The sequence below is a fragment of the Manduca sexta genome, chromosome 10, assembly GCF_014839805.1.
Source record: "Manduca sexta isolate Smith_Timp_Sample1 chromosome 10, JHU_Msex_v1.0, whole genome shotgun sequence".
Lineage (NCBI taxonomy): Eukaryota > Metazoa > Arthropoda > Insecta > Lepidoptera > Sphingidae > Manduca > Manduca sexta.
Window position 1 is genome coordinate 2880191 of NC_051124.1, and position 144179 is coordinate 3024369.

General features: G+C 35.5%; 6 protein-coding genes across 7 annotated transcripts; 4 read left to right on the forward strand and 2 right to left on the reverse strand.

Moving 5' to 3' along the window:
• The first annotated feature begins 17565 nt into the window (after window positions 1-17565).
• LOC115443861 (protein atonal homolog 8) lies at window positions 17566-46272 on the forward strand. The gene is made up of 2 exons (XM_030169444.2): window positions 17566-17776; window positions 42936-46272. The coding sequence occupies exons 1-2, from the start codon at window positions 17737-17739 to the stop codon at window positions 43661-43663; spliced, it is 768 nt and encodes a 255-aa protein (XP_030025304.1). The 5' UTR covers window positions 17566-17736; the 3' UTR covers window positions 43664-46272.
• Window positions 46273-49073: 2801 nt separating this feature from the next.
• LOC115443867 (zinc finger HIT domain-containing protein 1) lies at window positions 49074-50717 on the reverse strand. The gene is made up of 4 exons (XM_030169450.2): window positions 50529-50717; window positions 50074-50258; window positions 49770-49939; window positions 49074-49269 (listed from the first exon to the last, which is right to left on the reverse strand). Exons 2-4 carry the CDS (start codon window positions 50227-50229, stop codon window positions 49134-49136), a joined length of 462 nt encoding a protein of 153 aa, XP_030025310.1. The 5' UTR covers window positions 50230-50258; window positions 50529-50717; the 3' UTR covers window positions 49074-49133.
• LOC115443868 (general transcription factor IIH subunit 5) lies at window positions 49891-52821 on the reverse strand. Its single transcript, XM_030169451.2, has 4 exons — window positions 52597-52821; window positions 50529-50717; window positions 50074-50258; window positions 49891-49939 (listed from the first exon to the last, which is right to left on the reverse strand). Exons 1-2 carry the CDS (start codon window positions 52629-52631, stop codon window positions 50531-50533), a joined length of 222 nt encoding a protein of 73 aa, XP_030025311.1. The 5' UTR covers window positions 52632-52821; the 3' UTR covers window positions 49891-49939; window positions 50074-50258; window positions 50529-50530.
• LOC115443866 (meiotic nuclear division protein 1 homolog) lies at window positions 50714-52032 on the forward strand. The gene is made up of 5 exons (XM_030169449.2): window positions 50714-50825; window positions 50912-51048; window positions 51177-51282; window positions 51356-51502; window positions 51717-52032. The coding sequence occupies exons 1-5, from the start codon at window positions 50736-50738 to the stop codon at window positions 51855-51857; spliced, it is 621 nt and encodes a 206-aa protein (XP_030025309.2). The 5' UTR covers window positions 50714-50735; the 3' UTR covers window positions 51858-52032.
• Window positions 52822-62488: 9667 nt separating the features above from the next.
• Window positions 62489-63938, forward strand: LOC115443865 (2-(R)-hydroxypropyl-CoM dehydrogenase-like). Its single transcript, XM_030169448.2, has one exon. It carries the CDS (start codon window positions 62545-62547, stop codon window positions 63319-63321), a length of 777 nt encoding a protein of 258 aa, XP_030025308.2. The 5' UTR covers window positions 62489-62544; the 3' UTR covers window positions 63322-63938.
• A 228-nt stretch (window positions 63939-64166) lies between these two features.
• On the forward strand, window positions 64167-67107 carry LOC115443864 (uncharacterized oxidoreductase TM_0325). Of its 2 annotated transcripts, XM_030169447.2 has the most exons (2): window positions 64167-65048; window positions 66034-67107. In XM_030169447.2, coding segments are annotated over exons 1-2 (750 nt in total). In that variant the 5' UTR covers window positions 64167-65047; the 3' UTR covers window positions 66783-67107. The 2 variants fall into 2 exon arrangements, with proteins under 2 accessions (XP_030025307.2, XP_030025306.2); XM_030169446.2 differs by lacking the exon at window positions 64167-65048 and having other exon boundaries at window positions 65362-67107.
• Window positions 67108-144179: the final 77072 nt, after the last annotated feature.

Consider the following 144179-nt stretch of genomic DNA (forward strand, 5'->3'; position numbering starts at 1 on the left):
ACTGTATCCAGTATTTTGCTATTGACGTAGGTCGCTGGGCGCGTGACTGGACGATTTTTTATATCGACTTGGGAAAGTGACTTCTTTGCACCTGATAACTGCAGTGTGTGGCGTTCCCTTGCCAGTCATTACAATTATGTCGGGCTTGTCGAAACCGAATAAACACATACTGATCCCAGAACGCGACACTTACGTGGGCCACTGTGGTAAGTTTTACACTTTGGATATGGTGTTTGCTATCTGAGCGGATATAAATATTATTCCACCGCGGATATAGCTATGTTTTTATAATTATAATTATTTGTTAGTAAACAGAATTGAAACGGCTATAGCCTAGTTGGGAGTGGAACGGACTGTTGAGCCGCAGGTTCAAAACCCAAAGGCACGCACCACTGACTTTTTAGTTATGTATATTCGTTGTGAATTTATGCTTTCTTTAAAGAAAACATCGTGATAAAATCTGCATACATAAAGAGTTCCCTGTAAGAATTTTCAAGGTATGTGAAGTCTGTGAATCGGTACACTGCCGCGTGGTGGACTAAGGCCTAATCCCTCTTAGTAGTGGTAGAGGCACTAAGACCTAATCCCTCGTAATAGTAGTGGAGGCCCGTGCTCAGTAGTGACTCAGGATACTTACATTTTTGTTAAAGGGACTTGGGTCGAAGGTTTTCCATTTCCTCTGAGTTAATATAGAAAATAGAGATCTATTAATGAATAGATCTATATGTTCCGGAAAAGTATGTGCGGAGACGATGGCGGACACAGCTGTTGGCGATGCCACCAGCTCTCTTCGCACTCTTAACCTCTTTCCAATCAAAACGGATATATTTACCTGGTTTCTGAATGAAATTAAAAAAAGGGGCCATGATAAGAGTTCGAAGATAGAGTCAACTTAGATTCATATATGTATTGGATATACCTTTCAATAAATGGAATTTTTGATCCATTCAATCAACAACATGAAAATGAATCAAAACAAATCGCTACGAATACAGAGACAAACAACGAGTTGTGATTGATGTCACCTGACATCCGTCGTGCAATTGTTTATGCACCATGCACCTGTGAAATAAACAAGTTCTATTTCTCCAACAAGACAGATAGTGATATAAAGAATGACTGTATATTCGATAATCGACAAGTAACTATATCTAAAACATATTAAAGTCTTAGAAATTCTTTATCAATTATTTATTATTCAATTACATTGCGATTTTTGAAATATTTCACGTGTATATTTGTGATGATTTGTTAAGGCTTTTCAGACATTAAGGACAAAATACACAATCACGCTTTTTATCCCTGAAGTGGCAAGCAGAGACACTACTAGTGCACAAATTTTTCACTTTTATGTGATAGAGGTGAGGCTATCGCCATATCGGGCCTGAATTTTAGATTCCGGGTTGATAATTAATGCGGCAGTTCCAACTTACAATGCAATACAATTACGTCACCACCGGGCTAGTTTTTGGATAAGTTTTATGATCATAAACTATTTACTACGGTTGAGCTTCGCACCACACTAGGGCGTGCTCTTGGTGTTGTCTCTAAAGGCTCCTCTATGAACAAACAATCTTGGGTAGTACGTTTCATATTTGGCGACGTTCGAATAACGGGCGGGAATATGCAGATTTACGAATATATTTAAAATAATAATTTTAGGACTCTGAAAATTTTTAACTACCGAAATGTTCCTTATTAAATCTAGTGCCTAATAGTGTTGGTTGCAAATTACAATGATGTGTAGAGTACACACATAGCACCGTAGTACAGTTCTAAAAGAAGAGATGCACGGAATCAAAAATTTGGTATCTTCATTATTAAATGAACGAATCAATATCCACGATATATTTTTTTTTATCAATGACAGTAATGATAATTTGCAGAAATATAATGTTTCATTTCTTTTCTCTATGTATAATACATTTCTAATAAATAAATTCTAAAAATAACGTTAGCGTGCCGTTTTGCTGCGGCCTTAATACAGATGAGATATGTAATACACAAAAACTTTTTCACAAAAATATATACCTCTTTAAAAAACTAAAAAATAATTTACATTACCTACTTATATACTGGCTACCTATTTTGGAGTCGGTGCCTTAAAAAAATATAGTCGAATTGAGAACCTATTTCTTTTTTTGAAGTCGTTTAAAAATAGCGTAATTCAATAAATATTGCCTAGTAATTGATTAGTGTCATGTTGGTGGAAGTGATAGAATATCAAAGTACATAGTCGACTAGGTACCTATATGCATGGCACGAGTCAAAATTTGCGTTTCACTATTGATAAATTATTAATAATGTGATAAGATTGAAATCAGCCACCTAATGGTAATATAATGGTATTAGTAATCGCATCCACCGCTATGGTATTAGTAATCGCAGTGCCTGTTGGCAGCACTGCGATTACTAATACCATACTGGTGGTAGGTCTCTGATATGTGAGAGTTTGCTTGGGTAGGTACCACCGCAATGTCTATTTCTGCCGCCAAGCAGCAGTGTGTAGTCACTGTTGTGTTCCAGTTAGAAGGACATTGTAGCCGGTGTAACTACTGGACATAATGAGACTTAACATCTCATGTCTCAGGATGGCGAGCGCAGTAGAATACCAAACAATACTTTGTAATTCAAGGTGTTGGATGGTGTTTCTACTGTTTATGCGCGGTCGTATAGCTTACCTTCAGGCGGTTGGCAAGCTCGTCTCGTCATTCAAACAGCAATAAAAAAAAAGCAGCCGTCTTATGAGTCCAAAAGTCGTGGCTTAAATGACATAGATATACCGTATGCCTAAGGAAATATTATAAGTAATAAATATTTTCAAGTTGTGACGCAGTCATCCATGACGAAATAGTAAATATTATGAGGTACGGAAGATCATGGTTTGAGATTGCCAAATTATGCTTTAAAGAACAAATAATCTCTATGGAGCAGCTATGTTTAGACTAACAAGTTGTTATGCGATTACACTTTATTTTATCATAAAAAAATAAAAAAAAAGGGTAAAATTCTCTTATATCCCCGTCGTGCATATGCAAGATTTTTACCGACTAAAAACCTCATAATCGTCTCTATCTGTACTTTTAAATGACTCCGGACCCTCGAACCGAGCACGCTGAAGAGATGCGTTAACACTAGTGGAAATATTTTAATAATTCTTTACACATGCGACTCACCGTAAGTCCAGCAAATTATTTTTTTTAGAAATCAGGTTGTATTGACTGTTTACACCATACAAATCTGTTACAAAACTCAACTTCTGCAAGTTTTCGTGCTAATCTAAACCTCGTAGACATCGAAATAAAACTAGTTTTTGGAATATATCACGGTTTTTTAATTTTATATTAACGTTTCGAAGACTTGGCAGCCTTCATGGTCACGGGGCGGACTGAGGTGTAGGTCGTCCGAACAAGTCAACCTTACCACATCTACTTATATTTTACACCAAATTAAAAAAAAAAATGATTTCGCTCCAATCTACGCAAGATGAGCTTTGAATTCTTTATTTTGATTTCTAACATTCGCGTAAACATAAGAACTTGTAGACTTCGTACACGAATATATCCGACTAGTGGAACTACTGTATCTAAGTCTGCCGGAAATCAGGTGTGGAGGCATTGTTGTGCTCCAGTTTGAAGTGCCATGTTAAAGGTTCTGAATAGCATTGCAATTCTTTTTGGACAGTCGCTCACCACAGTGCTAGAAACTTGTACGTCTCGTAAGTGCTTTTATACGCTCATTCAATTTAAAAATATCATTGCTTAAATAAAGCCCCAGCATCCAGGGTGATCAATGCGTCAACGTTCCCGATATTTCGGAGAATATTGTCATTATTTATCTTGGACATAGTATCTCGCCGTCGAATATTGCATAGCATTCTCGAAGCTTCTACACAAACGCGGCGGTACAGATTTGTCACACGTGAGTTTAGCGACAACGTTATGAGTTATTGCATGGACTAAATTTTCAGCGTGTCTTTAATAACATTTTGCTAGTTATAATTGCTTCCTAGAATTTCATTGCAAGGAAATATCGTAAATAAATTTATGATACGTCATGTAGGAAAACCAATCAAAATGTTAATTTATTGTTAGCGAATTTAAGTTACAATACAATCCTTTTGTCACACGAATACAAAAATGATAATTATGTAAGATTTATGATCATAAAACGTATTCAGTTCCGCATAAACAAAGCACTGAAGCGAATGAAATGTTTATTGCGCTCTTCCCTTTTTAAAATACCCTAACGCGTGCAGAACACAATGCGTGTTGCCTCGCCGGAGGTCAGCACGCGACTGACGCGTGGCGCGCACGTGGCTCCCTCTATTGTCGCGAGAACTCATTATTTTTGCAAGATGGCAAGTTATTCGGGCCCATTAGAGAGCACTTTTACTGAAGGCAGATGGGGATGAGGGTTAGGGGGTGGCGGGCTACCCGCTCTGGCGCTCCCTCCACTATTCCAATTAAGGGACTGCGTGGACGTCAATGCGGGTGGTCGGTATCCCCTTGTTGTAGACACCGAAAGCATCTTTTAGAGTTCGAAGGCATCTGAACCTCGTGCACAAAGGGGGCACAATGCGGAGACGGTCTCACACAGCTATTTAATGCAACAAGATACCCTGGGCCGGTTTTCAGGCATAATTTTTAAGCCGTATACAGACTTTCATAATGGTTTATGTCTCATCCTCTCCCAGTGACCTTCCTGAGCCGAGGTTCGTCACCCGGTAGTGGGTAGTCTCCAGCATGGTCGCTTAATTTACAAGCGTTACGAGCTCCTAAAGCGCTCACCCAAAAGTCCGGTATGTTTGTATAAGCCTTTCATACCAGGCTAATAAACGTTGGGTCATGTAAAAAAAGGGAAGAAATATAGATTGAAACACGTTCGATTTGAACATTATTGTTGTTTAGATGATATGTATACGGTTTCACAGATTATGAGCAAAGATATCGTTTATTTAGAGACCAGTAACTGACAAATTTAGTGCATCATTCAGTTAAAAATTGATGTCCAAAACAAATAGCAAAGAATCATACTGATTTTATATACCTTGATTTATGCAATACAATTTAAAAGTATTTAATATACCAATATTACGTGTAAAATGCAGCAACAGTTCTATTGATGATATAATCCTATGACAATAGAATAATAGTAAGTTCATTGGAAATGAATAGGGATTGTAAATTCCAATAAAGTCACTTGTTTAATTTAAATACGGTTCAAATTGAGTCATCTGGTGTGTTTACCTTGTTATTTATATCGTTTGTAAACAGTCTACTGGACTGAGATTCTGTTGATGAGGGGCTGTACGTTTATAATCTGTATTAATCTCCATTCACTCGTTCATTTAAAGATAATTTTTAGGTATTCATAAACAGCTATTGTATGTGTCAGTAATCAGTGTTTGATATCATAAGGTTTTTGTTCAGATCAGAGTGTTTCCATCGCACTAAACAACAATTTATCAGCCATTCTTTAATTCAATCAACTTGAAAGTCTTAGCGATCAGTGTGTGGGTGTAAAAATCATGAATTTGGTTATATTTACAGTTCATAGCATCAAAAATGATAGTTATGTTTGAAGTAATAAGTATGTGGGCTAAGATTAGAATTAATGCCCAAAAGTAATTAAGTAATAAGTAAGTACACTTCAAACTTGGAAAAAAATCGTGTACCAGCCGCGATCATGGGTCGAGCTTATCCCGTACCATTTATCAATATCGGTTCAGTGGGTACTATGTAAGCCCTTGAAAAGTTAACTGATAGAATTACCTTCGTATTTATATTATAGTATAGTATCATCTATATCAGAGGTTCCAAAAACTGTTTTCCCATTCTCCACTTTCAAAATTTTGCTGGTTCCGGTAGATACCCTGTCAAAATCCCCAGTATATGCACGTTATTACCTGTAACAGTTGCTGAGTTTCTTAAAATATTATCTACATTGATAAGTGAAGTCAAGCCATTTTCATTCTTTACTATCAAAACCAGATACATTTTTTGGCCCTCTGCTTACGATTTGTGAATCCCCATTATTTGGTCACGCGAAGGTAGACCTCCGTCGAGCCTCCCGTGGACCCCTGGAGTCCACCTGGACCACTTTGAGAATCAATGATCTATATTAATACGTGAGGAAACGTCATACCCTTTTATAAGCACACGCGCATGGAGGAGTGTGAGATTTGGCATAATTAAAGTTTATATAGAAAAGAACAGAAAAAATAAAATGTGTTACAAGTATAATAATAATAGAACTCTTTATTGCACAACCAATAAAACAAACTGAAAAAATAGTATAAAACAAATACAAGAAATGATACAAGTATATTAAAGACGAATTTATACCACTTGTTATACATTTATATGCGTTTAGCGTACCAAATTTCATCCTTACATTGGACAAAGAACCAATGCTCGAATAAGTTCGCGGGAATCCAGAAGCCGGTAAGGCAAGACAATAAGCATACTATAAATAAGCAGCCGTAACTCCCAAATAGAGTGCGGCCATATGGCCGAGGATATCCTGTGGGAGCAGATTGCCCGCGTTAATTATACGTAAGTGCTGAGCACGCGCCACTTGACGAGTGCCTGCTACATTGTTATTAGTGGTACAGACCGAATAAAGAATACTTGAATTTGTCTACGGCCTGAAATATCAGTCCTACAGAATTTAAAACTAAAGCAATAATTCCTACTATTGCGGGATTGTAAGATTGCCGTAGGTTTAAATTTCAGTCTCTTACATATTTTTTTTGCCTAACAGTAATCGTTATTCCTAAAGACGTTCTCTTGCTCATCCCATTTTTTTTCGCTGATAGCCTTCAGGATTCTTATCTATCTTAAGTGATTTAGGTACTTGATCGTTTTCTTACATGTGCTGATTATAGGGCTGGTGAGATATTACTCACTAGTTTACATGTCGAAGGATTAAAAACCTCTCTTAGTTCCTAATACCAATGAGATAAGGTTAGGATTACGCGAATATTTTAAGTTCGACGTAATTATAAGGCTTGCGGATCTTAGGACTGTTAAATTGCTTTTTGACTTGGCGAAACGCTTACGAGTTTGGAAAAAAGGATTACGTCAGTAATTTGTTTTTCTTTCGTTTAACCTTTAAGGTTTCTATTTTGTTTTATTTTTATCCTTCTTTTGTATTTCTTTAACACATTTAATATTATTTTATCTATCTTTTATATAAGACTTTAAATCCTACGTCAATGTCTGTTAGATTTATCAACTTTTTAGTTGAAGTTTGTGCTCTACTATTAGATGTATTACACCTATCAAACACAATCAGTCACAACCTGAACTTACGCTTTTAAAGTATTGAATCGTAACTTCTTCACTCATCTTTATACTTTGAGTATTTATTTGATTATTGAATGGGGAATTAATTTTGAACTATTATTTTTGGCGCCGAGTTACTTGTCTCAATCAGCTGGACATTCTAACTTTGTATAAACTGTGATATGACGTCTAAATTTGAAGCTAAACTCGCTTCCGCTATTGGTCAATACAAGCAGGTGTGATCAACCTTTTCCAATTCTTATTAAGTTGTTTTAGTTTCATCTGGCTGTAAATATCATTATTTTATTGCCTCCATTTAGTACTATCGCGTAGATGGCATTTCATATCGGAGCGCATTTCGTTTAAAATATTGTTTCTCAAAGATCAACCTACAAATTTTAGTAAGTTAAAAATATTAAATGTTTTTGTTTGGAGTTATTATTTGTACATTAATAATTTTGAAATAAAATATAAAAAAGGAATAATCATATCGACAATTATAAATGACTTTAAATCCTTAAGCAGTGGATATCGAAAAAAAATTGTAGTTGTAGAAACATTTGGTTCGGTGCGATTACCGTCTCATTTGGCGGCTCATCGCATAGTACGATAGACTACCAAAATAATAATAGTAATAATCTATAATTTTCAAATATATTAAAGTCCTGTTTATAGGTAAGTAAAAATGTTGCGTACCACTGCTTGCCCCAGGATGTGTAACTTCCGAAACAACTGTTGAAGTTTACACGACAATGAGTGATGTTCCGCCGGCGCTCTACTTCCCCACCCTCCCCGTCTTACCATCCTCCCCTACCGTATTTATTTATTTTTAAATAGCTGGTGTAACTCGCGCCGATAAAATCACACTTGTGGTGTGTTCTTAAAGGCCTGTGTTACAAACCATGCAAATCTATGAAACAGTAGGATACAAATAATAAAACAAAACAGTGTTAGCAAAAACGAGCCAATCAATCTTTTTATGAGTACATTGTAACCAAATAAGCCGTTATAGCCTAGTTAGGAGTGGAATAGACTGCCGACAAGAAGGTTCGCAGGTTCAAATCCCAAGATCACATTCTTTTCTCAAGACATGTGTGGATTCTTTATGAATTATCGCATGCTTTATCGATGAAGGAAAATGTCGTGAGGAATCCTGCACATCTGAGAAACCTCAACGTAGATCATCCAGGTAGGTACACAATAGATTTTATTATGCACAAGTGTGCGCAATTCACAGGTGCACTCTCTTTCTTTAACTCTCATAATCCGAAACAGCAATCCGACATGACCAGAGAGAGATCAGGAGCAGAACAGCAGCTATCATCTTTTAAACCCACAGCTTGAGCTACACGCGTGCCGGCGATTAATAACTTAAACATAAATTAGTTTTACTTTGCCCTAGAGATATGTTGACTCCCTTTCAAATGGCATAGATACGGTTAGTTCCGACAACGCGCCTTGGGAGTTGTCAAGTCGGACAAAAAAATTTAACGCGGTTGAAAAGAGAGTTTGTGTTGCGTTTCGTATAAAATGTAGGGAGAAAGTTTTTAGCAATTTTTGACCTTAAAAGTATTCAAACTTCGATGGCCCCAAAGAGTCGTCTAATCCTTATAATAAGCAAATGGTTTGGTTGGCTTAAAAAAAAATGCGTAGATTTTTGTTGTGAGTGTATATTTTCTGAAAATCTGGAAACGCAGTTCTTAAATTCTCCAAAAATGATACAGTCTTCTGAAAAAGCTTTTGATAGTTACAGCGGTTATTTTAAATAAACTGTCTTAAATATGTTAAAATGGAAAATAGCAGGTTCACTTACCGTCTCAAAAGACCCATAGCCAGACCCGCATTCCGGAAATATTTCAGTTAAGAAAAAAAATTCAACTAATAAAAAATTAAAACTAACATTTGCATTTAAAAGTGAGACCAATATCGTTCTAATTAACCATGGCATCCGGTTCGTTGGCTGTCAAATCGTCGGAACGTCATTTTTTACACCACATGCATGCGCAGATATGTTACATTTTATAGTAGCAGCGTTCAATATTGTATTAAAACTTGAAAGACTTTTGTGGACATGGTCAGATTTATTTATTTTTTATTTTTAACAAACACTTAGTATGTTTTAGATGCGAAAGATTATGACAAAAAAAAAGAATTAAAATTTATAATAAAAAATGTGTATACCTTTGCTTTTAGAACTAAGGATATCTCAAGTAGAATACGAAGTCATCATACAACATAATTACTGTTCATCACGGCATCCAAAAACAATTCATTCTAACCATAAAATACCTACATTTTGGACCTATAGAACTTCATTATAAAACACTATAATATACCAGTAATTATGTCAATGGTATAACTTGAATCCTTTGGATTTTTTACACTCACGCATTCAAATCCTTTAATCCTCAAGAGGATAAGCAGAGGCTGGTGCACCCATTTCCTGCTGTCTATTTCGTTCCGTGACCTGATAGGATGCGAGTCTATATTATCGGGCACATATTCCAGTCTTCGGGCTGATAACAAAACACAAACTCAATATCATTTTTCCCGACTCAGGGATTGAACCCAAGACCTCAGTACGGCTGTTGTACCGTAATAAAAATACGCCATCGAGGTGTTGTTAGTTATTAATATACTACACATTTAACTAGGACGTCATTAATATTATAAATTCAATAGTTTGTTAAGGAGTTTGGATGTTGGTGAGAAGTGAGAAGTAAACAGCTGAATATATTTGGATTAAAGATATAGACCCAAGGGCGTCGCCAAGGGATCTAGAGATTCTAAAAAAGTAGTCAAATGTAAAGCAACCAAAGTCCTAAGTCTTTGACTTGACTTGCTTGATCGATCATTCCCGTACGCCGAAACTCGAATGAATTACTAATTCCATTCCTAATATTCCGTACGCTTAATTACGATCTGCTCTATGTTATTGTTAAAGCAGGAGAGACGGAGTGGGAGAGGAACATGTGCTCTCGACTTTACCTACAATTCATACTTTTCTCATACTCCATATCAACTTGCCCCCCCTGGCACATCGGCTGGCGCTGCCCTAGCACAGACCATTACTGTATATTCTATTTCCGATTCCGAATAAAGACACCATGTGACTTTAATTCAGCAAACGATATTCACGGGGATGATGTCATGAGCAAAATGAACCTTAAATTGGGTCTGATAATATTTATTTTTGCTTATTAATTTTTTTTCCACACAAATCCTGCCCTGTGTAATACATGAATTATGATAATCAGATAGATATCAGCGTATTTTCCCAGTGCAACGTCATCCATTTGTATGGAGATTAAACATAATTATTTATCGATAAAACTGATATATTTTAATATCTGATACCTTTAAGTGTGTGCGGTCACACATGTAATGTTTTGTATATATAATAATATCAGCCCTGTATTATATACTATCCTACTGTTGGGCATGGGCCCCCTCTACTACTGATTCTCTTAAACTCCGCTGGCCTAGTGCGGATTGGTAGACTTCACACACCCTCAAAATTCCTATAGAAAATTACTCAGGTATAGGTTTTCCCACGATGTTTTCCTTCACCGTTAAAGTAAGCCATAATTCACAAAGAATACACACATGATTTTATAAAAGTCAGAGGAGCGTGCCCTTGGGTTTTGAATCTGTGGATATTCGTCTTGGCAGTCCGTTCCACACTCATCTAGGCTATCGCCACTTCGTATGACGGGCATTAATGGCAGTCGCGTCACTTACCGTTGAGCAAGAACTTCTTCGTTTCATCGTTAAAAATCCAGGGCATGTCCCTTATTCTTCGTCGCTTTAGGCCGGAAACCCCGCTCGTTTCACTCACCAATGACATGTGTTCGCTGCCGAATGATGACGTCATTTGTCATGTCAAGTGTCTTGCGAATTTTGGACCCCACGCGACAATGTTGGTGTTTATTGGCCATAATTCTCAAGTGGTTCCATTCGTGATTTTTATTGATTTTGACGTGTTGGCGAATGTTTGGCAATGTTGGTAGAGTTTGTTTTTATTGTAATTTGTCATGTTCTCCATGTGTTTGAAAGTTTGATTGCAAATATTGGTTACAGTACTTTTCAAGATGTATAGTCTACGTGGCACAGCAAATAAACGACAAGGTTACTTGATAGTGGTGACCGCCATCCCTGAACATCACAGTGTAGCCAGTGTAACTACTGGATATAATATGACTTAACATCTCATGTCTCAGGATGGCGAACGCAGTAGAATACCAAACAATACTTTGTAATTAAAGGTGTTGGATAGTGTTTCTACTGTTTACGGGCGTATCGCTTACATCAGGCTAACGCAAGCTCGTCTCGTTATTCAAAGTGATAAAAAAATAACATGAATAATACCAATAATTAACAATATAAATTTTACTTAAAGCCGTATCATCAACGTCTTTACAAGTTAATGGTAATTGTTCAAAGTTCCCGCTATCCATAATGTGTTTCATAATTTTTTAAAGCATTAAAAACAAAACTGCTGACACATGTTCATAGGCAAAATTACCCAGCATTTACGGCTAAAATAACGTCGTATATCTTTGAACAGATAATTTATGATAACATGGCATAAATGTTCAGATATTTTAATAATTGGTAACATACATTACCCGTTGGTGCATGCTGCGCGTGAGCAATTTTGATAAAAAATAGTTAATCGCCTTCGGAATCACACCTTTTATGTAAAAAATTAAACTATCGACCTTCACACACTGACAGGATAGGAGCCATAGAGATCAGAATACATAGACAAGACTTTATGTAAGAGTAGAGTTTTAAATGCTGAAATGTTATTTTTATTCTGTGCCATGTAAAAAAACGTTTTTTTTAATATTAAAATAAATGTAGTTCTTTGGAGATACTTCGTTCGTCGTCTGTAATGTTAAACTGTTATGATTGTTTTACTTTTTGATACTTTAAAATTCACATGCATATAGTTCAAAATTATAATTTTCGTGAAATACAATAACCATATCTAGACTAATTAATGTTTTAGTAATTGTCGATAAAAATGAAACTATTAATTGGTTTGTAAAGGAGAGACAGATATAATTAAAAACAGTGCTGAACAATCTTACAAATTAACTTAAAATATTATGGCCAGTAGCACTCAGAAACAAAATAGATCCTTAATTTAAATTATTAGTTTAAAAAATAGAGACCTAGCTAAAGCACCAACGCTTTAAGAAATAAAATTGAATGTATTTTAGGATCCTTAATCTAAATTATTATAATAAAAATTAAGACTCGACTAAAGCACCAATGGTTCATGTGATTTCTTCCATCACATTAGGGGTAACAGCGTACGTTTAACACTTAATACCTACTTACCGCACGAGTATACCTACTTATATACATATTTTGAAACATCATAAAAATATTCGAATTTAAGTGCTTCAAATTCTCGGTCTCAAAAATACTTACCCAATTAACAAATTTAATCTAAAACATGCAATTCTCGTGTTTATTAACTCTACATTGCACAATAGCTTGGTCGGCGGTCCTGGGCGCAGGTGGGTAGCAAAAAAACGAAAGGATTCACCGACATGCGCAGCTGCGACACTCAGGTGCATGGATTTAGGTTACCGGGATATGATTAGGATATTATAGCCTAGATAACGTAGAAAAGAGACGGTTGTTAATTTAAAGGCGAGTGTAGACTAGATTTTAATACAGATAGTGATTCCACTGCACCTAATGGTAAGTAGAGTGGGGTCCAATAGAATGTCGATTGACGAGAGATGATTGCCCCGCGACGTAATATGATATGTAAAACCACATTGTTTTCATTGATTCGAATTTTAAATATCGCGCGGAATCGGTCGCTCACGTGTCAGTGTAACTATGACGTCGTAAATAAACCAAAATGGAGTTACGGTAATCAAACTAAAATTTGTAATATCACGCGTGACTTAGATTCTTGTTATCAGTATAAAAAATAGCAATTTTATTTGGCGAAAATAATATATTTGCAATTTATAATTGTAGACAAAAAACTATAAGAATTACTATTGTTAGCGTAAAAGCTACCGTATCCAATACATTTTACATTTAATAGTTACAAATCTGAAATAGCCAATGTTATAATTGTACTAGGTATGTACTAGATTACATTATAAAAAGCTATATCTATTTAAAAAGAAAGGTATAAACCAAGAATTAACATAATATTCATATTTAGTACTCACCAAGAATAGTTTAACACGCAGATAAAACAACAAAAATTAAATGTAAAACGCGTGCCTATATGTCATTAAAATACATCAAAAGCAATCGATACAAGTTTTCTCAGCGTGAGACGGAAAAAAAATCACAAAAGCGGCGCCAGCATCACGTCTCGAGACGACAGGTAGCCTTTTGTTCCCAACACACGGCTTTTTGTGGCGCGAGACACAGCTGGACCAAAGGGTTCCTAATGTATAAATATGGCTGACAAGTGCTGGTTTTCCTAGTTTGAAAAACCCCGTGTGTTTAGGGAAATTTCGACTTTTTATAAGCAACCTGTATTACACGGTGGGTTCAATAGAGTTTACAAACGAGAGAAGTTTCACGCGAGACATAGTGGTAGTCCAGTTGCCAGAATTATACTGCTTATTAGAAGTACACTGGTTGACTCGGGAAAGCTACTCGCCCTCCAGTCACTGGTACGTTCCTTCTTTTTATATTATTGTATAGCAGACGCGGAGGGTCCTTATAACCAGATTCCTGCCGGCTTCCTTTTCGTAACTCATCTAATTATCATTAGAAAGATTTGTAGAGCGCATTCTGGCAATCGCTGACAGTTATTTCAAACAATTGACAGTTATATAAAATTAATACTTTCGTTAAATTTTCTTAACTTGTCTAATTTGCCGCGAAATTTTTTGAATTTTTTCTTTCATAAGAACCTTCTCCTGACAATAACAAACACAATAAACAAAATAGTAGTGAAATCGTGATCGCGTGACCAAGGGAAATAGGGATTCATTTTTATATGTATAGATATTAGTAGTACCTATATGTTGTTGAGTTCCCTTTTTGAAAATGTCATCATGAGCCACTGTTGTAGTCGCTGTTCAGTAGACAAAATTCGTTTACTCAACAATTAACTACGACTTTCACAAGTCTAGTAATAGACATAATGAAAATCATGACGCAACGCATGCAAAATACTAAGAAAAAGTTTTTAAAGCCCCGTTAATTGCCAACAACGCGTCCTCATTACGCAGCCTGCGCCACCGATACGCCTTGCGTATACAGAATGCACATCTGGGAGCAATGAAGGACTTTAATCTCGGAAAGAACTCAAATATCATCGGTAAACACACGATTTTAAACATTAAACTCATACACAAAAGATTCCTTTCTCGCTGCATTTGATGCACCGCCCATGTCTGCGAACACCTGTTTCGACCGCAGCGCTTATTCACACTGCTTGTGAAAGGATTTTTTACCTTATTTCAAAGGAGCAAAGATTGTTTTTAATGTGGGTAGGTGGGCCACCGCATTCCTGCTTCACAGGGATGTTCGCATAAATTATCGATGTTTCTCTTCGCGACAATGCCCGTGCGGTATATGCGTCTCTGTCTAAACACTTGTTTTTGTTTCTTTGCGGCTGTTAAATGTGCGCGGACGACACAAGTGCCGCGCTTCCCAATCCGCCAATAAGTCTCATGCACATTTATGTTTGTTTATGTTTTATTATAATTTTGATGCGTTACCTTGTCGCATTAAGCTGACTAGGTCGATTTTCCTACGCGTGTTGCCAAATTTATGAGTTTATATGATTGTAAAATGTTTATCAGCAAGGATTTCCTGTAACCTTTAGGTGAAGCGAGAATGACCGACGCTTCCGCGTAATTCCAATTTGCTTAGAAATAAGTTATCGGTGGCAGTTGATTTGTCGAGGCAAATACCAGTTGATCGACGCCAGGTCACGAGGCTAGTTCATAATACACGAGGTGTCGGCGGCCAGCCGGCGCCACGGCGGCAAACGCGGCGCCTACTATCCTGTCACTCATGCTTGCTACCAACCAAACGATTTTCAACCTTAACGAGCCTGAATAAAGTCACATCTAACTAAGTTACGGGGGGATCGGTTGCAATTTCTCCTGTGCTCAAATTTCAATTCTAACTTGAAAAGCAATAAGGTCCACAGTGATGTTAATAAAATTATTTTATATTGAATTCGTTCCTTGATTTTGAATTCCGAGCACTGAGTAAAAGAAAGCGATTTTTTAAGGAAGCGTTTGTCTTCTGTACATTAAATTGAGACATTATATAAGTCATAAATGGTTTAGTCTTATCACGTAGTGTGTAAGAGCTATAAATCATTTACTTCGGTGCGTGTGCGCGTGTGTGTGGGTAATGAGCGGTGAGTAATTGTCACTTACACGCTTAATTTAAATATATCAGTGCGCGAGAGGTCAGCTATATTTGGCGCCACTTGCGCCAGCGCCAGGTGGTGTGCGGCGCTCGCGTCACATAGCCCGTAAACCTTATACAATCTGAGTGCTCGCAGCTCAAGTGAGGGCAAGTCAATTAAACCCGATCACGTTGATGGACAGATCACTGAGTGGGCATACCCATTTTTTGTCGCGCTCGCTGTGCGCGTTAATATTTCTATTTTCATCTAACAGGATCTTGTTGTATGAACGTTGTGTTACTTAAAATCCGTTTCGTTTAAAATCGAACTTGCCAGGTCAGTGTTTCTCGTGGACCTCTATAAACAGCCAAAAAAGTTGTTAAATAAAACGCGACAAGATTCACGCCGTTTCTTTACGATTTGTGGCTAGGTGTCAAAAGCTTTACCTGACCGCTGACGCCCACGTGAGGTGCGAGGCGCGCGGCCCGAGGCGGGGTGATGCTGCACCGATATTTACTATCTCAGGGACATTATGTTTGTTCGGGAATTATTCCTTCACACCTCAATACTGGGGCCGCTACTCAAATTATTGTACAAATACAAAAATCGTATTTTGGGAATGACGCGTCATGTAAATTAGCCCGTGATTTTGGGAACCCGATCACGTACCGGCATGAGTTAAGCAAAAACATTTTTTAAGCCAAACGTTCCACTTTTTAAAATTATTTTTATGGTAAGAATAATGGGCAGTAAATGAGCGCGATCCGACATTGATGGTCGCTTGCGCATCAGAAATGCTGAGACAATCATTTTCATCTCCCTTATGAATCGAATTAACGCGGTAACCCCTGTTTGAGCCCATAAAAATTCACGACAAAACCTGTATAAACGGCTGGAGGCGAAACATAGTTGTTTTGCGACTCGTTCCCAGAAATCGAGGAAATGTTCGAGCAAAAAGCCGTCCGAACAGGATTTTGTATCGACATTGCCAAATCTGGACGCGTTAAGAAATGATAAAGAGGACGCCGCCACCGCCGCAAGAGTGCAAACTGCACGAGAAACAAAAAAATAACAACAAGATCAAATAAAAACTCACTTCCTTAAAGGAGGGCATGTTGGTGCACCGCCGACGTCTCGAGACTCAAGACTCGAGCGAGTACAAGCCGACCAAAACGAGATTAATTTATAACTCCGAGTGCGCGGAAGATAGTAAAAAGCGGCATCACAATGATCAAGTGTAATTGTGCGTAGTTTTGTTACCGCATCATTACGGCATGATGTTCTGATGACTTGCATAACGTCTTCATGTGAAGCTCCCCTGATAAACAACGCACTTCATTCTATTCCGTCTGCTTAACATTCGACGACTGGTGGAGGATAAAACACCATCAAACGAGCCACGATTGTAATATCGATGTCCAATACGAATTTTGATATGTGCCTTCTAAATGCAGCGGTCGCACGGTGCGAATAAAGTGTACTTAAATTATTGTATAATGTGTGTGCGTGAGTCATGGACGTGCACATGTGCATGTGGAAATAGCCTGTAAGTTGAACAAATGTTCGGATACACGGCGCGTAGTGTGGCGCGGCGATCCTCACGACTCGCCGCCGCGCGCCGCCGGCCAGAGAATGCGACCGGCTGGCGCACCAGTGCTGTCACCCATCCGACACTGGCTTATCGATACTTCCAACTATCAACTACTACTACCAACTACCATATTCAACGCTAATAAATAAATTCCATCTACAATTGCGACCATTACGTAACATTAATTAAAACACCTAAGTTAACAAATAACGTTCACACATCAGACTCGGTTGCACAGCCTCGCGTATATCGACAACGTGCCGATAAAATTCCGTGCATGACACGCAGCGCATCTCTAAGGGCGAGACTGCTGGCGCCGGTCTTTTTTACCCCGACAGCGAGTCGGTCCAAGTTTACACTTGGTCGTGTCAGTCGAGAGAAGCATGCCGTGCGCGCGCGCGTTCGCCCCGCGCCACCTCCGTTGACGAGTGTACGCTGTGTCTTATACGTGCCATTAGTGTTTTTGGATTTTTATTTTGGATGTTTTACGCAAGATGTCGAATTTCAGTGCCGATGGACAGTCTGCTGTTAAAGGTTTGTTAAGTTAATGTTTTACTTCCGGTTTTGTTTAGTTTTCCGGTTTTTACTTCATTAAAATGAACAAATATGCGCGCTTTAAATTGGAATATTTTTTATTTGATTGTGCGAAACTATTTTTAATAATGATCAGTTTAATAACGATCTTATTTGTTATACTTAAAAAAGTAAACAATAACAATAGAAACAAAACACTAAACATTAATGTTTTTGAACCTTTTCAATGGTAGAGTTGGCGTACACCGCTATATAAACTTAAATTTCATAAATATTAAAATGAAATTGAAAACTTTGATTATGCAACTTGTTCTTATCTGATAAGCGAGTACCCATAAACAGTAGCAACATTATCCGGAACTTTAAATTTCAACACTGCATTATAGTGCGGCGCACTCGTCACTTTGAAACATTAGTTATTATTTTATATTGTTCAGTAATTATACTAGATATAGGCTGTAGGACTTCTATATTTATTCATAAAGTACATGTTTTTCAAATGCATTATCTGTGATGAAATATAGAATTCTTATTATCCTTAATACATATCATAAATGATATCAGCCCTGTGTTAAATACCATCCCACTGCTGAACACGGGGCTCCTTTACTACTGATAGAAATTAGGCCCTAGTCCATTACGCTGGCTGGCTGGCCTGGTGCAGATTGGTAGACTTCTCTACACCCTCAAAATTACTATAGAGAACTTCCCAGGTGTTTAGGTTTCCTCACGATGTTTTCCTTCACCGTTAAAGGAAGCGATAATTCACAAAAGTCAGAGGTGTGTGCCCTTGGGATTTGAACCTGCGGACATTTGTCTCGGCAGTCCGTACCACACCCAACTAGGCTATTGCCGCTCTTGAAATCTTACTTATATTATTATGAAGATCCTTGCATTTGATCCTTTGAAGGGCAATGTAATTACTCAGTGATAGGACCAATGTCTTAAGTCACTGGCAATAGAGTCCCACTACACTGCTTTGTTACCCTCAAGCGAGGTTTAAATAAGAAAACCTGCAAGCGTTGATTTCCGCAAGCGATTTTCGCCTGTAAACTACGGCAAGGTTACTTGCTGGAAGCTGGACTCGCTGCGAGTGGGCTACTTGCTAGTCCAAACTTAACTATGATGGTGTTACTCTTCTTTTCGACCAGTCCTGATGCTTACGTTCATTTATCATTTGTTCAAAAACCTGAAATAAGTTTTTGATGGTAGTAAAATTAAAATATTTTCATATTTTTCATTTTTCAGACTGATTTGAATATCTAAATATACTAATTAAGTTAGAAAAATGTAAGGTAATTCTTAAATTATGAATTCGTGTATAATTTTGATTAAACCTAATACAGTAGACATGATTGAAAATTAAGTACATTGTTTAGTTGTTCTATATAGAACTATATAATTTTCGACTTTACACCATTTTTAGAATACCACATTGAATTTTTCACAGTATTGTCACCATAATATTTCGCTCCAAGAATCTTAGTACTAGTTTTAAGATTCAGTTAAAGTTGTTATAATTAAAGATATTTGAACATACTTGGTCCACTATTTCTTATTATAAAATTATAAATAACATAAAGACTACATACAGAAATGGCACTAATTATCAAATATGTTGGGCCAGAGTAAACTGGCATTGATTATAGCATTGATTGAGACCTAGGTACCATAACTTAAAGTGATTTTATGATATTCATGGCAATAAGTGTTAAAATAGTTTGGCCATTGGATTTCGATTTAACTTATTTTACGCCGTTTTTATTGGATTCTGTGCACGACATAAAGCTCACTTTGCCCTAGCTATGATAATCTCTCGTCATTAAAAACACCGTTACCATCGTCAATAGAGACCAAAATAATAATTTAATTACGAACTTTATAGGCCTATGACAACCAAATTAAACATCTAAATGTTTGTACGGAATAATAAATCGTAAATCTAAGTCCGGAAGTTTTAGGCTTAAATGATATCTGAACAGAATTCTGATGAGGTACGCTGTATATGGCTTTCGACGATACACAAGCTGCTTTATATACAGTAATTATTATCATTTATATCTATTACTGGTGGTAAGTCTCTCATATTTTAGAATCCACCTGGGTAGGTAATACCGCAATGCCTATTTTTGCCGCCAAGCAGCAGTGTATGGTCACTGTTGTGTTCCGGTTTGAAGGAAATTGTAGCCAACTACTTGACATAAAAAGACTTAAAATCTCATACCTCAGTTGCGAGCGTAGTGGAATACAAAACAATAGTTTGTAAGTCAAGGGGTTGGATGGTGTTTCTGTTGTTTATGGGCGGTTGTATCGCTTACCATCAGGCGAACGGCAAGCTCGTCTCTACATTTAAAGCAATAAAAAAAATCTTCTGAAGTTATATTGAACTCGCTTTTGCTAGCGGCTTCCTCCGTGTGATGGAATTTTCTGGGATAGAAAGTAACCTATAACCTTCCCAGGGTCATAAACTATCATAACCAAATATCATAAAAATCCGTTCAGTAGATTTTGAGAAAATCGATAACATACAGAGCGAAGAAAAGGGGACTTTGTTAAATATGTATAGACAGATAGCCTATTTTTAAAAAGGCAGTGAAAGATTTATTCTTCTCGAAAATTTCCTGTTATGGACGTGTTGAGTGAGATTCCTTTAATCTAACCCTGGCACTGTCATGGTTTGCATATTGTTTGTAGGCTGTGATCGCCTAAAATCAACTCGCGCGTTTACTATCATTAGAAAACAACATAACTCCAGGTTATTTTGTATGATACTGTAAACGCGTAACGCGACTGTTTGTGCTATCTTCGTGAAATTCGCGTGGAATGGTATTCTGTATGCTAATTTACATCGTCTCCAACGCGGTGTTCTTGTTTGTTACGCACTGTAAAAATAATGCGATACAGAATAAGGCCCTTGGGTATATAAGTTTAGTACCAAGAAACTTGTAAGTATCACGCCTAGGTAAGACATTTTCAGAATTTCGCGACGTCGCGTGATAATGACATTCAGTGAGGCAACATAATCATGACATCGAGTTTTTGGTTTGCGCAGTAATTAGTCGTAATTTTAACAATTACTATTTTTAGATTTATAAGTACAAAACAGACATATTGTAACTAATATGTTGTATGTTAATTGTCATAGAAACCTACAAAAATATAATTGCCAAATGTGCCGAAACCAATCGAAATCAACGCGGGACTACATAAAAACAAACGGATGAAAAAACACGCACATGCTAGGGTGAAAGCCCCCACGTAACAAGTGTAACATGGTTAATCCTAAGTGATTTAAGCTATTTTGGACTCTATTACTGTATACATAAGGGGATAACGACTGGCTACCTAATTTGTACGCTTGTTCACATGTGCGGGAAGGTCGGAAGATATTTTTTGTTGTAAGGTGGAATTAATCTCAACCCTTTGGTGTTTTTTGTTGTGTGTAGGATAGTAAGTGAGAAAAAAGATGTGTTAACGCAATTTAGTATTAATATCCTAATAAATAAAGTGCATCGATTATGATACTAGAAGTTAATTGAGCTACGAAATGGATTTAGATAAAAATTGACATACAGGTCTACCAAAACCTGGGTACATATGCTCTAATATTAATCATAAGATTATAAATACCCACCGAATTATAAACCGACTTAATATTAATTATATTATTAATACACATATCATTATCAACTTGTCCACGTATTTCGTACAAACAATTTTTATTTAATCGAAAATACAGCCCTCAGCAAATCGGTCGCATTCTGCCCTCATTTGACATGCTGCAGACAAAGAATACAACAATTGCAGGGCAATAAAGCGTTCCGTTTGTCGCCACATGTGATGACGTCACCGCCCTGTTGGGCACCAGATGTGACCCACCAGATGCGGTACATAATGCCTGTAATAATGTTTGGACTGCGTCGACTGTTTGACATCTGTATCGTTATTGATCGCTGAAGGGTTGACTTCCATTTGATGGTTGCATTGTCTTAAGGCATCTGTAATTAGGCGTATTATAACCTGCCAATTCCTATAAGCCAGCGTAGTGGGCTTACCCAAACCTTCTTAGTAGTAAAGTCGTGTTCAGCAGTTAAACACCGCTCTTAGTATTTGAGCCCGTGTCCAGCAATAGGACACTATAATATATGGCTGGTAATATGATTATTGTCTCAGTGGTGTACTTGTAATGCGTACGCGATACGATTATGAAGGCGTGGATACGGATGCAGAGACGGGCTTAAAATAATAATGACTGTTTTCACATCTTAAAATTACTCAGGCGCAGCTCGGAGTCCGGAAGTTGGTTGTGATACCTCCGTGTCTCGGAAAGCGCCAAGCCGTTGGTTCTGCCTCTGATTTCTCTCCGGTCATGGATTGCCGTCTCATCGCACTATGAGAGTGAAAGAATAGAGATTGCACATGTGTATTGCGCACACACGTGCACTATAATAATATCTTCTGCGTACTTAGCTAATCTCTGTTGAGATTGGCCAACGTAATCGAAATTCGGCTAAGAAGGATCCATTTACTCAATATTCTTAAATTAATGAGATCTAAGTGGATAAGATATCAGGAAAAATAATATAGTTATTAGTCAAACTAAGCTAATTTTACTACTTATCAATTAGCAACTAAAAAATCGATTATATATCGCTATCATGTTATTTCATAACAAACTGCAACAACGGCCTTTGGAATCAAATTATTGTATTTTAATTATTGATAATGTTGATAATCTCTACCATCATTTTCAAATTATTTTGCACCTTATTACGAAATAACATGAGATTTGCAATTAGTGTCGCGCCGTGAAACAGTGATGGCCGAAATGTTGGAATTCCCGTCTTTATAATGTAGGCTCGTGACAAAAACTATAGTTCCGTGTTTATACTCATTGATTAAATATTGACATAAACATCTTGTAATTGAGGTCTAAATACGGTGTACTTTAACTACACTCTTAAAGGTAAACAGCCAAAAAATGTTTGCATAATTGTAAAACGTAGATATTGTTACTTTGTCTTTTTGAACACCTCAGTCCCCTTGGCTTTGAAAGCTGTAGTAGAAAAGTCGGGAAAAAATTATAATATCAAAAATCGTGATATGATCCGAAAAATAGTTTGATTTTAATGTCTTAAAGGTTTTTATATATAAATGTGGAAATATGATGCTGTGATAAATAGTAAAATGTACTCAAAACTCCGTATTACAAAAACACCACCGCTTTTGCCATTCTGAGAATTGGCTTAATACGTCAGAACTACCCTTCTTCTTTTATCCTTCTTTAAAACACTTATATATCTATTTCCATTTCGAGTTTTGTTCATCATGTTTTATAATTAAATACATGTTTTTGCATATTTCTAATACATACAAATCTCTACATGCCAAAGGTTCAAACTCCAACGTTTCAGTTGGTCTATTAAAGCAATTGATTATTATATTCAAATGTAACAGTGAACATTTATTGGGAACACGTTAGTGACAAATCTAGTGAAACTAATACTTTTCAGCCGAGAAATGCTGTCAGTAATTTTGAGGATTTCAAATTTAGATTTTTGGTAGAATTATAAATCAAAATTATTGATTAAGTTTGGTCAATATTGAACTTCATAGTTAAAACAAAGTTAGTCATCAAAATATATTTTTATTTCTTCTTTATACATACGAACACCTCACGCTCTTATATGGGTAGGCAGAGAGTATTGAGCACCAAACGCTACGATTTTGACAGTCCTTTTTTAGTCCATTGAAATGTTACATTTTTTAGGCCTTACCTTGCGTTTTTTAGAGGACGCAATTTTATTTTTTAGAAGTGTAGGGGGGGTCAGTGTAAAGCTAAAACCAAGTTTGTGGGGTCGCCACCCTTGTCCCACGGCCGCCATCTTGGGTTGAAATGGTTTTTACGATGTATCTCTTAAACTATTTATCTGACAAAAAAAAAATTATATACATTTTTTGTTGCAAATTAAATTCTCTGCAACTTTGGTCTAGTAACTTTTGTCGTAGAACTATAAATAAAAAAGTTATAAGCGAAAATGTTAAGCAATTGCTTCATCTGTCCCAAAGCGATTCAGGATCCAAGTAAGTCAGATAAATAGTTTAAGAGATACATCGTAAAAACCATTTCAACCCAAGATGGCGGCCGTGGGACAAGGGTGGCCACCCCACAAACTTGGTTTTAGCTTTACACTGACCCCCCCTACACTTCTAAAAAATAAAATTGCGTCCTCTAAAAAACGCAACCCCAAATGTAACTTTTCAATGGACTATTTCGCCTCTTCTACATTCATATTTCTCATCTTACATTTGCGCTGATTAAAAATACTCTAGTCCAGCTCTTTTTATTATTTTTTCACACCTATCTTACTTACTTAATACCTCAAATTCATTGCAGTGTTATAAGAAGCAAAAACGCATAAAGCACAATCTATACAGCCCCATTTTCTTTTTGCGGTCACGTGACGGCGGTTTCGATACCGTTAAGCTGTTATCGATATTTTTACGACTGGCAATATTTTGAAACAGCGCATTTCACGTGCGTGCAAACACGTGGACCTTGCCGGATGCTGGGTTGTTTGTGGTACTTGCTAAGATAAACTCTCAACGTAGGAAGGACTTGTGAAATTCCAGGATTTTGGATTTAGCTTTTTTTGGATGATAATTTATCGTCCACCGATGAAATTACGGCAATTAAAGTATTCACACGATATGTGAGGATGACACTAGAAAAATTAAAGCAAAATGCTTTGGACTTCATACAGAATAATAAATACCAGGAGGGTATTCCGATTTCTGGTTCATAAACAGGAATTATGGAAACACCTCTTCGTTGGACCAACACGTGCTGATGTTAAGGTTAGAGATTAATGTTATGACAGTCTGAACATGAATGAAATTTTACGACGTCCCTTGAAAAGCCGCTTAAGGCAAAACTAGGCAATAATAAGACCATGTGTCCTGAAAGTGTTTTTTCATTAGTACTAGTGTAAGTCTGGGGAACAGATGTCATAAACAATTGGAAAAAAGACCATAAAACAATTGGCGGTGCTACCACGGCATAAGGCCGACAGATGTCCGTCGCTCGAACTCCGATAATAGTCATACTTTTTGACAGATGTCAGTGGGAAAATAATATGCAACAATATAATCGACTATTTTGTATTAATGTATTAATTTTGCTGCCAAGGTAATTTTCTGGCAACACTGTCCAGTGATCCTTAGGGTGGATAAAACATTTTTGCGTACCCATTAATATTAAAGTGACGGCGCGGGGAAGCCTAAGATTCGTCGAAAAACACAAAGGGAGGAAGCGATCGGGTGGCCACACACAAAAACAAATGATCGTCCACGCTTCCCTCGCGGATACAGAAAAAATGTTGCCATATAAAAAATAACGACTTTTTAAAGGGAAGACTTAGAAATACCTTATCTGTATTATGAAATCTATGAGGAGCTGTATAGCATGTTTGCATATGATTAACATTTAAATCAAACTTTAATGTATGTGGCGCTAGCAATTTGATTTTCAAATGAAGAAACTTGATTTAATTATAAACTATGTTACTATTCAATATAAGGGAAGGTCTAAGAACCTACTTTTTTTCAAGGAAAATTCGTAGTGTATCCTTTTACTATTCTTCTTTACTGATGGTAGGTCTTATGTGAGAGTCTGCCTGGGTAGGACCACCGCAATGTCTATTTCTGCCGCCAAGCAGCAGTGTGTAGCCACGGTTGTGTTCCGGTTTGAAGGACATTGTAACCACTGGACATAATCAGACTTAACATCTCATGTCTTAAGATGGCGCGCAGTGGAATACCAAACAATACTTTGTAATTCAAGTTGTTCGATGGTGTTTCTACTGTTTATGGGCGGTCGTATCGCTTACCATCAGGCGAACGGCAAGCTCGTCTCGTCATTCAAAACAATAAAAAATAAATAATATTTTTTATTTATTTATTAATAGTGTAGTAATCATTATTTAATTTTGTTTGTTTAGAAATAAATCTTTCTTTCTAATTTTGCTTTATGTCGAGTAATTTTCATGTTTCAACGCACAGGTGTGACTAAGCGGCCGAAGATAACATTGGGATTTTCCCAATCGTTGCTGTTTTCTTATCTTATCAGACATCGGTGACGTATCCTAATCCGCTTTTGGTTGGAAATTCGTCCATCTGTTCGTTTCGAAGTCCACATAGGCCTGTTGCGTGGTAACTGATTAAAATGCAATTAATTATATTCATTTATTTAATACATTTAATTGTACACCGGAGACAAAGATCATGGAATAAGAAAAGAGAAAAAGGAACAAATGGCGGTATTATCGTACGAGGCAATTTCTTACAGACAACCATGGGATGGATGTTATATCGAAAGATATTATTATATACTTATCGTTTAATGTAATAAGTACAATATTTGGCGAATAAATTTATTGTTTTTCCATTCCTGATCCTTGCTTAAGGTCCGCTAAACATCCAAGTTTCTTCTGATGACGGAGGTCACTTAACATTAAGTGACAGGCTTGCTAGTTGGTCAGTAGGCCATAAGAAAGGATGTCATATTTAATATACAAGACGGGCAATTCGTCCCATATAGATATATAAAAGTTTATTCTGGAACCCAACTGTAAAAAGACCTAGCAAAATTCAATCATTAAACTTTAATATTCGAACCTAGCCCTGTCTAATGGACCTTTAACTGCACGTCCAATTGGCCAGCGGAGAAGCAGCTCCGATTGGCGGTCCGTCCGTTACAACTAATTACTCCCGCCAGGCGGCGCCGGCGTCGCACGCGCACCTTCACGCCTGTTCCCTATACTTACCCACAAATTAAACGCAATAAAAACGAATTGTTTCTTAGTATTTTAAATCCAATAAACATTGAAAGCCTTCTTTATGAAACGTTAATTATCGAGTGTATTACCAATAAAAAAATAAACGCTATTATTTTTTTATTTTCTATATGTCAATTTAGGCAGCAGATTAGCTGAAAGGATGATGGATATTCCATAAATTTCGACACGTAAGCGATGTAATTACACTTATTATCAGTAAAATGTTTTCCCTTTATATTTTATTGTTATTGATTGATAGTGGGATGGAATTTCCAACAATAAAATGCCAATACCGTTACGTCAACGTCTTCATAATGATATCAATATAATAAGTGTAAAAAAAAAACTAAAATTATTAAAATTCTGATGTTTATCAGGTAAAATCGGTTGAATAATATTTAACTCGTAGATAAACCATGTAGGCTAACAATACGACCTCTTTTACTTTCCTTAATATGCTATGGTGAAATATCTAATCTAGGAAATATTCTCACGGGCAGAACCCCAACCAAAGCCACCTTATACAACAATCAACTCTACAATAATCCCATAATTGTAATCTAGGGAAATATAACAAAATTAAAGTTTACTAATTGACAACCCTAGCCAATCTGTCACGTCACGTGTCGATCAGTGAATGGCGTCAACCCGTGAACACAACCTTGTAAAGATGTCCGAACTCATTTATATCATGCGTCGCTGGTTCTTACTGTTAACGACATGTTATCGTCATAGGAGTCATGGCACAATGTTTACAAATCTCGACAGTTCATCATTTATAAAATCTGTTGTAAATGTTAGAGCTTCTTTTTTTTGCCACCAGAGCGGCGCTACTGAATCCCTCCTAGACGAATTTCTTCTCCTTTCACTTTCAGTTCGGTGAGATGATTAACCGACATAACAGGAGAGAGATCATTGTAGTGGATGATTGATTTTAAACCATTTTTGGTCTAAAACTGTCATTTTGAAATAGTATTGAAAATGACACGAATGAAATCACAGATAAGATGATACAACCGTTTATTCCACCTCTATACTCCAGTATTCGGTGAATATAGAACAATTCAGCCTCATTATTATAGTATAATATACGCCACCGAAACATTCAAGCACCAACCATGACTATTTCTGCACCACCCTAAGGTTGATTGGTAGAGAAAACCTACGGGGCATTAAATCTGCCTTTATACATTTGTATATGAAGCGCGAAATAAAATAAATTATTTTTTTTTAATTTCCAAAACTAAAACTGAATGAGGATAAGACGGTCATTTTGATAAATTATCTAACTGGTAATGCATTGCGGTCAGTTTTGCCTGTAGTTTTTATTTGTCTTGATAAAAATATCGTCAGTCAAAAAGATAAATAAATTCTTTCTCTATTTATTCTTTACGAAACGGTCCCACGAAAATCAATTTCACTTCGATGATGTTCGAAAGCAGTGGAAATCAAATATTTTATAATAACTCTTTGGTAATTAACACGTAATTTAAACTGATATTATGCAGAGAAATATAAGTTCTTATATTCTATTAAATAAACCCCTATGAACAACCAGAAATGAATATCCCACGGATTATGACGCATTTGCCCTGTTTTAAAAGACTATTAAAAAACCTAATAAATGTGTTTTCTTAATTCCCGCGTTGAAATTATAATAGCGTATTGATAATTTTAGAACTTTCAAGATACGAAAATAAAAATGAATTAAAATGATCGTAAATTGAGTTTTACATTTCTTTGATCGAGTTCTGTAATGTTTTTGAGGACTTAGAACACGGTGTTTCATAATTTTAATTTGTTAGTGTAATACATATTTTTATTATACATCAAATGTTTCTAACTATTATGAATTTTATACATATAAGTAAGAAGAGCAAATTTCTCACCTCTTGACAAGCGTTACAAGATTAGATCATTACACAGCATTTCAAGTTCTAAGAAATTTGTGTCTGTTAGTGTTGCCTTATAAGGTATTTATATTTCGAACCGTTGAAGGCAGGGGGGGGGGGGGTCAAGTTATCTCAGATTATATACACACATGGCTTTTATTCCCAAAGGGGCACAATGCCCAACTAGTGCCCGACCCTTTATTCGAACCCTGCACCTCGCAGCATACTGCGCTCATATACAACTAAACCACCGAGGTAGTCACTTTATGTCATAACGAATATATTATTCTGGTGCGCGTTCGACTCCCATTTAGCTATTTTTTTATATTACTTTGGCTTGAATTACAAACCCATACATCATATCGGACGCCGCTGTTAAGAAATATATACATAAAATATAATACTCGGATTGGCTGCATTCCGAATGTCCAGTCAGCTATAAAAAAACTACTAAAAAATTTACAAGTTTAAATTACAATCTATGCACAATATATAAAATATTAAAAAAAATAAAGCAAGCCCTTCTTTTTTTACTGAAGTAAAAATATGAGGACACAAATATACAGCCGAGTTAAAGTTTTTAATTTGCTCAGATATTTTTACTGACTTTATACAAGTTAATGTATAATGAAAGTTTCTATTTACTCTAATTTTATGATAAACTTTATTTCGATCTACTCCGTAAAAGGCGACTATTCCGAATAATTTATACATTAATCACATACTTATTGTAGAAACTTGTTTAAGTTTTGTCTCCGTTTGCAGTGAAGTATTAAAGTATCGCAATATTTACTATATTATAATAATTGATCTAAATAAAAACTTCGTGGCCAAAATAAGTTACAAACGCTTAAGTAACATATTCATTCCCTGATATTTTATAAAAATGCAACTGATTTTAGCATAACGTAAAACGTGTTAGTTAAATGAAGCTACTGTTTTATTGCGATCCCACTTTGAAATACGAGTAAAAATATAAAGAATGTTTCTTTTACACGGACAAGGCATTATGACTTCACTTTACTCCACAGCACCTGATGGAAAGTAGAGTTGAGTCTAGATAGAATAAGTATCGATTAACGAGAGATCTCTTGTCAGCCGACTTAATTATACACAGATTAATCCCAGAAGGAAACACTTACAGGCATCTACGGCGGAATTTATGCCTTTTGTGCGGTGATTGATATTCGAATCTTATGCTTGTACTAGAGTTCCACCGGTATTATTCAATTGCTGAATAGAAAACGCCGCGTCCGCGCACTGTTTTTGTTTATACGTGTTGTTTACTCAAGCGGCGCGACACTCGTCATCGCATTCCTCACGCATCGAACACATTTGCATTAATTTGTTAACAGCCGTCTGAATCCGAGATTACTTTTAAGATAAATTGCCGCACAATTTGATGGCGCTTAGCTAACTCGTTTCCACGCGACAAATCCGGGATTGGCGCCTGTCTGCTCTCCGATGATGCAACGGTTTTTTAATCTACGTTTACTTAAATGATTCCGAATTTGAATTTCGAAGCGAAGGGCTCGACGTCAAAAAAGGTTTATTGAATAAGTTTTCTTTAAATTGTATTCTGAAAATATTGAATAAAGCAATTGTCGATGTACCAGATGGATGGAGTGCGCCATATGGCAATTCAATTTGAAGTTGGTCGCATGCAAAATCAACTTTTTATCGGTGATTTATTTTATCGACTGGAAGGCGCCGGCGCGAGGTCACGGCGTGCGGTAGTCGTAAGTCGTAACACAGCGGATGAGAGCCACGATTATTGCCAATTAACAAAAACATACGAAATTACAGATTTGTCCAAAACTGCTGATCGTGATTCAGATATTTGGAATTTATTATGAATAAAGATTTTTATTTGTATAATATTGACCATACTTGAATAAACATTAGCATTTTAAACAACCTATTGACAAACAATAATTATGTATCAAAATAATAAAGCTGAGATATCCTTGGTATCAGACAGTTGTTGGGATCGCATATTTAAACACAAAACCGTTATTGTCTATATCCGGGACTCTTGGCCGATTGTACGCGGACATGCAAATGGGAACTGCAGAAAAAACTTAATAAGATGCGGTTGAAAGCAAAACAAGTAGTAGATTAATGGTTTGTATTGAAAATCACTACATAGCAGTATTTACCATACTATTAACCTGAAGATTTGCATTACATAGGCGAGTACAGTCGTCAGCAAAAACATTACTAGCAAGACAGAAAATATTTCGTCAGTAAAGTTAAAATATTTTAAATTTACTTTGAATCCGTAATATATGTAGATTTCATTGTCCTTAGCAGTTTAGTGAGGTCTAGTTGTTTTAATCATATTTTTTATCTTTTTGGTAACTTTTTTCAATAAAAAATAAATCCTCTTTGTTAAAGTTCCAACTAAAATCTAAAGGTTATTTACATATGTAAAATGAAATAGGAACATATTTCCAGTAAAGTCCATAAATATAAGCCGGAATTTGCAGTAAAACCAACATATGTTGCCACACAATTGTCTATTTTAATTTCTAATTTACTAATACAAAAACTTGTTTGTGGATTTGACAAATCGTCCGCGTGTATATTTTTGACGGCAACTGTACTAAGTTGACTCCGCAACACGCATAATATTGACATTTTAGTCAAAAATCTTATGCGTATGTCTAGGTTTTATTTAAATCCAGGCCAACCGAGTTGTGAAATAAATGACTCCTGACAAAATGTCACGGCGATGCAATTTTTCTAACATCACCAGGTGGTTTTATCCATTAAACATGGCATCAAATATGTGTGCGACAAAAAATAATGTAGCTAGAGACAAGTCAATTCTTATTTTTAAATTTAAATATATTTATGGTATTATTTTTTCTATGCGGGCAGTTAAAACATATTTTAATTTTGGAACGCATATTTTTATTAGCTTTTATTTTATTTTTATTCAAATAGTTGAATTACTTATATAAACGTATTAAGTTTTCCGTGTGTATAAGACTGACGTTTCGGAATTTTTCGTCATTATGAAATTATGAATTTATTTTTCTGAAGGTATCGTAAGGCGTTCTTGAACATTACATTCATTGAATTAAATTACGTTCAACATATTTTTTTTGTATCCATATTTAAAAAATATTGCATAAGTAGGTATCACGCATTTGTAGCAAGTAATCGAACTATAACACAAACACTTAAAGGTAAAAGGATATAAGTACCATAAAAAGGCAATTTTGACCTTAACTCTATATATTTAAGAACCATCGAATGCAGAAGCACGTGGTCGCCAGGTGTGGTAGACAATGTTGTGTCTATACCACGAAACAATGGATTATTTTGACTCCCCCATATTGGAAGTGTTTGCACAGTTGGCGACAATCGCCCCTAGCGTTAGGGTATCATGATTGCTGTTTGACAAATTAACCGTGAACGAAATGATTTGAAAATGGAACAAGCCGGCCACTTTTTTTTACAAAGAAAATGTGGCCAGTCTGTTCTATTTTCAAAAACAATGTGTTAAGGAGTTTTTCTATAGAGATTGTATTTATATTAAAATTGCGTTTTATTTTACCATTAACACTTTTATAAACGAATAAAATTTCGCTCTATGTAGAAAATTAATAAATAATTTTGTATCTGCACCAGAGATGGCGGTTAAATACAAAAAACAGTTAACCTGGTGGGTGGTAAATTATTAAATTCAACAATAAACTAATATAATAAAGTATACTAATACAAATGCCTTATACTGCGATATAGGAATAGGCTCGCCCACATCATAGGACGGATATGGCTCAGTGTAATGTGGGCGCCTAAGATTTACTTCTGCCCAACCCTTCAGTAATAAGCCGTGAATTTAAACAACAAAAGTGCCACATTAAAAACAATAATATTCATGTAAACTGTTCGTGGAACAACTACATGCGGTATACAAGACGGATATAAATGTACGGGAAGTTCTAAGAAACAAACCCCTTTGAATACTAATAATTTCATTTCATTACATTATTACTACGCTGTGGGGTTTTCAGGGGTTTCGTTTTCATAATAACTTAGCCAGCATTGTATTTTGTTCAGAAACCCTATTTATTGTTATGATTTGAAATATATTTCGGGCATTTTCAATCTTGATCTTCTTTCTACCAAGAACAAACCCGTCAAAATACGTTATTCGTATGTTAAAAATCTCTTCTCTGATTTGTCAATTTTTGCGATGGATAGAAAGAGCGATTGAGATCGTTTATTAAAAAATATTTTTCTGAACATATTTATTATCTACTAGCTTTTGCCCGCGGCTTCGCCCGCGTTATAAAGTTTTTCAGGCTAAAGTTTCCCGTTATAAAAGTAGTAGTTTCCCGGGAGCCTATGTTCTTCCCAGGGTCTCAAACTGTCTCCATACCAAATTTCATCTTAATACGTTGGGTAGTTTTTGAGTTTAACACGTTTAGGCAGACAGATGCAGCGGGGGACTTTGTTTTATAATATATTTTTTAGAACTTTTTAAGAGGAACAATCCCGTCATACATCATTGTTGCATAACTTTAACCGTTTACGCAGCGCACGCTCCTATTGGTCATAGCGTGATGATATATAGCCTATAGCGCTCCACAAATAAAGGGCTATCCAACACAAAACAATTTTTTCACTTCAAACCGGTAGTTCCTGAGATTAGCCATTACTGCTCCGCTCCTATTGGCCATAGCGTGATGATATATAGCCTATAGCACTCCACGAACAAAGGGCTATCCAACGCAAAAATAATTTTTCAGTTTCTACCGGTAGTTCCTGAGATTAGCCATTACTGCTCCGCTCCTATTGAATATAGCGTGATGATATATAGCCTATAGCACTTCACAAATAAAGGGCTATCCAGCGCAAAAATATTTTTTCAGTTTGGACCGCTAGTTCCTGAGATTACCCATTACTGCTCCGCTCCTATTGGGTATAGCGTGATGATATATAGCCTGTAGCACTCCACAAACAAAGGGCTATCCAACGCAAAAAGAATTTTTCAGTTTGTACCGGTAGTTCCTGAGATTAGCCATTACTGCTCCGCTCCTATTGGCCATAGCGTGATGATATATAGCCTATAGCACTCCACGAACAAAGGGCTATCCAACGCAAAAAGAATTTTTCAGTTTATACCGGTAGTTCCTGAGATTAGCCATTACTGCTCCGCTCCTATTGAATATAGCGTGATGATATATAGCCTATAGCACTTCACAAATAAAGGGCTATCCAGCGCAAAAATATTTTTTCAGTTTGGACCGCTAGTTCCTGAGATTACCCATTACTGCTCCGCTCCTATTGGGTATAGCGTGATGATATATAGCCTATAGCACTCCACAAACAAAGGGCTATCCAACGCAAAAAGAATTTTTCAGTTTGGACCGGTAGTTCCTGAGATTAGCGCGTTCAAACAAACAAACAAACTAACTCTTCAGCTTTATATAATAGTATAGAAGTATAATAATTTTGGGTATCTATATAGTATAGATAGATACCCAAAATTAAAAAAATGTAAAGAACAATCGGCGATTTGGTAAGAAATTTGCGAATTACTGAACAATTTAGCACTTGTACGTCCGTACGGCCGATACTACCAACAAAATCAAATAATCCAAGTCCAAATTCATATCTCATGTGAAACGATTGAAGACCTCTGCCCTTTGATTTTTTACTGTAACACAAATGTCCACGGCAGCGGACGTGCAGCCATCAGTTATGCAACGGAGTAACGTATTCTAATTACCTATTTATACGTAAAGAAGCGGCAGTTAGTATAGGTTGATAGGCGACGCCAAGGCGCCCACACGTCGCCGGCCAGGCGCGCGCCGTGCCGACGTGACTAATGCCGACGCTTACATCTCTTAAATCGATTACAACGTCTCGATATTATTCGGCTGTATGTTAATCGATTTTAATCCGACAATTTATATTAGCGTCAGTCAGTTATTTCCCTTCATTCTCAAAATCTACATTTTATTAAAACATTTGATTGAGTATGAGTATTTGTAGTGTATAATTAAATGCATTTTTGTAGTGCGTCTATTTTATAGAAAGTTAATCGATGTAAATCGATTCCGTATGGATTCTAGCTTATCTGAGTGTTTCTAGAAAGCTGAGTTGTTGGAAGTGTTTATCGTTCAATTCAATCACATGTTTCCCGTGAATTTAGGTTTATCGTCGGTGGACCGCAGAAGTAATAAATCAAAAAAATGCATACTGACCTTAAACATAACGTTGAAGGTCGCGATGAACGATAGGATCCTCGACGCTTTGTATTTTTTTTATAAGTAGAGATACGAGGCAGTTTAATTTGCAGCACTAACGATCTGATGGCAGAGAACCAATATGAAGTCCATCTTACTAAGATTTCGAGACGCTTGCACCTAAAATTCCCTTCAAGATTCCTCATCGATATAAAATTTGCCGGTCTGCAACAAAATCAATCTACGACCAAGCGCCCAAGTTCACAGAACCTTCGGAATGTATTAATTTTCCCATTTCCATAAAGTTTTAATAGAAAACGCAAAGGTTAGCGATATAGTGCCGTCCGTGGCGCCGGCTAATGTTTGCTGGGTGAAAGTCCGCGTCACGACTTCCCATACATTAGCCGTGCGACTGCACAACTGACATTTGCCACCAACTGACCACAGTTATGTCGCACAAACCGTAATGTCAAATCTTTACATTTTTTTAAAGGTTTTAACCAGATATTACAAAAATTATAAAATAAAATGCTGTATTCATCACGTAGGCGAACATAGTGGCAATTATGATAAGTCAAGGTGCATGAGAATATTAAATTATTACTTAATTAAAGTAGCTTATATAAACAAAGACAATTTATATTGAAAATTATTAAACGGGATAGTAAGGTATAGACCGGGTATCAGGACCAAATTGTGTTTCAAAAGGTATTACCAATTGGTAATAAGTCGTCTTATTTGAAATATGTGTGACAAGATGTCACAGCGTGCTTATTTATTAATACAAAAATAACATGCTAGTGTATGCATTAGAAACGTTTAAATTGCGTTGAGCGAAAAATATGATGTATTTCACATTGATCTTTTGCTATCTTACAGTTGATTGAGTAACTATCGCATTAGCGCAAAATTTTTGCATGACAATCTTCCCAAGATCCGTTCTATGTAATGTTAGAATTCTTTGGTTTTAACTATAAATGTATTACTACTCATAAATGACAGAACAGTGGTTAGTTGATATATTTTTTGCGGTACTCACGAGTGGGTTGCAAAATATTGACTACGATGTTAAGGTGTAATTAAAGATTTAAGTATATTTGAATCCAGTAATTAATGCTTACTTTATATATACTTACTAATTTAGAGTTTCTTAATATTATTTAACTCTTATTTCCTAAGATACAGGCCTCATTTTGTAGTGTGAACTGCTGGTAATTTTTGTATTTAATAACAATTCTTGTGACAATGGGACTTAATTTTCATCCAAACCGATGAGCTGTGGGATTGGATGAAAAAAGACTGCTGTTATATGTAATTTAATTCACACGAGTCGCTATTGATTTTGGCAGCATAGAACAATAAAACGAGCATGATATCTTAAGATTGAGTTTGCCGTAATTACATTACTAGTAGATAAATTTTTCTTAGTAATTAACGACAGTAGTAATGCAGGGCTTAAGTAGGAGGACTTAGAACACCACAATCCTCACTATAACATACTAGTCCTTGCATGTCAAACTACAAAATGTTGCATTTAATATACAATTGGACAGCACTCAATTTTCAAATCGATTCTGTTAATCGATTTTAAACTTGACCGGCCGTTTCGGGTCCCGATCGATATCTGGGACCTGATTTATCTCCCGTTGAGATCACCCATTCAGCCCAGAGGTCTGACGGCGGCGCCTTTGAGTTAACTCTTTGTTTTAACACCAAAATAACGAGCAACTTGTGTCCAGTGATAAATGATTGTCATACAAATTCATTAATCTTTATAATTGCATACGAGTTATTAAATGTATGCAGACTTCACACGAGGATGCATTGTGACCGTAAGGTCATGTTTCTGAATGAGGATTTTATTGGAATTCGATATATTCTAACATGCATATGTGTTTATCACATATATTATATTTGTTAACCGGCGATAGCCTAGTTGGGTGTGGAACGGACTGCAGAGACGAATGTCCGCAGGTTCAAATCCCAACGGACACACCGTCTGACTTTTCTAAAAAAAAATAATAAACATGTGTGTATTCTTTGTGAATTTATCGTTCGCTTTAACGGTGCAGGAAATACATCGTGAGGAAACCTGCATATCTGAGAAGTTCTCTATAGAAAATTCGAAGGTGTGTGAAGTCTACCAATCCGCACTAGGCCAGCGTGGTGGACTAAGGCCTAAACCCTCTCAGTAGTAGAGGAGGCCTGTGCTCAGCAGTGGGACGGTATATAATACAGGGCTGGTATTATTATATTTGTGATTAAAGTAAAGTTATACTGCTGAAATTAGTTAACTACTTATTACGGACGTTCTATTCAAAGGTTTGACATTCGTATAGGTAAGAGTCAAAACAACAAGACTGCCTTGGTGGCGTAGTTGTACTGCATGCGCGGCACGGCAGCGTACTGAAGTCCTGGGTTCGAATTCCGGGTCGGGCAAAGTGATATTTGGTATTTTTTACTCAGTATCAGCCCGAAGTTTGAAAGTTGTGCCGATATGGCGATAGGCTCGCCCCCTATCACGTCATGGGACGGAACACACTTGGCGTAAATTGGGCGCCCGGGTTGCGCCTCATACCCCTTCGTGGATAAATACGTGATGTGTATGTGTGTCAAAAAAACATCACCTGTATAGGTGATACCTATGCGGGTGAATAGATGTTGATGATGTATCTATACCATCCTATATTGATAACCGTATGGCTATCAAAGCTGTCCTTCAATTAGAACGCCCGTAATTGAAAAGACCGATATGCCCTCGTAGACGGAATAGGGCCCTCTGACCTTAAATTATGATTTTGAGGTTATTTTATCGGATTAAAACGGCCATTTTTATTTTAAAACCCGTAACAATACGTCGGTATATCCACATTGCACGACTAACAAAACGATCTGCAGGGATGGCAAAGAACAAAAATAAGAAAACCGTTTGACGCTTTGATTTTTATATATGAAAATCACACTTTTTTCTCTGTACAAGAGTAGGCAGAGGTGTAACACGCCCACATTTCGCCAGCTATGTTAAGTCCTATGTAATAGGGGAGAATCTATTGTCATTTACCGGACACAACTTCAGGATACAAGATGGTACTGGTTAGAAAAACGTAATAACTATTTGCTCTACCCGGGATTCGGACCCGAACTCTCAGCGCGATAGTCGTAGCGCAATACAAGTAGGTACTCAGTCAAGGCTTTAAAAAACGCCTTTACCTTTTATAAGACACGTTGAACAGAATACTTAGAGTGTATTAAAATTAAACTAACGTTTACGATTAATACAATCTAGTTCCCAAATAAATACATATTACCTTAAACATATTACGTCATATTCAAATTTAATATATTATGTCAAAAATATTTGTGTGACAACCCTGGTCGCGATCAAAGCCTCACGTAGGCGGAGCGGTGGAATGGTATAAAAACACCTGTAGACACGCTTAAATCTAACATCCCCCACCAGTCTACATGAAACTATCACGTAATCCTTATTACGTTCACATAAAGTTCAATATCAGCTTCCGCGGTGGTGTTTTGGAAAGTGATGGTGAGGTTCGAGAAACGCCTTCGCGGCGCCGCGGCCCATAAACTAATTCCGGTAGCTCGCCCATTAATACCACGATTATCTATGTTCGTAGCTTTTCAATGTGGTATTAGTATGTGAGGTCTTTGGAAGTTTTAATTTTCAGTAACAGGCAAAGATCCTGTTAGTTTTGTCAAAATCACGTTTGTTATGACCATTATGGTCTTAACTTTAGAGACGTCTCTTGTGGCAATATTTGTGTCCATTTGCGAAGTTTCTGTAGTGGCAACTCTTATGTTCATTACGTTAGCGAAGATTGTTTCGTGGCAAATTTTATATTAGGTGTTATTTTGAATTCCATAATTCATAAGGAAACTAGTTGTTAGATCAAAAACGTTATACAATGAAATCCGTGTATCTTTTGAGTATCTCCTCTAAAGATATGACAGAATTTGCTGATGATATGTATTTAATATCCGCCCGGATAGCGACCACCGTACGAGGTGTTACCCATAGTGGCTCACTTAAGTGTGTCGCGTTCCGGGATCAGCCTGTGTCTCCGGTTCCAACAGGCCGGCATAATTGTGACGACTGTCGAAGGGTAATCATCTCTCATCAGTCGACATTCTATTGGACACCACTCCACTTACCATCAGGTACAGCGAGGTCACTGTGCCGTGCTTGTATTAAAAAAATAATACGAATATTAGTTGCAGAGATGCAATTGCATATTGATATGATGATTGATAATTATCAAACCAATAAAAGATTTATAGTTAAAACGTTAACTAAAGTTTTCTTCCGGAATCGAACCCCTGGTATCCTTATTAACGTCAGTTCAGTTTGCTGCGCTAGAAGGCTATCGATCTAAAATTCAATAAAGCTTACTAAATGACTATATGTAAATTGTTTACCTTGTGCAAGTGCAAAGTCCAAGTAAACTAAAACACAAATATTGCAATATTTAAAAAATTATTAGTTTGTGCAAACACTTCAAATGAAAAATAACACGGCAAAACGCATGGAAATTTCCGGTATGCTATGTTTTTTATGTTATTTTTATGCATAACTTAGACCACTTTTGGTGTTCGTTTTGAAATACATATTAAAATACATATTAACATAATAAATGTAAAAGAATTTCCGTCTCTTTGTCTGTTATGCTTACTGATAAACCGATTTTGATGAAATTTGATTGAGCTTCGATCCTAAGAAGATACATAAGCTATCTTCAATATTTGTCAAAACTAGAATGACACAGACAAATTCGTATTAATCTAGTCTATGTTTTTTTATGAGTAGCTTGCTCTTTGCCTGATGGTATGCGATATGATCGCCCATAAACAGTAGAAACACCATCCAACACCTTGAATTACAAAGTATTGTTTGGTATTCCACTGCGCTCGCCATCCTGAGACATGAGATGTTCAGTCTTATTATGTCCAGTAGTTAAACTGGCTACTGTTATGTTGTGCTGTTTTAAATATGCAAGCCAATACATTTTAACATTACACCATTTGAACATTAGCCTAACTCAATCAGGAATAGCAAAATAAATATTTAAATTCCAAGAAGATAATTAAATAATATATAAGAAGATAAAGAAGATCGTTTGGGATCTAGAACAGTGTTTCCCAAAGTTGACTGAATCGCAATCCTTTTAAAAAAGCTTCCAAATTCTGTACTCACTTCTAGGAGTATTACGAAGTTACTTTAAATACTTAATTACATACAAGGAGTCATCGATATTTATGTACTACGTACTAGATTTGGCGTCCCGAATATTCACGGTGTTCAATTGAATTGAACTGCAATCCATTCAAACTGCTTTTAGTATGGTCAATATCGACAGCTTGTGGTTGTGTACGGAGTAGCGCTCATGACATAAAAACTCTAGTCTAAGTGTAAACCTGTATTAGAATAAAAAATATTAGTCAAATTACTAAAATTATTTGTTGTTCAAGTGAATAAATAGGTTATAACAGTGGTCTTGGTTGCCATTTTAGTTCAGATTTTGAACAAATAGTTTATATGGACGTTCGTGTCTATAAAATACATGTCAATGCAAGGAGTGCTTGTATCAATTTTAGTTACTTTTCTCGTTAATCAGTTATCATTCATTCTATTTATCAGGGCCCATCAAATATGCCTCCGTGATTTACCAGGGGGTCGAGACCCATAGTTTGGGAAAGGCTGAACTAGGTTTATTTCCGGTTTTTAAAGTAAATTTATTTTTGTGTACATTGTTTAACACCAGAGACACGCGGGAGGCTGTATAATTAGTTACTCGTGTTCGTTAGCGGCTTAACCTCAGTTTCTTATGGAATAAAGAACTCACACATAAAAAGTGTTTTCTGAGTTAAATAGTATTTATGCGATAATTATTAATGACATTTAAAGGTTTAAAATAGAAGGTAAAGCAGAAGTTTAATGATTAAGAAAGGGTAGTCTTGGCAACTGTTGGAGGCGACACTTCTTCTCTGTAGACATTATTTACATGACATTACATTGTACTTAACAGTGTATTTAGAAACCATTACTGTAAAGAATGTAGGTGTGTAGAAATTAAGTTTAGAAATTTTATTCTTTTTTTTTATATAAATCGACAGTTCATAAATACTTAGAGGTTATCTAGCAATTAAACTTGATTAGAATTATGTTTTTCCACCCACAAAACTATAATTTTTTAATTAAAATATTTCTATCTATAATATATACAAATATTTCTCATTTTAAATATAACTACCTATTTCTAAAAGCTTTTTCATATAATTTATAATAGTTATATCAAAAGACATTTAAAATTTAAGCAGTTATTTATAATAAATTGATATTTAACATTCTTAGCTATTGCACATTATTGTTATTCAGTCAAATGGAACACAATACCCAGGTTATAAATATTTGGGAAAACCCGCCACCGAAATAAAACGTTTTTGATAATATGAATATTTTAGTATTGGAATGCGGTGTGTGTGTGAGCGTGTGTGTGTGAAATAATATGATTAAATAACAATCAGAGCCGCGCCTGACCATATGGGGAACCAGTTCTGGTCTGTTTATACGAGCTAAGCACGCCAGCGGATTCACACGACAACACAATCTCGAGATGAATCCGCGAGATATATCTGTTGGAAACGGCTGTTGAGTTGTCGCCTGTCTTGTTTTAGAAATGCAAGCAATTTGTATAGTCATATCCATTGTTATTTAAGGAACTGCTAATTTTGTTTTTAAAAGATAATCCTAACTGTTTGGGATGCGTAATGGACATAGTTACAGTTTACATAAACAATAATTTAACCTACCTACTTCTTAAAATTTTAATGATATTTAATTTTAGGTTATTAATTTCTTTATAAACTACTACTAAGTGTAAAAATTAGTGCGTAACAACGACTTTTTTTCAATAACTTTAAATTATTATAAATCGAAGAAAGAATTAACAACTACGTTGAGTTTGTATATCTTAGAGTGTTGCATCTCGTGTGTATCGGCGGTTGGTGACGTCACGAGCGCGGGCGCCGGCGCCAACCTCTCGCCGCGGCCACATCATACCTTTACAATATTATTAGAAAAAAAAACACGATTGATACTAGTTTTTATCTTTATGCTTTTTTAATATTAATTAAGTGCAAATCTCCGATTAGGTATTTCCATTGTTGAAAAACGATGTTTTTCTTGTGAATTCCGAACATGCAAATAAGATAGATGATACAGTTGTTTCTATGACTAAAATATTTTTAGCACACATCCGCGTTGGTAATATTTGACATTCATACGAGGAAGTACTTATAGGGTGTCTTTGTTAACTATAACGTATATACGAGAAATGAATTGAAGTTAATATTCAACAGTTCCTAACGTTTAAAACAAGAAATAACATATTTACTTTCTGGATTTATCATACATTGATACTCTCTCCTCGTCTATTAGGACTTTTGCGTTCTCAGTGATCATTCTTAAAGCGATATTAAAACCCTGATATGTATTTAACTTAAATTATAATTTATTAACACTTAACCCACATTTTAATGTTGATTTCATTGATTTATATAATCTGACTGACTATAATGACTTAAGTACATATTTTATTCAGACATCCGTAATTAAAAAAAAAAACTTTTTAAGTTTCGAATAATCAGCCGTAAACGACATTACGAATACATTAATTAGACCACATAATTACCGATATGTTTCTGCATATCGCTCTAAGATATTATCTACTCATTTGAGACGACGTTTGTCTGTCTGTGTCGCAGCTTCCGCTCACAATCTCATAAGATATATCTTGCATTACAAGCAGGTGACTGGAATTGAGTAGTTGCATGTTGTAGCTAATATAGATCGTTTGCAGCGAATAATTTAAGGAATATCATTGAAATGATTTAACGACTATGTTATGTATTCCTCACTGATAGGGGTTGGTTTTGGTTCTCACTTATTAGTTTTTAAGACCGTATGCCCTGATTTGATCCTTGACAAGGTGTTGTCGTAGCAGGCGGTTAGTTCTGTTAACTAAGCTAAAGTAACAACGTAAAGTCACTCATGCTTTATTTTGTTTACCATTATATCTTAAATAGATTCAGAAATGTCTTAAAACAGCCGTATTTTTCCAATGTTAACAATAATAATAGGGATTTTAATGCGCAACATCACTTTAAAGTAGTTTTTCGACTTGTCTAATAGCGTTATTCTCTATTACAGATCGGTTGGTGGAGCGTGACGCGGGCTTCGTGTCCGGCGGCGATGACGATGACTCCTGCTCCGGCCCCGCGCACTCCGACGACTCCGGGGTCCGGCTCGTCGAGTCAGAGTCCCGGACGAAGCGGGACCGCTCTCCCACACGCCAGCCGCCCAAGAAGAGAATACGATTGAACTCAACAGATGACCTACCTAGCCCTGACAGCGATGCCGCTAGCCCCTTCCGGCCCTGGTCTTTCACGGAAGAACCGCAACGAGAACCCCTATCATTAGTAAAGAAGAGCACAGAGATCTCCTCATTAAGGCAGAGGCGGAGGCCACTGGACCCTCCCCCGCCTCCGATACCGCCGATACCCCCACCACCGGAGCCTCAAGGCCCTCCACGGGTCCCGTCTCATCCCGGCGTAGTGGAATATGCAGAGAAGTCCAAGCCAAGGGAACAGAGAAACTACAAGAATATGACCAGAGAGAGAAGAATAGAAGCGAACGCCAGGGAGCGGACGCGGGTGCACACCATAAGCGCCGCCTTCGACACTTTAAGGCGGGCAGTGCCAGCCTACAGTCATAATCAAAAACTGTCCAAGTTATCAGTGTTGCGGATAGCTTGCGCGTACATTACCGCTCTGTCGGCAGCAATCGATCCCGATGCTGACTTAACGACGGCAGTGGATAACGTCACTCACACAATACACACAGAAGGGAAGTTGAGGAAAAAGAAGGACGATCCGTGAGCAGCATCAGGTGCTGAATGAGTTTCACATTATGACCTACCTGTGAAGGTTTGGGGACTTGAATTGGTGCCGCACGCGGGTTTGTAGGATCTTTATAAGTGAACTTCGATACTTATGAATTTACCGTCCTGTGAGAGAAAGAGGTGGTACGAATTAGTATGTACTAAGAGTTCAGGACGCTTAAGGTCTTTCTAGGTTTGGTTTCCTAAGCCCGCTCATTTACGTGCCTTTTACTTTTCCGGTATTCGTGTACGAATATTGTATTTGAGGTCAATTGAAATGTAGTGTATTGTTATTAAACAGTCTGCCTGTACGAGCTTGGTCTCAAATTCCGTCCTTCATTTCAAAATTTGTACACAATATGCCACCGAAAGATGAAATCAAGCTCGCCCTAAAAATATTTCTGTGTCAGTACAAAAACGACAATAATAAAAACTTATAAAAAAAAATAATCGTTTGTAAAAATTATGTGAAAGTAACAATGAATCTCAATATTGGCTTGTTCATAAAGTCCATTTTTACTTACTATGGACACTTTTAAATACATTGCTAATTACAAATAGTGATGAATCATTATCATTCGTTTTGATCTATTCAATATGTGGCATTTCTATTATTATAAGCTTAAAATACATTATTACAAGGTCCATAGTGGCCCAGGTAAGTGTCGCGTTCCAGGAGCATATTGTGTATATCCGGTTTCATTAGGCCGGCATAATTGTGTCGACTCTCGAGGGGTAATCATCTCTCGTCAGTCGACATTCTATTGAGCCACATTCCACTTACCATCAGGTGTAGTGAAGTCACTATGCCTTGCACTTATAAAAAAGAGACCTAAGTACTTAATTTTATCGAGTAGCTTTTGATCAAAAAGACTTGTATCTTGACGAATGTTTCTAAATCCAAGGGATTCTATCACTATTTGTGAATAAGCTTAAGGCGTGACAAAACTCTCATATTGCGTGGATTGGAATGTCATGCAAAAAAATAAAGTTCCAACACCAAATAATTCAAGTCCATGAACACATGTAAACTTCTAATAGCCAAATTAAAGATTTCATTAATGGTTTATTAGATACTAAAAATCAGAGCGTTAAATAATTTCGAATACGCAAAACAAACATGATTTTTATAAAAACATTAACACATCAATCCACATGTTAATACATAGAATTTTATTTATTTGGTGTTAGAACTTAATTCTATAGCAATATGTTCCTGCTATTTTTGGATCTCAGGTTTAATATTCCTAGTGACTGGTTGATTTAAATATAAATATATCTATATACTTCTAACCGTTTGTACATTCACATCATTGGTGGTTAGAGATCAATTATTGATGCAACCCCATCTAATGCTGAAACAATCTTTGTCTCAAAAGACATTAGCAATGCATGGTTTTAAGTTCCAAAACCCTAAAATGTTAACCATTCCTTCAATCCAGTATTATAAGTGACAACAATTTGATGATGACAAATAATGTAAAAATGTATTTTTGGCTTTAAACATTGTTTTATATTTATAATAAAAATCGAGTCAGTAATTATAAGACGTGTAGTTTAGTAAAGAGTTATTGCATTTGTATAGTAAATTTAAGTGTATATAATTTAAGTGTATATAATTTGCAGGTTTATAAGTGAGACGGACATGTAATACTTTAAAAATATTAACTCATTGTTGGTAGGATATATTAAATATCCGCTCGGATAGCGACCACAGTACACAAGGTGTTAAAACCCGCCATAGTGGCCTACGTATGTGTCGCGTTCCGGGATCAGCCTGAGTATATGAAGTTCCAACAGGCCGGCATAATTGTGTCGACTGTCGAGGTTAACCATCTCTCGTCAGTCGACATTCTATTGGACTCCACTCCAATTACCATTAGGTGCAGCCACTTGGCCTTGTCCGTATAAAAGATACAAGGGAAAAGTGTTTCAGATTTATATAAATTAACTTTCACAAATTAAAATAAATTTTATACTTTGCGTAATCTATTTAATTTCACTCAACAATATTTTTAAAGTGCTGCTTGTTCGTCTTAGTTAAGGAGCGACCTTGTCCTTGGTGTCAATTTATAACAAAATGTTAAGTGAAAGAAAAAAGTATTTTTGCATTTAAGTCAGCTTGAGAAGAAATAAAATGGTCAAAACTGAGGCAATGAAAAATCCAAACGCTGTTTAAAGAATTATTTTACAGTCGAAATATACTTTTTTCCGCCATAAATAAGTTAATATATTGACATTGGTGCTTTTTCGTATTTTACGTGTAAAGTGTGTATATTTTTTTAAAACTGACCACGTGACACGGTCAAAATATAGAATGCCTTGAATACACATTGTGATATAAATGTATATACTAAAATAATTTTAAAATTAATACATCACTTCTCATTTGTTTGTATTTTTTAGATATGCAATGTTAATTTTTGCTTTTATTATTCAAATAGCAAAAATACTGACAAATTAAGACAGGAAAGAATTCAGATACATTCGACAATAAAGTAAAAAAATAATAATTATAAAAACATAAGAGTGATGTATTAAATCTATTTAAATATTTAATTAAGAATAAAAGAGAAGGAGAAATAAACTGAGAGAAAGTACACAGTATTTGTTGTTTAATTCCTTTGGACATTCAAAGAAATACTCACACACACACACAAACAAATACATCACGTCTTTATCCCCGCAGAGGTGCAACAATGGCAGGCACCTTCAGCATGTGTTCCGTCCTATGATGTGATAGGAGCCGAGCCTATCGCCAAATCAGACATTAATTGTAGACTCGGGCTGATACAGAGTAGAAAAACCTAATATCACTTTGCCCGATCTGGGATTCAAACCCAGGACACACACAGAGCGGTGTCGTACCACACAATACAACTAAGCCACCGCGGCACACAAGAAATATTTATCTATATATCAATTGCATCTTTGGATAGAACTTAATAGTTTTCAGTTTCTAAAAAATAATTTATACTTGTATTACAATGATTAATAAATAATATCACTCTTATATTTTTCACAACATTAATATAGAGAATTAAAAAGACACAAAACTTGATTTCTATAGTAATATAACTATATGTTATTAAAGGAACGAATACACACGTATCATTATTCAAATACTGCTATGATCCCAGATTAAATGACAGTAAGTATATACTAATAGAAACATACTTTAAGTAACGCATTTCTTAAATATAATATAAAATACACTTAAAAGACTAAAAAAAATGTCGTTGTAAATTTAAAATATCCTATGACGTGTACTATTAGGACACTTACATACTTTCCTAAGAATTTAGAAGATTATTAGAAGTGCATTTTTGAGCTCCGCAAGTTGCAACAAAAAATAGCTCGCCGATTTCAACAAAACGCAAACATCATGCGAAGTGCGTTGTGAACTAGGAGAACCACTCTGTAGAAGAGGCCGTGACGAACATTGAAATTGTTTTACAGGGATAGTAATGTGATATGAATATACGAAGTATAGAAGTAGTACGCGTCTGTACTGCCGTGCTAAGCTCAAAAGCAGTATTTAAAAAAAAAAACAAAATCTTGATTTTTGTGTTGTCAGATAGCTTAAAGAAATACCCATCCAATGAACTTACCCAAATAACGGTATCTTGTTTAGAACTTATTTTAAAAAACCTTAAAAGAGTTTCTCTATCTCAGTTTTATATACAAAACTATATTTATAAAACTTCGATTATCTCGAAATGAATAAGGTTACTTAATTATAGAAGAAGTAAGAAATAAGGTTTCCCTGACATACCGCTTTTGCACTTAGAACGGCAGTATACAACCCATAGAATATGCAACGATTGTAACAAATCGTACTGGCAAGTGGCAATGGGTTTGCAAAGTTGTATGCCTAATCTAGACATCAATTACAAAATAATACACGTCGAATTGAAAACCTCCTTTTTTGAAGTTGGTTAAAAGACAAGGACTAATATAACAAAGATCTGATATAATCTTGTCCGGAAATATTTGCCAAGATAAGAATGTGCGCGTGCCGCGTGTTATCTCACACCGGAGCAGCTGGATTGATACCGCCTTAATATCATGCTGGACGGCAGATGTTTAGCACGATTCTCTTCCTATTTACTTAAGTTATACATCCTTGAAGATATAGGCTATTGGCAGGGTTTATGTTAGAGTACCTAGATTTTGATATAACTGTTTATACATGTATTGGAATAATTTAGTTGAGGGCATTGACGTTGATAGACTTTTTATGTGTTTAAGTAGCCCAGCTTATTACTAAACTGTTTTCTTTCGATTGTTAATGTCCCATTACAATGTGTGGTCGGCGTAAAACGCAAGCAAGTTGCAAAAAGACTGCTTAATTTTTACTACCAGCGTCCTATTTGTCTTCATGTGCTTTAAGAGGCTCTAAACTGTTGCTCTACCGGAGATCGAATCCTCTCACTACATTGATCATTTACGCTGCTAGACCAAGACGGCATTGTGGTAGTGGCATGGCTAACAAGAATACCAAAGGAAAATTATATGAAAAAAAACATCATAATTTATTGAATTAACTCATTAAATTTATTTTAGTTTGTTGCTTAAAAAAACATATAATTTTCTTACCTTCATAAATTTAAAAAACATTACAATAATACTTTTAGCCAAGTTTAAGATGTTTTCAGTACAAAATAGTAAATATGATACAATATACGTATGTGTTTAGGTTCTTGTTTGTAATTTTCGTCTTTATTGATAAGAGATTATTCAGCTTAGAACTTATACCCATGACTATTTTGTATAGTTCTTGTAACTTACGATAAAAACACATTTTTAAATTATTTTTTATCGAGAATGTTATCCGAAAGGAATAGCCCAAGAATTAGGAATCGAAATAGGTAATATTGTACAATGGGAATGCGAATTACCTTCAATAGTTAATAGACTGCGGACCTATCATTTGCATAACAAAATTGAGTGATCATTATCATAAATCCACGCAGTGCGGGCATAGTTATATTTTTTAAAATAAACTGCTTTTTAGCAGTGATATCTTGTGCCCTAAATAAAGACTAGCTACATTGCATTTGGTTTATTTCTTGCAAAGTTTCTAGTATGTGGCGCTAGATGGCATTTAAAAATGTTTGCGTATAACGCCATCTAATGTCCGACTTTTGAACAATGAACTTTAGTTTCAGTAATTCATTTCATTAATCATTTGTATTAAAAATATTATTTCTGCATAGTATTTATCAGAGATTTTTGTTTATGCTCCTAGATTTAGGAAAACATAACAAATATACAAATATTGTTGTTCATAATGTAATATAGCTACCTTTGCCCAGTCTTTCTAATATTAAAAAAGTAGAACTCTTGGCGGGAAATACTCAGTGAAACGGATGATAGGTATGTACTTATTAAATAAATAAGATGTATGCGGGTTAAAAAAATATTCCTTTATTCGTAATTACAGATATAAGGCTTAAACTATTTAATTAAGCTGTCCATTTGAGACATCGCGTATCTAAGTGTGTACCAAGGCATCTGACGCAGCAGTATCGGGCTCCACAAGGTATGCAAGTGTAATTCGATGGGAATCCGCACACAGCGCAAAAATGTCGATCGGGAAACCTGAGTAAATGTAAAATAAAGTACTAATTATTGTCAATAGAAAACGAAATTAACATATTAGCATTTAGATGTAATATTTTCCTAAGTATTTGATTAATGGCAGGTGTAATTGTTTGTAAAAATCTATATCAGTTAAATTGTAATTTTTTTTAATTAATAACTCTACGTATTATTAGGCTAACAAAATTTATGATAACTTTTTTGCGCATTTATATACATAATTTATTAAATTATATATTATTATTCTCATTTTATAAACAAAGATAATGACTACAGAATACTAGGAAGTTAGCTAAATATTATTATTTGAATTTTTTATATGATGAATAACGTTGCTTTATTTTATAGCAGTTTTAATTTGGAAATATGCCATATAGTAAGGGAATTACAACCCATACAAATAATGAGATTGTGGAGAATTTTATGTGAATATCTATGCTATAATTTCTATATTACTTCATATTGCCTGCGGTTCTTAGTTTATTATAGGAAGAAATTACTTAGAAGGTGGCGCTTGAGCCGAGAGGTAGTTTGGTGGATCTGGTCTGAAGTTAACATCTTCCTCTACCAACTGCGCAAACGTCTTCCGAAATCGCAATTTGTAGTATTCTGCACTTTTTGATTTCTTTTTCCTTGTTGGTTTCTCATTAGAATCAGCGAATTTCGGCACCTAAAAAAAAATACTAATATAGATCATATTGATGTAATTTGGCAATGCTGGGGTACAATTTCAACAAAACCTGCAGTGATCATTACAATACTGTATAAGTACTAATTATAATTAGAATAAATAAGCATTCTCACCTTCTTCGACATAACTAGGTCGGCGTGCGGGTCCTCATGGAAATTGTCTTGTTCTAAAGCTTCCACCGCTTTCCTAGCGCGACGTTTTCTCGCCGCATCATCTAGGACTTTCCGCCTGTCCGCGTCTTTAACTCTTCCTGATTCTCTTGACGTCATTTTGATTATTGAATGCGGTTACAATGTTCCTAAAAAATTGAAATTTATAATTTCTTTCTTTTTGTTTTGAATGAGGAAACAAGCTTGCCGTTCGCCTGATGGTCAGCGATATGACCGCCCATAAACATTAGAACTACCATAAAACATCTTGAGACATAGAATGTTAAGTCATATTATGTCCAGTAATTACATTAGCTACAATGTTCTTTAAACTGGAACACAACAATGATTACACACTGCTGCTTGGTGATAGAAATGAGTTAAAAGAGTAACTAGCATTAATAAAATTCTATCTTCACCTTTACAATCCTTTGTCGTGCACTGGTATGCTAAGCTGATCCATCAAATCGTCGACACGTGCTTGCAATGTGTCTACAATATCTGCTGATATGAACAGGTGTGTCTCGTCAAGATCTTGCAGTATAAACTTCCTTCCAAGAGCTAACGTCTCATCTAAGTGAAGAAGGAACTGTTTCATTGCCGGATCACTGGAACAGGTTAAAACAATGTCAAAGAAACGAGGCTTAAGTGCAGAAGAAAAGAGAGTCAGAATGCTCGAAATCTTTCATCATAGTAAAGATTTTTATCAGTTGAAGGTTGGTGTATACTTAAATTAATGCTCGCTGAATATTATAGATAAAAATATAATCCATTACTATTAAATACACAATAATGTTAACAGGAGCTAGAAAAAATAGCACCAAAAGAGAAAGGAATTACTATGCAGTCCGTAAAGGAAGTTATTCAGAGCTTGTTAGATGATCATCTGATTGATTCAGAAAAAATTGGGACTTCCATATATTTTTGGTCATTTCCTAGGTAAATATTTTTTTGTATATTGATATATAATATTTAGGTTGTTTAAATATAATTAGAGACAAGAAAAATATTGAATATCTTTATAATATGAAATATCTATATAACATGAAATATCTTTTCCATTGTAGCAAAGCTAATAATGCTAAAAAACGAAAAGTGCACGACTTACAAAATGAAATAGATGATTGTTCAAAGAAAATTAAAACAACAGAGGAAGCTATTTCTGTGGAATCTGTAAGCTATTTTTTATTTAATACTGCACCCTATTATTATTCATGTTTATAATAATTTTAAATAATATTAACAGAAAGGGCGGGAGGTCGGAGATGAAAGAACTGAAATATTGTCACTTTTGGAAATGGTTCAAAAACAAGAAGATAATCTTAAGAGGGAACTTCAAAAGTACAGGGATTCTGATCCCGAGTACATTGCTCAATTGAAGACTGAAATAGGTGTAAGGAAATTTCGTTTATTAAAATAGGTAGTTACTGACCAAAATGGGATTTTTGTAATAAGCCTATTAAATAGTATTTATTCCGACTTGAGTAAGTATACCAGAATTACAAAATGCTATAAACATTAAAAAAAATATTTTTATTGCGTGATATAGAATTACAGGCTTGTAATGACTGTAATTTTAAATATTGTTCTATACTTTTCTTTTACAGGATCTCAAATCTGCTATTAATAGATGGACAGAAAACATTTATATCCTTAAGTCTTACATTAAAAATACATTTCAAATGGAGAGCAATGTTATCGATCAGAGCTTTAACATTCCACAAGATTTTGATTTTATTGACGCATAGTTTCCTTCAAATAACATTAAGCTAAAACTTGGTTTATTAGAACATTAAATAAATTGAAATACCTTTTCAATTAACATAACATTATTATAGTATATTCTGAAAGAATAAATAATAGAAGCGCTTTTTACAAGAAGACTGTTCAGATCGACAGTTGTAATGGATGCAATAAAGTTAATGGAATCTGAGTATATTTTGTTTCCTGTTATTGCTTATGTCCTAAAGTCAAATTTGGGGATATCACCCTTTTATATACATCTGTTTCCAAAAGCATTGACACATTATCATTTTGTTGTATTGTAAATTTTATTGTTTAATATACTGGATAAGTCTTTGCAGGATTACTTAAACATGAGGTCCATAAAGGTTGTAGTCTTTATTACTAAACTGCAGTACTAGCAGTGTTTCTATTTTTACAGTACTAAGTCGAATCTTCCCACAAGACTAGGTAATAGTACTGGACAGTCAAAGGAATAAGATTAAGTCTCTCATAGTTGCTACATCTATAGAACCCGACTTGTATCTTAGTTGGGTTCTAACATGTACATGCTGTGTATACTTACTTTGCGATGTTTGTATTTCTAGAATTTTGTTTTTGTTATTACGAATTGATATAATAAACATTAATAAAAGTAATACAAAGGAAATCCTGAAATATTCTTGGGCTTCTTGTAATTGGCCGTATCGTTTTGATTCGTTGAGCTTACACATAGGGCTAAACGGAATGGAAGTATTTACCTACCATTCGACAAGAACGCCTTTCATAACATTCACCATGTTTCATTTTATAAGTATTTCCTTCAATGTGCAATCCGTATTTTGAGATGGAGATTGTTACAAAGAATTTTTGCTTGTAAGTATTTGCTATTTTATACTCCAGCAAGCTAATGTTTTTAAATGAAGCTTGAGTCGAGCCCGTGAAGTAGTGTGCTGTATGCTCTGTCCCCTGTCAACAACTGTCAACTGTGTCTGTCGTAACTGACAGCTGTCAAAAGTTTTTTTTTTAATTATTTATTCGTAGCCATTGGTACATGTCTTTTAGCACGAAACTTAAACTGACATTTTAATGATGTGCCTACTTTGTGGATAAAAAAGAAGAAAGATATTTGAGATAGTAATATAATAATTTATAATAACCAACTATATAATGATATACAAAATAAACCAACAGTAATATTATGTTGTGTTTTTAATCGGTAACAACACTTGTAACATGTGAAAATAATATTTTTTCATGTAAGTAATATCTTCTTTTTGTACCCCGTACAATGTTTGGATGGATGATATAGTCAGCGTCATTATTGGATTTATTATTATTTTATTTTATTTTAGGGACAACAAATGGTTACGTGCTAAAAACTATAATATAAACTAATCTTAGACTAAACAAATATATAAACATATAACCCACACCATTGTCCGCGTATTATTATGAGAGTTAACTTCAGTCTAATATACTAGTAGACAAGTAATATACTAGTACTAGATCCCAGCTTCGTCCGTGTGAAAAACCGTTCCCGTCATTAAAACGCCCGTGCCATCTATTCCAAAAATCCGACGAAACGTCCATTATTTCCCATAGTAGAAAATTACGTGATAAAAAGTATGGGTTTAAGCCTATGTTAATGCAGAAGAAACACACACTACATGTCTCGGCGAAGTGGATTTAACCTCACGGTATACCACGTTGAAGTTAAATTGTGCTACGCGCCCCTTTCCTCGCGCTAACGCACTACATACCTAGCTATATTTATACCTGGATACCTATATTTTATAGCCGCCCGGATAGCCACCACCGTACAAAAGGTGTTAAAATGCACCACAGTAGCCCATGTAAGTAAGTCACATTCCGGGATCAGCCTGTGTATATCTGTTTCCAACAGGACGGCATAATTATGTCGATCGTCTAGGGGTAATCATCTCTCGTCAGTCGACATTCTATTGGATCCCACTCCATTTACCAGCAGGTACCTACAGTGGGGTCACTTTGTCGTGCCCGCATAAAACATAACTAATCGATGCCATTATCTCTGAAGAGGTAAGAAGAATAAAGGATCTTTGTCCTTTACCGGTTCTTACCAGTCTTTACTGGTTCAAGTGCAACTTCTGTTTTAAATATGAGACATGAGCTGGTCGGCTGCCGATTGAAATCAGGAATGTTTAAACCCACAAAATATTTAACGATTTCAAAATATCGGAAATGCTCTGTGTTCTTACTTGAATAGAACTTACGTAAGTTCGAATAGAAATTTGATAGTTTTGAATCAATAAGTTTCTTTATCTGGTTTGTGGGTAGACTTTTCTGCACCACACGGCCCAATTTGACTTTCGTGTGTTTTTTAAATTATGACGAAGTAAGGTTAACAATACTAATATTCTCTTTTATTTTTAAGTTATTAATATTATGCATGTTTAGCTTAAATTAGCTTTATATACGTCCCAGACGGTAATTTGGGCGTCCAAATTATATTTAGGGTAAAGGCTATAAAGTTACAGCACTCCGTGACCCACAGCACTAAACTTGTTTCAGTTGTGGGTAATTTTATTCAATTATACAACTTCTTATCTTCATCTACGGTGTAATAAAAACATTTTTATATTGTTTCGTGTATTTTTTTACGAAATTGCAAGAAGTTGGTAAAGCATGGCGGGGTAACTACACTGTAGAAAGTTATTATTTATAAAACAATATTTCAGTTTTTTTTATTCTTGACACAGTTGAGATGTTAACTTTAAAATATTTATACGGAATTCGAACTTTTGTTTATACTTGATTTTAATGAAACAAAGCTTATATGTGTTCTGCTCCTAACTGTCCACCTGTGAGAACTATATAAAAACTCGTTTGGTAATTTTGGAGAAGTGCGCTTACAAACATTGAAAAACCGATGTATTAATTATTAGTCTGTAAAATGTAGTTAGATATTGTAACTTTGACTTTTCGGATGACTAGATAGTCCGCTTCGTAACCACGAAGGCTAGAACGACTTCGAGACGTCGGGAGAAAATTATAACATAAAAAACCGCGATAAAACCCGTAAAATAGTTTTATTTTAACACCTAAAAACCATGTAAACATAAAAATCATTACGGTTATTAGGTGTTCAACATTAATAATTTCTACACATAGATAAACCTTCCACTTGAATCATATTGTCCATTGTTGAAAAGCATAGCAAAATAGGTTCAGTAGTTTTTGTATTCAGGCAGAGAGACACAAATGCGGTAAGGACTTCATTTTATTATATGTAAGGCTGGATGTGTCTTTGAAGGTACGATTCTATTCATCATCGTCATCAGCCTACAGCTGTCCACTGCTGAACATAGGCCTCCCCTAAAGCGCGCCACGTTGCTCGGTCCTCCGCTCTCTTCATCCAGCGTCCACCGGCGATCCTACGAATATCGTCGGACCGGCGGGTCGGAGGTCGTCCTACACTGCGCTTACCGAGACGCGGTCTCCATTCTGGGACTCGTCTGCTCCAGCGGCCATCAGTCCTACGACAGATATACGATCCTATTACAATCTTTGATTGTCTTTAAATCAAATTTAGATATTATGTTTGTTATATATAGCATTAGAACTTTATGCCTTAGAACTCTATGGTAACTTTTATATATTTTCTTAGACGTCTGTCAATAAAAATATAAAATAAAACCGTGCTACATAAAATAGATGTATTAATTAATTACATGCAAAATACAACATTTGGCGACGAGGGCGAAACGAACCGCAAAAAAAGAAAGAATAAAGTGAGTTATTATTATAATAATAATATAAAAAAGTGCAAAATAAAAATAGTCGCCATTACTATAGTGATCCATGCGCCATTACATGAATGGATTGTATTTACGATTTAATTAAAAAAGGAAAAAAATCATGGATACAAGAGAAAACTAAAGAAGAACTTATAATAATTGCTAACCATTTAACAAAGAAAACTTTATTTTCCGACAAGCATTCCATACAAGACATTAGAAAATACTTACGTGAATATATTGACAAAATTTATTCAGAAAGCTGTTCACCGAGTATAAACATGAATTCTATCACAAGTTTAGAGATATTTACTGGTGAAAATTGGAATGCATATCAACAACAATTTGAATGTTTCCTTCTATTAAACGACATAACGAAAGAAAAAAGAGTGCCATTACTTATCACAAAATTAAGCACGAAAGTGTATGATTTGTTAATAACGTTGTGCACGCCGACATCACCAGTAAATGAAACATATGAAAATATATGTGAAAAACTAAAACATTATATAATAAATCAATAGGTAGTCTTATTCTAAATCTTGACCACATTTAAGAAGTTGGTTGGCATGTCGTTTCCATTGCAACCCATCCACTTCTACTATGTAAGTTACACCTGGTACTAAAATCTCACAAATTTTACCTAACGACCAATTCTTTTTATTTTTCCTAAAATCTTTTACCATTACTTTCTCTCCTACTGTAAAAGCTTTAAAATTATCTTTACTATTTATTGTTGATATTATTTGTTCGCAGTTGTTTATTTATTTCAAGTTTTTGGTTTTTTTTTTTTTAAAAGGCAGGAGAGAGTTAAATAATTTGTTAATTTTATTAATTAGTTAGAAGATGTTTCTTTTATGTATTTGTTTTCATTTAAAGTGTGGGAGAGTGTTATATATAGCATTAGAACTTTATGCCTTAGAACTCTATGGTAACTTTTATATATTTTCTTAGACGTCTGTCAATAAAAATATAAAATAAAACCGTGCTACATAAAATAGATGTATTAATTAATTACATGCAAAATACAACAATGTTCTCTTTAGTGTATAGTGTAGTATATTGGAACTACTTCTTAGACCAATCAACATTGAGTCAGAATTGTTGTGTTCCTAATAACTATATCAGGTCGCACCGCACCGAGGCACCAAGAAAAGTAATGAAATACAGTCCCTAAGATGAGTAAAATAAGATCTAAAATAATCAAGGTTCTGAATTTCATCGTGGTTCAGTTAGCACCATATCTTAGCAATCCGGCTAATTAGAGTAATATTTCAAAATATAATATATTTTGCTAATCCTTTTATTTCACCGTCTGATGAATTCAGCGCCAAAACTAAAGCACCATCTGTTTTAGAACTAAATTAGTCTTGAGTAAAACGTAATATCTGTCGGACTATTGTGTTATGTAAGGTTTTCGGGGCGGTTGTCATAACTACTTCAGTTGTCTGTTGTCTACAAGTCCTTTGTGTTTTGCCTGCAAAATTATAAATTGCGAATATGTAGCCTACATTCATTTAACCCTTCTGCTCGTCGGACGATGTCTGGCAATCTTTAGTGTGTAATTGTTGGTTGAGAATTCTTGTGAAGTGACTTAAATTGCGCCTAATGGACGTACCGCCTAAAGGAAAGACATGGGTTTGGGAAGAGTGATGCCTTATTCAGGCTAAATGTTTTTCCATCTTATAGTAAAAGGAGATTTATGACTATTGTAGTGTAATATAATAAATTCAGCGTTGAGCTGTGGTTTGCGCTATAGCTTAACAATTTTTGCTGAGTGGGTCATCCAACATGTCACAGCGACGACGCGGCGTGCAAACTCTTTAATCTCTTTTTTTTTTATTAAACAGTTATTAGGAGTATTAGTATGTCGTTTGAAGCCATGACAAATAAAGGTTTTTTTTTCTAATAATTCTAACCTAACCTATATTACGCCAGGCATTAGACAAAACTTATATTTAATCTTTGCAAATGTTAGACAATATCTGCGGAAAACAAAATGATATATACGTACATATAGTGTACAGGTGTAACAGAGGTTAAGGCGATGAAATTTTCCAATAAAGTCATATTTTTAGGCATCTTCTTTGTTAAAACGACCTCTAGGAGACGTCATTGTTGAAAATAAATTGGATGTATACATACATAGGATGATAACATCGTCTACCTTTGCTTCGTTTCGGCTTAAAAGGTAATGCCAGCAAATTATGTCGTTACATAATACTTAATTTATCACAAAATATTGTCAATTTTTCATTTATTTATTTAATAATTCTCTTAATAAGTACTATAAATACGAAAATTTATGAAAATGTTTGTTAGAGCTAAACACACAAACAGCTCAACGGCAATGGATGAATTTTGACAATCGGATAGAACATGTCGTGTATTAAGACATAGGCTCATTTTTATCTTAGTAATTTGTACTCAAGGGTTTTTTTCAGGTTTTTAATAAGATCTTCTTGGCGTAATACAGGTGAAGTGGAATCTTTAGTTTAGGGATCTTTGTAGCAGAAAAGGCTTTACACGCGTGTAAAGCCGCGGGCAAAACCTAGTATGTTTAAAAGTAGGTAAACATGACTATTGTATGGGGTCACGGCTGATATTAATGCAGACTAATAGGTGTTAAAAACACTTATTTTACGAGTTTGCCAATTTAAATCGGTCCTTTCACTACAATTATTATTTTTTATCACAATCACTTCACAATCGTTTCACAATCAAACTCAGACACTCATGGCTCTCCTATCTGTTGCGCTAGTAAGGTTATAATGATAAATTATTAATTCAATATTGGTAAGTTTGTTGTTCCGTACCTGTCATATTTTTTTTAAACGAGTGCGGAATAATAACCTCTCTGCAGTTGATGGTAAGTAGAGTGGGGTCCAGTAGAATGTCGACTGACGAGAGATGATTACCCATTGACAGTCTATACAATTATGCCGGCCTGTTGGAATCTGATATACATAGGCTGATCATGACACGCGATATTTACGTGGGCCTCAATAGTGTGTTTTAAACTTTTGACGGTAGTTGCTATCCGGACGGATATTAAATAGCCACTAGAAAATATTTTTGGCGGGAATTTTAAAGTAAAACCAATCTGTACAAAACCTCTTCTTTTAACATGAAATAACCAAAACGGATTATAAACAGTAAGCCGGATTTGTCCATAGACCACAGATTTTAGTTTTGCAGCGGATTAATAGACTGGGTCTTGTCTGCTATGTCAATTATACAGGTTGAATTTTTTAAACGAGGTTTTTATTATTTTTTGTAGATAAATCGAACTTGAATGTAGTTATTATTTGTTTTATTTTTATTTTATTTTATTTTATTCAAAAGGAACAGAAAACAGTTACACATTAAATAAGTAAAGGGTAAAATTACACATGTACTGCATTAATAAACATGTAACCAACAACACTGTTCACAGTTTAACAGAAAACTTTACAAAGAAGCAACAAAGTTTTAAAGCGTATTGGAGTTACATTTATTATATAACTAGCTTTTGCTCGCGGCTCCGCCCGCGTTATAAAGTTTTTCAGGCTAAAGTTTTCCGTTATAAAAATAGTAGTTTCCCGGGAGCCTATGTTCTTCCCAGGGTCTCAAACTGTCTCCATACCAAATTTCATCTTAATACGTTAGGTAGTTTTTGAGTTTAACACGTTAAGGCAGACAGATGCAGCGGGGACTTTGTTATATTATTTAGAACTTTTTAAGTGAAACAATCCCGTCATACATCATTGTTGCATAACTTTAACCGTTTACGCAGCGCAGGCAACGGAAGCTCTCAAAACTCATAATTTGCCCCGTTTTTGCAACATGTTTCATTACTGCTCCGCTCCCTATTGGTTATAGCATGATGATATGCCTATAGCACTCCAGGAACAAAGGGCTATCCAACACAAAAAGATTTTTTCAGTTCAAACCGGTAGTTCCTGAGATTAGCCATTACTGCTCCGCTCCTATTGAATATAGCGTGATGATATATAGCCTATAGCTCTCCACGAACAAAGAGCTATCCAACGCAAAAAGATTTTTTTAGTTTGGACCGGTAGTTCCTGAGATTAGCCATTACTGCCCCGCTCCTATTGGGTATAGCGTGATGATATATAGCCTATAGCACTCCACGAATAAAGGGCTATCCAACGCAAAAAGAATTTTTCAGTTTGGACTGGTAGTTCCTGAGATTAGCCATTACTGCCCCGCTCCTATTGGGTATAGCGTGATGATATATAGCCTATAGCACTCCACGAACAAAGGGCTATCCAACGCAAAAAGAATTTTTCAGTTTGGACCGGTAGTTCCTGAGATTAGCCATTACTGCCCCGCTCCTATTGGGTATAGCGTGATGATATATAGCCTATAGCACTCCACGAACAAAGGGCTATCCAACGCAAAAAGAATTTTTCAGTTTGGACCGGTAGTTCCTGAGATTAGCGCGTTCAAACAAACAAACAAACAAACAAACTCTTCAGCTTTATATAATAGTATAGATTAGCTATTACTGCTCCGCTCCTATTGAATATAGCGTGATGATATATAGCCTATAGCTCTCCACGAACAAAGGGCTATCCAACGCAAAAAGAATTTTTCAGTTTGGACCGGTAGTTCCTGAGATTAGCCATTACTGCCCCGCTCCTATTGGGTATAGCGTGATGATATATAGCCTATAGCACTCCACGAACAAAGGGCTATCCAACGCAAAAAGAATTTTTCAGTTTGGACCGGTAGTTCCTGAGATTAGCGCGTTCAAACAAACAAACAAACAAACAAACAAACAAACAAACAAACAAACAAACAAACTCTTCAGCTTTATATAATAGTATAGATTAATGTGTAGTCATTTTTCCAAGTTATTGTCATCATCCTGTTAGGCTTAAAACGTTTTTGCATTAATTTCCATTTCCTTGCTGGACTGTACGTAATTTTCAAAATATTTAAATGCAGAACTTAATGACTTCAAAAATTATGTCGGTCTTCTTTATAAATTAGACCCCAGGGTAAAACCTCGATGTTCTAGAGAACGTTAGACCCTACAATTCTTTGAAATTAAAAAGTGGACAGAAATCCAGTTAGAAAGGGCAAGGTAGGAGCAACGGACACTTTATAAAAAAAGTTTCTTTTTTCAGCTTTAAACGTTTTGATAACCTTATAAAATTCGCTGCTTAAGAACTAAGGCCTAAAAAAAAATATGATTTGCGGGAAAGGTGTAAAAAACAAATTGAAAACAATATAGAAGGCCGAGCACTGGGCGGTCGTAGGAAGGGAGAATCTCTGTATATCTATCTATTCTATAATGTCTTTTTCTTGTCATAGGGTTACAGAGCATGCTTTGTAAGGTCGTCTTTTCAACAAGAAAATATATAAATTTTGAATTGGGTCACATTAGTTCTAAGGGTGCGACATGCAAAAACGAAGAAGGCTAAAGGAATTTTATTGCGTTAAGGAAAACAGTATAATATGTATTATGTTTTCTTTTTTATATCCGTTGTTACAACTTGTGTCTGTCCTAAACTGCCTCCTTCTCCCCTATACATATAAGTAACAATAGTACGTATATTTAATTACCCGAATAAATAACTTGTCATGTCGATATTAATGTCACTCAATGTACCGATAATGGATTACCCTGTATCTAGTTACGGTGGCGAGGAACAAATATGGCAAATATTTTCGACATCAGTTGTATCGAAACTAATGGCTTTGTTGATGTACATTAGCCCGGGTTCGACTTTCAGAGACATAAATTGAGTGATTAATTTATTCAAAATAACACATTTCAGTACGTTATTGTACTCATGGCATTAGGTCCAACTTCGGCCTCACGGAGTGAGGTCTGAGTTTAGCAAAACTATAGCAAAACCTTTAAGGTATAAATTGGTATTCGTGGTAAAAAAAGTCAAGGATCATCGAAGTTTCTTTTTTATGAAAGACTAGTTAACAATGCATTCGTGTTTCTAGTATAACAGTGATTGTGTATGCAAGCCATGCAGAGGCCCGAGCGCGCTGGATTGCAACTTGTTACGAACAATCAACATTTTTTCGTTTTTGGGAGACTTTTAGGACTGATTTACTAGTTCTTACAATTTTGCTGTAAAATAAACAGGAAAGCAGAAAACTGCTGAAATATTATTAATATACATAATTATAAAGACATTTTTTCTTAGCATTGTGTAAAATGTACCTAATTCAAATTCAAAGTCTAATGTAATTCTTTTATTGGATTTATAGTGTGTTGGTTCGTAGGTATTAAGACCATCGAAGAATGGACACTGGTAAGATTCTTATTAAGTCAATTGTAGTGTGAGAACTACCAATATCATTTAATTATTAGTCTGTCCTCACGTGAACTCATTGTTTGATTAAAGACCATTTTGTGTACCAACCAACCTACCAAATTGAGTAGCTCTGAGTGCTTGCGACGTGCAAATTGGATTAATATTAAATTTAAATAAAAATATTTTAATTTTGATGAATAATTCACGGGCGTTTTTACACGATGCAAATTCTATCTCGTTTTCGGTCGGATATTGAAATAACGCGACGGATGCAGAGGTATTTGCTCAACCCGATTAAAACAGGTCTACACGAGAAACTTCCAGTTCAGTTCTGGGTGAAAGGTAAATAAGTAGATAGAACTTGAAATTAAAGTCTTGGTTTTACTATAATAGTCAATTTGAGTATTATTATTAGTTTTAATATCTATAATAAACGTGCACGGCAGTGACCACACAAACGGACATCCAAAATGTTCACAAATGCAATATTACTAGGTTTATTATTTACCTATTTACAAAGATTTGTTATTATGAGACGACTTCAAGTGTCAATATTATACAGATTAGATATATTCAAGTCTCAAAGTCTTGGATATAAAACAAGTGTTTACGCTTTGTCAGGCCAAGTTCGAAGTCTCTACTCGTACGCAATGAATTTTAACGACAAAGTTATTTTTGTGACCGGCGGTAGTTCTGGCATTGGGGCAGCTATTGCCGTCAAATTTGCAGCCCATGGTGCCAAAGTAGCAATAGTCGGAAGAAATGAGACCAAACTGAAAAACGTGAGTGTAGAATGCGAACGCAGTGGCAGCAAACCACTTATTATAATAGCAGACGTTGCGAGGGACGGCGATGCTGACAAAGCAATAAGTGCCACTATCACACATTTCGGAAAAATCGACGTCCTCGTCAACAATGCCGGCATTACTGGATATTCTAGTATTGTGACAAACGATACGATGGTCTTGTTTGATCGAATCATGTCTGTGAATCTACGAGCAGCTGTCTTCATCACACACCTCACGGTGCCGTATCTTATAGAAACTAAAGGCAACATTATTAACGTTTCCAGTATTGCTTCCACATGCGCATTATCTAAAGGTCATTATGCCTATTGTACGTCGAAAGCAGCTTTGGACCACTTTTCAAGGTGTATTGCTTTGGAACTAGCTCCCCAAGGGGTTCGTGTCAATACTGTTAATCCAGGACCTGTGAAAACTGATATTATCGAAAATACGGGAACACCTGAAGCCTTCTTAGGTGATGTATGGGAGAAATATAAAAATATTATGCCGCTTAAAAGAATTGGGGAACCTGAAGAAATTGCTGACCTTGTGATGTTTTTAGCAAGTGATAAAGCTAGGGGCATTACTGGCGGTTCGTTTATTTCTGATAATGGAACTCTTTTGAGAGGCTCGTTGGAATAGTTACCCGCGTATAATAGATCTGGGCGGCATTATTATTTTAATAATTAATTGTTTTTACGAAAATGTAATTTCATGTTAATTAAATGTGAATTATATTAATGTTAAGTAGTAGTTGTTTTAATAATTTATTCCATATATCATACTAATTACTGTTAGGGATTGTATTAATAATTTTAGCAAGCTGAAGAAAATCTTTTTTTTATACTGGTAAATGGTTTTTCTTAAGTAAACAATGCATAAATATTTGGTAGTAAGCTGCGGTGGGATTGGATTGTAGGAGGCGTAACATTGTATAAATAAAATAACTTGCTAATCTTTATGGCGGTCCATTCAAGTCAATAATATCGTGATAACTTTTAAACTATTCAGCCAAATAACTTAGTGTAAAAGACAAAGTTTATCTACTGTTAGCATAAAATATTTTTGTGAGGGTATTTGTAACGCTTTTTGCAATCAGCTTTCTAGCACTACATTAAATACTTAAAGCGAGAATGTATTTATGTTGATAAGACTTTAATAAATATTCTAAAATGTGTGTTGTAAAAAGAGGATCCGATTTAATTATAGGTCATTATTTTGGTCATAGCGACTTCCGCATAAAAGATAAATATACGCTGTCGCAGACTTTTATTTAGAACTATAATATAAGACAAACAATCCTACGGAACATCATCTTTGTCTAACTCCAAAGGTTTAGGTAGTGCACGCCAAGGTAGCAAAATTTTTCCGTCTTACTTGATATGTATCGTTATATTATGACCAAGTTACACAAAATTATTATAAATTGTAGCCTATGTGTTATTCTGATATATAAACAATATTACTCTAAAGTTTCATGCAAATCCGTTCAGTAGTTTTTTCGTAAAATAGAAATAAACATACATACATCCAGACATCCATCCTCACAAACTTTCACATTTATCATATAAGTAGGACATCATGCAGACATCAATTTCTGAACTTAACCTTCCATAAAATCTTAAAACATATCATTTTACGAGCTTAACTGCTAAGTAATATAAAGTAATCTAAAACTGGCTTGTTAAAGTATTTTTACATTTTATCACCCATACAGTAAAAAAAAGAAGTCCTCCGGAACCAGCAAAATTTTAAAAGGGTTCTATGAGAAAGAAAGAGTTTGGAAACCTTTGCTATAACTAAAATACATTGCAGAGGTGATCTCTTGATAGTATCACTTACTGCTTTGTCAGCATCGTTGTCCTTAGATATCAGCTATTAGAGGTTTGCTGTCACAACGTTTTTCAGTTTGGTCTCATTTCTTTCGATTATTGCAGCTTTGACACCATGAGCTGCATATTTTATGGCAGTAGAAGCTCAAAATGTCCAATAGTGTCACTTACTGCTCTGTTAGCATCAACCTCCTTAGCAACGTTTGCTATTATAACAAGAGGTCTGCTGCCGCTGCGTTCGCACTCTTCACTCACGTTTTTCAGTTTAGTCTCATTTCTTCCAACTATTGTAACTTTAGCACCATGACTTGCAAATTTTATGGCAATAGCAGCCCCATGCTAGAACTGCCGCCGCTCAATAAAATATCTTTATCGTTACAACTCATTGTGTACAAGTGGAAATTTCGTAGAAAATCGAAACACTTCTTTATGATAAATTATACATGTTTAGTGACAACGAACGAACTTAATTGTTTTATTTCAAATGAAATATCATGAACAGGATACAGTATAGATAGAAACATAGACAAAATCATAGTACATAAAAACATTGTTGACATAATTACAACATTTTATATCAATGATTTTGTTATCATCTAATCTGTATGATCTATTTAGATATATGATTTATGAAATTATTTAAAGTAAATGATAACCGCAATCCTAATAATATAAATGCCAAAGTTTGTGGGGACGTATGAATGTATGTTTGATCCTCTAACGAAAAACTACTGAAAGTATTTGGATGAAACTTTACAGTGATACTGGTCATACATCAGAATAACACATAGGCTACAATTTATAATGATTTTGAGTAATTTGGTCATAATATAACGACATAATCAAGTAAGTCGAAATTAAAGTTATCCCGGAAAACTCCTTAACTCGGGCGAAGTCGCGAGCAAACGCTAGTAATATTATAAATCGTCGTCTGCAACAGAAGTTTGTTGTGTGTTTGTTTGTTATGTGTATCATAAGTAGAACTTTATAAGTCGCTGGATGGGTTTGATTGAAATTAATTTTCATCTTGCGTAAAGCGTAGTGGAACTTTATTTTTGAAAAACACTTTCACATGAGTGCAGCCGCCATCAAAAGTTAGTATAGTATTGCATGTGTTTTTAGCCTACTCATGAAGATATATTATAAATGACACATTTTTTAAGATTTACGCATGCAGTGATGTTAAATGTATAAATAAAATTGTCATTTCTACAAAAGGTCTATCATATCCTATTGTATAATTATTGATTTGGTCTATTTTAGTGGTTAATTTAAATCAAACACATGCAGCGGCTTATAAGATTCTTGTTATGATACAGATCCAAACATTTACACTGAAATTCTGTTGCAGACGATTTATAATATTATTACGGTTATTGTTTACTTAAAATCATTTGGTAAATCATATAGATTATACAGATTAGATAATAACAAAGTCGTTGATATAAAAGAAGAGTTTAGATTTAGTTTGTACGTAATTTCTACTCGTGCACAATGAGTTGTAACGACAAAGTTATTCTAGTGACCGGCGGCAGTTCTGGCATTGGGGCTGCTATTGCCATAAAATTTGCAGCTCATGGTACCAAAGTTGCAATAGTTGGAAGAAATGAGACTAAACTGAAAAACGTGAGTGAAGAGTGCGAACGCAGCGGCAGCAAACCTCTTGTTATAATAGCAGACGTTGCTAAGGAGGTCGATGCTAACAGAGCAGTAAGAGACACGATTGCACATTTTGGAAAAATTAACGTCCTCGTCAACAATGCCGGTATTGGTGGAAATTCGAGTATCATGGCAAACGATACTATGACCGTCTTCGATCGAATCATGTCTGTGAATCTACGAGCAGCTGTCTACATCACACACCTCACGGTGCCGTATCTTATTGAAACTAAAGGCAACATTATTAACGTTTCCAGTATTGCTGCTACTTGCGTATTATCAAAAGGTGATTATGCCTATTGTACGTCGAAAGCAGCTTTGGACCACTTTTCAAGGTGTATTGCTTTGGAACTAGCCCCTAAAGGAGTCCGAGTTAATACCGTCAATCCTGGTCCTGTAAAAACTGATTTTGTCGAAAATATGGGAACACTTAATGCTTACTCAGATGATGTATGGGAAAAATTGAAGACTATAATGCCGCTTAAGAGAATTGGGAATTCCGAGGAAATTGCTGATCTTGTTATATTCGTAGCGAGTGATAATGCGGGGAGTGTTACTGGTAGTTCGTTCTTTTCTGACAATGGAAGTCTTGTGAGAGGCGCCTTTGAATAGTAATACGACAAAAATATTAAATATGATTTTGCAATAATCATACTTTAGTCGTTCGTGGTTATTTTAATGTTTGCTTAGCTTCAAAATTTTTGATGCTTAAGTATAAAAACAAAATATAATTTGTTAAGGTTAATTATCATGTATGCGTTATTAAGTTTCACACTAAATTGCGTTTGCAACCTGAAAACTTTTTGGCAGTGTATAGATAATGTTATTTAGTGCTAAGAGACCACGTCAATTTTAAGTTTATTTCTTTCTGCAATTCAAATGTTTATTTATTTTTGATGTTTATATAATTTGAAAATAAAAGTATTTAACGGATTTATTCGCGGCCTTTATATTATTATTTTCTCCCGACGTTTCGAAGACTTTGCAGCCTTCATGGTCACGGGGGGGAATTTATATAATTTTCCAACACGCTTACAAATTACTTTTTGATGCTATAATGACACAAATAAAGTGACCCGTTTTTAGTATTGTATATTAAAGTTTAATAATACTTTATAACTGAATTTCCTGAAGCGAAACAAGGTTGGATGAAAATGTGGAATAATTCTAGGACAGAGGCACAAACTATGCGCCACTATGTCAAGTTGATGTGTGTGATAAATTATACCGTGGTGTTACTCGATCCTCATTTTTCATGTGATTTTGTGCGGGGAAATGTGGATTTATTTTCATTACTTTGTTTTTAAATGGCTTACCTAGGTTTCCTAAAATGGTAATATTTTGCAATAGATAATTTATAAACTATTAAGATCGTCACTTGCTTATCTAACCCCATCCAAAATAGATGATACTTTTGGATGGCAAATAGGCACTCGTGAATTCCAAGGGCTTGATTGACTATTTGCACCGTTTCCTTGCAAAGTAACACCAAGAAACGGTCAAACGGACATTAAAGTTTATAAATTAAAGTCTTCTGACACTGTATGGTGCATAATTTTATACCTTTCTACGATACACCAGCATTACAAGTCATTCATATTTCTCTTTTAAACAGCAACTGTACTTCAAACCCCGGTTTCACCTTACCTATGACGTCTTATGCCACCTAGGTAATTTTGTTTGAATTGAAAAGGATGCTCTTTTATCTTTATGACTATCAAAGCTGTCCTTCGATAAGAACACCTGTAATTGCAAAAAGACGGATATACCCAGAAGACGAAATAGGGTTCCTTGACCTTAAATTTAAAACTTTCATTATTTACCACGGAAACAAACATATTACCGGGAGAAAAGTAGCCTATATGTCTATCCAGAACATAGTCTACCTGTGTGTTAAATTCATTCAAATCCGTTTATCAGTTTCTGAGTTTACTTATAACAAACATTCAAACATTTTCACAAATTTTGGAATTTATAATATTAAGTAACAAGTTAGGTAAGAGTATGATTTACTCGTACTGCTGTAGCTTTAATACGCGATCCATTAAGTATGTGTTCACACTAAGCCTGATTTGATTAATCCAATATTTTGGTCTATAGAACATTTATTGTTTTTGTAGTAAAATGAATCGATTGTGAACTTTTTCAGTGTTGTCACCTTTTTTTTAGTAAATCACCTCATTGATCTATTTACAATGTAGCTAGATTGTGACTATTCAGAAGCTGATTCCCAAATGGGACTTAAACTTAAAAAGATACAAGACTGAAGCCAAGATGGCTTTAAACCATTGTTAAAGCTAACGTTATGTAACATCATCATCATCATCAGCCAGTTGTAGTCTGCTGCTGGACATAGGCCTCTCCCAAAATATTCCACATTGGCCGGTCTACTGCTTTATGCATCCAGTCGATGCCCTATTGTGTTCTTCTAACGTTATGGGAATGACACAACCTAACGATAGAATTATCAATAGGATAAGTCATATACATTAATTATATTTAAATTGTATTAGCGTTAACGATTGTAGGAAAGTATCTTAGCGGTCTCTGGTCACCCTCTCGGTACTTGAAGCAGAGCTCTGATTTGGCAGAGATCCAGTCCACTTAGATTTTATGTGCTATTCACACTCTCAAAGCGAAATCGTGATGAACTTTTGCTGCAATTATACTCATACCTTATTGCATTGCAATTTCGACGACGAATTTCAAAGATATATAATTTCTGCTGCTTTTATCACCGATGGGGTAGGCTGAGGTGTAACATTTCAGCGCGATAGTCAAAATGCATCCGAAACTCATTAGTTGTGTTTTTGCGTTCTGTTTGGTCGAGTCTACTTCTTACATACATACTTATATAAAGCATCACAGCTTTTCCCGTTTTAGGGGTAGGTAGGGGTGTAACACCTCAGTGTGATGGTCGTACCGCGTGCTCAACACAGCACCATCGCGACAGTCTATTGCTTACTAACACAAAAACTAAATAAACCTTTTTAACAAAACATTATACCGCTTTCAAAAACCACTAAAACAAAAAATAATTCAACATGACTGGTATACATTGGTTGCCAACGTTGGAGTCAGTGACGAATTAAAAATGCTAAGTAAGCTGGAAAAATAGTTAGTGGAATAACTTCCACGCGGGCGGAGCCACAAGCAGAAGCTAGCTTATCATATAAAAGTTTCAAGATTTTGAATGAATTATCCTGCCTTATTCATGTAGTATTTATCACAGAAGATCTCGTTTATATTAAAAATATCTTTCATTTGTTTTAAAATGAAATCCTAATGGTTATTGTGAACATGACCAAGAAAATGAAGATGTATTTGGGTTCGATTACAAATGCTCGGTCGGTTAATGCATGTTTGGTGTTTACTTCGAAGTTATAATTCACGAAATTCCATTTAAAAGGGTACAAATAAATTATTCAGAGGTATCGTTAAGTCTTTGGATTGAATTTACAATTGGTACCTACTGTGTTTTATATTTTATTTCTTTACCATAATTAGAAATAAATAATTCTGAATTCCTTAAAGACGGTTAATATGAAGTAGACAGCCGGTCGCATAATTTGAGTGAAATACTTTCTATTACATACTTGGGGAAGGGTTTTGTTGACCCCACATTTGAGGTCACTTTATTACTATTCATCATGATGATCATGAGTCACTTATCTACAGGCAGGTAAAAATGAAAACGTATCTGTTACTAATTTAGACAATCTCGAATGGCATTCCCCCATTTATAAATGGTGACGCTCAGTGGCAAAGAGTTAAAATATAAGTGGAATCTCACACAACGTATATGTACTGCATAAATATAGTCTGCGAGTCGTTATAATGATAATTAAAATGACATAAATTCTCCATAAAAGGAAGCCGGTAGGAAAAGGCGATACTACAACATAACGTATAAGTACTAATATCCATGAACGTGCTCTGCAAATCGTTCTAATGATAATTAAAATCACAGAAAGGGGAGCCGAGAGGAATTAGCGACACTGCGACGCAACGTATAGGTACTAATATGGTAAATAAATTCTATATAAAGTGAAGCTGACAGGAATTATGTTATATGAATCCTTCGTTACTGGTAACGCTAGCCCTAGATAAATGTAGTTTCGAGAGTATGTTCCACGTGCCGCTGGTTGACGTCAATGCTTCATTGAAGACAAAGCAGAATTAACGGAAACGTCCCCGCGTCCTCGTTGTTTTGAAACCTGGATTGTGCAATACAATCCCCCCCGTGACCATGAAGGCTGCAAAGTCTTCGAAACGTCGGGAGAAAAATAAAATATTAAAAACCGCGATAGAACCCGAAAATGAGTTTAATTTCAATGTGCAATACAAATTAAATTCAATTATAATATAATTTAATTGTTAAATAATTTAGCGTTTATTTTAATGAAATTCGTAATTCGAATGTAAGTAATTATATTTAATATCTATTGATAAGTGAAGTATGCAAACACTTGCTTGCTGGTAAGGACAAGACACTTACGTATAATATTATCTTTATTTGACACTTCATTCTTATGAAGATTATTATACGCACTTGTATGTTACTTGGGATTCATGGACAGACATGAACATACTTCATGGAGAATTATGTTTACATAGCAAACAGCTTGTACGCCTTGGTTTAAAGTTTAAACAATCCGCCAGCGTTAAAAATTGGTTTAAAAAAGGTGCATTTGCGTACAAAAACAAACACACATCACGCTTTTATCCCCGAAGAGATAGTGGGTGCTCTGGTAGCAGAGGTAACCAGGGCACCAATTTTTCGCCTGTGCGTTGCATCCCACGATGTGATAAGGGCGAGCCTATTGCCACATCGGGCTGAAACTGATCAGAAACATCTATTACAATTCACGCCATTCATTCCATTACCGCTTTGCCCGACCCGGGACTTCAAAGCGATGGTGTACCGCGTACGCTATGTTACTCCACAAAGGCGGTACACATACGCACATACAATCACAAAACATCATCAGCCACACGGTGTCTAATACTAAACATGTGCCTCCCTCAAAGAATTCCAAATCATTCTATTGGAAGCGACCGGCATCCAGCTAAAAAATAAAACAATAATTATTTATGTTAATTTATAGTTAACACTGTCCTAGTCCTTTTTTATTATATTCAAAAGTTTCTTCAAAATACCACGGTTTTTCCTTGTTGGTATCCAACGAATTTGTGTTTCGGATAATGTGTTATCGTTTTAAAGTACTCATGATACAGGCCGTGCTTAGCATGAGGATCATTGCCGGATTTATATTTTTATGAGTGTAGGCCAATTTATTTCCGCCGCCCCATGTATGTAGGTTTCTAAAATACTTAATAATTTTCCATTTGGTATTAAGGAAGGCACTAAAGTTAAATAAACGAATGATTAATTAAATCGAGTGAGCGTCCTCTGAAATCTGCCGCCCATAGGTTTACAAATCCACGACTGATGATGATTACTAGTAGTGTACTATTAATGTCTATCGTTCTTTTATTAATAATAACACTTGTAAACATTGTCACGATGGTGTTGTAAATAAAAATGTGAATAAACTGCTTTTTTCGTCTGTGATTTTTTTATTATGATTTTTTCTAATGTGTGAAACATACACATTATTAAAAATGAGTTACTGGCGCGTAACGTTTGTTTAACAAACAAAGTTGTTAATAAAGAACGTAATTAACGCGAAACATGAATGTTTATTTAAAAATCAACCGTCTGGTTATCGTTATGCCTTGTTACATACGTTGTTGGAAATATGGTACAGTCAGTCTCAAATTAATGTATACCCGACATAACAATATACTACTAATATGCATCGAAGCGATCTGTAAGTCGCTCTTCTGATAATTAAATTCTACATCAATTAAAAAAGGAAGCCGATGCTAATGTATACGCGGATGAAGAATAAATGTGTGATTACAAATTTAATTAGCATGGAATATATCATATAATATAATATTATTAGAACATGGAATGTCTTCCTTTCAACAGATTCTACATTCAGTTAGCATCGATCATACTAGATAGTAATTTCAATAGAATTTGTCCAACATATTAACGAACGAATGTTCATGATTTGCTAAGATTTTATATAAATTAAACTTGGAAATGCATGATAAAACAAAACAGTCGGCATTCTTTTGGGCCCTGCTCCACTTACCATCAGGTGCAGTAGGGACACTACCATATCCATAAAAAAAATAAACAGACCTCTATTGCTTCAACTATCCGTTTATCACAAATCACTTTGTCAGGATAAGCATAGTGACTAGTAAGTACAATTGACTAGACTAATATAGTGACGCTTTGATATCTAGTTTAACACTGAATTCTACTAAGTCTAAACTACGACTTATAATAATAAAAGTAAAGAATTATGGCAACTCCTTAAGGGTCCAACATGTAGTCGTATCTAGTGGCGGATTTGCCCTAAGGCCCAGTAGGCCCGGGCCTAGGGCGGCCAGACGATAAGAGCGGCAAATCAGGCCAAAAAAAACATTGATGATTACAAGAAATAATTCAAATGTAAAGTATCTTAATGTATTAAAGGCTCGCGTATCTTATGATTGTAATCTTCCTAAATCTCTATGTAGGGTGCTGAGAAAGGGGCGGCACATGGCCTCGAGCCTAGAGCGGCTAGGACTGCAAATCCGCTACTGGTCGTATCCAAGGTCAACCTTATTCAATAACAGAATATCAACAGGGAATGTTTATGTAAATTCGGGGTTCGGAAATGATATGACCCGAATGTTTTGTATTTGATCGAACAAGCCCCAAATGTTCATATAAATCATAGTATACGAGACTGTACAGAATGTATAAATATTTTAGGGATCTCTTCATACTTAAGAGGTTTTATCGTATGTTAGGAGTTAGGAATATCCGCCATTTTCAATAATCAACCGCAATCGTTTTTTTCGAAGTATCTCCAAAATGGACCAATCAGAACAAAGATTTTTGACATACTTACAAACGAATTATTTTGATTGACTCATTCCGGAATCGGATCCATCACTAAGATTAGCATCTATATTGAAAACGGCTTTATATCGCTCTAAGCGTCTACTCTGATCGATACCTACTCATTTCCCCTCATATTCTCACGATATTTTTTTACTAAAACTAGATTCTCTGACGCAGTCGACAACACTCTATTAATATCCCTTACATTATTATCTAAAATATGTAGGTGACTCCACATTCATGACAAAATATGGTGTATGTTCTACCTCATTCCATATTCGGAGAAGATTGGTGACTAGGCGTCACAAGATGTTTAAACATATTTGTCAGAATGTGCCCGGAGCGGAGTCTTATCGCTGCCAGTCCCTTCTGTCTCCTTAAAAGACAGCCAGTAATCCTTGGAGATTGTAACGCTTTTGGTTGGATCGTGCATACTAAATACCTTTTTCTCGTTTGTTTTTATTGTTTAAGTGATGAGATGAGCTTGACGTTCGCCTGATGTTATAGTGGTGGGGGTGCGGGTGGGAAAATCTCCTGTTTGGTCTATTGGTGCTACGGGACAATGATTGGTATTAATAAAATAAGAATATCAGCCCTATATATTTTTTACTGCCCACTGCTGGGCATGGGCCTCCTCTACTATTAAGAGTTTCAGGCCTTACCACGGTGGCCAAGTACGGGTAGGTTAAGTATACTTGGGCTTATAGGAGAAGGAAGGCTATCGTCACATTGAACACAATTTGCAATTCCGTCAAACTCAGATGTATTTTTCGTATAATCGTAGTTGTTTTTACCTACTGGCATGGAAAAGTGACTTCACTGGATCTGATGGTAAGCAGAGTAGGATCCAGATAGTATGTCGACTGATGATAGATGATTAACCTAACCAGTCGACACAATTATGCCGGCCTGTTTGATAGAGACATACACAGGATAATCCTGGAACGCCACACTTAGACTTTTATGGCGGTTCTTAACACCTTATTTACGGTGGTCGATATATTGGCTTACAATATATATCCTACCAATAGCAAACCATCTTGAATACAAAATAATAAATTTATCTTAAAAATATAACGTACGTGGGCCATTGTGTCGGGTTTTATGACCTTGTTTACGATGGTTGCTATACAAGCGGATACAAAATATATCCCTACCAATAGTAAACCATCTTGGATACTAAATAATCGATTTCTCTCAAAAAAATTACAACAGTTAGTCGATAATTGAAAAACATACTACCCTACCGTTCCCCACTATATTGTTATTTCACTGCAATCAATCATCCCATAAAATCCTGACAAAACGATCCCTGGGCAAAGTAAAGTTTTTAATTAAAAGCCGTGACTGATGGCTGACAAGAAAAAAATGATTCTAATCTTTTAATTGAAGCCGGGAAACAGAAAATAGATCATAATTGTAATATAGTATCGAGTGTTGAAAGTTTTCAAAATCTTTTGTTCACTAATACTAAAAACACATATAGCTCGCGTAAAAGAACATGTAGCTGACATAAAAGAACACATAGCTGACGTGAAACACCGACGCTCTACGAAGTCTGCAGTCGCTGAACACTCTGTAGGAGGCTCCAATCATTATCTGCGACTAGATAAGCCATAAATCCTTACCAAAGAACACCGATTCCTTCCTAGAATGATTCGCTAGGCTATTGAAATTTAAAAAAAACATCTGAATTTCAATGGAGAAGAAGGTTGGAAGCTTGCACAAGCCTGGGCTTCCACATTAAATTAAATAGGAATCCAAAAGGCCAGCTGTCAGTTCGCCCCGTGACTATGAAGGCTGCAAAGTATTCAAAAAGTCGGGAGAAAACAAAAACATAGATAACCGCAATGAAATCCGTAAATAGTTTTATTTCAATCACTAATACGAAATTATATTGACCCTAATTCAAATAAAAATAGCTTATACGCGGGCGGAGCCGTGAGAAACAGCTAGTACAATATAAACACAACATCCATTAGTAAGTAAACAGCAGAAAGTTGTCAAGAAGAAAGAAAAACAAAGCCCAATTGGTCAGTAATACAATCGGACAAGTATATTCGAACAGCGTTTGTAAATAGATTTAATTAACTTTTTGGTTGTTTGCTCTCGTTTTAGGATAGCGATTGTCTGCGGTTTTCTACCCTGGAATTGTTTTAAGCATTGATGAATTAGACCTGAAATATTGTCTAGTCCTTTATGTTAATTAGAACTAGGGGTCAATTTGTAGGGATTTGACTGTCAGATTTAATATATTAGCAAAACATTGCTGGCAGAATATATTTGAAAGCGCAGGAGGGCCTTCATCTGAACGCATTATAACACTGATACACTGATTAACACATTTTGTAGCGATTTGTCGCAAACGTAGTGCGCTGGCCGTTCCGTACCACCAAAAGTCAAATAAAGATGGCCGGCCCCGCTACCGTCGACACGACGCTCCGCTAGAGTGCTGACGGTGCCACTCTTGACGTGGACTTTCCTGAGACGCGCCGACATATTTTATTTTATTTATTTATTTAAAAACTTTACTGCACACCATACATATTTAAGAAAAACCAATTATATATACACATGGTGGAAATAGTTTAAACACCGATTATACAAATGGCGGTCTTATGCTTGAGGCGATTTCTACTGGACAACCATGGATTTAAATAATAAAAATAGTGTAAAGGGCAGTTCAGGGCGTATGTAAAAATGACACAAAATTTTGTACCCGGATAGCTACCATCGTACACGAGGTGTGAATACTCGCCATAGTGGCCCACGTAAGTGTGCCGCGTCCCGGGATCAGCCTGTGTATATCCGGTTCAAACATGCCGGCATAACTGTGCCGATGGTTAAGGGGTATCACCTAATATCAACATGGACCCAACTCTTACCATCACGTGCAGAGGGCCCATTTTGCTTTGTCAGTATGAAAGAAAAACACAATATTATACAATTTTATATTTCTTCACTCCTCTATGTGAACTTTAAGTATGTTAAATCTCTCCTTCGTTCGCGCAATGTTTTAAAAAGGAGTACAATGATTTCTGGCGGTACAATTAGTATACTCACTGCCATCTCGTCTACATCAATGGAATTATAAGAAGACCTATGTGGTATGGACACAACTGTAGTGATTTTTCGCATAGCAATCACGGTGAATTGCGATAGACGATACTGGATTGCGATAGCACAATAGGAACCGTCCGAGGGGCCGCGGCCGGTCAGGCGCAACATCTGCCTGACTAGCAATCATCCCTTTCCATGAAGGAAGGCAACCATCTATACCTCTACAGCGGTGTCACCCTTTACGCCAAGATTTTTTTTCAAGTAAATATATTGATACGATATAGAATTTCCTTATTATATTTGAATTCTTATCATAAAGTATGTCGGAGTAAGGTTCCGTAGTAAATTATTCAACGCAGAACTCTAACGAACACAGGATATAGAATATCCAGTTCGTTCAAATTAAAGAATTTAACAAATGTTTTCTAAAAACATGTATGATTTCGACATATTTTTTTACGTCATTAAAATATATTTGCGTATGAAAGTATATTTGATTTCACGAAAAACAACGCAGGTATCGGGTGAAACAAACATTTAGAAAGTACTTTTGCCGCAAATAAACTGAATGAATATTCAAATTGAACTAATTTTCAGATTCTATTGCGGTTAGTACGCGGTTCTGCGTAGATCGGACCACCAACAGCAAAAAATTTTTAAAAAGTTGTATAATTTTAAAATGTAGGTAGATATTGTAACTTTGACGTTACGGATGAACAACACCTCAGTCCCACCGTGACCATGAAGGCTGCAAAGTCTTCGAAACGTCCGGAGAAAAATAAAATACTAACCGTAATAGAATCCGAAAATTAGTTTAATTTCAATGTCTAACATTCGCGTAAACATAAGAAATCATTATGAATGAATATTTACATTATTAACACACGCGTTTATGCTTTTTAACCCCTTGTTCGATGTCTCCAGAATATCCAGAAATGTATTAAAACAAAAATTATCCGGCTCGAAGGACCAATTGTTCAACGTCCCCAAAATATCAATGTAGTAAAATAAAACTAGTCGGTGAGACGTTTGTTTTCTTGAACTTGAAACTTCAAGTATATTAGTAGGAGAACCTAGACATCGCAATTCAGGTTTTTATCGTTTTTATACAACACCATTAATTGACATATTTATGAATATATGTATTTTTTAATAATACTCTATTAGACTCACTGGTAGGATAAATGTAGGGAAGAGACGCAATTATTGCACTCACTTTTCACCATGTACATTCCGTCCTATGACGTGATATGGGGCAAGCCTAGCAATATTAGACACAAATTTTAGGCTCCAAGCAGAAAAACCTAATACCACTTTTCTGACCTGACAATCGAACCCAAAACCACAGCACAATTGTACCATAGTACACTACCAAGCCAGTCATAGTTAAAAGCATTATTCCGCCTCTGCAAGCTAGAATACCGTTATCTTCAAAAAGTAAATTTTACGCTACGAGCAATAACTGGCCCCGAAATCAAAAAATAATGCTCCCTGATAACTATAAGATATAGCCTAGACTTTTAGATATCCTAAAGAAGGCCTTATAAAACAGCATCTTATCTAGAGGACGGCAACAAATATGAAATTTTAGATTACAATATAACACGACTATTTATATCATGCCAATATAGGGCCTAAAAAAAGCGGCGATAGTCTAATTGGTTGTGGAACGGACTGCCGAGACGAATGTCCGCAGGTTCAAATCCCAAAAGGCAGAAACCTCTGACTTTTCTAAAAAAAATATGTGTGTATTCTTTGCGAATTATCGCTTGCTTTAACGGTGAAGGAAAACATCGTGAAGAAACCTGCATACCTGAGAAATTCTCTATAGGAATTCCGAGGGTGTGTGCAGTCTACCAATCCGCACTAGGCCAGTGCAGCGTGGTGGACTAAGGCCTAATCCCTCTGATTAGTAGAGGCCCATGTCCAATAGTGAGACGGTATATAATACAGGGCTGATAATATGGGGCCGTATTTATAAATAGATTTTTTGAGTAGGAACCAGTGGTGAAGGGTCCGTATAACCCAATATCCGCCGGTTTCCCTTTATGTCGAATTTAACCCATTTACCAGCGGAATGTTTGCCGGCAAACATAACAGCTACATGACATTACGTGTGTCACGGGAATAAAACCTTATTATATACTACATAATAAGGTTATTTTTCCGTGACACGCGTAATGTCATGTAGCTGTCATGTTTGCCGGCAAACATTCCGATGCTAAATGGGTTAATAATCATTAGAACGATTTGCAGACCGCATTCATGTATATTAGTAACTACATTTTGTGCCAGGTTCTCTTTCGAAAAAGTTCACCCTTTGTCACGAACAGGTACTTAAGTACACATTTGATAAACTTAAAATACCGTTTAAGTGTTTGTTCTCACTTTATTCGGTGTAAGTAAACAAACCCATTTGTCAAATACTTTGTATAGTGTGACTTAAGATACCATTTGAGATGTTGATATGTGTTTAAATAGAGACAATCTTGAGATACTGTCTTTACTTTGACAGTGTCTCAGGTCTCAGGTAATATCGCACTTCAGAGCGATATTACTTGTGAACTTCAGTTAGATACATGTATTTATACGACCCTTATTCTTCATTACTTAAATTCTATTTTTTATACCTATAACATAGGGTCTCGTACCATAGGTATATGTAGATCATTTACTTATTAAGACAATTGTAATTTAAAAAAATAAAGTGAACAACTCTGTTACATCTGTATACGAATTGAGTATTATAACATTTAACATTTGTCTGTTTTGATACAATTAATTATTATTCTCCTCGTTTTGCCACACATAGTTTTACAAGACAATTCACTTAACTATAAGAAATATTTGTAGTACAGAGAACAGATTCCATTGCCTAATTGAAGGGCACATCAAACGAAATTCACCATTAGCCTATACAAGTATCCCAACATCCAGTGTACATTCGGGCACATAAGTAGTTGAAGAAATTCAAAATTCAAATCGCCTGTACACGTTACGTTTCATCGAAACTTTTTTCTTTGTATGAACTTAAGTTAAGGTTTTTTTATTTTATTTTTGTGAAGATAAAACAAATGTTGATAAGAACACGAAAGTGTAAAGGTGATTTTCAGTTTTCAATATGTTTAGCTACTTATGTGCCTGACTGTACATGGTAGTAGCTGAATTCTTATTTCATGGTTTTTGTGTTATGACTAAAATAATTCGTCTAATATTAATATATCGATGGTTGGCGCTCGTTGACATAAGCGATATTTTATTTAAAAAAATCGAGACTAATTTAAAAAAACGTAAAAAAATGTAAAGAGTCAATGTTGCAAATTTAACACTGTAGTATGCTGATGGTAGGATATATTTTATATCCGCCTGGATAGCGACTACCGTAAACGAGCAGTTAAAACTCATCATAGTGGCCCACGTAAGTGTGTCGTGTTCCGGGATCAGCCTGTATATATCCAATCCCGTCAGGCCGGCATAATCGTGGCGACTGCTGAGACGTAATTGGTCTGTGCATATCCGGTTCCAATAGGGCGGCATAATTGTGTCGACTACGAAGGGGTAATCATCTCTTGTCTGCCGACATTCTGTTCGACTCCACTCCACTTACCATACCGGGCGAGCGGTTTACTCGTCTGGTCTTTAAGTTTTATCTATTTTTATACATCAGCTAATACTACAGGCTTGAAGTGAAATGAGTTATGTTTGCAACTTCAGCGCTGAGACAGTGCGCTCTTGATTTCTATTTATAAAGCATGGCAGCACTGTTTCTAAATCACGATTATATTTGACAAACAATTTTAGGTCTAATTCACAGGTGTGTGACTATCCTTGACAAGTATTTTAGCTCTTTATTAAACCTAAAATACAATTTTCGAAGTTCCATTCTTTCTATACCTTCCTTACAATTTTTGGTAACTTGAGAATTTAAAGATAACGCAATAACCCAGCAATTTCAGTATTCCCAGGTTTTAGGTAAAATTACTGGATTTAGCTATCCACTGTTTCTAATTTAAATAAAAGTCCGGGAAATCCTTTTCTACCCTAAGGATTACAAGCGTAGGTACTCAACCCTTATCAACTTTAGGGTATTTTTTTATTATAACACTGCTACTTATTATAATATTAAGAAGGGTTTTTTGCTGCTTTCTTCCTGTTCCATGTTTGCTCTAGTTTTGGGTCAATCAATGTTTAAAGAGGTTTGGATCATGTTATAATCTGTAGGAAAGTGGATTATCGTAGACAGTAAAGACAAAAATGGTTTTCTTTTTTATTTAAAACGTTATGGTAATGCTGCGCACTTGGTGGCTAGAAACACTGCTCTACTGTAAAACAGAACATTGGCTGATATTACCGAAGTAACTGTCAGCTTCATAGTAGTTTATTATTTCTCAGCAGCAACTTGAACACTAATTAGTTTCCAACACATTTTAATTTTAATTGCAATTTCAACTACTAGTTCGTTGTTAACACGGATTGCTTTATTGTTCAAAGTAAGTTAACAAGAGATATTTTGAATTGCGCCCTTTGTAGGTTGCTACAAAGTAATGCTATTTATTCTGGTGCTTTCTAGTGCTTTCTGTTGTGTTCCAACAGTTTTTTTAAACCATAAAACAGATGCAATTGAATATAAACTTTTACACGTAAAGATGGAGTACGTTTTCCTTTATTGTCAGTGAATATTGCTAGTGACATGTGAGAGATAAGCGAATGTTGGGAATGCTTTTCTAACCGTACAAATTGTTGAATGCGGGCCTCTCCAAAAGAATTCTAGACGGCTATATTAGCTGTGTTAGTTATTCAGCGATTTCCTACGACTTTTATCCAGAATGTAATAGTATCCTGCACTTGAAGATGTATAGTTTTACACACAGTCACATACCTTAAAACGAATATTAAATTTAATTCTCATAATAATAGAATAGAACTAATCAGGTATGTAGGTTTCCGTTTAAGCAAGCCATATTTCTCAAAGAATATCACATAATGTTTTAGAAAATTTAGAACTTTGTGCCTCTAGATTTGAACCTGCAAAATTAGTCTCGGCAGACCGTTTCACACCAAACTAGGCTATCGCCGTTTTTTTAATTGTTCGCATATTAATTACACCCCCTAAACTCATTAGCGTCTCAACCAGCCCTCATTCCAAACTTCTAAGCCAATTTGTCCCATTGTTCTGTTTACCACCATTATGAAAATGAATGTACCAAGTCCGATCCGAAAAGGTTTCTGGAACAAATTTGTGAAAACAATCGATGATTGTTCCTCACAATGGAGGGTTTGGGATGCGGGCAGTGTGCATTATAAAGATGACGAGGTGCCGATATCTTAGGTTAAGAATTATCAAGCATATTTATTTAGTTTGAAGCTAAGAGCATTAGTAATTTGCCAGCGGACATTTTAATCATTCGGTGGACGGTGAGATACATTTGCATTCCCGAAAACGTTTTGGTGGCGTACTTGTATTGCGGCGCCATAATGTTTCGGGTTCGATTTCCAATTGTAAACTGTGGGTTTTTCTACTCAATATCAGTCCAGAGTCTGGTATTGTACCCAGTAGATGGAAATAGGCTAATGCTCTTTTATATGGAGCCTTAGATAACTAGCGTAATGCAGAGGTGAAAACACATCGGCCTTGACCGAAATGGAAAAGAAGTAATGTTATGTGTTATGTGCTCGATGTTTCTCTACGCGATAAAATCAGAAATGAAGAGATCCTTGTACGAAATCCACCGACATAGTCCAGCGGATTAGAAAACTAAAACGGCAATAAGTAGGGCGCATAGATTGTAGAACTGATAGAAGCTGGGACAGGAAAATTCTCGAGTAGATACCACGCACTGGCAAGCGCATTGTGTGATGTCCACCTATAATCCACTTCGTAGGTAGACAGACGATCCTGTAAAGGTCGCAGGAACTCGCTAGATGTACAGGCTGATCTGGAATTCTTTATGGAGTTCAGTAGTGAACTTCCAAAGACTTAAGAAGAAGAAGAAGAAAAGAGCTATGTATGATTAAGTTGATTAAATCACATTTGAATACGACTTAATTTTTTAAGTCTTCCTTGATTAATCTCAGGGAAAACTATAAGTTCCACTTGCCTACTCCTTGAAGCCATCAACTTTTGACATATACTGTAATTTAAAGCAAAAAAAATTTATACGAAATATCACACCACTGAAGCTACAAATCTGGACAGACAGTTGTTTCCAAATGTCAAACATCTTAACGTGGCATGAAAGCAATTTTTTGACGTAAATTGTGACCGGAATCCCAAGGGAAATCATAAGCCGGGCAAATAGCACTTTGTTAGTGAAAAAACAAAGTTATACTATTATTGTAATACCAGTGAGGTATCAATAGGCTTCTGGCAATACAGATGTATATTTTGTAATAACTTTAAATTGGGTTAAAAACTCCCAAAAATAGTTATAAAAGAATCATTCCTAAAGTTAATCTAGAATGCGCTGCAAAACTATCCGATTTTTCATCTTATTAGACAATTTTATAGACAGCTGATACAATGTGTTACACTGTGGATCTGTACATTTTCTATCTGTAAGGGTCCACCAAGAATTTTTGTTCTCCCAAATTTACCTCATGGCGTTTAAGTCCACCAATTAGGGGATAAAGCCTCCCATCTGGCATGACTGATTACCACCACTGGAATAAAATTGTATGCAGATTATGACTTGATAGAAATAGACAATGCGGTAGTGTCGACATTTTCTCGTTCGCTCTGAGGTTAAATAGTCAATACAATATGTGGGATAGGAGACATTTTACTAATATGAATGCGAAAGTTTGTGAAAATATATTGTAATATAGGTCTGGTATTATTATCTTGTAATTAAATAACCTTGAAATAAATTTAAATTTAATAATAACAGGCCTTTATTGGAAGATACAGTACACGCCATATTTAAATATGAGAAACATACATATTGCTTACAAACCCGTATTCCTTGTAGAACAAATAGTCTAACATTCGCCTGAATACTTCATGCATAACATCCTTCAGTATCACCAGTTCGATGCAAACTCTGCGCAGTTATTCACTATTCTCGTGAAATTATCAAGGACTTGAAACAAGGAATCGGAAGCTTAGACAATAATGTTGAAGTCTATACCTGAACTTCTTTTAGACTTGTAATAGTAAAAGAAAAATAAGATGCCAATTGTATAAAATTCGCGCCAGACGCAAGGAATTTCTTTAAAAGTGCTCATGTATACGATACATAAATATTTAACAAGTTCGAAATAAATTATTAACAAAATACATGTTTTGTAATTATAAGACCGGTAATGGTGAGTAAAGCACTCCCTAAAAATCGGATTTAAAACAGAAAGTTTTAATAAATGGTAGTGTGACTGAAGAAAGCCTGGTTCCTAATAATGCCCACCGAAGTAATCCCGGTCCTAACAAGGCCCACCATCCATATTATTTTTGTGTTTGTTTTGTTTATAAAAACATACAACGATTTTTTATTAGTTGATTTATTATTAAATGTGTAATGTTAATAGTTATTTATAACTGTCGTGATATGTTCCAATTTAATCAAAGGATAATCTTTAAATGTTTTCTTAAACAATTTTATTAACCTTTAAAATAAGGGCCTTCAAGAATTCTACTATCTTATTATTAATTTCTTTTAGTACAGCGCGAAACTTTGACGCATTTTTCAAGTTACAATTTCACGCGGAATTTTAATTCATACAGAATTCGAATCACGAAATCTACACGTGTTTATTTGCACTCCCGCGCTTTATGCACGAATGTGTCTTGTTTCTATATTCTGAAGTTATGTATACATCGTGTCGAATCTCGTTGGTCTAGGTTATAGAGACGGGAATGCACAGATCAGATGTCAGATGCTGAATTTCGGACATGTGTGATAACGCCTGTTTGGTGTCAAACAGAAATACACTCACGCACATGATTTATTTAAACTAACTTTCAAAATGATCCAAAAATGAAAAAATACAACAGATTTTTGGCAAAAATTAATTATTCATGAATGATTTTTAGCGCTATATAACCAAAGTCTATTATATGGTTTCATTTATTAACGCAATGTCAAAATGATTCTGAATATGACGTAAAGCTAGTGCTATTGGCATTTCGCTTCATTTTCAAGCCCCAGAAACCACAAAGGCTTTGTTTATTATTTAGCATCGAATGCAACGAACCGATAAACAAGCCTAGTACCCAACATACAAACTAACCAGTGTATTGTGTGTTACTTGTGTATTTGCTTCATTCGATTAGTGATAATATCGGTTATAACAAGCTTTTGGTAGCAACCGCGTTTGTGTTCAATTTCCTTTGTACCGAACAGTAGCAAGTATAGTCTTTTCTTGTTTAAGGTTACTATATTATACTAAAATTCCTAAACCGTGAACACGTAACAAGAAAAAAGAGTTATAATCGCATTTATAATACTAACTTTTACCTACAGTACCGCCCGCTTGTAAGAGAATTTCCGGCATACAAAATAGCTTGTAGCACTCAAGAGAAATGTATAACAGTAAAAAGAGAAATTGGTGTAGTAATTCCTGGGATTAACGCGTTCAATCAAACAAACTCTTCAGCTTTATAATGTTAGTATAGATTTGTACCGATGGTTTATCCTTTTTTACTTTAACGTATTTTTAAAATCATACGAAAAAAGTACTATAAAGCAGTAGTTACATAATTAACGTTGCAACTCGTTTCATTCAAACTACAATACACAGTGATAGTAACAAGCTGTCAATATTTCGTTAATACAATTACTATGAAACTGACAGCTTGAACTAAATTGTGATAATAATCTACAATTGATAAATTAAAAGTTAATTTAATTAGTTTGGGCTTTGTAAATGGCCTAACTTTATATGGCTATTAATATAATAATATTAGTCATGTATTATTTACTGTCCCATTACTGGACAAGGGCCTCCACTACTACTGTGAGGAATTAGACCTTAGTCCACCACGCTGGCCTAGTGCGGATTGATAAACTTCACACACCCTCAAAATTCCTATAAAATATTTCTCAGGTATGCAGGTTTCCTCACGAGATTTTCCTTCACTTATAAAAATACCTTTTAATATTTGACTATTTACTGTAATCGCTTTTTATTTATCGGAACAAGTTTGACTGTGTTAGGAATTAATGAAGTCAGTTTGTTTTGACCTCAGCTTTTAAAGGACAACTAGAACGTATTATTCTTTATTTTTACCAATATACAATGTGATATTACAATGAGACTGCTTATGCCGTTAAATTGATATTGCTTGCTTGAATAGGCACGCCTATTTTCCACTCAATTCACAATATGTTGCCGGAATCCATAGGATATGGTACTCGTTTATAATAAGATTTATTTTTCTTATTTTCTTCAGTATCAGCTTTTAAGGACTTTGCGAGTTGTGATGAGATAAAGAAAAAGGTCGCAAAAAACCATTTTTCCAAGCGTCAGTTGAAGTGAAGCTGTATTCATTAGTGTGTTTTGGATATAGTGTTGTTCAAACCGAGCTATATTATTGCTAGACACTGCTGACTGGTTAGAGAAATAAACAAAACGGTGACACCTTCAATACAAATCCTTACAGAATACCATAAAACTAGATGAGAAAAGTTAAATTGTCTAAATGGTAATGTGTATTCTGTACTGAAAAATATAAAAACACTTTTGGGTACTCAATAGTTGAATACGTAATCGCTACAGAAATTTCGATGTGAATTTCATTAAAATGGAATTTCTTTCGTGAATTTTGATTTGACTAGCTTCAACTGTGACTCCGTACACTTAAAACTATGTTAGGAATGGAAGTCGCGCCGTGCAATCACTAAGATAAAACTTTATCTCCGTGTTCAAAGCGCACCATCTACAGTAATTTAATTGCAATACATTCCCGCAAGTCTAATCAATAAGTTTAAAAAGTTTTAATACAAGGGATGGAGAGTGTAGCCGCGCATAAAGCGTACAAAAAATTATTATAATGTAGTGTGATCGAAGATAGCCCGCTTCCTAACATGGCCCACCATCTGAGTATTTGTTACAATCCAAAAATATAACTCGATTATTCAAAAAAATCGTTATAATATATAGTGATATACTGAAATTTAATTAACGGTTTTAACTTAATATTTTTTCATGTAACAATTTTATGAATAATTTTAAACTAAGTAAAGCCATCAGTGGTTGCATTACCTTATGACATCAATCATGTCAACCACAGACTAATTCAATCATTCATAACCTTCGTTCAAAAGTCTAACTTATACTAGATTTCTATTATCAAAACTTATTGACGAGCCAGGCTATTAGTATTTGTGCATATTCATTGTTCGCATGATTAGCGACGATAAGTTTCATACATCGTAATGGAGAGTAAATTGCTCCTTGATAACCCATGTTTGTAAACAGTAAGACAGACCATTTTTTTAGGTTTTAAGGAGAAAGGACCTTATTACTACCGCCCAGTCTTCGTGGGGGCCCCGTGCCGCCCTACCGCGACCCCCTGATGGTTATTAGTCGCCTCTTATGACTGGCAGATGCCGTAATGTCCATTATAACCAAATGTTTCCAATCCATATGGTGGTAACACCAAGTCAGGCCTGCATAATTCTAGCGAGTGCTGAAGGACGTAATATCTATTGACGAACATTATACAGGAGGCCTTTTCAAGTAGGCGTGGTGGCGAAATCCGAAACTATAATCAGGAGTTCATCGATTTCCGATCTATCTAGTAGACTAACGAGGCATATTCGATTATAATGTAATCATCATCATCATCATCATCATTATCATTATCAGCCCTGTATTACATACTGTCTCACTGCTGGGCACGGGCCTCCTCTACTCCTGAGAGGGACTAGGCCTTAGTCCAACACGCTGGCTTAGTGCAGATTGGTAGACTTCACACATCCTCAGAATTTCTACAGAGAATTTCTCAGGTATGCAGGTTTCCTCAACATGTTTTCCTTCACCGTTAAAGCGAGCGATAGTTCACAAAGAATACACACATATTTTTTAGAAAACTTAGAGTTGTGTGCCCTTGGGTTTTGAACCTGCGGACATTCGTCTCGGCAGTCCATTCCACACCCAACTAGGCTATCGCCGCTTGTCGTTGTGTATAATACGATAGTAAAAAATATTTAATTCAGAAACTATATTCCTTCTCACGCATTGTAAATCGTTAAAGCAATGCTATAAGATAACATAATAATATTCTTTGAAACCATTCTTAAAAAATAACGAGACACTATGTAACTGATTTTACCGAATTACATAATCATTATAACGAGGGACATAAAACACGCCGCAGAATATCTTGGCGTAGATTCAAAATCCAAATTGATTTTACGAACACTGAATGTGTCGCACGCAAAAATATTATTGTACTTTAATGTAATCCCGGATTGAATTGATCAGGGGGTTGGCGTCAGGCAGATTCTCGGCAGTAAAATCAAGCAACATTTTTTCATACCGGCACGGTGAACTGTCTCGGTGGTGGATTACAGTACGACTGCAGTGCTGGTCTCGGGTTATATCCAAGGTCGGGCAAAGTGATAGTGGGTTTTCTACTCAGTACCAGTGGAGTTTCGTCTTTGTGCCCGATACAGGCTCGCCCAGTATCACATCATGCCGGTGGGAGCACTAGTTGCGCCTCTGCCTATTCCACCGGGGATAAAAAGCGTGAATGTGTATGAGGACTGTGAAGTGCCACCCCTACAACTGATATAATCATTCTGTATCACTACATAGTATAAAACAAAGTCGCTTTCTCTGTCCCTATGTGTGCTTAAATCTTTAAAACTACGCAACGGATTTTGATGCGGTTTTTTTAATAGATAGAGTGATTCAAGAGGAAGGTTTATATGTATAATAATAACATCCATTAAATAGTCAGCATTGCACCCGTGCGAAGCCGGGGCGGGTCGCTAGTGTAATAATAATATAAGCCTTGTATTATATATTGTCCACTGCTGAGGATGGTTTTTTTACAACTGAGAGGGTTTTGGTCTTAATTAACGACGCTGGTCTAGTCGATGATTATTTTGCATTTTATGTATAAATGTCAATTTGGCTTTTTCCCTATTATCATATTTATTAGTGCTAGTTACGCGATATTGCAATTTCCAGACGATTGAGTTAGTATGGCAGTAAAGGGTGAACTTTTTCAAAAGGTAACCCGAGGCAAAAAAATTTAGTTAACATATCGCGGCTAATTTAACAAAAAACAAAAAAACTAAGTTAAATGTAAATAAACCTAAAAGAGAAGCCAGTAGGAATCTGGTTGTATGGACATTTGACACTGTAGTATTGTATTGTAGAGAGAGCTTTTTATTACAATTTGAATGACGAGACGCTCATGCCGCTCGCGTGATGGTAAGCGATACGACCTCAAACAGTACGAACGCCACAAAGAAAATTGAGTCTTAAGGCACTGCGTGGCACTCCACTACACTCATCTCCTTGAAACATAAGAGTAGCCTCATAATTTCCACTAAAAAAAAACACTTGTTTATTGCCACCACTTATTCGACTCAGCTAAAGTTGACAGTGAGTAGTAACCACAACACCGGTCAACGTTGGTTTTCAGTCCTTTCTAGTAATACGCAGCTTACAATGTCCTTCAAACCGGAGTACAAGAGTGCATGCACACTGCTGCTTGATGGCAGAATTAGACATAAGATGACACTTACCCAGACGATCCTCGAATACAAAGACCTCCTATAAGTATACAGCTATTTACGTCAGTCACAATGCTTTTTTTTACGGTTTTGGAAAAGTGACCCCACTGTACCTGATAGTAAGTGGAATGCGGTCCAATAGCATGTCGATTGACGAGAGATGATTACCCGTTGACAGTCGAAACAATTATGCCGTCCTGTTCGAACTGGATATATACAGGCTGATTTCGAAACGCGATACGTACGTGGGTCACAATGGTGGGTTTTAACACCTTGTGTATGGTGGTCGGTATACGGGCGGTTATAAAATATATCCTACCACGAGCAAGATGCAGGAGTATTGCAATGCTCCGCAAACGAGGTTTTACAATACAAACATTTAATTTATAATACAAGTTTAAGTTTAAAACAACAATACGAAGGAGCACGGTATTTCGAGGCGTATTTCACTTAATGCTTACACCTGCATTGTCGTTACAGCAATGCGGAACGGAGAGAATTGAAATAGAATTAGTTTTCTGATTTTGTCACGTTTTTTTAATTTCGTTCCGAGGTTTCGGCTTTCAGCCCTCATATTTATAGGGCAGCCTGACGTGTTGGTCGCCCGAAAAGTCAGTTACAAAATCTATCTACATTTAACAATTATACAAAACTAGCTGACCTGATAGACGTTGTCCCGTCTTAATTATGAATTTGCAACGCGCATTCCGTCAATCGCTGAAATTAACTTTTCTTAAATTTTCTAACGTTCCGCTCACCTTCCTTAATTTTTTCTTTTATAAGATTCTTCTCCTGACAATAACAAACACAACAAAAAAAATAGTGAAATCGGTCCAGCCGTTCACGTGTGATGGCGTGACCAAGGGAAATAGGGATTCATTTTTATATATTATAGATAGATTTTACAAGCCTCAAATAAATGTATGACTGAAAAGTATGAATTCCAAAATAATTTAAGTGCACGGCCTACTTGGAAAGGAAAGGGCTCTCGAGACGAAGGACCGCAGATTCATAACCCAAATAACAACCCACTGACAAATTTATGCCTGTATTGTTTATAAATAGTGTGGGCTTTAACGGCGAAGAAAAACATCATGGCGAAACGTACATACCTGAGAATTATTTATAAGAATATTGAAGGTATGTAAAGCCAACCCGAACTAAGCTAGCGTGGTGGACCCAAACTTCCATATTCATTTCAATGAAATCCGTTCCGTAGTTTTTGAGTTTGTCGCGTTCAGATAGATACGACGTGGGACCTTGTTTTATAATATGTAAGGATAAATGTTGTAATATGCGTTTAAGAGGAATTACTTCTGGAACTACACCATAAGGTTAGTAGTATGTAAACGATTATAATAGCTCGTTGGAATTTTACTTAAAATTAATCAATACATTTAACAGTATGTATATAATTGTTATATTATGTTGAATCGGGCATTTAATTTATTAATTATGTATTAATAAAAATAATATTTTTTGCATTAGTTACACCTTAACACCTTGTGTACGGTGGTCGCTATCTGGACGGATATTAAATATACTTATCCCACCACCAACAAAGCCATCATTTTGCCTACATTCAAACCATGTTTGACAAACAAATATCAACGATTATTAACAAGCAGCCTGGGTACAACAAAAAACGGGGCGAGACCTTTTACCCCAAAAAACAATTTCTCTAATGGCCCACTCATAAAGATACAATTAATGTTTACACTTAGCGCTAATATGTCGACGGTACCGCGTGGTAATGATGGCTTATTTGCTGACTGTAGAAAGAATTTATATGGGTCACGTGACCCTAATGCTTGTTTTAAGTGATCGGTAGAACGGCGGCATACCAAAAGTAATGTAACCATAAAAACTGTCTTTACTGCAAATAAAAACATACTTTGAGTAAATGTATGAATGTATATTTTAGTACGGCCGGATGGAAGATTTGCACAATGAATCCCTTTATAGAAATAACTGGTAATTTCGGCAATAGTGGTCGATCACTACAAGAGGGAACCAAGCCGATTATTTCGCTTGTTTATGATTAGAAATATTGTCTTTTATATTATAAATGTTGATCATAATACAAATTAATTAAGAAATTACAACTATCCATCAGAGGGTAAAGGCTTCATATACTATGAGTTTTGTATGAAATGTGAAACAAATTTATTGAAAAAGATGAGATAAATTGTAATTTGTGATTATCAATTAAAGGTCTTTGTATTTAGTACTGACTTTTTGCCTGCGACTCCGCCCGCATGGTAAAGTTTTTCTGGGATAAATATTTTCTCGGGATAAAAGTAGCCTATACCACTCAGGAATAATGTAGCTTCCTATTTGTGTAAAAAAATCAAAATTGGTTTAGCAGTTCTTGAGAAAAGCGCGTTCAAACAAACAAACTCTACAGTTTTATATAATAGTATATAAATATAGATAACAAAATTTGTGCAAAGGATAAATCATAACAGAACCGAATTAAAAATGAAAGTTGTATTAAAGTTGTCAATTTGTCCTACTTTTTTACTTGGTCGAGTTATTTATTTTACCGATAACTTTTATCTTGCTACTAAAAAATCAGCCTCGATAGAATAAATATTCCACATATCCAAAGCCTATATAAAGTTATTGGTAAGGCGGGAATTTTCAAATATAACAAAAATATAATAACATTACGTTATGAATAAATGAACTTTTTAAAGAACATAGCAAAATTCATAACACACTAACGTTTTTTGCAACCAGATTTGAACCTTCAAACATATGATATGAAGCACCCATTCTTACATTGCCTTCAGATATCGGTTTATGACAATATTATTACCAAAACATTTGCAAGAATAGACGAAAACATTTCTGAACAAAATTCAATATGCGAAATATTTGAGAACGGAATTTAGCTAAGAAATTTTTGTACTGGATTGATAAAATATTTATTTGGGTAAGGCGTGGGATCAAGTCGAACTGCGAGCGCTCAGGCATCACTGAAGAAAAGGTCAATAAAAATAATTTTTCCATTAATATTTTTTTCATAAATCTCCTACAATGCGGATTCGTTTTGAGTATGATAATTGTGACTAACTTTTACTCGCGGCTTCGCTCGCGTGCAAGAGTTTTCCGTGATAAGTCCCGATATATATTGTCCAGGGATATAAAGTCTGTATATTTACCAGGTTCTCAATCTTTATACAAAATTTTATCGCAATCCGTTGAGTAGGTTTTGAGTTTATCGAGTTCAGACAGACAGATGCGGAAGGAGACCAACAGTAATTGTTATATTCCGGTCAATTTACATAAAACCGTAATATACTATTAATCTATACCTTCCTCAAGAGTTGCACTATCTGTTAGTAATAACTGTTCAAAAATCTGTTCAATAGATTTTGAAAAAATCGATCACATACAGACAGCGTTTGGGGACATCGTTTTATAATATGTATGGATATGCACAAGTCTATCTAGGAACACCTGATTTGTCTATAATTGCTGTCAAACAGCAGTTGTTTGCAGGACAGGAGACACTGACACTTAGAAGGGAGCCTTAAGACTTGGTTGCTCGCTCGCCTACTCCAAACAAATCCGGGCCACAATGTGGGTGGTCGGTCTCCCGCTGTTATAAACACTGAAAGCGTCAGGTTGAGTTCAGTGACTTCTTAATTCCCCCATACAGAGAGGGGATGCAATGCGGTATCGCGCAGGAATAGTCCCATGCAGTTAGTGTAACAAGATACCCCGGAGTCGTCTCGTGTGCATCGAAGAAGGACACCACGGGTTTTAGTTGGTATGCCGGTGTAAGGGGTACTTACTACTTACACTAACTAAGGTTAGGGACTCAGTTCAATGTATACTCGGACGAAGCTATACTCTCGCATGTCGACGTTGGACCGTAAAACCGGTGAAACCAACATAGCAGTTCCAGTCACCCCTCAGTGGATGTGGTAAGGCGTTTCTTCCTGCGAGAAAAAAGAAATGAAGCCTTGATGCGTGTTATTGTCAGAAATCAATCTAAAACACATTAACACCTGACCATTAGCAGACGACAATATTGACTCGTGTTTTACAAACCATTTTATTGTTAGTATACGTTTCGAGTGAATTAATTAGTTCATCTTATTAATTTATTGTAGCAACTGGGAGTTGTACGATTAATTTTCTAGAATATTCACATTGTACTGTCATTTCACATATCGTTAATAAATGAAACCATATACTGATCTTTTTGAAAATAACACTTTATAAATTACACGAACCGTACATTTAAAATGAAAATGTCAAACAAAATAGACATCGATAAAAATAATTTTAATTTTACTGGTCATAATGCCACTACTATTTTAAGAGAATTAGTCGCAGCGCTAACATCATAGCAACATAGGCACTGAGGCAGTAATACATTCACGCACACAGCATACTCGCATTAAATTACAAAATAATCCAAAATCAGAAAACTAACTGGAGTTTTGGCAAAAATATTTTTTATTAATGGATAATGTTAGGAGAGGTAACGACAAATATGTGATTCAATTTATTGACGTAATGTCAAAATGACCCTGTATAACTTAATCAGGATAGCATAGCGCGATTACAAATCTACATAACATTGCTGCTCTCGTCAAGAGAACGCACATTGAGTATTAAGTTTTATATAACAGTAATAAAACATAAACCAGTTATTTTTAGAATTATTTTCTGTCTGGTTTTCTGTTATCTCACATTTACGAAATTACTAAACGGATTTTCAAAGGTGGACAGAGTATAATTAGTAACAGAATATAGACTTGATTTTGATTAAAATCATATATAAACTGTTGGTAGGGTACCCATATGTGAGAGTCCGCCTGGGTAAATACCACCGCAATGTCTATTTCTGCCACCAAGCAGCAGTGTGTATACACAGTTGTGTTCCGGTTTGAAGAACATTGTAGCCAGTGTAACTACTGGACATAATAAGATTTAACATCTCACGTTTCAGGATGGTGAGAGCAGTGGAATATCGAACAATGCTTTGTAATTCATGGTGTTGGATTGAGTTTCTACTGTTTATGGCCGGTCGCATCACTTACCATCAGTCGAACGGTAAGCTCGTCTCGTCATTCAAAACAATAAAAAAAAATCATTATTTTAATTTATTTGTAATGTACTTTAAAACTTTGGTTAGAATCCTAAGACGACGGATGTCTCTACTCGGGCGGAGGTGCGACAGCAAGTTACTTTATATTATTAATAACATTAAAATTAGTAGGGGAATATCGGCAAGTAACTTTACCTGTCAACGTCGCAATAAAGATCTAAGAGTAAACGAAATTGGAGAATTCAAAGAATTAAGCCTTATCGGGACATAAATAAAGCCTATCGACTCATCGTGCCCCAACTTTTCTTATTAAACTAAGTTATGAGCAAGTTCAAATGTCTGCGTATTTGTTTACAAAAGAAGGCTTTTAAATGATCAGTCTTGTTTATTGAGTGATGCTATATTTGTACTATATTATTTATTTAATTTTTTCCACCCTTGGCGAAGTATAGTCCAGAATAAAGTGATCCGTGTAGGACTCACAACCCTCAGCATTCACATCGAAGCAAGGAGGAGATATTTATTAAATTTATACCACATAGATAGACTGCAAATACTAAAGGAATATTTTTTTGTATCCGATGAAAGATCACCGGAAAAAAATTACAAAGAAAAATGATATTAAAGTCTTCAAAAGTCCCTGTATCATTGTAGCAATCTCTAAGACTATTTGTACGCCATTGTCATCTATTTAAAAAAATACCAAATACATTAAACAGTATAGTTAGTTAAGAACTCTTTGTAGATTACATATTTAGTATAACTAATATTGTTTCATATTGATATATGATACTTTTTTTGGTGTCGCGGACAGATGTTTTATTACTAGTTGAGCCTTCGTGGGAAACGGCTACTACAACGAACTAAACGTCGGGAAATCGCTGGATCGAGGTACTAACGCTATATACACCCTATGCACGCCGTACCAACAACTCCGAGGTGGCTATCTTCGGCGTATTAGGGAAGGCTGCGGGCTTCTTTCGATGGAAGTCTCTGAGTTGTCATCCGCAATCGCTCTTGTGCGGTGTGACCTGGTGCCTGGTGCCTGTGCCTGGTGACCAGTCTCCTATTCTGAGAGGCTGGGAAGCACCGAAGGTCGCCGTCGGCGTCAACGGCAGCGTGAGGCCTATTCTCCGCGCTGCCGTCCTTCCCTAGGGTTAGGTGACACCTGCTGTTTTATGTCAATGAGTCTGTCCACTCTAAAGATGCAATTTCGGAAGGCGTGGCAGATGGCAGGGATACGGCTGCAAATGTCGCGCAACAGCTGCATATCGGGAACAAATTTCGATCAATTCCTGACCATATATACCAATAATACGTATCAAATTACAGTTGTCATTGCTTTAATGAAATAAATTTGCGTGGGAACCCAACATTTGTACATTGAAATCATATTCCGTTTCTAAGTCATGGTTCGAAAATTATCTCAGCGAACCATATTGTTTATATGTCGCTTCTCTATGTGTACTGGCATAGACTAATATTATGTTTAATTAATGTGTGTAGTACTGTTGTCTTCTTGATAATGTCGTGGTATATTTCCACTTTAATCCAACGCGTGGTAGCAATTTTTCAAAAAAGTTATCAATAGTATTTGACTTATGTTAACGATCGGTCGTTTGCTTGATGTTTGACCACGTGAGATTGATACGGGTCAATTGTGTCAAATAAACCCTCGCAAAATAATATCCGTGGTTTTTTTTATTGGTGGCAAACGAGCATACGGTCCACTTTATGGTAAGTGATCACTGCCGTCCATGAACATCTGCAATACCGTTTAGGTGGGAATACGCTCTTTGTTTAAAGGTTTAGTTGTGCAGAAAAATAAAATTTATTTAATATGTGTTACAAGTAATTTAATTATATGGTCCAATTTCGACCACTGAACCACTAGAAAAGATAAATACTCAACAATCACAAACAAGAGACTATTTCGTCAATAAAGAACGATACGTATTCGATATTACAACACCAAGACAATGGATTTTTGCTAATGGTAGGATATATTTTATATCCTACCGGATAGCGATCACCGTACACAAGGTATTAAAACTCTCCGTAGTAGCCCACGTAAGTGTGTCGCGTTCCGGTATAAGCCTGTGTATATCTGATTCCAACAGGCCGGCATAATTATGTCGACTGAATAGGGGTAATCATCATTTGTCATTGGACATTCTATTGGACCCCACTTCACTTACTATTAGGTGCAGGGGGGTCACTTTGCTGTGCTCGTAAAAAGTAGGTTGTTGTAAGTATTTTTTTTACCAGACTACAACAAAGCAAGAAATCGGAATGTAGAACCCCCATAATGTATCTATGAATCCAATTTATGTCAATTCTAGCGTCACTTCCGTTATTTTATTATTGCAGTCATCATCATCATCATATCAGCCACAGGAAGTCCACTGCTGAACATAGGCCTCCCCCAAGGATCTCCACGTCGACCTGTTGGAAGCGGCTTGCATCCAGCGACTAATATTATGTTTAATATATATATATATATATATATATATATATATATATATATATATATATATATATATATATATATATATATATATATATATATATATATATATATATTATCTATTATTGCAGTATTTTCATTATAAAAATCCTTATACTTCCATAAGATAACTTCGATCAAATACCGGTCACCTTTGCAGATCGGCGGAGCAACGTTCGTGAATAAATCAATTTTTCACCATTCACTAGATCCTTTATTCGCGTGCTATGCAATATCTGCCGAGGGACATCAATCTAGACAGACCTTGGAAAACTTTAGAAACATGAAATCCAATTTAGGAAAGTGTAATAACGAGTCTAGAATACGCGCCTTTTTTAATTTTATTCGTCTGTTAGATCTTTAGTCGTGTTAGAGCTGATTTATTCCCTAAGGAATGTAAAATCGTAAGAATGAGACAATCTAATAAAGCGGAAAATTTGCTTAAATTCTAAGTATTATTGGCTGATCTTGAATTTTAAATTGCAAGCTTCAATTTACTAGGTAGCAAAACGGTTTCACTCACGCATTCTTGGTCGAAATCGCCTTTTCAACCTTTTAAATAGGTCATCGTCATGGGCGAGTGCTGAGAGGACGTCGCGACGTGGTGGTCTTTGGATCATTGATTCGGACTAAGAATACGTGAACCGTTTTGCTGTTTAGTAATTTAATTTAGTGTGGAGGCCATGAACTAGCAAGCGCAGCGTCGGACGTCCACCCACGAGGTGGATAGGTGACCTTATAAAAGTCGTAGGAGGTTGCTGGATGCGGGCGACCAATAGATCGGACTGGAAATCTTTGAGAGAGGCCCATGTTCAGCAGTGGCTATCCTGCGGGTGATGATGAATTTAATATGTCTCACGTAAGTTTCAATAATATTAAACTTCAATTTGCTCTATGTCAAGTCTTATTAAGAGAAACGAGTATAATTATAAATAATAATACCAGCACTGTATTATGCATTGTCTTATTGTTACGCACGAGCCTCCTCTACTAATGAAAGGATTTCGGCCTTAGTCCACCACGCTGTCCTAGTGCCGGTTGGCAGAATGCACATACCTTCGAAATTCCAATTTAGAATTATTAGGTTTTACCCTACAGGTTGTCTAACGTTTTTGTTCAACGTTAAAGTTTTTTTATACGGAAAAATGTGACCCCACTGCTAATTGGGGTCACTTTGTCCGTATTCCATCCTACGTTTTTTATATTAACATAATAAATTAAATTAAATGACATCTACTCAAATAATTTATCTAAACTCCCCTTTCGCAACTTGGATAAGAATTTCGAAACGGCATATCCGCCAGAGATTTTCTCAACATTATGTTTAGTAAACTCAATCCACATTAATATAAAGTTTAAAACACTTTCTGATGGTAAGTGGAGTGCGTCTGATAGAATGTCGAATGTCGAGAGATAGTTACCGCTCGGTGTTCGACATAACTATGTCTATTTGTTGGATCCCGATATACACAGGTTGATCCCGGAACGTGATACACTTACGTGAGCCACTATGACGGGTTTTAACACCTTGTGTACTGTGGTCGCTATCCGGCCAGATATAAAATATATCCTACCAGCAACGATAATTCTTACTAATAAATACTACATACTCATAACCTTGATAAGTCAGAGATGAGTGCCTTGGGTTTTGATTCTGCGGACATTGTTTCCTAAGCAAACAACTTAACAAATGCAAGTTATTTTAATGTATAAACTTAAAATGCTTGAAGTTAAAATATAAACATGGATGAAAAAGCACTAATAACCCGCGTGATACATGAATAAAAATGCTTAAAGTTTCTTCCTCACAAGAGATTAGCTGCGCCGCGCACTGCAACTTTTAAGCTACAATATTCCGTAGCGGGTCTACGTAAGTATCGTAGCTGCTTCGGAGATGTGCTACGAGTTTAGCCTCAAGTCTTCGAGATTGCTACATCATATAAGATTTTCTGGATTATAAAAATGGTAAAATAAATTATTTCAGGCAAGAGTAAGTGATCAGTGAACTCCAAATATTTCGCACGATTTTCGAAGTTAGTATATAAGACAAGTATATTACATATATGTATTACTTCAAACAAATTACATATATATTCGAAAGCCAAAACTTCCTCAGCACGTTTCACATATATGATCTAATTGTTTTCACCAAATTAGGGTTGCGCGTTTGCGTTGACGTATGAAAATGTTCTTCTCAAAGGTAAAAGATTGTTTTAAAATTGAGGTCGCATTTTGATGTCCAAATATTTTTTATTTAAGGCTCGTCAGTGACGTCACTGGACCTAGCGTTCAGGGGACTTATGTTACAGATCCAGTAATCTTTTGGAAAGGTCTATGACAATAATGATTATATTATTGTAAAATTGGTTCCCCAATTTTTGGTAAAGATGAATATTTATTCATGATATGGAGCCAATCAGAATCCCAATTTTCTTAGACTGCCAGTAATTTATTTCATTTCGGTTCATAATTTTCGACATTTCTGTTGCCCGAGGATATCGAAAACTTTTCATTTATGTAACTAATCAAGATAAATTTATTGTATGGATAATTTATTATCTAATAAAATTTATTACAGACTCTAGATACTTACGTGATACGATTTTTAATGATACTATATAATCAATATTTACATTTTGAAGCATTCGCTTATTAATAAAGATTTGGAGCTTGGACAATACGTTTTGCGAAAACAACTTAAGATACAAGACAGAGACGAACCGCAGACTGCAGCCGCAGGACGCAAGCTCCAAGGGACAGTACTGATATCTAAGAATTTCTATGATAATTATTCCGAGAAACATAATATTGTTACGCTCGGCCGGCTGCAGCTCTGCAGCCAAAGAGAATTATAATAGATTTGGAAAACTGCAGCACCGGTGGTGACGTATACCGCAAGGTACCAACCTTATCATAGAATCCATACTTAAATAAAAATAGCGAAACATCTGTCTTATTTATATTCAATTATACTGCAAATACAGAAGAGCAAGTGAAACAATATAAATACTTCATAGTTTTCATTAATTTCGAAAGAGTTCATTATATGAAATGTCAGTATGAAATTGATTAAAATAATGCATCTAAATTAAATGAATGCAATCTTTAAATTTCAATTTTCGAAGCCACGTCAACTAAATATAGTTGGATTGTTAGTGTATCTGACGTAATGGGAAAATCTATGAAAATGATTGAGACTACATCCGCGGAATATGCGGTTTGGGTCTATCTCGGAATAGAAAAACTGCGGCTGCGGTTTGAGGTACCTAACGGACTTACAGCTTTATTTTGTTAGCACACGTACAATCACGGTGGCGTAGTTGTACTGCATGCGCGGTACGGCAGCGCTGTAAGGTCCCGGGTTCCAAGCCCGGTTGGGTAAAGTGAAATCTGGATTTTTCTGCTCAGTATCAGCCTGGAGTATAGAATTTGTGCTTGATGTGGCGATAGGCTAGTCCCTTATCACATCAAGGGACGGAACACATTTGGCGAAAAGTGGGTTCCCGTGATGTGTGTGTGTACGTACTATCACAAGAACGTAGGAAAGCTTTTTCGAAAATCCAGACACTTTAATTTCGTTTATATTTCAAAGTTTGTGTAAGTACCGCATCGTTGTATAAAACTTTTTAGTCTGCCGATGACAGTGTAATCAAAAGTAAGAAACTTGGTGCACTTTTCATTAGTCAACCAAGATCTACGTTTGATAAATTCAAATGAATTTCATTCGTATTCGTTGGTGATAACGTGCAATTTCGTTAAAGTATTTAGAATGACAAATTACTTCTCTCTGTCAACTGAAGAGGTTTCATGGTCATTTGTTACAATAATTCTTTTTAAGGTCCCGTAAATACATCGGGGACTGTTGAGTGATGTGATTTGCAACTGATGGGCAGTATTGTACCTATTAGCTATTAGTAATTTTAATGATTTATGTTTACGCGAATGTTAAACATTGAAATAAATATTTGCGTATCTTAACGCGGTTTTATATTATTTCCCTCGTCCTAGCCGAATTTTGAAAACGGTGGCCAATCCCAACGGAGATCAGTCAAGTACGCAAGATATATTATTGTGCACTAGTGTGCGCAATACACAGATGCACTCTCTGTTCCTTCAATCTCATAGTTCGGTGAGACAGTGATCCGATATTACGGAGAGAGATCAGGCGCAGGACCAACGGCTTTACGTTCTTTCCGAGGCACCTGGTTATCACACCGCTAACTTCCTGACTCCGAGCATTCTGAGTAATTTTTAAGATGGAAAAACCCAGTCACAATTATTTTGGCCTGACCTGGGATTCGAACCCAAAACCTCAACGCGGTAGTCGTACTTGTACTATTACAACTACGCCACCGAGGCAGTCAAAAGAATTTATATTATGATTTTCATGCGACGTTTCGAAGACTGCAGCCTTCGTGGTAACGGGGAGGACTGAGGTTATTAAGAAGTAAATTGAATTCTGTAAAAATATCTACAGAACCCATTTTACCAGTTATAATTGATTCTTTTTTCGTTGTGGTGACACTTGAGTTTCGTGATTTATTTGCAGAACTGAAGTGGAAGTCGGCCTTGAATTTTGTTGGCTCGGATTTTAAAATAATTCAATTACCCAGAACATAATTGGCAAAACACACATTGCCTTTTATCCCCCAAATGACACCAATTTTTTTAACTATTATATAAAATTAGTATAAGTATAATAAATACGAAATATAATTCGATGTAATTGTGTATACCATCCTCTGGTTAAATATGGTTGCTCTGAATAATCTGTTGCATGATCGTCTGTTTTACCCATATTTGCACAGTAAATATATCTATATCTTTATTTATTTTATACAATATCCTTCACAATGGAACACAAAAAAGTTTGGACAATCTTGCTTGGCCTAAACAATGTGCGTCTGCGCATAACTTTCATACGTAAATTGAAAAATATCTAATTTGTAGCCAAATCCTATAAATAAATTAAACATTCATTAATATAAATAACGCAAATCAATAGGAAGCCATTGTTATTGTACAAACGATAATCGAATTTTATTATTTCAGCACCCTACTACGTAGAGCTCCTTGTTGTTAGGTTTTTTGAAATTCAAAAATAAAATGATACGGACGAGGTGACAATACGACGTGAGCCTCGGAACCCTAGATGTGACTGGAAAGCTTGTCCATGCATTTGAATTTTCCAGTTGTAAACGATATCCCCTTTATTCATAGACGTTTTTTGTTTAAGGACGGAGCATTGCTGTGATAACAAGTCTGTTTCTCAGTGCTGACGGCATGGCTGCTTTCGAAGTGCGTAGACATAGGGCCGTTATGATTGGCTAATATTGAGATACAACTTGAATCTAGTTGGCTGTCAGATAAACAAAGCTGAACAAAGAGCAAGCTCTCAGATAAACATAGCTGAGTAACAGACTTGTTATCACAGCAATGGTCCGTCCTTAGATAAATAACGTCTATGAAAATGGGGATAACAGTATAGTTGCTGATTCATATTTTGTCGTTATAAAAATATGACTACACTAATGGTTGCGCCAAACAGCGGACGGGGCGCGACGGCGATGCGACTTTGGCGAGGCGTCAACAGTTTGTAATATAGAATGTCACATGGTAAGCGCCATCGAGCGCCGAGCGCGACGACTTTGTATAACGTATTATATATTCACTAGTGTAAATATACGATGCCTAATTATGCGGAATAGAATGGCCTGTTTATTCGGAAATAGGCAAAACAAAAACAAGAACAAACACACATCACGCATTTATTCACAAAGGGGTATGCAGAGGCGCAGTCAGGGCACCCATTTTTCGCCAAGTGTATTCCGTCCTATGATGTAATAGGGAGCGACTCTATCGGGCACACATTTCAAACTCCGGTCTGATACTGAGCATAAAAAACCCAATTATCAGTGCCCGACCCGGGATTCGAACCCAGGACCTCAGAACGCTGCCGTACTACACATGCGGTACAACTACTGGTTGCGCCTCTGCATACCCCTTCGTGGATAAATGTGTGATGATGTGTGTGTGAAACGGAATTTATGACGTCATAGGGAATTATAACGTCTATCAACGAAATATTTTACGATTCGTGACGTTAACAGCCGCTTACCTAGGTTTTAGTGAACATCGAAGATCCGGACGCCCTGACGCCTAATCACTTCCTGTTGGGCTGTCAGGGACCATTTGTCGACAACGTTTTATCCCGACATAGCTAACGTATCCAGTTAGCAAAAAATCGTTTCTCAAAGAAATTTTCAGACCCAAATTATATCTTTTGGCGTGTCAAATTACTATCAAAAAGGGCTTGCAGTTGGCGGTTTTTTCATCGTTTAATTTTATTCATGAAAGTTTTTGTACACTTTTACTGTTAAGAATTAATTTTATTCGGTAAAATCTACCTTGCAAACTGAAAAATGTTGATGAAAATTAATTCTCTTCACTAAAATTAACACAGGTTTGAAATAAATATTTATTTTTTCTTAGGAAAAGTTGTTGCTGGAATTTACCAAGATCACTGTTTCCACCTAGCTGTAAGCACAACTGTATACAAGGTGGTAACCCCTGCAATAGTGGCCCACGTAAGTACGTCGGATTCCAGGATCAGCTAGTATATTCGGTTCAAACAGGGCGGCATAATTATATTGACTGGCGAGCGACCGGCAACATACCTTCAACCATGTAAAATGGAATTGGCTCAAAATTTATGATTATTCGTGCCTGACATAATTTGGGATCCAGCTCCGGGCAAATTATGTTAATAAACGGAAGATTTTTTGTAGTAGTTTTACCAAATACAGTTCGGGGATAACTGAAGTCCCAAATCTGTACAGGTTCATGTTGGAATTCCGTTAATAAACAAAATAAAACCATGTTTTTGTCTTCTTGAAAACAACACTATACCATAAATAATTCTAACCATAGATTTAAATAAAAAATAATGAAATAAATATTGATAAAAATTTACTTAAATTTTTCGTACCCTAAGGACACAAAGATAATTTGTCGGAGCAACAATGTTATACTTTGTCAGAAAGAAACAAGATATTCGCATTAAACCACAAAATAATCCAAAAAACAGTAAATTAAAACCGAGATTATTTGCAAAAATATTTGTTATTCAATGTTAGCAGAGATAAAGAGGAATATGAAGTTTTTTGTAGTAAGTAGTAGTAGTAGAAATTTAAATATCACACTATTCTAAGACATACAACAGTAAAATATTTTTTTATATGTCAATAATATTTCTAATCCACACACACACAATATCACGCATTTTTCCCCGAAGGGGTATGCAGAGGCGCAACCAGGGCACCTACTTTTCGCCAAGTATGTTCCGTCCCATGATGTGTGCGTGCCTATCGCCATATCGGGCACAAATTTAAGACTCTAGGCTGATACTGAGCAGAAAAACCCAAATATCACTTTCCCGACCTAGGATTCGAACCCAGGACCTCAGAGCGCTGTCGTACCGCGCATGCAGTACAACTACGCCACCGAGGCAGTCATTTCTAGTCCATAATGAACATAAATTCAAGGCGCTATAAACTCAGTTAATCACGCTTCACGGTCTTTAATAAGAATGGCCGCCCGCAGCGACTAATATAAAAATCAAAAGCAAACGCCTTGATCGTTAATTCATATTAGTTTTTACTGGTGAAGTTTAAGTTTATTGTCAGTACATTGTGGAGCTTCATATGCGGTACACGAATATAGAACTTATGGAAATGGGTTGAGGGAAGAAAATCGTAGTTCTATATATTAAAATTTATTTTGTATTAACAGTTATTATAGGGTGACAGGCGACACTTATGCAAAGAATCGTAGTTAGTGCCTGAAAATATATATTTTTCTATTTTTTAAGGATCGTGCTAAGCAATACCTATACTTTGTTAGTTTTGGCAGTGTACATGGACCGTTAGTTGAGAGAGATTGAATTCAAATTCCCCGTCAGCAACATGTCGTTTTTTGAAAACGATTTACGCATAATTGTATCTTCTATTATTCATGAATACTATTCCAATATCGACCTGTACTATTTGTTTTTTATTAAAATGTTTATTCCACGACTTAGTACGCAAGCAATACCGCCAGCAGTACATAGCTTATAAATTAGCGTCTTTGCTTTGAAATAGAATTTAGAGTTAGGTATGACCGCACTCTGCCTTAGATCGATATCGTCAGCTGAGAAGTTTCTCCGAGTTTGTAACTAATAATATAAAGGACGAGCTTTTGCCCGCGACTTTGCCCGCGTGGAAAGGTTTTCCGTAAATAAAAAGTAGTCTTTAGGTAATAATTTCTTATGTTTACGCGAATGTTAGATATTGAAATGAAACTATTAAATTGTAGAGAGGGATTAGGCCTTAGACCATCGCGCTGGCTTAGATTTTACGTAACATTAAAATTCTTAGAGACTTTCTCAGGTATGCAGGTTTTCTCACGATAATTTCATTCGCCGTTAAAGCAAGCGGTAATTCACAAAGTATACATAACTTTACAAAAGGCAGATGTGCCTTTGAGTTTTGAATCTGCGGACATTCGTCTCGGCGGCTTATTTCACGCCCAACTTGGTTATCGCTTCACTGTCAGTATACTGCCTGTTGACGATGAGCTAGTCTCATCTTGTTGATGATGAATCAGTCTCAACCAGTTAATTTTAAAAAGGTGTTTAAGAAAAATATTTATTTACATACGACGAAAAACTCTCAAGTGCCAAGTACAAAAAAAACATTACATCGAAGGATCGGAATTTAAAAAGTTAAAACCAAAACTATATTTCACCAAAAAGTATTTGCGCCGCCAACACTGCCGTAAAAGCAAAATCTTTGGTCATTTCCAAAGAACATATTTCTTTGATACTGTAATATCGACTAATTAGTGTAATTAGACTTTACCTATGAGAAGTTGCTCGATTTTAATTAGTGCTTTATAACTCGCTGCAAGATGTTCTCTGCGATAAAAATGAATTATTCGAACCTACATTGCATGTACACTTTTATAACAAGGAAAAGAGGTAATGATTTGAGTTTACGTGAATGTTAGACATTGAAATAATACTATTACTATGGATTTCATCGCGGTTATTCCGGGACCGCCCCGTGACCATGGCTGCAAAGTCTTCGAAACGTCGGGAGAAAATAATTATATAAATAAACGCGGTAAAATACGTAAATAGTTTTATTTCAAGGAAAAGAGATATAAAATTATTTATATATTGAATAATTGTTTCCTTATTGTGACTGCAAGTATTGGCTATAGAACTGGTGGTAGTTCTCTCATATGTGAGAGTCCGCCAGGGTAGGTACCACCGCAATGTCTATTTCTGCCGCCAAGCAGTAGTGTAGTCATTGTTGTGTTCCGGTTTAAAGGACATTGTAGCCGGTGTAATTACTAGACATAGTAAGACTTAACATCTCATGTCGTAGGATGGCGAGCGCAGTAGAATACTAAACAATACTTTGTAATTCAAGGTGTTGGATGGTATTTCTACTGTTTATAGGTGGTCGTATTGCTTACCATCAGCCAAATAGCATATCAATAGACATTGCGGTGGTACCTACCCAGGCGGACTCTCACATAAGCGAGACCTACCACCAGTAAACTTTTTCTACTTAGTATCAGCCCGGAGTCTGAAATTTGAAGTTTGAACCTGTAGACATTCGGCTCAGCATTCCGTTCCACTCCCAACTAGACCATCGCCACATTTAATTTATATCATAAATTATGTTTATAATAATAAAATAATATTTTAGTTTTAATAAAATATATTAAACCTGACTTGCGCTAACCACGATGTGCAACATGTGTTGTTGCTGGACATTGTCAAACTGAGCAATTTTATGGTTACTTTACAACAGCTGTTTGTTAATGTTAACGGTTTAGGGTTCATTTTTCAATAAATTCAGAACGAATATAATATATGTACATTCTATTGGACTATTAGCGTCATATTTTTCGTGTGGATGTGTGTTAAATGTGGATTAATTATAAAAATGATAATTTTTTATCGAAATTTACCGATTAAAAAAACAGTAATTAATACTTATTAAAATAATTATCCCCCATCACTCATCATAATATTAACATGATTTAAAATGTTAAATTGTAAAGAGTTTATATACTCAGATATTTGTACGAAAACGCAAAAACTGCTGAACAGATTTAGATAAATTTTGGCACAAACAATGGCCTGGATTAACGTATATAAAAATTTATATGAGCCATTCCGTGAAAAATTGCACCGTCACTAAATGGGACAAAATGGACAATTTAAAAAAAAATATTTTTAATGTTCATTTATGATTCGATGCGGTATTTATCAAAGTTTCAGAAAACTATATAGTATATAACTAAATAGAATATAGCTTTAAAAAAATCGAAATTCTAAACATGATCCATGACAAGCACTGTCCATTTAGTAACGATCACTAACTTAATATTTGATTAGCGATATGAAATATCTTATAGAAATTTTTAACAATTTTTATTTAAAATATATATCTTCTTTTCAAACCAATTTTGGTTACCCTATCTGCAATATATTTCTTGCTTTAAATCACATATTAAAATATTTTCGTCACTTTTTATGTTAATGCGACTTATATTTTTAACTTTGTAGTTAATTAGCACCTTGAAAATGAATTCAAAGTATTTTAAATGAAAATAAGTACTATAGTCTACTCTATTTCATCCCAAAATATATCATTAGTAGTAATAAATTCCACTTTACATCCAATAATTTTATTTATGTTAATAGGTTTAAGGGTATTATTTGGAATCGGCTTCAGTGTTTTAACCCTTTTTTTAGGACAATAGCTAATATCCTCAATAATCTTGATACGCTTAGAAGTAGGAATAGCTTTATCGGAGCCAATAGAGATATTTTTTTTAATATTAAAAATTGTAGTGTTTTTTTATGGATGAGCTAGGAGAAAGATCACAACTAGGAGCTTCAGCCAGGTAAGTTATACTTTTTTGTGTGTTTTCAGGAACATTAAAAGATACGATTTGGGGTAGCTCGCAGTCATGAGACAAAGGATGGCCGTTAGATGTTGTTTCAATCAGCTCGAAATTGTTGGTAGTAGGAATTTCGGAATGAAAGTCACCTTTAATATTTGGTATAATGGAGTCAATGTCAGTTGTCGTCAGAGGCTGAATACTTACTGTTGCAGACTTATCATACATTGGATCCCAGTTGAAACTGATATTTTGTGTAATTTCATTTAACTGTTCCTCGAGTGGTATAGCGTCAAAATGATTGCTAAGTATACTCGTTAATTGAGATGGTTCTTTTGAGATAAGAGGCTCTACAGAATTTTTTTCAGCAAATTCAATAAAATCAGACATAGGTGTAGCATTAATCATATTAGCTTGTGTAATGTTTTCAAAATGGATATCAAAATTGTCAAAAATATCAACAAGATCTGTTCCGGAAATTTGTGGATCATCTTTTAAATGACGCAATATTGAGCTAGAACCCGACTTTGGCTTTTCCAAAAAACAATGTCTGATTGGTTTGAAGCAAGCGCACTGTCCTCGGTCACAAAAACAACTTAACTTTCGGTGAAGAATTTCGTTTGGCATTTTTGATATTATTTGGTGTATTTGTAAGGTTCCTAAAATAGTCTTTAAATTGTTTGGTACTAATGTTTTGATATTTTCAATGTCAGATTTGTTTATTAAAAACGGTTTTACAGACTTCATGCAGGCTTTTAAATTCTTTAAGGCATCTGTGGCATTAACAATATCGTGCCCATAATATACACGTCGATCTAACGCTCTTTTTGTGGCACCCCCAATACCATCGGCTACCCCTTTACCATGACCACTTTCCGAAAAAGACCAAGTCGTAAGAGCGAGTTTCAATTTTGAGGTAAAGTAGTTAAGCAGGAAGAAATTTTTTTTTTGGCGATATTGGCTCGTCGGACCGTCTGAGAAAATGTGAATAACAGATAATATGGGACAAATTTGTTTAGCTAATTTAATAATTGGGATAAGGTGTGCCCAAATGGCGTGGGGTTCGTGGCAGTTACTGTCTGATAACGTCACAAAAGATTGACATTGTGTGCTCGTGTAAATCATACCCGTATGAAGGGTTATAGAATTTTTTGATCCACCGAAATGCAGTGCTTGAATTTCTTCAGACAACTTACAATCATAGTTCTCCGAAAAATCTATCAAAATTGCGCACTCACTTGGATTTAAATTTTCGACACACATTCTATACTGACGCTGTTGCTCTTGGAAGTTAAAAAAAAGTTTTTTGAAGAAAGGCAATTGTTTTTCATACTCTCCTATTAATTCCTGCACCGCTCCTGATATTTTTACTTTTTTCGTTACAGTGGCTGTTATGTCTTCATCATTTTTTTTATATGTTTTTTTTTGCACGCTCCCACTGCAACCATTCAACTTCAGTGTTATTATTACCTCCGAAATTTATTTTTTTGTTTTTGCATTTATCACACAAACCGTACATACATTTAAATGACTTTATGTCACAAGCATTTAGTTCTATAAGGTCTTTAGTGCCTTTAAATTTCACACAAAGACATGTGTCTCGCGGAGCACGTGTCGGTGACAAGACATAAAATGGCTTGTATTTACAAAACGTGGACAAACTGTACTTCCCTCCTTCGTTTTTATATATTTGGTATAGGTTGATTAAACTGTCGGTTAGATACCGTATTTGCATCTTTTTCTTATATTTTGTTTTACATTCACGTTTGCCGGATGTAGATCTACTAATGTCATCCCGGTTGTAAAAAATTTCCATCTCTTCTTTTATCTTCTTGCTTACATATTTCTTATTGCTGCTAAATCTTATGTTACTTTTAAGCCCTAAATATTTTGATACTAGTGCCTTTGATCCTCTTTTTTGGAGAATAGTCTTGGAAATTCCAATCGATCGCAATATCTTTTTTTGTTCGTGTGTTTTACATTCTTTATATTTTTCACCTAACGATATTTCTAGCAGTTCATGTCTAGCTTTCAGCTTATTACTCTCTTCTGTTTTTAGATTAATTTCTTTTAAATGTTTTTTTTTTTGGTTCTACTTAAAGTTTTTCGTAAGTTTGCATTTAGGGTTTTTAGTTTTTTCAATTGCTTTAAAACAGTTTTATACTTATTAGCTAAGTTATTATATTTCCTTTTATAGTCAACCGTTCTTAGATTGTGACTTGTTGAAGCAACGGCTGCCTCTACACCCTGTTTTTTGGCATTCCTTTGCTTTTTTTTCTGTTCTCTCCAAATTTTCCTCCGCTCCTCTTTTTCTCGATCGCTCAACTCCCCTTATTTTTTTTGTCCCTTTTTTACCCGCTCTATTTGTTTCTTTCTTTGTACCTCAAATTTTTCTTTATTTAGTTTCAGGTTTTCGCGGTACCGTTTAGCTCGTTCGGCAGGTGTTAGTGCCATCATATAATAAATAAACTGAAACAACAATAAATATTTATAGACTACTCAAGAATTACTACTACCATGGAGTCAATCGATAAATGGTTTTAACTTTACAGCCGTGCTTTGACTGACTTCGGGCTAGGCTATACTTGCTGTGAATTAGTGCTAGGTAAGGTCATCCTCTACATAATTAATTATATTGCGAGAGGCTTTCGTTATATCATAACACAACAGGCAAAATAACGTGCAAAAGTTATTTAGATGAAAAACTTTTATGTACCTTAAATAAATTTGTGTCGTAGGTCCTACATTATATTGATTTAGTAAAGTTTCCATTTATAACGTGGGGGAGCAAAATTCACATTCATCGGTTGGATAGTGATCATAAACACAAGAATTGCAAAAATAACACCAAATATATGGCGATTTCAATAAATACTTGATATCTTGTCTGCTCATAGCTAAAGAAAAATGTATTAATCGTGTTTCTGCAGCAGCAACTGTTTTTTTGCATACAGAACATTTTTTTGCCAAAATGAAATGAGTTTTTTTCCAAGGCCATTGAAGTCCATCATCAAAGCATTTTTTGAGATCATTAATAGATAAAACTTTGTCAATATCCACAAAAATTACCATAATTAGTGAATTATTAATAGGTGATCAGGGTTAATCTGAAATGGAAACATGATACCTACTTTAGATGTACGAATAAATTAAAAACTAAATATACAAAAAACGAACACCCCAACTGACTATAAACTTTATTAAATTAAATGCTTGTGATTATTATGGATATACCTACAATAATGTAAGCCAATCTGCTACGTAAATAAACATAAATTTAAGGTCGCCAAACGATAGACCGGCTATTATAATTATAATATTATATATAATTTAACAAATTATTTAATAGAAATACATAACTCCATCTAAGTTATTGTCGGTGCAACATAAACACGTAAACGTAGCCTTATGTGTCCATTTCGTCACAAAAATTGTTCCACTAATATGTCACGATACTAAACGGACGTGACGAACTCTTGCCTACTACTAATAATGACGAAAACAATAAATATTGTTTGTTCTTTAAGAGGAAATCATTATTTCACTGCGTATGCAGATATATTAAGTATAATTCAAAAGTGAAAGAATGTTTTAAGGACTTACCGGTATCACGTTATTACTGTGACTTTAGTGGACTTGTTAATCGACGATGTGTATTTAGTCGCCTTTCGTCACCGATTACTGCGTCACAACTGGCCGATACAGAAAAAGAAACGGCAGACCTAACATAATAATGTTGCCATGACAATAAAATAACTTGTTTTAGTAGTTTTGTACGATTTAAAGCAAATAAAATAGTAGTGACTAAAGTGGAATGTCCACCTTGGTGCTAATTTGAGTATCATATTTCTTGAATCATATTGAAATACTATAAGATTTATTAATATAATTTTTGTTATAATTAAAAAAGAAACAATATTCTTTAAAAGCTCACAAAAAACGCTCAGGTATATTTAAAAAAAACATGATTTTCAGTTAGTTAAAGTTAGTGACAAGAGGTGTGACACGGTAAAATTACCCTTTTTTCTTCTTAAATTTAATTTTCAATCAGTTGAATTAAATAACAATTGACTCTGTTATATATTTTTTTAAAGTTGATAAACTAACCTGTATATTAAAAAAAAACACATTCAATAGAAAATCAGATGGTCTTGTAAATTATTTGTAAATGTTTGTGACAGTGCTTTTTCAATATGTTCAATTTTTCACGGATTGGCTCATATAACTTTTCCTTTTAATATAAAATTGGACAGAAAGACTTGTAACCACGTAAAAGCTTTAATACTAGGAAGATAAAGACGAATAAAAGGCTTACTTCAGCGACACTGTGATACTCAATTATAAACATATTAAGCATGTGTTTTCTTCTGCGTCTTTTGAACTTAGTTCCATTTTTTCGAAAAAGATGTCGCTTATATTCATTACAACTGTCGATAGTAGGTATAACCATTTATTTATTTATTTCTCTACACACACATAAATACAACAAAAAAGTATAAAAGAAAAAAAAAAACAAACACACACACACAGTTAACAATACCAGGCACAAAAACTGATTGCTTGCACTATGTGTGGTAGAAGGGATACCAGCTCAGTATACGCTGCAAAACAGCACTGATTTTCAGCTGAACCCCACTGTTATTATAGCACAACAAATCTTTTTGAGTGTACGGTCAGCTACAGCATACAATGAGATTATACATATATTGGGAATAGTGCAACATTAATAATTATGGGTACAACAGATAATCACATACAGAACACGTATTTACATGACATTGAAACAGTTTTTCGATTAATAAAGAATCATATAACCCGTTGAGTCACTACATTGGGCAAGGTAGTTTTTGAATCTTTAAAAATTCCCTCCGAAGATGTTCTTTCAGAGTATGCAGAGACATCCTTTTGCGAAGAGGTGGAGGAAGGTCGTAATAAAATAATATTTAATTCATAAAACAAAATACTAAGGTAACTGCAGATTTGTTAGTCCGTTACGGAAAATAATAGAAAAGTTTTTGACGCGTTAATTTTACTTAAACGTAACTTTTCAACCAAAGGTCCTATAACCCATCGGGGCTAAGCATATGTTACGAAAAGTGGGCTATTAGGTTCAAACAACCCGTATCATCAAAAATATAAGACTTTTTGTTGGGTCTACACGACCATTAGCCGGTAATTGATCCCGACGGGTTGAGGGTTAAACGGATTTTTAGACTAGACGCAGTCTTGTCATTTTCAAGTTGCTGACATCGTTTAATAATGTCAACTAATTGGCAGTTATGGGCTTAATGTACAGTCATCGAAAAGTTACTGAACACGAAATAATTTATACATGTTTAGTCTATTTGCTGGTGGTATATTTTATATCCGCTCGGATAGCGACCACGGTACTCAAGGTGTTAAAACCTGCTATAGTGACCCACGTAAGTGTCGCGTTCCGGGATCAGCCTGTGTTTATCCGATTCCAAAAGGCCGGCATAATTGTCACGAGTACCGAGGGGTAATCATCTCTCGTCAGTCACTTACCATTCGGTGCAGTGGAATAACTTTCTTATGCATGTATAATAAAAATAAACATTTTACTAAAATAACGTATCCTCATTAAAGTCCACTTTAGTTTAGACAAAATGTTTGTTACAGGTACAAATTAAAGAGCCGATTTGAAGCTTTGTTCTGCAACTTTGTAGCTAAATACCGTCCTATATATAATCGGATTTGAATTCTGAACCACTGAACTTAGGGTTCTGAATACTGTTTCGTATTTTACACGTTTATTTGCATTGAAATGTTTTATTGTTCTTCAATATCATAAACAATATAAAGCAAGCAAACCACTACCACGGTTACGTCGTTGTATTGCTGTACGATTGTCTACCTTGGGTACGATGTCCAGGTCATGCAAAGTGATTTCTGCTCAACATCAGCTCGGATATTCAGCCGTGCTAAGCACAAAAGCGGTATGTCAGGGAAACCTTATTTCGAGATAATCGAAGATTTGTAAATATAGTTTTATAGTTTTGTATGTAAAACTGAGATAGAGAAACTGATTTAAGGTTTTTTTTTTAAAAGTTCTAAACAAGATACCTTTATTTGGGTAAGTTCATTAGACGGGTATTTCTTTAAGCTATCTGACGACATGTAAATCAAGATTTTGAGATATCGCTTTTGATCTTAGCAAGACAGTATTGTGCCCGGTAAAAATAAGTCATAATGATTTTTTATATTTACGCTAATTTTAAATATTGGAATTCAATTATTTTTCGGATTTTATCGCGGTTTTTTTATATTATAAACTTTGAGAGAAAATTCACAAGAAATAAGTAATTTTGTATGGCACCTAAAATAGGTGGCATTTTTTGTATTTGGGTAGGATACCACCTCTACTATATAGAGCGTTATTTTAACATTACGTTAAGAAATGAAATCATTTAAGAACTCGTCCCTACCTCAGCTAACATTGTGCCAAAAATCATTAATTAATAATGTATATTTTCGCGACAAATCCCTGTTTACTGAAAAATTTTAATTATACACTTTTGTTTGCAATTTACTCTTTTGTACATCTTTCGAGCAACACGAGGTTAAATAAATACTTAGGTTGTTCCCAGAAAACGACACACTTACTTGGAGCACTATAGCGGGTTTTAACACCTTGTGTACGGTGATCGCTATCTGGGCGGATATAAAATATATCTTACCACCAGCAAAAATATAAAAGAAACAAACAATAATAAATATAGATACAAGAATACATGAAAAAAGTTTTAGAGCTAGGTGTTTTATAGATTTAAAATATGTCTTTTATTAAAGCTTGATCCGCGATAAAGTCCTAAAGTAAATTTTACTTCGAGATTGAACCAATTTTCGCCAATACTTTAAATAAAACCTTTTCGTTAAAAATATATGACATGTTTTCAAACAAATAAATTAATTAGTGATAAATCTAAGATAGAATAATTCAGTTTACATCACAAATAAAGTTACAATACCCAGTTGCCTTAATTAAATTGGATTCTGAATACTTTCAAAATTCAATACAGTTAAAATATTAAACTTTTAAGGTTGAAAATACATTGTACATCGTCTGATATAAATTTTGAACTAATCATAACTTTATCTTTTATCTTTATAATTTTCGAGATCTCACTTAAATTGTTTTTCAAAATTAGAACATATTGAATATTTTTAATTACATTTTCCAACATGCCAGTTATATTTCGAATAATTTGAAATTATGTAAAAGCTTTTTTATAATGACAAATATAATAATGAGTTTATGCTTACAGTCACTGTTCACTGTGATTTTCAATAAACGATCACAATCTCTTTGTTCAATCTATTTAAAAAATGGACTAATCAAAACAAAGATAGTTTGACACGCTTACAAATTATTCATTTTGATTGGTTAACTCTTGGACTAGGATTAAAGATTGAGATTGGGATCGCTTATTGAAAATGGTTGTACGAGTCGTATCATTTGCAATTTAATGTATTTTCCTATTTTACATACATACATAGTATCACGCCTTTATCCCGTAGGTGTAGGCAGAGACTATGGATTGGCAATTTGCAAGGTTCTGGCATACTTTTCTCGCTTCCTCCACCTTCATTAATCTTTTCATGCATTCCCGACGGTTCAGGGTACTTTTGACCTGGCCTTTACTAAGAATGTCAGATATCTGACATTCGAAGGTGCGGTCGACCCCGACCGGTTCTTCTATCCACATTCGCCTTATAAATCCTTTTTGTCAGTCTCCTATCATCAATCCTCTCCAAATGCCTAAACCACCTCAGACTTTCTATTTTGACATTGGCAAAATCATCGCCTATCAATGACAACGACAATAAAAAAATATTGAATTAAATATTCAACAGAGAAATCCAAACTAAATAACAGTACGTTACAAATATCTCAATTATATTTAGTCTAATTCTTAGATTGACCTTTTTGATCCTACCTACATCATCATCAACCGCAGGATGTCCACTGCTAAACATGGGCCTCCCCCAAAGTTTCCAGATTGGCCTATTGGACGCGACCCGCATTAAGCAATCCTAAGAATCCAAATCCTACCTACATTTAGTGTTAATTAAGTCAGGTTACATATAATGTTGTTTGTGAAAAGAGTTATTTTTTTATTGCCTTAGTAAGGAAGCGGTCCGCCTGGTAAGCAGCGTCCGCCACTCAACGACTTTGCAATTCCAAAGGCACAGCTAAGCCGCCGTCTACCTATTATTAAAAATCCTGGCAATAACAAAATAATTTAACCCAACCCTTTGATATTTAAAGCGGTCTAATAAATTACCGAGTAACACGACGAAGACAGCCACATCATGTTACGGGAAATTTGTCAAAACGCTCTCTCAAGAACTCGTTATCCAACGGTTACTTAGCAGAGGCGCCCACATCATTTTCTTTAGAGACAAAGTTTGTTAGTGAAACTAATGAAACGCTTCTAATAATTCTTTGACATTTTTGCTTTATAATATGAAGAGTGAGTCTACCGTACTGTGAAATTCTAAATATGTTTTTTTTTTTAACTAATTACATTAGAAGTCCAAGGGTTGCGAGCGCCTAAGGCGCTCATCTAAGAATCCTGTGTGTTTGTATTTAAACCAACTCAAAGATTCAAACAAAGAAGTCAGTATCTTTTTTTGAATATTTTAAGGAAAGACAGGTTAAAATAAAACAGAAACATGAAAAGTCGATCAGTTTCTAGGCAGGCAGGAGAAATCAAACATTGCTTCTTCGTTGCTAGTTGCAACTAGATGTAAATACACAAAGAATTGCATGACTACCCACATTTAGTTTTTATTAATTCAGACTAAATTTAATTTTGTTTATAAAAAGAGCTATTATTAAAAGTCCTTGTAATATTAAATTTTTTTAGGGGTACGGCCAAGTGCTTCATTTCATGGTAAGTGGAGTGGGGTCCAATAGAATGTTTACTGACGAGAGATGGGTAATCATCTCTTGGCAGTCGATATAATAGCGACGATAGCCTAGTTGTGTGTGGAACGGACTGCCGAGGCGAATGTCCGCAGGTTCAAATCCCAAGGGCACACACCTCTGACTTTTCTAATATCATGTGTGTATTCTTTGTGAATTTATCGTTCGTTTTAGCGGTGAAGGAAAACATCGTGAGGAAACCTGCACATCTGAGAAGTTCTCTATAGGAATTTCGAAGGTGTGTGAATCTACCAATCCGCACTAGGCCAGCGTGGTGGACTAAGATCTAATCCCTCTCAGTAGTAGAGGAGGCCCGTGCTCAGCAGTGGGCAAGTTATAATACAGGGCTGATATTATTATTATTATTAGTCGATATAATTATGCCGGCCTATTGGAACACTATATACTCAGGTTGATCCCAGAACGCGACATACCTACAAGCCACTATTTAACTCCACATCTTTCACATTTCAAGCGTATAAAAAAGCTATCATCTCGTTAACTAAATCATAATTGGTAAATTCTAAAATTCTACGAAATACGCTTTCAAATGGTTTCGTTTTAATTTGTTGGCGGATTTGCCAATTTGCCTTAGCTGATCGTTAAATAAAATCATTTATTAAATGGAGATTTCGGATTGCTTTTAGAGATCTCATTAAGCACTTGTGTTTAATCGTGTCTACTCCGGAAATGTCAGATTGTTTTTGCAATTCTATTTATTCAGTTTAATCGAATTAAATATAATATTACAAGTACCATCACTCTATAAGGATGTTATAATATTATTAATGTAATAAAATGTCCGGCAAAGTTAGGGAGGATTTGTTTATTTTGCCGGCCCGTTTTTTGTCATTTGCAAGTATAACTGCTTTATCACTAACTTTAAAATGCTAAGAAAGACAAATACGTAATTATGAGTATACATTACCATTTTAAGTCCAAGCATAGTCTTGTGCCAAATTATCACACTTTACGTGGTTAGTTTAAAATGCAAATTAGTTTTGTAAACCTTGTCTAATGTTGCCAAAAAAATTTCGGTTTACATTAATAAACTTAGGATATGAATGTTGTATGAAACTGTATATTTTGCTGGTGATAGGATATATTTTATATCCGTCCGGATAGCGACCACCGTACACAAGGTGTTAAAACCCGACATAGTGAAACGTAAGTGTTTCATGTTACGGAATCAGCCTGTGTATATCCGGTTCCAACAGGCCGGCATAATTGTGTCGACTGCCGAGGGGTAATCATCTCTCGTCAGTCGACATTCTATTGGACCCCACTGCACTTACATACTATCAAGTGCAATGGGCTCACATTGCGGTGCACATATAAAAAAAATGGCATGAAAGCTGCGGACATTCGTCTCAACAGTCCGTTCCACCCCAACTAGGCTATCGCCGCTTTTTAGTTAGTCTCATAATGCCCAATAATAACACTGGCCCCATCTTTCCAAGTGTAACAAAATACTTAAAAACAGGAAATATTATAAACAGATAAGTATATAGTTCAGTACGTTATGCCATGGAGCGGCGATTAGTTGGTTGTGGAACGGATTGCTGAGACGAATGTCCGCAGGTTCAAATCCCAAGGGCACACACCTCTGACTTTATAAAAAATTATGTGTGTATTCTTTGTGAATTATCGCTTGCTATAATGGTGAAAAAAAACATCGCGAGGAAAACTGCATACCTGAGAAATTTTCTATAGGAATTTTCGAGGATGTGTGAAGTCTCCCAATCCGCACTAGGCCAGCGTGGTGGACAAAAGCCTAATCCCTCTCAGTAGTAGAGCACGGGCCTGCCCAACAGTGGGAGAGTATATAATACAGGGCTGATATTATTATATTATGCCGTAGAACTTCGTGACGACACAAATACAAAATAAATTGCATAATGCTACGTCCATGATGCGGTTTTTATTGCTTGTCTAATAAGTTTTTTGCACTAGAAATACGAGAATACAAGAGAACTTCAAACTGATGAAAAGATAAAACAAAGGATTGTATAAGGTCTTCTCGAGAATTAGACTTTTATTATAAGGTTTTTTATATTTACGCGAATGTTAGACATTGAAATAAAAATATTTGTATCGGATTTCGTCACTATTTTATAAAAAAATTCTCCCGACATTTCGAAGACAGGATTTACGCAATTTTTACGTATACATTGAAAAAAATATGTTTTTCCGGATTATATCACTTTTTTTAAAAAAATTCTCCCGATGTTTCGAAGACTGCAGCCTTCATGGTCACGGGGAAACTGAGGTGTTGGTCGTCCAATAAGTTAATTTTACAATATCTACCTACATTTTAAAATAAAATATAAAATCCATAGAACTAATTTTATTATTATTTTTTTATATTTCCCACTTAATATATATAACCGCGGGAATTAAACTACGTCGTAATAGGGTGACTGGCATATTGTCAGATATTACGTAATGTATCCGTAAAGGTTGACACACACTTATCAACACATTAAATCGGCACTGAAGCCTCTCTTTTTTAAGTATATAATAGTTTTAAAGGTTTATGCAGATTGAGATATTTGACAGCGAAGTGACGCCAATGGTTTTTAAGTTTGATGTAAAGATGATCATGCCGTTTATATAATCAATGGTGTTAAATAATGCGTCAAATGAAATGTCGAGAACCAGGCGCATTAAATACTAAAATTAAAATTATCGCAATAATTCACGGCAATACAATGCTTTTATACTATTACAGATGCCACACTCCTTAGACTTTTCTAAAATCATATGTGTATTCTCTGTGAATTATCGCTTGCTTTAACAGTCAAGGAAAACATTGTGAACAAAACTGCATACCTGAAAAGTTATTTATACGAATTTTTAGGGCGTGTCTCATCTCATCTCATCAGCCTACAACTGTCCATTGCTGAACATAGGCCTCCCCTAGAGCGCGCCATGAGGGTGTGTGAAGTCTAACAATCCGCACTAGGCCAGCGTGGGGGACTAAACCCTAATCCCTTTCAATGGTAGAATAGGCCCGTGCCCAGGAGTAGTATAGTATATATAAGACTAGCTTTTGCTCACGGCTTCGCCCGCGTTAAAGAGTTTTCCGTAATAATTTTTGTTTCCGACTTACTTGATGTATCGTTATGACCAAATTACACAAAATCATTATAAATTATAGCCTATTTGTTATTCCGATGTATAATATTAATATAATATTAATATTACTGTAAAGTTTTACCCAAATTTGTTCAGTAGTTTTTTCGTGAAAGAGGAACAAACATACATCCGTATAAACAAACACAAACTTTCGCATTTATAATATTATTAGTAGGACAGAGACTTTACCGCATTCACACCCACCACTACAACTATGGTAAGCCAGGATCAGCAGTGGCACGCATTTTATGACACCGAGCTGTAAAGCTCGGCGAGTCTCAAGGAAAACTAATATATCATTACCCCGCAACGAAATTAATCAAATAGAAAGATAGGGAGGAGTTGGATATATTAATTGTCCACTTATTATTAGGACAGGGCTAATATTATTTATTATTATAATGCCTTTAGACATTAGTTGTGGCAGCGAAGAATATTAAGAGACCCGGTGATGCCGATTGGCCAACACGCACGCGGAAACCCAACTTGCCAAACACCAATCATGATAAATATGTTTAACTTCCTAAAACAATGTTAACAATTCAACTGAACCGATAACGCTGATGGGCAAATCTTATCTCATTTGTGATACAGAAACACAATATGTTAATATCGATATCTTTCGACAGTATTTACTAAATGGTACCTGAATTGTATTGTCTTTTTTTTTTGTGGGTTTTGTTAGCGGATTCGTATGCCAACATCTGATTTAAAATTATTATAGCGACGGCTGCAATTAACACTATGCTAACTTGAAAATGTCAATTTACAGGAGAGACATCTAAAGTGAAAAATAAGTTAAATTTAATGATACTAGAGGTTTTTCAATGAGCGTTTTGTGTAATTCAAGAATTTTTCATTTTATAGCAAAAAAAAGAGGTTTTGTAAGTTGATTAAAGATAAAGAAATAATATTTTTGCATTCTAACGGAAATTAGTCAAAAATCGATTTAGTGTAGTATTCATTGCTGGTATCGATAGTAATTACGATTTTTTTTTAGGGAAACGGAAAATAAGTTTATCTAAATATACTAAATATTTTGCCTCTACCTACCCTTAGAGGATACTATGCGTGTGTATGTTAATAGAGCAGAGAATATTATTATTAACTAGGTAATGCTCGGTGCTTCGCCTGCGTGGAATGCCTTCTACGCTAAAAAGTCTTAAAACATTATACTATGCCAGCGCAATTTATTTAAAAAATCGTATATAAAAATACATTATTTACCATGACAATAATGCCCGAGATAAAAAGGAGGCTATGTGTTAATCCAGGTTTACCCGTGTGCCAGTTTTCTTGCAAACCCTCTTAGTTGTTTCTGCGTTTACTTCTACCAAAAATCTAGACATTTTCACAATCTTTTGCATTAATAATATAAGTAAGACTATAATATTAGTAAGATACGTTTAATTAACTTGAGATAAACACTAAACGTGTATGAACACACATAAAAACCTTTTTATTGAGTAAAAAAATTTTGTAATTTACTTTTATAACCTAAGAAATAAATTCACGAAATTTACAACAGCTTCCTTTAATACCGGACTTCCTGGAAAATAAGTGGAAAGATAAAAACACAATTATGTTTCCGCAAACAAGGTATTCGTGGAAATTATTTTGAAGCCTCACAAAGTTAATTAAGGCCGTACGTTTCTGTGATTTCATTAAGGTTCATAATTGATTAACAGCGTGATTGATTAATTTGGCGTTTACAAATGTATGTAAGTGTTTGGGAATATAGTTTTTCTGGATTTACACGCTCGCAGAAGCGTAACTATTCCACTTTTTGTTGTGTGTATTGCAATCTGCAAGCACATAAGAACAATTACTAAGAAAACTGAACCAATATTAATTGTATGTGTAAACTGTTGATGTTCCTGTGTATAATAAATAAATCTATAATGTGCTAGTCGGCGAGCTTTTCTCCACATCGGACATAAATTCCAGTCTCCCGACTAATATCGGCCCTGTATTATATACGTCGCACTGTTGGGCACAGGCCTCCTCTACTACTGAGAGGGATTAGGCTTTAGTCCACCACGCTGGCCTAGTGCGGGTTGGTAGACTTCACACACCCTCGACAATTCCTAATAGAGAATTTCTCAGGTATGCAGGTTTCCTCACGTTGTTTTTCTTCACCGTTGACTCCAGACTCCCGACTTATAAAAACCAAACTTTATGATTAGTGTAAAGTTCATCACACCCAGAGAGAAGTGATCGCGTTCTATCATAATATATTTGCTTGACGTGTACGTCAAAGTGATCCCACTGAACCTGATGGTAAGTGGAGTAAGACCAAAGAATGTCGACTGACGGGAGAGAATTTATTAAATTACTTGTATTTTAAATCGTAATATTATATTATGCGCATATTTTTAACCGACTTCAAAAAAAGGAGGAGGTTATCAATTCGACGTGATTTTGTACGCTGGCAGCACATTGTCTTCGTATATTTGTTAATGTATTTATCTAGCTTAATTAGCAATTTTAATTAAGCACCGACTCCAAAATTGGTATCCAATATATAACTGTTATGTGAAATTATTTTTTGGTTTTGATTGTTTTTTGAAGGCGGTTTAATTTTTTGTTAATTTTTTTTTGTATTTATGTTTATATCAAAATATGTAGGTATGTGTATATAAATAATATTATTGTGTTATTATATGCTTTTTATTTATTAATTAAATATACACCCATACTCTAACCTATCCGCATAAATTATTCCATCCTATTGCTTGCAAGAGATCGCTCTTAGCGATACGACTACTTATAGTTACACGCTGTAGTTGATAAATAAGTTTGTGTGTTTTTATTCTCTCACACAAGTGGTATTTAACAAAGAGTTGTCTATATATCTATCTCTGTCTACTCTTCTTATATTGTTATCCTTTATTATCTGAAATCATAACTGCGACGCCAATTATGCCTAGTCATGGAATAGGAAACGTGAGAGTAAGTAATAACTTATATATAGCAATATACAGTAATAAAAATAAATAATATCAGCCCTGTATTATATACTTGCCCACTGCTGAGCACGGGCCTCCTCTACTACTGAGAGGGATTAGGCCTTAGTCCACCACGCTGGCCTAGTGCGGATTGGTAGACTTCACACACCTTCGAAATTCCTATAGAGAACTTCTCAGATGTGCAGGTTTCCTCACGATGTTTTCCTTCACCGTTAAAGCGAACGATAAATTCACAAAGAACGATAATACACACATGATTTTTAGAAAAGTCAGAGGTGTGTGCCCTTGGGATTTGAACCTGCGGACATTCGTCTCGACAGTCCGTTCCACAGCCAACTAGACTATCGCCGCTTATAGCAATATACAGGGTGGGATTATGTTATAATATAACCTATATACAGCATGTTGCAGACTTAGGGTATCAACAATAAATCCAATTACAAAGCGTATTCTTGGTTATTTAGCACTAAAGGTAAAAAATGCGTAGGTATAGTATCTGATTAATAGAACTTGTAACGCGTTAAAAAAATATTTTCCAATATTGTAGAAAACATGTTCATAGTACTTTTACAGTGTCTTGGTTGTACATCGAAAATATAATATAATATGTACTAATATTTCACTATATTATTAGAATTCTACGCCTGCTCCTTTAAATTATCAACTAAAATTTATTATACAAATTTCACCAATTAGCTATATATGTACATACAGTACATTCTAAGTAGTAATGCCGATTTATTATTGATACCCTCTCTCGGTAACACCCTGTATAGTAACGTAAAGTTACTGAGTTCAGGGACATGGAAAGGACATTGTATTGACGGATGAGAGCAACGAAGCGGTAAATAGAGGTCTTACCGCGACTCTTTGTGGCAAATTCGAAATCTCTAGTAAATCTAGATAGGTAAGGGATAACGTTCATAGCCGGCATCCTTTTTTTGTTTAGTTTTTTTTATTGCCTTAGTAGGTAAACGGCTTCTGATGGTAAGCAGTATTCGCCGTTCATGGATTTTGCAATGTTAGAGGCACAGCCAAGCCGTTGTCTACCGGGAGGTGAGCATTCTTTTTTAGCCTCGTTTAAAGGATAAGTCACATCCCTCGGGAAACACCGATACAGGAAGTTTTCGTGTTCACTTCTAACATCCAAACATATTCACAAGCTTGTCCATTAATAAGATTATTAGTAACAAATATATATAGTAGGAAAAATCAAAACAAATATACATCACGCATTTATCCCCAAAGGGGTATGCGCAACCAGGGCAACCAGTTTTCGCTAAGTTTGCTTCGTCCCATGTTACATCGGGCAAAAATTCCAGACTCCGGGCTGATACTGAGCGAAAAACCCAAATGTCACTTTAGCCCGATCCGGGATTCTAGGACCCAGGATCTCAGAGCACTCCTGAATTACGCATGCAGTACAACTAACAGTAAAATAAGATAATATGTAATAATTACTATTTAACCAATATCAATAATTACACAATGTCAATTTATGTTGTATTAGAAACTTAAGTTATCAAAGCGAAAAAAAAACATCGGAAATAAAATAAAATAATCTGCTAGTGTTAAAACCAACGAGGTCTTGGATTTGATGATGTTCTTTGCATACTTCCATTGTACCATGGTCAAAATCTCTCTCATACTGTAGATACTAAAGCAGGTGTCTGCCATTAATGCTATACATAGTCACTCATTAATTATTTCGATGTTTTTAATAAGTAACTACACTACGTGTATGTAGTAAGTAACTACATATCTGATGCCGTACTTTAAAAAGTTAATGGAAAAAGCACACTAAAAATGTACACAATTCCACTCGTAATAAACAACAAAATAGTATTTTAAATAACACGATTCTTACAAATACGCCAACATTATTCTGCAACACAATATTTTTGCGGAGCTAGTCATTTTTATTAAACGCCGCGCCGGGCCCTACGCTCTACATTGTTAGCACAGCCACTTCATTAGTTCAGCTCTCCGCGAGGACACTGAAATATACATTTCATCACAGTAAAAACTTGAGATGTCTATCCTAAAAACTTGATTATGTTTTATTATGACTCAATGAAGCAAGCCACTCGTGTGGAGTGCGACGTAAACTATACAAAAATCATCCTGATCTTTGAATTATATAGCGCTGCGTCGCATTGCAGTTATGAGACTAGAAAGCCCTATATTATTTAGGATGTCATTCAAAATAGAAAACAATGGAAATAAGTGCCTACCCAGACCGCCGTTCGTATACGAATGACCTATTACCTAGCTCTTAGATGTTCTATTGGTAGAATAATTTGTTTATAATTAAAGAAAACTGGTTGTTGCATAAATTACTATTATAAATCTTTTTTTCCTTTGATTGACGGGACGACCTCGCCGTTTGCCTGATGGTAAGCGATACGACCGACCATAAACAGTAGAAACACTTTCCAATACTTTGAATTACAAAATATTGTTTGATATTCCACTGCGCACGCCATCCTGAAACATGAGATGATAAGTCTTATTTTGTCCCGTAGTTACCCCAGCTACAATGTCCTTCAAACCGGAACACAACAGTGACTACACTGCTGCTTGGCGGCAGAAAGAGATATTGCGGTGGTACCTACGCAGGCGGACTCTCACATATGAGAGACCTACCATCTGTGAAAATTTACATCATTGTTACTATCCAAAAGTACAATAGTATATCCCCCACAGTCTTAAACCGTCAAATAACGCTTCCTAACTTTACCCAACAAACCTTGTCAGATTAATTTCCCTTTCACCGTCAATATTTAATTAAAACGATAGTGTTTAATGTCAACACTAGGCTTTAATTCGGTGGCCCTCGACATTGGTGTGACGTTTTAATTTCCTCCCAGCCGACATCGGATGTTTTAGATTGTTTCCAGACTTCCCCGGAATCGGCGACGTCAAATAATCGGCTCATAAACTGAAAATAAAATAGGCGAGTTCTGTAGAATAATTATTGGATTTTTGTAAAGTTAATCATTCAGTGCGCGATGAGATTTCTTTCGTCAAATATTTTCTTGGTTTTGTGAGCATCGGTTGGATTTTTTATAATTGAAAATTCTATTTTAGAGGGCTCAATGGATAATCTTAGATACAAATATAGCAAGTGATTACAATTGCTAGTCGAGATCTACAAATCCGAACTGCAATATGTATTTTGATTGCATTTTGTAGGTTAATGAATTTTTCAATCTTCGTTGCTGTAAATCAAAGCACAGCATAAATTCTTTAAAGTTTATATTAAAGATGAGCTGCTAATAAGATCCCCTAAGATACTAACTTTGCCTCATCGAGTTTGCAAATTTGCCACATTAAATATAATATTATAGACGATGATGAACTCTGTTGCAAGTTTTCGAAATTAAATTAGTCTGCGACTCGGGCTTTGGGTCAATAAATAACGAAATATAATTTTACATTATATGCAAAATTTGGGTGAAGTTAATTCTGAATTAGCTGAACATATTTGAATGAATGCTGGCACAGAGATACATGTAGGCGAAGCTCCAAGAAACACGTGTCTTTAAAGGATTTCTAATGCTATTTTCAGGATCAACGCCGAACCTTACTTTATTTACACCATTATAGCTGTTTAAAGTCCTGTCTGAATAATTAGTAGACTTAGCTCAGAGATGGCAAACCTATAGAAAGTGAAGAAATAATTTAGGCACACTAATAATCAAAAAGATATAATTGGGACCTAAAAAAGGGTCGTTAGAAAAGTGTTCATAAATATTAAACCCTGATGGCACACTAGGCCTTTAAATTAGCCGAGTGGCTGCAGCGCGGTATAAATAATTTCATCCACGAAGACGCGACCCACCACCGTTTAAGCAGTGTTGTTGGTGGCGCGGGGTAAGGGAACTGATCCAAGCACTTACCACTACGCTATCCATCTCAGTCTGCGTGTATTTATGCTGGTCACGTACACTCTAAGTGCATAACATATACATACATAACATCACGCATTTTATCCCCGAAGGGGTATGCAGAGGCGCAACTAGGGCACCCACTTTTCGCCAAGTATGTTCCGTCCCATGATGTGATAGGGGGCGAGCCTATCGCCATATCGGGCACAAATTCCAGACTCCGGGCTGATACTGAGCAGAAAAACCCAAATATCACTTTGCCCGACCCGGGATTCGAACCCAGGACCTCAGAGCGCTATTGTACCGGACATGCAATACAACTACGCCACCGAGGCAGTCAGTAAAGATATACATAGACTGGACAAGTACACATCCATTTGTGAAATATTGCAACCGCAATCAGGCCCCAGCTCAGCAATATGCATTGCTTCAAGGAGCAAATCGCTGGCAATTCTACTGGTACCTGAGGTATCTATACAGTTCTTAATTAATATTTAGCTACTCTAAGTGGCATGCTTAAACACAGAGAAAAAGAAAAGAAAAGTGTGTAGGGAAAGTAGTAGGGCGCGCGTTCATGGATGAAATAATTTATGACAAACCCATCTTACGATAAGGTAAATCCATATAAAAAAGACACTAATGCCGTACCTGTGCGGCACTTAGTTGCTAATTTGAAGGAACCATCTCTTACTTTTAGTCCAACCTTATTACCATTAATGGGGGTCGGGTCTTCTCACTCACCACACTCGACCAGGTTAATCTATCCTGGGTGGTCAAATCAGGTAATTGAGTTTTTTTGCAGCTTCACTTTATATTAGATCAACAGGTCTGCTGCTTATGGTCTCTACCTCCTCTGGTAGGTTTAAGGCAATTTGTACTACGTAGTCTTCGCTACGCGTCATGGTCAAAAAATTTAAGACATCTTTAAACTTGTTAACTATTTCAGGCGGTCTTAAATGATACTATAATATCAGCCCTGTATTATATACTGTCCCACTGTTGGGCACGGGCCTTAGTCCACCACGCTGGCCTAGTGCGGATTAGTAGACTTTCCCCACCCTTAATATTCTTATAGAGAGCTTCTCAAGTATGTCGGTTTCCTTACGATGTTTTCCTTCACCGTTGAAGCAAGCGAGAATTTTCGAAGAATACACATACAATTTTAGAAAAGTCAGAGGTGTGTGCTCTTGGGGTTTGAACCTACGGACATTCGTCGTCAACCTGCGGACGTAGGCTATAGAGGCTCTTCAGCATAGATTAGATTTTTGTATTTGCATAGCTTATACTCAAGTTTATACATTTATGGGACGAATAAATTTATTAGAAAATAAATTGCATAATAGAAGTTTCCATATTTGTAATGGCCGTTGTCGGTTACATTTTTAAAGGAAAAAATGTTCTTGATTCTGTCAGTAGACTCGGTATTCTTATCCATATTTCCTTGTATATTACAATTTTCTTTTGTTCCTTTCTACTCTATGGTTCTCTCTGTAAAATACGATGTAACAAACATACCCCTTTGCTAATTAAATTTATAGAAATCTTACTCAACTCTAATTTATTTGAAACCCGTACCTCAATAGTAATTACTTAAGAGTTGTGAAACATTTCCATTAGTTGCACGCTCAGGACCCTGTGTAGAAGATCAGGTATTTATATCATTGGCTCTCTCATATTAAATGTTATTTTACATTCAACCTTATGAAGAAGACTTTAATTAATTTACATTGAAAACATCCCGTGTACTCAATAAATTGGTTTTAAGAGTCGATCCAAAAGCGGGAATAAAGTTACCTTTATTATTAAAATTTCCACCCGGAACTCGGTTATCAGCGTTGATTTATTTTTGCAGTGGATATTGGAATCTTGTCGGAAATTCTCGATGAATTGTTGACATTCTCTAGGGTTCAGGAATAGATAAATAGCTAAGGGAATTGGACTCCAACTTCCATGTAAATTTCTTTGTTATTTAGTATGGTTACTGCCACGTGAATTTCTTTGTTATATGAAATGATTTATTTGAATTTGTAAAATGTTATACATTATTTAGATTCCGTCAATATTAACTCTACCACCAGTTCGGAAAGCAGTTTTCACCAGAGAAGAACGGGCAAGAAACTCTGGTGTTGCTCTTTTCAATCAGTTTAGGGTAAAGACTACAGTACATCATAAAGTGAGAAGAGAAAAAAAAATTTAGAGCAGTTCATTTATAGGCTCGTGAAATAAGGAATAAATTAATTTAAATTTTTATATGACTGCACAACCCTCTCAGGAATCATGAAATTTCTCTATTATCCTTATAATTATTTCCTCCCAGCACCTCTAGCAATAAGAAATTAGAAATGTAAGCGAAATGGGCAGAACAGTCCACACAAGCAGCACCCGTTCACGAGTATGACGCATGTGCCAGCCATCGGCCTCCTCAACCATATTGTAGGGAAGTGGCCGACCCGTCACACGACGCCGCCGCAGGTACAGACAGAGATTATTTCATACCCAAGCCGCTTACAGTTATATTACAAACTAGCTTCCGCTCGCAGCTTCGCCCGCGTGGATTTCGGACTTCAAAAATGGAGGAGGTGCTCAATTTGTCGGGATGTTTTTTTAAGAATGGTGGTATGCAGGTGGTCCGATTGTCCTGTCAGGGTCTGATGATGGGATCCTGGTGAAATCGAAGGAAGCTTATAGCATGATTCAGTATTCACGCGTGATGGCTTATTATTAGCGTATTTCATGTATAACTTTGGTGTTTCTATACCGATTTCTATGAATCTTTTTAAGGAATATTTAATAATGTTAACTTTTTTAATTAGGGATGACTGAGAGTGTTATAAACGTAAGAGTAGTCAAATATAATGAGAAAGCTTCGAACTGCTAAGCTATCGGGAGTTACACGTGTTATTGTGAGTCAACCATAAAAGATAGACATATGCTGTCGTGGGATATTTTTTACATAATTTTAAGGAGAACATTTCCGTCATACATGATTTCTGCGTAGCTTTAACCATTAAGGTTGCACACGCGACGGAAGCTTAAAAAATGGAGTAACTTATATTGATCATTTTAAATGTTTTTATTATATCTAAACTATTAACACAGTGGAATAAAAATGATCCTCCACATCCAGACACATTTTCTTGTAATAATTTGTTGGCAATTATGGGAGAACATTTTAATTTTTTGTTATAGAAACCGGTATATTAGTGAAAAAAAATTCTAAAGCCCTAGCTACATCTAAGTCGGTACTAATAATTTGGTTATTAATATTTAGGCTGAACTCCGTTTCGCGAGGTTTAGCCTTACCAGTTTCTTTGCTAATTACTTTCCAAATCATTTTAATTTTATTTTTACAGTTTTTTTATATTATTGTTTAAGTAGAGGGATTTAGCTTTTTGGCAAACCTGTTTAAATATTTTAGAATAAGATTTTACAAACTTGGCAAAATCTTCACTATGATTGTAGGTTTTCTGAGAATATAAATCAAATAATTTCTCTCTACTTCTATGGATACCTATGGTGGCCCAAGTGTTAAAACTACTTTTTTTGCCCACTAAAACTGATATAGCATGGTTATTTCCATGTATATTTCTTTGTTATTTAACATGGTTACTTCCATGTAAATTTCTTTGTTATTTATCATTATTATAGTTATAGTAATTTATAAACTTAACTAACTATATCTAGTAATTTATAAACTAAAGCGGCCCGCTCCGGCTCCTCACTAGTAGCACTAATTATTTATAGTCAAATGCCTGGTTATCCGATCGCTTCTTAACTTCAGATTATCGCCCTACGCTAATCTGAAAATAACATAAATATTTCCACAAATTGCTCCAGCTGTTTTGGAGTCCATGAGAGGTACGGATATTTATTTCTAGCTAAAATTATACATTACCTTGCTCATAGTTCAGCTGGAGCGAAGATATTTTCCGGGATAAAACCTCTCCAGGAATAATCATTTTTTCCGAGAGGAAAGACTTAATCCGTTACTATGTGGAAATATCACTAAGAAAACACATGAATAATATTAATAAGGTTCAAAATTCCTTGTACAACATAATATATTGTATGGAAATTAGCATACGGACCGTTATTGGTATTTGACACCAACTCTCGGGTATCCGATAATGCTAACTGAGCTTGTTCGAAATTCCTCAACGAATTTAATTACGGTGAAAAACCTCAAAGGAGATCTGTGATTTTGCAATTCCGAACGGAATTTAGAGATGAAATTTGACGAAGCTTGTGTAATACCGCTTTACTAACGCTTAAAATCATTAAGAATCATATAATTGACGATTATGTCATTAATTAAAAATGTTTTAATCTAAACAAAGCATAGAATGAATAGGAATTAACGCGATAATTTTATAACGGCATTAATTATTTATTTTCGGTCTATCGCAGTATTTTTACACCTAAATTATTTTAAATGGGCATTGATATTAACAGAGTGTAATCAGTTAGACTTTTTGATTAATCAATCTTATTTTTTAACTATTGCTACAATAAGTGACGTCACAGTACTGGTGTTAGAATTTATTTCATATCCGCACGGATTGCGACCGTTGTACACTAGTTGTTTAAACCCGCCATAGTGGCTCACGTAAGTGTGTCTCGTTCCGGGATCAGCCTGTGTATATCCAGTTCTAACAGGCTGTCATAATTCTGCCGACTGTCGAGGGGTAATCATCTCTCGTTAGTCGACATTCTATTGGTCCCCATTCTACTTACCATCAGGTGCAGTGGGTCTTTTGCTGTGCCCGTTTAAAAAAAATAACGATAGACTCGCACTTTTACAACGTGGGACGGAACACACTTGGCGAATGTGGATGCTCTGAATACCACTTCGGGAATCAAAGCTTATTGTTTTTTTATAACTTCTGGAATCAACTAACTGAAAAGCAGCCGAGAATTGTTTACAATTTTAATGTACACTTCGCAAAACAGCACATAACCAGTTTGTTTTCAACCCGTTAGTATTTAACTAAAGCTTTTACAAACTATTGAAACTAATCAGCATTATAATACAAAGTTTATTCATACACAATACCCTTGTGTAGGCACATTGGTCTGTCGAGGACAAAAGCAACGACAACAATCATTCTGTCTGTATTAGTTTTGTAGAAATGTAAAATTTAGAATTAACTGGCTTTTGTTTGCGGCTTCGCCCACATGAAGGAGTTTTCCGAGATAAAAGTCCCGTTATATATTTTCTCGGGATAGAAAGTAGCCTATAACCTTCCCAGGGTCTTAAACTATCTCCATACCTAATTTCATAAAAATACGTTCAGTAGATTTTGCGAAAATCGATAACATCCAGACAGAGGAGGGAACTTCGTTTTATAATTTAGAAATTAATGTCTATGTGTAATGTATAATATGTGCATTGTTTACGCGTTCTCTGCCGAGGCGGCACATAAAGATGCATTTAGTGTTGCTTAAATTAGTACATTGTCTCTAACAGTGATAAGGTGAACCTACTCACTGGAGACAAGGCAAATTAGTACTATAATGTTATTTACAGAGTGGCTCACTCAAAAATATAATATCAAGACACCAGTGGTTAAGAGTGAAAAACTCTGAAAAAGAACCTGACACAACATAGAGGTACTAATAATATGCCTAAGTGCGGTTTGCAAATGATTCAAACGATAATTAGATTTTACATAACAGGTATTAAACAGGTGGTAGGTATCTCATATGTGATACTCTGAGTAAGTACCACCGCAATGTCTATTTCTGCCACCAAGCAGCAGTGTGTAGTGACTTGTGCCCTGTTGTGTTCCGGTTTGAAGGGCATTGTAGCCAGTGTAACTACTGGACATAATGAGACTTAACATCTCATGTCTCATAATGGCGAGCGCAGTGGAATACCAAACAATACTTTGTAATTCAAGGTGTTGGATGGTGTTTCTACTGTTTATGGGCGGTCGTATCGCTTACCATCAGGCGAACGGCAAGCTCGTCTCGTCATTCAAAGTAATAAAAAAAAACGTTAATTACGAAAGGGATGCCGAGAGAAATCGGGTTATATGGACCATTCGCGACTGCAAGATACTTATCTTTACTTATATAGTTAAAGGTTTTATCAAATAGTGGCGGGGTAAGATGTCGCCGCGACGCTGGCAGAACGTGAACAAGGGCTGTAGGAAAGATGGCTTTCTACAATCGTTTACGCTAATAGGAAAGGGAAATACATATGCTAGCAACAGACATATTATTTTACAGCTATTTATTGTTGCGTTAACGATTATATAAAAGAGTCTTGGATACGACCGCAGTCGTATTATACTAGATAATATAGTATATGTCATGTAGAGTCGAGCGCCAGCCGAGCGTCGCCGTTCCACCCCGTCCCCGTCTATTTGAGGAAATCATAGAAGTTACAATCTTTATAAGTTTGAATACGATACTATCTATAATATTGTGTGTTTTTTACTCCTTAATACGGACGGATCTTTGTCTTACATACATACATAGTATCACGCCTGTATCCCATAGGGATAGGCAGAGACTATGGATTGCCTTGTACGATTTTGGCATACTTTCACTTTGCATGGAGAATATATTTAACATGTACAAAGACACGAGCAAAATTTGTAATAATTCAAGGACAAATGACGTAATTTCGTGTCCTTCGAAGATTCTAGACGTTACTGATGATGTAACACGTAATATCAAACTCCGAGCGGATATTAGATTCTTGTCCCGTTTGTTGTGTACTAGTTGATCAGTTGGTTACAGTTTGTAAGATCCAATGATCCAGTGACGTGAAATTTAATCATTTTAGAGTTTTAAGTGGCTTGTTATACTATTTGATACGGATACCGTAGTACAAGAAAGTAATATGAAGATTATAATTATTGTTTGTGATATGAAAGTATTGTACAGATTCAAAATAACACAATGGTAAATTATTGTCAATTTGTTATGATTGTAAGTCGAGTAAGATCCAATAGAATGATAACTGACGAGAGACGATTAACCCTTGTCAGTCAACAAAATTATGCCGGCCTATTGGAACCGGATATACACAGGCTGATCCCGGAACGCGACACTTACGCGGGTAACTATGGCGGGTTTTAACGCCTTGTGTACGGTGATTGCTATCCTGGTGGGTGTAAATATGTCCTACCACCAGCGCAACTGGCTGAACTTGTCTTGGAAATCCGTTAAATATATAGGTATAAATTACTATTTACATGAATAAATGAATTCCTCCTAGCCCAATTTCGACCACAGCGGCCAATCTCAAAGGAGATCAGCCAGGTAGAAGATTATTATAATGCAAAAGTGTGTGCAAGACACGGGTGCACTCTCTGTTCCTTCATTCTCACAATTTTATTAGATGTTCAATATATCTTTTTAACTACTCTAGGCCAGCTTGGTGACGATGGGGCAAAATCCTTCAGGCTTGACAAAGATAAACCAATATATTCTTATAAGTCGCACAATTTATCCTTAAGTTGCTCATGAGCGTCGTAGATTCCACAAATTAAAGGATGAAAAGAGGCTTTGTAATTAAAAAGTAAGCCTGAGAAATTGGTTTCACGAAGCTTAAGCTTATTAAGGTTAACGTTAATTGTTCTACAGTGAGTATTAAATTTAAAAACGGCCTGTCGAAATTAATTTGGTTTATTCTTTAACTATTATGGTTGGAAACGACATTGAACAAAAAACCTGTATGTAATAAAATAAATAAGACTCTCAACAAGGTAACACATATCTGATATCTCAAATATAAATGTATAGAGTATAAAAGTGTGGTGGAGACGTCGCGCTATCTCTTTCACACAGCCGTACTGCAACAGTGATGACGTCATAGATAACGACACTAGGCTTTGGTTTTGCGAATGACTTTTAATAAAGAAAAATTGTATATTCGATTTTGTTTAAATAGGTTTTCGACTGGATATATTTATGCTATATACTAGATAGTTATTCGTGCTACCAATCACTTAAAATTACGTAACTCGTAATGGTGTTTGAACAACTTATTCTTACGTTGAAGTCTTATAACAGTCCACGTTTCGAACATGTAGAGAAGCCTCTGAGAGTTAAAACATTACACGCATATTACCTTTGAGCATGTTACTAGATAAGTTTGAGCTAGTTTCGTTGTGCCTTAGGGCTTTTGCACACATCGTTATTTAAACAACCAGACAATTAGATTACTTACTATGTAGAGCTGTGAACGTGCGTTTATATCGGCTTTCTTTCGAATTCTTACTTTTTTAATGCTTTGTCACCATTGTTTAAAGCTGTCACGTGTCTAAGAGAGTTCGTAAAAACCGTAATAATTCGTAAAAACTACTGTCGTGTTTATCTGCATAGCAAAATTTTTCAACTAATATTCCAATAGTTCTATCTTATTTGTTTCTTCGCCAAATGAAACCCAAAAACTGTCTATTTTTCTACAAGCCGATCTATTCATTCTCCAGACTAGTGTTTTCAGCCTTTTGAAATATACAACCCTTTCTCCGTAAAAAAAAAACTGATAGCGTCCTAAGACCATAATAAAACTAGGCCAATAATGTTAAATTCAATTTTATTTAGCGAACCATTAGGCATCTGTAAGACGTCAGCACCCTCTACTTAAATAATTAGATTAAAAATCCAAATGTCTTCCACGAGAACAAATTACCGAGAACAGTGTCTGCATATTAATTTGATCCGTATAATAATCCAGGATGTAATCTATCTGTGTGTAAAATTTTCATTCAAATCCACTTAGCGGTTTAAACAAACAAAAAAAAAGCACACAACACACATCATACATCTATCCTCGAAGGGGATAGAAACGCAACCAGGGCACCTACTATTCGCCAAGTGTGTTCCGTCCAATGAAATGAAATTATTATTTATTTGAATAATGTTATAATAATAATAATGTTATACATTATTTAGCTACTGTCAATATTAATGAATGACAGAATTCCAGACAGAACGTTTTAACAAACAATTAAATGATTAAGAAGAAGCAAGAAGTAGGATAAGATAAAATCCAGCCCTTGCTTTAATGTCATCTGTCTTGCTACTGCGAGCCGCTGCACTGGTTTGCGACTTCTCACAGTCGCGAGCCACAGGAAGAAAAATTGTGTAAATAAAATGACGTTCTCAGCGTCCTCCCACTTTTAAATAACCGGTGCATTCTAGTGTAAACTCTCCATACTGAGCTTTAAGAGGCGCTTTTACTGACCACTTCAAACCCGATGGCTTTGACAGCTACGAAAATATGCGAAAGGGAAATATTTACGTTCATTTATGTTCGTGAAATATATTACATTTGCGATTAATTTTCTTTTAATTTCACATTTTCTCTTATAGGTATATTATAATTATTATATTTAAAGATTAAAAGGTTTGGTTTCAAAAATCTTTCATGGATAGAAAGTTACATTTTCCGTCAATAGTAATATTGTAATTTGACTTTACGTGTATATAATAAAACAGGAGAACTCGGTGTGTGAACAGTGTCATAAAAGTAATTAAAAATAAGAAGAGTAATAGAACGCAAATCAGCGATTTTAAGAATTCTTGTCTATCTGTCTTGTTTATTTGTTAGTGCATTTACTAAACGGATTTTTATAGGTCGATTGGGAGCTGAATATAGACTTTGTTTCATTAAAAATATAATATAAAATAATATACTGTCCCACTGCTGGACACGGTTCTTCAGTACTACTGAGAGGGGTAAGGCCTTAGTCCACCACGCTGGCCTTGATGGGCCTGGCTGGCCGGATTGGCAGACTTCACATACCCCTGAAATTCTTGGAGCATTTCTCAGGTATGCAGGTTTCCTTCACCGTTATTTGAACCTGCGGACATTCGTCTCAGCGGTCCGTCCCACTCCCAACTAGGCTATTGCCGCTTTACTCGTAAAAGTTATGATCATTTTAAAATATTTGTAATTCAGTTTAAAACTTGGTTGGTTTTTTGGGACTGCAGGCAGAAAGTTAATTTTCCGTATTTTTTTTGGAAACACTTTTAATGGAAGACTTTATTCGTTGAAAAACACTTTCACGGGGAGACGCGGTAATACCTAGTCTGCTTATATCTGAAATATAGTGAACATTTGGTTTTATACTGGGCCATTAAGAGATGGCTCCGAATTTGGGTTAATCACTTACATATGGGATATGCCGGGATTATCATGAATGGGACATTAGCCAACCGTACCCGATCCTTTTAGAACCAAACGGGACATTATAATAAAAATGCTTGAAAGTCGACTGTTTGGAATGAAAGCCACAATACAAAGCAATTGTGTTTTAGTCTGCTGCATCATTTATTACATCAAAATGTTTTGGGACGGGTTTTTTATATTTTAGGGAAATAGTCACAAATTATATCTATACTGGTATAGACTGGTATAGTATATATGCGGGAGTCTGCCGTAGGTACCACCGCAATGTCTATTTCGGCCGCCAAGCAGTAGTATGTAGTCACTGTTGTGTTCAGTTTTGAAGGACATTGTAGCTAGAACTACTGGACATAATGAGATTTAACATCTCATGTCTCAGGATGCCGAGCGCAGTGGAATACCAAACAATACTTTGTAATTCATTGTGTATGTTTCTACTGTTGATGGGAGGTCGTATCGCTTACCATCAGGCGAACGGCAAGCTCGCCTAGTCATTCAAAGCAATAAAAAAATATATATTCTTGTTCCTTTCCCCCAAAAGTTGACAACGCACGGTGTCTGGGTACATTAAATGTTCTAAAACGAGCATCGGATGACCCATTTGCTCATCCGCCCTGTACTATAAATCCAAAAGAGGTCACTGTGTCTTTTTTATCAAGCGAAAGATTTGTTTAACCCCAATGTCTAACAAACGGCGTGGAATAATCGACTGTACAGATAGACATGAAAGATAAATATGTAAAGAAAAAAATTGGAATAAACTTAGAAATATGTCCTTTACTTATTACGCAAGTTTGGGACCTAAGATTAGTTGATTTATGGTAGTAATTTTGCGGCTTCAGCTAAGTGTATATTTTTTCTGGAAGCCGTGTTTAGTATTTTATTGAATCAAAGAGTAGCTAACATTTTTGTATTTGCCAGCTAAAAGTGAAACATGATCAAATTATAAGTTATAACAACGTACACACATACATAGTTTCACACCTTTATCCCGTAGGGGTAGGCGGAGACTATAGATAATAGACATAGCAACATTCAATTTAAAGTAGCCATTGATTCTAAATATAAAGTAAATATAAAATATATATTTTTTGTGGTTTTTGAAATCGGCTTTATTTTTGATAATGAAACCAATCATCGTAATAAACAACCAATCGCAATAAGAATACTATTAGAAATCACTACATAGTATAAAACAAAGTCGCGTTCTCTGTCCCTATGGCCCTTTGTATGCTTAAATCTTTAAAACTACGCAACGGATTTTGATGCGGTTTTTTTATTAGATAGAGTGATTCAAGAGGAAGGTTTATATGTATAATAACATTCATTAAATAGTGAAGAAATACTGTTATTTTGTTATGTTATACCCGTGCGAAGCCAGAGCGAGCCGCTATGTTTTTATATACAACGTTCACAGTTTTTCTGTAGTGTATTTAGTATCAGCATTGCACCCGTGCGAAGCCGGGGAGGTTCGCTACTTTGAATATAAAGCAGACTGATTACAAAAGCGTAGTTATCAACTCTTCTCATCATCTCTATACCATTGTCAACGCAACATACTCTTCCATACATCTTGCAGAATCTTTACGTAATACTAAGTTTAATTCAGTAATGTACTAAATCCTAAAGAAAATAAAAGCGAAACTTTATGAAGAGATATGACATCACCAGTGGTTTACTCTCGAAAACTAATAAATTAAACGTACAGCCACTTGTATAAAGTGTGGTATCCTGTACTCACCGCTAGACCCGCAATAAAGCCGTTTTACAGAGTAACCGTAAACATATTGGCACACTTGTGTCACCCCACGTCACGGCACGTTGCTGTCTTATGGCGTAAGTGATTTTTAGGTAATGACGTGAGGTATTTTTCCAGGATTAATGATTGGTTATTTTGTATTAGTTATTACTTACTTATTACCAATTAAAAGTGTTTTTATTGGTAAAGTTGCTGGACCATGTGGTAAGTAACATATTTTGTCTAAAGTTATTTAAAAGTTTGTTAATTGTGACTGGGTTTTTCCATCTTAAAAATTACTCAGTCGCAGCTCGTAGTCAGGAAATGGGCGGTGTGATACCCCCGTGCCTCGGAAAGCACGTAAAGCCGTTGGTCCTGTGCCTGAACTCTCTGCGGTCATGTCAGATCGCCGTCTCACCGGACTATGAGAGTGAAGGAACAGAGAGTGCACCTGTGTAGCGTACACACTTGTGTACTGTAATATACCCTGCGTACCTGGCTGACCTTCTTTGAGATTGGTCTCCGTGGCTGAAATTCGGCTAGCAGGGATTCATTCAAAGTTTGAAATTACGCCGGACTTTTTGAAATGTCTTTTAAATCGTAATAAATCTAAAAAGGAAAGGGGAAAAGGCATTACAACAACGCAATAATTCCCGTGTCATTCTTTACCTTCATACGATATATCACTTTTATATATAATTTATGTTTCGCCATTTTCATACCACCTGTTAACGTCACTCATATCGCCTGGCGAATTAATTTATCCGACATTAAGGATACAGCCCTTACGACAAGTTACATTATTGTCAATTAACACTGACAAGGGAGTGTTTCGGTCATATTTTCCCTTTTATTTTCGTTTTTAAGGCTTGGCTGTTTGAAAGTAATGTTAAGACGCATTCACAAATTTACAATAAGAGGCGAAGTCGGAAAAAAATATGGATAGATTGAAATATTCAAGCTTTATGTTAAGCCGCTTACATTCGCCAACGTTACTCTTTACAATCAGTTTTGATTCGGATAGATGGTAGATTGAGCAAATAGATTTTTATATGTGAGCGTGTCGGATTCATTTTTGTACATTGCAAACAAATTTTCCTATAGGGCGAAAATGTCACTATGGTTGATTGTTCTGACAATCACATTGCATAGTTAGCCGGTCATAATATATTCATCGGCTAATTTCGAAAAACTATAAAGCAACATTTTGTTTTTCGATATTATGCAATAAAATTTAGATGCTAGTTGCTAAGTCTCGCATATTCGAATTCCCTCTGGGCAACACTGTTACGCCTAATTCTGTCACCAACATTGCGCAAGCTCTAATATGTTCTATTGAGGAAGATATTGTAGCAGCGTTATTACGAGGCACATGCAACTCAATATCTTATGACTGTGAATGACGAGAACACTACAAAATTGTATTAATTTGCCATCTAAATTTCTATATGGTGTTGTTAATCACCAGTCGATAACCTGACCATCAGGAAAATGGCTGACTCGTCTAGTCATTTGTATAATCTGCTTTTATCACCCGGGGTCAGGAAAGTGTCAAGCATGTTATACAAAAAAAAAAATACCTGCATTTACCTGGGCCTTTTGTCGTAAATCAGCGTTGAAGTACTATTTAGGTAGTGTTCTAGCATCCAGCTGAATAAGAAGTAACTTTGCCGTATTTTTTTTATAGAATCTTTAAGTATTATATTTTATCATCAACAATGTATTTCTAATTTTTAAATTGTGCCACTGATAAATCATTCTTTAATTCTACCAGTCTTACTTATAACAATTTCGCAAAGCTATGCTTAGTTAAAACACAAATTTACTCGATCAGCTGTTAGTCAAAACCCGACAATCTTATCTCTTAATAAGGTTTAAACTAGGAAACCGGTGATGTTTTTGACAGCTATATAAGCAATACTTAATCACCTCTTAACGCTAAAACAAGTTTATAAGTAAGACTGGGCCCTTATTCTGTATGATAGTGTAAACGTGTAACGCGGCCGTGTCATGTTATCTTTGAGAAATGTGCGTGGAATGGTATTCTGTAAGCCAAATTTCTATAGTCCTAAACATGATGTGTTGTGTTACGTGCTTGTTACACACTGTTAAAATAACGTGCGGGATAGAGAATAAGGCCCCTGTATGTTTCTGTATGTTGTGTGACATATCGTGTTTACAGTTTATCCCACGGTAAAGGTTAAATTAATTTATAAACGCCCCTTGCGTCGGAGTTGTTTATCGTGACGCTTAAAAGCCATTTACAGTGGTTTAAAATATTTACACAGCTTTTAATGGAACCAAACTTTGGATGAAGAAAAATGTTTTATGGGAAAGCCGAACGGAATTTGAATCCAAAATGACGCTGGGTCGTTTACTGTTCGTTTTAAGATTTGTGTATATTTTTTTTTTTATTTATTAGGTATTTCACTAATTAAACTAAGAAAGCAGGCATTAACAAAGTGATGACTTATCAGATAACTAAACTACTCTTTTCCCCATGTATTATTAAAGTACAATCTTTCGGGAATTGGGTAGACGTTTTTCTAAGAAGCATGCCAAATTAAGGAAGACTTATCGGCTTTTTACATAACACTGCACTTGTTTGTGTGTGGTCTATTTAATTAAGTAACATTCGAAGTTACCTTTACTTTAAATTGTGATGTTTTGTTGCACCTTTTATGACTTTTATTTTAGGCGCTATTTTTACGGTATATAAAGAACCAGCTATCAATAGTGCAGTGGCGAAATTGAGTGACATTTTCTAAAAGGTAACCTGACAAGATATAGATACTAATATGCATAAATGGGATCTGCAAATTATTCTCATGATAATTAGATACCACATAAATTCTAAATAAAGAAAAGCCGATAAGAATGGACCCGTCGCCACTGCTATAGTATATTATCTACATACAAAGAACACATTGGACAAAACTATTTATAGTAAGATTTCTCTAACAACTTAATATAAAAATGAAATGTGAAAGACGGCAGGCAGCTTTGTAAGCCTGAATGATTTTGTGAAAAACTGACTACTTAAAATATCGTATCAGGAATGGTATTTCTAAATCATTGGTTAGAATCCGTTTCTTTCTTTTCTAGTCGTGTTGAAGGGATTTGGTTATGCAACCAATCCCTTAGAAAAAAGATACAGAAAACATGTTAACAAAAATTATATCGCCTTCAAAAACCACTAATAACCAAAAAAATAATTTAATGTCACCTATCTACTGGTTACCAATTTTGGAGTCGGTGCCTAATAAAAATTAAACTTATTTATTTAAATTAGTGTACTGTAAAGTGTTATTATCAAGAAGATAAGTGTATAAATGAGTATATAGTTTCATTTATTAACGCAATGTCAAAATGACCTTGTATAATGCAAAATAAAAAAACTCCACTGACGAAATGGCACATCTGAAATAATAAATAAACTTAAAGTTATGTAAGAAACGAGCAAAGGTCAAACAAAAATAAAACGCGGGTACGATAAACATTAAATTAAGTCATAAAACTTATGTTTTCATAACTAATCATAATTTTCTGAAATAAAATCTAACTTTACCGAACTGTAGTTTAACCTTTACATTTTTTTATTTATCACTTTGAATCTTTTACTTCTATTTACGAAGGGTAGACAGAGGTGTAACTAATGTACTCACCGATGATCTTATTTTTATTCTTGAATGTTTACACAAAATTTGTTCTTACCTGCACTATTAAAATAATAAATAAAAAAAATAATATCAGCTATATATACTGTCCCACTGTTGGGTACGGGCCTCCTCTACTACTGAGAGGGATTAGGCTTTAGTCCACCACGCTGGCCTAGTGCGGATTGGTAAAATTCACAAACCCTCAAAATACCTTATAGGGAACTTCCAAGGTACGCAGGTTTCCTCAGGATGTTTTCCTTTACCGTTAACGCAAGCGAGAACTTTAAGAAAAGTCAGATGTGTGTGCTCTTGGGTTTTGAACCTGCGGATATTCGTCTGGGCAGTCCGGTCCATAACCAACTAGGCTATCGTCGCTTGCCTGCACCATTTTTTCGAAATAAAATACTGTGGTCTTTGTGATTACCATGGTACCAACGACCTCATAAATTCTAAGGCCATAGACCCTTTATCGAATAAACAAAAACAAAAACATTATAGTCATCTGATGGTAAATTTCAAGAGGCATTTTTATACAAAATAATATGGAATTTACTTGAAATGAATAATAGACGGCCTCAGGAGTCATTGCATTTGGCCTGAATATCAGAGACTTAAGAATGTTCGTGTTGTTTTGACAGTGTATTTGCCTTATTTTAAGAATCTGCTGGTGGTTGGAATATTGATAATCAGCCTAGATAGCGACCACCGTACACATGGTGTTAGAACCCTTCATAGTAGCCCACGTGTGTCGCGTTCCGGGATTAGGTTGTGTATATCCGGTTCATACAGGCCGGCATAATTGTCTCGATTGCCGAGGGGTAATCATCTCTCGTCAGTCGACATTCTATTGGACTCGGATTGAAATTCTAATCGATCGTAATTAGAATGTAAGTAATAGTACATAATATCTCTACCTGTTGATAAGTGAAGTAAACAAATATGGCAAGGACATTGCACTTACGTTTACTATTATCTTTATTAGAAACGTCAATCTCATGAACATAATTATACATACTTGTATGTCACTTATGATTCGAAGTTCTATTCTGCATAATTCATGGCCTTTTTTATAATTGCACGGCTAAGTGAAACATGATTGGACCCCACTTTAGTTACAATCGGGTGTAGTGGAAACTTTGTTGTGTCCGTATCTAAAAAGTAAGAATATATTATTTTTGGTAAACATTTATGAAATGTAAAATTTATGGATTTTTTTTTGTTGTAGCTCAGCAATATGGCGTCATTGCTTCTCGTGTTAAGTCTATATCCTTATTCAGGAAATACCTCACTTGTTTTAATTGAAGGGGCCTTCGGTCGTTATCCGCGCGGCGGGAGTTAGCAATCATTGCCATTTAATAGTTCATTGAAAAAAAAAGTTGGGATAAACCTAATGAAATCAAAATAAAATATAGCTTTCGATATTCGTAAAAGTGTACTTTTATGTTTATTTTAGAGTCAAAATCTGGCATAATCATTAAAGGTATACATATTATAATGTTCTTACTTCTTAGGACCCATTTCAGAACTTCTAATCATATCCATTGTCACCCTTATAAGCCGACGAAATACAAAAGTCATAATGTACGCTCCCAAAAATGGTAATAAAATGAGTACTATGATGACTGTCTATGATGTGTATGCTTACATTGTACCATGACATTGTAATATTATTATAGAAATTTAAATAATGTAATTATGCTGTTGTTAAGCTAAAAAAAAAAATAAGATAACAGTAAATAAATAACTTTTAAATTGTGAAACAGTCCATATTGCCGTAACAAGCGACCGCAACATAAACAAAAGAGCGTAACTTCTATAATTCAGTTAAAGAACTTTTGGTATGAATTCATAATTACCCCTTGGAAACTTAAAATCTTTATTGGTGTAGACACGCCACGAATTCTCCAACATGTGTATTAATTGCATGCGCCGAATGTACTTTAAGTGCGTATGTGCCCCGGGGCTGTTTCCAACTTAATTAATCTATGTAATTTTGATTGTGACTGACATGGTATTATGGGCGACAACGTGCTAACTTTATTGTTTTGTTTCTCTTGATGGTGTATTAGTCGGTGACTTCTAATTAAAACACTGGTTTTGCCAAACTTTATTAATCAGTGGGTAATAAATTGCGTTTTTTATGGTCTTTTTGTGACGGCATTAATTATTGTATTACACTATTCTGAAAATGAATTGTCGCAACGAAATAGTTTTTGCGAAATATTGTAATGAAATTTTCTGTCCCATCTATCTTTGTTTGTGTTAGGTC

What these genes read in the sequence shown, in the direction of transcription:
- LOC115443861 (XM_030169444.2), top strand. Translation starts at nt 17,737, where the DNA reads ATGTCGAATTTCAGTGCCGATGGACAGTCTGCTGTTAAAG. An exon ending in TGGACAGTCTGCTGTTAAAG is followed by an intron (nt 17,777 to 42,935) that starts GTTTGTTAAGTT and finishes TCTCTATTACAG; the next exon opens with ATCGGTTGGTGGAGCGTGAC.
- LOC115443867 (XM_030169450.2), bottom strand. Translation starts at nt 50,229, where the DNA reads ATGACGTCAAGAGAATCAGGAAGAGTTAAAGACGCGGACAGGCGGAAA. An exon ending in ACCTAGTTATGTCGAAGAAG is followed by an intron (nt 49,940 to 50,073) that starts GTGAGAATGCTT and finishes ATTTTTTTTTAG; the next exon opens with GTGCCGAAATTCGCTGATTC. An exon ending in GCTCAAGCGCCACCTTCTAA is followed by an intron (nt 49,270 to 49,769) that starts GTAATTTCTTCC and finishes ACATTTACTCAG; the next exon opens with GTTTCCCGATCGACATTTTT.
- LOC115443866 (XM_030169449.2), top strand. Translation starts at nt 50,736, where the DNA reads ATGTCAAAGAAACGAGGCTTAAGTGCAGAAGAAAAGAGAGTCAGAATG. An exon ending in AAGATTTTTATCAGTTGAAG is followed by an intron (nt 50,826 to 50,911) that starts GTTGGTGTATAC and finishes TAATGTTAACAG; the next exon opens with GAGCTAGAAAAAATAGCACC. An exon ending in AAGCTATTTCTGTGGAATCT is followed by an intron (nt 51,283 to 51,355) that starts GTAAGCTATTTT and finishes TAATATTAACAG; the next exon opens with AAAGGGCGGGAGGTCGGAGA.
- LOC115443868 (XM_030169451.2), bottom strand. Translation starts at nt 52,631, where the DNA reads ATGGTGAATGTTATGAAAGGCGTTCTTGTCGAATG. An exon ending in AAAGGCGTTCTTGTCGAATG is followed by an intron (nt 50,718 to 52,596) that starts GTAGGTAAATAC and finishes AACCTGTTCCAG; the next exon opens with TGATCCGGCAATGAAACAGT.
- LOC115443865 (XM_030169448.2), top strand. Translation starts at nt 62,545, where the DNA reads ATGAATTTTAACGACAAAGTTATTTTTGTGACCGGCGGTAGTTCTGGC.
- LOC115443864 (XM_030169446.2), top strand. Translation starts at nt 66,006, where the DNA reads ATGAGTTGTAACGACAAAGTTATTCTAGTGACCGGCGGCAGTTCTGGC.